Raw genomic sequence first — 144179 nt, 5'->3', positions numbered from 1 at the left:
TACAGAACGCTGGGCTTTATAAATAAAGGAATATATCCAAAAGCAAGGAAGTAGTGATGAACCTTTATAAAACACTGGTTGGGACAGAACTTGAGGACTGGGCATTACAGTTTAGGAAGGATGTGAAGGTTTTGGTGCAGATTTATGAGAATGTTTCCAGGGATGAGGAACTTCAGTTATCTGGATAGATTGGAGAGGCTGGGACTGTTCTCCTTGGAAAAGAGAAGATTGCGAGGGGACTTGACGGAGGTATTCAAACTCATGAAGGGTTTGGACAGAGTAGATAGGGAGATACAGTAAATTAGGAGACGGGTCAAGAACCAGAAGACACCAATTTAAGATCAATGGCAAAAGAACCAAAGGCGACATGAAGTAAACTTTTTACGCAGTGAGTGGTTAGGGTCTCGACTGTATTGCCCGAGAGTATGGTGGAGGCAGATTCAACCATGGCATTCAAAAGAGAAGAGGATGCCCCCTGAAGAGCGACAGGGAAAAGACGGGGGAGAGAGACTAGCTGGATCGCCCTTGCAGAGAGCTAGCATGAACTCAACAGGCCAAATGGCCTCCATCTATGCTTGACTGTTCCGTGGCTCTGGTTGCAGCCAGGCCTATGGCAGACTGGTGAGGATCAGAAAGAAACCCTTATCCTGGAGATAACACTGGTCATCTCCGCTCCTCTGATAGCCCATTCAATAAGGATATCGGTTAACTAAGCCTTAGGGACTCGAAGGCCCCAAGTTTGGTTCCCTGTCCACATTGAGCTGTCTGCTTTCTGCTCTGCAATGTCTGAACCTCCACATCTTCTGGGCAAGCAAAGGTCACAATCCCGATCCCCGACCAGTGCCACCTGGAGGGTGGGCACAAATTGACGGGGGGAGGGGTGCGGACAGGAATTGAGCTCTGCTGCCTTGTCTCATGTACCTGAATAGGTTGGCACCGCACATGAGAAACAGGTGGATGGACTAAACGCTGGAAATAGTGAAACAAAATCCCTCGAGATTCATGTGAGAAGGGAAGAAAACAAGGAAGGAGGAAGAAAAAATAAAAAAGGGGGAGATCCCATGATAGTGTTGGGTTATCAAGTGATGATATGAGTGAAAAATAGGTACATCGCTTTATAATACATTCACAGAACGTACGGACGGGCAGTCAGCTATATTTTAAGCATTAAAATTACCATTATATTGTTTTAATCAATGTGTAAGTCACAATGGATACATTTTCCTCCATTACACAATAACCATACTTCAAGAGCATTTCATTGGTGTTATATATTGTTGTATTATCTGTAAATATCTGTGAAGAGCTAGGAGCTAATTAGCTAGGAACTAATTGATGTGTAAAAGTTCCAAGGGGCCACATTTCTTAGCTGCACTAGAGAAACGTGTGAAGTGTAATAGAACCAGTTCAATCCAGCCATTCTATTGTACAGCATGGCAAAGTTAAACATAAAGAGTTCCAACTCAAGTTCTGTCGAAGGGTCATGAGGACTCGAAACGTCAACTCTTTTCTTCTCCGCCGATGCTGCCAGACCTGCTGAGTATTTCCAGGTAATTCTGTTTTTGTTTAAGAGTTCCTGATCTGTCCAAGCTTAAAGCGTGATTACTAACAACATCTGGGAACCCAAAAGACAAGAACATATAGCAATAAGCTAGGAACCACAACTTTCATTTATATAGCGCCTTTAGCATAATAAAATGTCCCAAGGTGCTCCACAGGAGCACTATCAAACAAAATTTGACACCCAGCCACACAAGAGGATGTTAGGATAGATGAAGGTAGGGTTTAAGAAGTGCCTTAAATGAGGAGTGTGAGAAAGAGAAAGAGAGAGAGAGGGATGAAGAGGTTTAAGGGGGGAATTCCAGAGCAGAAGGTGGTGGTGAACTGCCTTCTTGAACTGCTGTGCCAGGAGGGCAGAATGGAAGGAGCACAGACACTTCCGAGGGTTGTAGGGGCTGAAGGAGACTACAAAGATAGGGACAGGCTAAGGCCATGGGCTTGAAAACTAGGATAAGTTCTCGTACTGGAATAGGTCAGTGAGCACAGGGGTGAACGGGACTTGGTTTGAGTTAGGGTTCTGGAAGTAAAGTTTTGGATGAGTTCCGGTTTATGGAGGGTAGAAGGTGGGAATTGATTTGGGTCGTGAAAGGGGCTATATAAACACAAGCCGCTTCTTTATCTGTCCCTCAGCTGAGGGTAGGGAAAGATTAATCAAGAGGACCAGCCTATTCCTTCCTCTGGCTGACCTACTACTCTCCATTCCACTATTAGACTTTATGCATGATTTCTACTCCCACGTCAGCCACGACCTTGTGCTTTGTTTATTCTTTGGCTCCTTTCTAATTTTTTTTAAGATTCTTGTTTGGGAAAGGAGCTCATATCATGACACAGAAGTGTCAAAACACACTCGCAGGCCACGTATGTCACAGCTCGATGCAGGATAAAGGCTTCTCTACTCTGTCATGGTATATCTCAGCCCTACCCTCAGGAAGAGCAGCCCCTCCCTCTTCATCAGCATGGCATTGTCCATTCCCTGTGCTCTGTGGACTGTTCCCAGGGACACACACTGAGACAAACATCAACTGCTGCTGAAGGATCATCAACTCGATGAAAGACGCTCTTTGGTCTGACCGAAACTTGTTGGTCTTCCAGCGCAAAGAGTTGTCCCCGACCGAGTGTTGCAGACTGGCACATTCCAAGGTCCAGGACTGCGTGCTGAAGGACTCACTAAAGCTTGGGGCAGCCGCTGCAAAGGCACAATGGGGAAAGGTCACTGTCTAAGATCTTTCAGCCGTAGTGCACCGAGGGGCTGGGAATTGTATAGACCCCTCGGGCTGCATGACTCACAATAAATGTATGTAATGAATACTAAATGTATCATAATTGTATTGAAGCCCCGCAGACTGCAACATGATGTATGTTGATAACTCCAATCCCACTGCACTGTCTGACTGTCTGTAATGATCATATTGAAATGACTGTAATATTCATTGATTTATTGAAGCACCTCGTGATCCATGTGTAAAAGTTGAATCTGATTGTACTTTTTGTGATGGACATTTAAAAATGTTTTGAAATGTTCTTTCAGATGTTTTATGAATAAAGTCTATTTTTCCAAAAAAAAAAATTCCCAAAGCCAGCTCTCCTTAGGCAACTCTAGGTGAGATTCTCTTGTCTAATCCTGGATTTGGGAAATTTGCATGTTATTGGCCCCTAAAATCTGGTTAAAATTCCAATGCTTTCCTGGCCAGTCTCTCACCTTGCACCTTCTGTCAACATGGGCTCCTCAAAAAACTATTATCTATCCTAACTCATAGCAAGTCCTGTTGACCCATCATCCACTAGCATCAAATGCTAGTTCCGGCCCAACACCTCGATTATAAAACTCACGTCTTTTTTCAAATCCCTTCGTAGCCTCATCCCTATCTGTGCAACTTCCACCAGGCCTACAACCTTCCAAAATCTCTTCCAATTCTTGTTCCTTCAGCAACCCTGATTTCAACTGTTCTATCACTGGCTATTGAGGCCCTAAGCTCTGGAATTTCCTCCCTAAGGGTTCACACCTCCCTCCTCTTTCAAGATGCTCCTTGAACCTACCTCACTGACCAAGCATCTCTCCCAATGTGTCCTTCTGTGGCTCAGTGCCAAATTTTGTTTGACAATGCTCCTGTGAAGCATCTTGGGATGTTTGACTACATTAAAGTCACTATATAAATGCAAGTTGTCGATGTGGAATTGGTGGAATTATTATGCTAGTGGGCCTAAGTCCCCTAAAATCCAGGCTAAAGCTGTAACAAACTCATTTCACATAGAACATGAGTCTGTGGAACTTAATTCTCCCGAGACTGGTAGAGTCAGGGACATTGACTATTTTCAAGGCAGAGGTAGATAGATTCTTGACTAATAAGGGGATCAAAGGGTATTGGGGGTAGGCAGGATAGTGGCATTGAGATCGCAATCGGATCAGCCATGGTCTTAGTGAATGGCAGGGCAGACTCGAGAGGCTGAGTGGCCTGCTCCTGCTCCTAAATTCATATGTTCATAAGTAAATTGGGACTCATAACCAGCCAACAACGAAAACCTTCATCACATCAGTCTGGGCTGCATCTGAACCTAGATCCCAGGGCAGAAGGTTCACATTTTATAGATTGCACCATCGACTCCCTCATTCACTGCTCCAAGCCTGGAAATGCAAAACTCTCTTGAGCTGATACGTCAAAGGGGGGTGATAGTGGACACGGCATAACTTTTCATGAAGGCACTCTCAATTTAACCCAGTTATCATCAATCGGGAAGGAGGTCTTGTGGTGTAGAGGTAGTGTCCCTACCTCTGGGCTGTAAGCTCTTAGTTCAAATCCCACTTCAGGACTTGATGGGCAGGGAGAGTGTGTGTTCGTATTGTGGCCAAACAGATGGATTATCAGCCTGCAGACCCCTCCTATATGGCATGTGGTAAGAGTGGGAGAGTTCCCTGGTCAGCCATACTGCAGAAGGCAATGGAAAACCACTGCAGTACAGGGCCAAGTGTAATCATGGACCAATCCAATGAAATGTCCATGGTCACCCTCTTAGGGCCTGGTACCTGAGGGTGGAGGATCTTCAATTGAGTTCAAATTGGTAATTTAGATATATTATGGATGTTAATCCTGAAAAGAAAGTTTTGACAATATGGAATCAGATTTCTGTAATTTCAAACTTTTCTCATCAAAATATGAATACGTAATATATTTAAGGCTGTAAATACAACTATATGATCTATGTGCATGTATTTACATCTGTCATAAATTCTCACGTGTGTATGTGTGCGCTGGTGTGATACATGTATGTTTGTGACGTGTGTATTTTGTGACGTACATTTTCATTTATTTACCTTGGGGACACTCAAGCATAATGTATCAATACATATAACAAAACTGGATATAAAGCCACTGCAATGGTTGGTTTGTGCACATCTTCATACAGGAGTTCACCCGTCCGAGCCTCCACTATGTTATGCGCACTCTTATATTCTACTGATAACACCCAAACTGTGTGTATTTACATGCCTACGCTTCCAATTGGGAGACCCTGCATTATGTGTGTAGGAACCTCGGAGAAGGATCTCATCAATGGAACATTGCCATTTTCTCAGGCAGAATACTAAATAAATGGGAGGATATTGAGAGGGGTTGAGGAAGTGAGTGCATGTCCACAGGTCCCTGAAGGTGGATAAGGTGGTAAAAAAGCATGTGGAGTGCTTTCCTTTATTGGGTGAGGTATTGAATACTAAAACAGAGATGTAATGCTGGAACTGTATAAAACATTGGTTAGGCCACAGATGGAATTTTATGTACCGTCCACGTTACAGGATTTTACATCACATAATTGCTCTGGAGAGAGTACAGAGGAGATTTACAAGAAGGTTGCCAGGGCTTGAAAATTGTAGCCATGAGGAAAGGTTGGATAGGCTAAGGTTGTTTTTTTTAGAACACAGGAGGCTAAGGGGTGACCTAATTGAGGTGTACAAAATTATGAGGGGCCTGGATAGGGTAGACAGGAAAGACCTGTTTCCCATAGCTGAGATGCAGATTGAGGTGCCTTTTAAATGAGTTGAACGTTTCAGCCTCTACCACCGATTCAGGCAGTGAATTCTAGAGGAGAGATGAGGAAAAATATTTTCACCCAGAGGGTGGTGGGCATCTGGAATTCACTGCCTGAATTGGTGGTTGATGCTGAGACGTTCAACTCATTTAAAAGGTACCTGGATCAGCATCTGAAGTGCTGTAACCTGCAAGTCTACGGACCAGGTGTTGGAAAGTGGGATTAAAAAATGAGTGGCTAGTTTCTTTTTACCCTTTTTATGGCTGACGCAGACACGATGGGCTGAATGGCCTCTTTCTGCGCTGTAACTTGTCTATGGCTCTATAGTAGCTCTCTCTTGAAACCTAAGCTCTTACCCCTAAACTATTCCTCTTTCCTAAGTTGGCATCTATCCCTAGAAGTGCCTCAGTTGCTCATGTCCTTCTACACAAAGCATTCACATTCCCTCTGTGAAAATTCCCTTTTAACTGTCTTAATTCTCATGTTGGGGAAATGTCCCCTTCTCCTGGATTCCTTTACTGAGGCAGGAGCCACTCCCTCTCTAACTTAAATGCCTTCATTATCTTAGTCATCAGGCTCCTCAGCTTTGGGTGATACAAGTTCGCTCAGTCTCTTTATCCCCATTGTAAGATCTCTCATTTCAGCCGAGTGGTCCATGGACTCCATTCTAGCGTCAGTGTAACCTTCCTAAAGTGCCTAAAAATGTACACAATCCTAGAACTAACGGCCAGGACTATGTAGAGACAGCTCTCTGTTTTTATGTTCTAGACCACTTGCAATGGAGCCCAACGCCCGTTTTGGGTCACTTTTTACATCTGTGAGAAAGCCGTCACTAACTTGTGCCTGTGGATTTCAAAATCCTTTTCTTCACAGTCACAGCCCAGTGCTTCCTCACTGTATTGCCATCTGCTATCCTGACAAACTAAAGTGCACCACCTCACATTTGTTGTGTTAACTTGTGTCTGCTATTGTTCTGCCCGCTCGCTTACTCCCCTATGCCCCTTATTCAATTTTCTGTTCTCTTCTTTACACTTCACTCTATCTCCCAGCTGCAAACTTGGGACAGACGCCTTCAATTTCCAACGTCTGAGTATCGCCGAAAAGAGAGACATGTTGTCAAAGCTTTTCATCTTGCACTAATCAGGACAAATGCAAGACTGCAAAATTTCAAATGACCACAACAATTTATGCTACAGGAGAAAGGGGGTGCTGATTGGTTCGCAAGTCAGCTCTGATTGGCTGAGGTGTTACCTTGGAGAAAGCAATGAGGAACTATAGGCTCCCCAAGCTCTCAGGTAATTCAAAAAAGGCACAAGGCTTGAACATATCCCTTTTGGTTGCAGAAATTAGATCCTGTGTGTGATTGTATGTCGCTTCTAGAAAGCAGAAATGAGCCATGTTACAAGCGCAGCTGATTACCTGAAATTGGTTGTTAGTGTAGTTATTAGCACACTCAGGATTGTCCAGCAGGTGCTGTCCAATCGCAGAATCGCATCAAACAGTCATTTGTGGGTAAAAAGCTGGAGTTTCAGCAGTAATCGTGGAGGCTCACATCACTGCCTGCCAATCTGAAAGTGACTTATTTCCAATCCCAACCAATTCTCTATTCATGCAAGGCAGTTGTGCTTAGTCCCTTCATCTTAGCTAATAATTTTATCAAACAGCTTTTGGAAATCCATGAAATCGAGCACTCAGTGATTCTTCTCAATTTGCTAATTATACATAGAGGAATGAGAGTACAAAATCAAGGAAGCTATGCTAAACTGTTATAATTTCCTGGTTAGACCTCAGCTGGAGTATTGTGTCTGATTCCGAGCATCACACTTCAGGGAGGGTGTCAAGATCATGGAGAGGGTACCAGAGGAGGTTTCGTGCCAGGGGGTGAGGGATTTTGGTTATGTGAAGAGACTGGGGAAGCTGTGGTTGTCCTCTGTGGGGCAGCGAAGGTTGAAGGGGTATTTAATAGAAGTGTTCAAAATTATGAAGGGGCTTTGATAGAATAGGTAGGAAGAAACTGGCTGGAGGAGTTGATAACCAGAAACCACAGCTGAAAAATAATTAGCAAAACATCTAGAGGTGAAAAAAGAGGAGATTTTTTTAAAAAAATGCAGTGAGTTGTTGTGATCTGGAATGTGCTGCCTGAAAAGGTATTGAAAGCAGATTGAACAGTAACTTCCAAAAGAAAATTGGATGAATGCTTAAAAAGGAAAAAAACTTCAGGGTTAAGAGGAAAGAGCTGGGGGCCAGGGGTTGTGGGGAGAGGTGTGAGCCGAATTGGATCGAACATTCGAGGAGCCTGCGCAGACACAATGGGCTGAATAGCCTCCTTCTATACTGTATGATTCTCTGATACATGATAATACAGTGACTATCAATGAACATTTCTATTTTGACATAGTTCTGGATTTATTTCTTAAATGCTCATTTAATTTAATCCTCTGACACTTTCTAACAATGTTCCTGCTATGCACATTAACCTGTAAATGCTCACTTTATACCTAACTCCCTCTCTGAAGTAATAGTGCAAGAAATGCCAAGCTCTAATCCTTAGCGAGTGACTCTGATTCAAGTGAAACCTGAACCAGTGAAAGATTATACCCAACTCCCAGTAACTTTGACTATTCCTGTTAATATCTTATGGCCAACACTCGAAGTCCAAAGACTGTCAGGTCTCCATTTTGTAAATCTTGACCATTTGATCCCCAATATTCCTTTTCCTTTTACTAATCTCAAGTTTGCCTCTGGCACCACATTCTCCTCTTCTACTGTGCAAGCTGATGCAAGTATTCATTTAGTCATTCTGCCCTACCATTATCCACTAAAACTGTCATACAATCGGGATTGAACTGGAAAGCCACAGCCAAAATACTCCTCCCATACAATAGTCTAAATAGGCACATTCTGAGGTTTATTGCTGACTAATGTTGCTCACGTTCTCTATACTATAAGTTGCTTGACTCCTTAACTTGGGAAAAGGTCAAGTTATGTGAAGGTCAGAAAACATCAACAGCCAATGACTGGCTCCCCCCCTTTTGTTCGAAAGAACGTTAAGTTATTATATAGTGCGAAATTTGATGTGTGGCAGATGATTGAGATAAAAAATTATCAGTACATGTGTCTTTGAGAGAGGAAGGGGTGAGCAGAGAGAGAGAGGGAAGGATAGAAAGAAAGAGTGAGAAAGAGAAAAGAGAGAAAACAAGAGAGAGCGAAAGAGAGAAAGAGCGAGAGAGAGGGAGAGAAGGAGAGTGAGACAGAGAAAGATAGAGAGTGAGACAGAGGAGAGAGGAGAGAGAGAGGGTGAGAAGGAGAGAGAGACAGAGAAAGATAGAGAGTGAGGGAGAGGAGAGAGAGAGAGAACAAGACAAATAGAAAGTGCGAGAGAGGGCAAAAGAATGAGAGAATGAGAGAGTGAAAGAGAAAGGAAGAGAAACAGAGAGAAATAAAGAGAAAGAGAAAGGAGAGATGCACCTTTATCACACTGAGTGCATATATATGCTCTGATATCACACCAAGACATAACATACCAAAGCTTCTTCCAGGTGCTTGTGTAAGATGTCTGATTGGTTCAATTGGTCGCACTGAAGCCTCTGAGTCAGAGTTTGTGGGTTCAAGGCCCATTCCAGGAAAAGAGCAGAAAAAACAGACTAATACTCCAGAGAAGTACTGAGGGAGTGTTGCACTGTTGGAGATACCACTTTTCAGATAAAACTGTAAGCTGCTGCCCCATCTACCTTCTCAAGTGGATGTTAAAGATCACATGACACAATTTTGAAGAAGAGCAAAGGAGATCTCCTCAGTGTTCTGCTCTCAACCTATGTCACTAAAATAGATTAATGATTACCATATTCCTGTTTGTGGGAGCTTGCTGTGTGCAACTTGGCTGCCACTTTTCTGACATTACAACAGTGACTACATTTCAAAAAGTATTTCATTGGGTATTAACTACTTTGGGATGTCCTGAGGTCATGACAGGTGCTTTATAAATGCAAGTCTTTTTTTTGCCCAGATCAATCAAGGTGATTATTTATAACAACAGGGGTGTTGTGAATAAAGTGTGACAGAGAAGATATAACAGAAGGCGTGACAGTTACAGAAAGTGCAAGGTGCACAGGCTAGTTTAAATATATCATAGGTATATTAAAATATCACACTTTAGCTCGGCGAACAGGTTTTAAAAAAAAATGGAATCTTTTACATCCAAGAGGACAGGCTTGGTTTAACATCTCAGTCCATAAGCTGGTGCTTCAGATGGTGCAGCACTCCCTTGGTACTGCACTGGGAACGTCAGCCTGGCTTAGGTGCTCAAGTCTCTGCAATGGGAGGTAAATCACAACCTGTAACTCAGAGACATGAGCGTGACCCACTGAGCCATGACTATCCTGAGGTCAGTTAAATGTTTAATTGCTGCTTGTGTAATGTGGTTTACTGAATGTTAAAGGCTTTGGAAATTTCAGGCTGTTGGACAACCTTTTCATTTCCCACACTGAAACTAATAACCAACAACCGGCAACTGACATCACTGTGAAATAACTGCTGCTCTTTCCTTTTTTGGCTCTGTACAGTATTTCTAATGCTCAGGCATTGGGTTGAGTGTTTTAAAATATTTCCATATACTAGCGAAACTCCAATATTACAGCTCAATGATAAACCAGAGGACACATTGTTTAGCGAGGGCAGAAAGGTGTAATACAGCGTATTAGGCCACTGTTTAAAATCTAGCTGAGGTTAGGCAAAAGCTGCATGAACTCAAGGGTAAGAGGCGTGTCTTCCAAATGTGGCGTTAAACCAAGGCCCTGTTTGTCTGCTCTCCCAGGTGGATGCAAGACATCCCATGGCCACTATTTCGAAGAAAATCAGGGGTGTCCTCCCCTGGTGTCTTGGCCAATATTCATCCTTCAAACAGATTATCTGCGCATTACTACTTTGCTGTTTGTGGGAGCTTGCTGTGCACAAATTGGCTGTCACGTTTCCTACAACAGTGGCTACGCTTCAAAGGTACTTCATTGGCTGTAAAGCCAATTTGAGACATTGTGAGGTCATGAAAGGCTCTATATGAATGCAAGTCTCTCCTTTTTTTAAGGTCAGTTGAGAGGTTGCAGACATCATGGCTCCAGTAATTTCTGGCACTGAAGTGTCTGTTTGTACATTCTAAATGACCTTTATTTTCTTACACATTCCACCCACGCCCCAAGTGAAACTGAGAAATTAGTGTATGACACCTGAAGTGTGACAGGCAAGTACTAACCCTATAAATTATGGATATAATAATTGATAGTTGCTCAATATCCCATTAACAGAACATGCATTACTTGTAAGATTATACATATATCCAATATTACAATGACAGAGGTTCATTATATACTTCATATTCACTTCTCTTTCACATTGACATTTCCTGCACTCTGTGTATTTTATTAGGTTCCTACTGGCAGTGCCTGCAGTATTCTACATTAATATCTCTTATGGTCAAGATGTCAAGATGGAGTTGCGTGAAAAATGGCCTGTACCTTTAAGTCCGCTGCTTCAACACTCTTTGTGGGGGGACATGAGTTGGCGCAGATGGAGAAGTTTGCAAAGTTGGTCTCAACTGAAGGGTGATTATATCTCTTTGTAAATCACATCAGAAACATTCAGCATGAAAACACTTATTTGGTTTTAAAATATTTTAGTATCTATAAGGTACAACATTTTGCTGCTGTATCACACTGACAGTATGTTTGGTATATATCACATCCCATATCTCACTGACAGATACAGCATGGTATGTTTTATATACATCATATCCCACATCCCACTGACAGATACAGCATGGTATGTTTTATATATATCACATCCCACATCCCACTGACAGATACAGCATGGTATGTTTTATATACATCATATCCCACATCCCACTGACAGATACAGCATAGTATGTTTTATATATATCATATCCCACATCCCACTGACAGATACAGCATGTATGTTTTATATACATCATATCCCACATCCCACTGACAGATACAGCATGGTGTGTTTTATATACATCATATCCCACATCCCACTGACAGATACAGCATGGATGTTTTATATATATATCATATCACACTGACAGATACAGCATGGATGTTTTATATATATATCATATCACACTGACAGATACAGCATGGTATGTTTTATATATATATCATATCACACTGACAGATACAGCATGGTATGTTTTATATATATCATATCACACTGACAGATACAGCATGGCATGTTTTATATATATATCATATCACACTGACATACAGCATGGTATGTTTTATATATATATATATCACACTGACAGATACAGCATGGTATGTTTTATATATATCATATCACACTGACAGATACAGCATGGCATGTTTTATATATATATCATATCACACTGACAGATACAGCATGGTATGTTTTATATATATATCATATCACAGTGACAGATACAGCATGGCATGTTTTATATATATATCATATCACACTGACAGATACAGCATGGCATGTTTTATATATATATCATATCACACTGACAGATACAGCATGGCATGTTTTATATATATATCATATCACACTGACAGATACAGCATGGTATGTTTTATATATATATCATATCACACTGACAGATACAGCATGGTATGTTTTATATATATATCATATCACACTGACAGATACAGCATGGCATGTTTTATATATATATCATATCACACTGACAGATACAGCATGGCATGTTTTATATTTCTATCATATCACACTGACAGATACAGCATGGTATGTTTTATACATTTATCCCATATCCCGGTGACAGATACAGCATAGTAATGATATATATGCATAAAATCCTATAACCCACTAGCACATCCTACACTCTGCACATTGTATCGAGATGGCCATAACCTATGATCATCATATAGCGATATTGGCTGCTATCTGCTGCTTTTGTCGATTCCATCGCGCTGCGTGCTTCATGTCTCAAGCTGTACCAAGTTCATTTCCTAGCGGTGTGTAATGCAGCGTCTCGAATCACTCCACACCACCACCCACCCCCCACCAACCAAACCCCGCTCCGGTCTCTCACCACTGCAATCGAGTTCCAATCAATGCTTACAAGGCGCAGCAACACCGGGCAATCCCACTTCCAAGCGGACGAGATCCAGGAGCGAGCACCCAGAGCCCAATACATCCCGCCGGCCGAAAGCCGCTTCGTGAAAGGCACATCCATTTAAATCGAAAATAAGCCAATCGGTTCCCTGCACTAACTTGGGAGATGGTTTAAAAGGAGTATTTTCCCCCAACAAACTACAATCGAATCCCCCACCATTCCGATTGTAAATGTGAACCTGACTCGCAAGCAACCGACAGGTTAATTCCGCCGGACGGCAGAGTGTAGCAAGCTGCAGGTCGGGATCCCATTTATTTTTGATATTTGTGAAAGATGAAAGGTTGTAAAGCCCTTTCAGCTGGGCACCTGGATGTCTAAAAACGCATAGAATTTATGCACGCTACTTGCGAAGAGATTTCGCGACCCCCCCCCCAAAAAAAAAATATATGTAAAGCATAAAATAAATCAAAATAAATCACAGTGAGTGAGCCTCCTCTGTTTAAAAACACGCACGCTTTAAAACCCTCCTTTTCCATTATACAGCAACCCTGCAGGGTTAGCTTGTGTGTGTGTGTGAGTGAGTGAGAGGGAGAGGGATAAACTGTCAAGGCTTCTTGGTGTCTTAAACGTAAAAAAAAAAACCCAGACAGATTTAATTTATATATAAAAAAGGAGAGGGGTGGGGAGGGGGTGAAAATTCTTCCAGCACAAAAATCCTTTCATTTTTGTTCCATTGTGTCATCAATCTTTGGGGATAAGGCGTGTAAATAAACCATTCCGCCCCTGCAAGTCGATAGTCACAAACCAACAGCCTTTGCACAGATCGTAAAAAATAAATAATTTTTACGCCGCAACAAGACAATAAAGCCTCTATGATTCATTGATTTCACCACCCCCCCCCACCAACCTTCTCCGTAGTTCACGCACCCCAGACAAGAGCACACTGTCTTGTATTTAAATATATATATATATATATATACAGCATTAGCATCATGTGTATAACATCAAGCAGACGGGATAAAATGATTTCAAACCTGTCTGTCCTTTCCCCAGTGTCTTCTCTAATCGGTATGGTCCCACATATTGTGCACAACCTGCTTCTTTTGTGGATGTTGTCATTGTCTCGTTTTCCAGCTCCTTTTTCCTCAGGTTTGAATTGTGATTTGAAATGTTAAGAGGAAAAAAAATACTCTTCTTTTTTTTTCCAAAAAACAAAATTACTAGTCCTTGTCTCCACCTCCCCCACCCCTCCCCAAGACCCTTGGGTTGGTAAGACAAGTCATGGAGGTTGTCCTAGGATCCTGGTACCAGCATTATTCTCCTCTCTCTCTCTCTCTCTCTCTCCGCTGCTCCCCCTCTCTGCCAATCCAGCCTCAGCTCTTAGTTAATCCTGCAACCTGCTCCTTTTTTTTTTCTCTCTTTTATTAAGCTTCCATCCGGGAACCCTCAGTGACACCCAGTCCCGATTTTAACCCTCTGCCTCCCTGGGACCAACTGGAATGAATTTTCAAGTGCCTCTGCATAATCAAGTAGCGTGAATCAAGAGACCCGGTAAGGAGACAGGTTCATTGTTGGAATATACAATCCTTTCATTCTTTTGCAAAATATGCACACATACGCCACTAGGGTCTATTTCCAAAATAAACAAGGCCAGAATTGTTACAGCACAGAAGGTGGCCATTCAGCCCATCTGTGGCATAGGGTTGCCAACTGTGATCCTGACTTGCCCTCATGCTCCAACACATCCATCCTTGTGACACACTGCCTTCCTGTGCCAATTGGAAAGCACCTGGGTGATAATTGACTGGCAGCCACTTTGAGCCCCATTTTCAATATTTTTATATATGCACGTGGCATCCCTGGCTAAGCCAACATTTAATGCCCATCACTGGCTAGGCCAACATTTAATGCCCATCACTGGCTAGGCCAACATTTAATGCCCGTCACTGGCTAGGCCAGCATTTAATGCCCATCACTGGCTAGGCCAACATTTAATGCCCATCCCTGGCTAGGCCAGAATTTAATGCCCATCCCTAATTGTCCTTGTTCAGAGGGCAGTTATGAGACATTGCTGTGGGGTCTGGAGTCACATGTAGGCCAGACCAGGTAAGGACAGCAGATTTCCTTCTGTAAAGGACATTAGTGAGCCACAATTTACAACAGTTTCATGGTCATCATCAGACCTTTAATTCCAGATTTTTTTACTAGATTTAAATTTCACCATCTGGTGGATTTGCACCTGGGTCCCCAAAGCATTACCCTGGGTCTCTAGATCACTCGTTCAGTGACAATGCCACTATGCCATCACCTCCCCTCCACTTCTCTGGTAAAAAGAAATGTTCAAAGATTTTTTTTAAAATCAATCTTCTTTAATGTCCCCAATGATTTTTCTCCAGGGTGGCACACAGCAGTGACCTGTAGACTGAACTTCAACACCTGGAGACTCCAGGCCAATCCTAGAGGGTTGGCAACCCTATTGCACTGGCTCTCCAAAGGAACAATGCACCTAGTGCCATTCACCCACCTTCTATCCAATTTCTTTTAAATAAATGAAAGGTGATTCAATAACAGACATGGTCCACTAAACTAGCTCATTGTATCTCCGCATTATTTTTTCCAAAATTCGCAATATTTTAGCTTGTGTTTGTATTTGTGTAGTCTCTCAGCAATGATTTCATGTGGTGTTGGTAACTATGCGAGCATATTGTATACAACACAGGGCTAAACATGTGTTGATGTGGCTCAGTTGGTAGCACTCTTACTACTGAGTCAGAAAATTGTAGGTTCAAGTCTCACTCCATTAACCTGAGTAAATGATCTAGGCTGATATTCCAGTGCAGTATAGAGGGAGTACTGCTGTGCTATGGCTCAAAATCCTGGAACTCCCTCCCTAAGAGCACTGTGGGTGCACTTATACGACATGGGCTGCAGCAGTTCAAGAAAGTGGCTCATTACCTCCTCAAGGGCAATAAATGCTGGCCTAGTGTCATTCCATGATTTTTTTTTAAAGCGCCATCTTTTGGACGAAATGTTAAACCAAGGCCCTGTCTGCGCTCTCAGGTGGGTATAAAAGATCTCCTGGCAGTATTTCAACAAAGACCAGGTATCCTGACTAAAAGTTATCTCCCAAGTAATGATTTCATGTGGTGATGGTAACTACCAGCTGATAGACTTGCCATCAGTAATGGTGACCATGAAACTACTGTTCATTGTTATAAAAACCCATCACTAGTGTCCCTTTTGGGAAGGAAATCTGCCATCCTTACCTGGTCTGTCCTACATGTGAACCCAGACGCTTGGCCTAGCAAGCTGCTTGATCCAAGGGCAATTAGGGATGGGCAACAAATGCTGACCTTGTCGGTGACACCCATGTCCCATGAAAGAATACATTTTAAAAAATTACAGCAGTGAATCTACTTCTTTCATTCAAGTACTCCATTTGCTGCAAAATGTGTCAGGGCATCTTGAGGTCACTATATAAATGCAAGTTCTTTCTTAACTGCTTCTGATTTACCACAAGCCCAAAATACAAAAGCAACTGGTCACTTTTAAATGCATGTTACTTCAGTCTGAGGTGCTTACGTTATATAAGCTGGTGCCACACTCTCACCCTTGACTGGCTTTGCACAGGTAAACTGTACCTGGAATCTGACTGAGGATGTTGAGGTGCACAAAGCTCCTGGTGCCTTTTGGGAATAAAAGTGGAGGTTTTGGCTACAGTGCCAGGATCTTGTGGTTTCGATACAGCCAAGCCTAATTTCACAGGGTGGGGTTTCACATCCATGGGTTTGTGTTCATGGGCTGTGAATATGAATCCCATAGAGTATCAGGGGCTTGGAGTCGGATGGGGGGGGTCGCAGGGGAACACGTCAAATTAAACAGGTGGAGCAGAGAAGAAGCTTTTTCTACACTTTTTGTGCAGCTTTGGGCTGCCTTGGCGGAGTTTGTGACTTTTTTTATTCTTTCACAAGATGTGGGTATCACTGGCTGGGCCAGCATTTATTGCCCGTCCCCAATTGCCCTTGAGAAGGTGGTGGTGAGCTGCCTTCTTGAGCCGCTGCAGTCCGTGTGGTGTAGGTACACCCACAGTGCTGTTAGGGAGGGAGTTCCAGGATTTTAACCCGGCAACAGTGAAGGAACGGCGATATATTTCCAGGTCAGGATGGTGAGTGACTTGGAGGGGAAATTGCAGGTGATGGTGTTCCTTCTGCTGCCCTTGTCCTTCTAGATGGTAGTAGTTGTGGGTTTGGAAAGTGAAGGATCCTTAATGAGATACTGTAGTGTGTATTGTAGATAGCATAATGGTACTATCACTGGACTAGTATTTCAGAGACCCAAGGTAATGCTCTGGGCACCTGAGTTTGAATCCCACCATGGCAGATAGAATTTGAATTCAATAAATATCTAGAATTAAAAGTCTAATGGTGATATAAAAATTGTCATTAAAAAAACCCATCTGGTTCACTAATGCCCATCAGGGAAGAAAATCTGCCATCCTTACCTTGTCTGGCCTACATGTGACTCTTAAGTTCTCCCTTAACAAAGGCAATTAGCAGATGATTAGAGCAATAAAATGCTGACCTACCCAGTGATGCCCACATCTTGTAAAGAAAAAGTGAACACTGCTACCACTGTGCACTGGTAGAGGGAATGACTGTGGATGGGGTGCCAGTCAAGCGGGCTGCTTTGGCCTGGATGGTGTTGAGCTTCTCAAGTGTTGTGGGAGCTGCCCTCATCCAGGCAAGTGGAGAGTATCCCATCACACTCCTGACTTGTCCCTTGTAGATGATGGGCAGACTCTGGGGAGTCAAAGAGGTGAATTCCCAGCCTTTGACCTGCTCTTGTAGCCATAGTATTTATACAACTGGCACAGTTCAGTTTCTGGTCAATGGTAACCACCACCCCCCCCTCACCCCCCCACAGGATGTTGACTGAAACAGAGACCACCAGCATTTAAGAACAGGTTAGGTAGGGGATTGATGGAAAAGGGAATACGAGGATATTGGGACACGGTGAACACAGGAGATTAGGATTACTGCTCATGTTGTGAATAAACAACGTGCTGAACAGCCATGTTGTGGTTTCTATATAACTTTATGCACATACCATGTTCTTATGAACCTGCAAATATCTCAAGTTGCTCATTCTAATTGATCTTGATGTCCTGAGTTGACAATGTGTCTGAAAACAAGGAAACAAGATTATAAAGCAAAACTCTGGGACCACAAAACACAAAGAGGACGACCCAGTGTGTAAGGAGTGTAAAAAGCTGCCTGGGAGGTGAGGGCCAGGCTGTTGGGTTTTAGGGGCTACAGGTGAGACCAGGACCGTAGGTTGGATGCCCCTATCATCGGTGCGGGACCTTGCTCTGAAGGGAGCCCATCTTGGAGCTTTTCAAACAGGGGCTACAAGATTCTAGCCTTAGGCAAACATGGAGTTTATGAAATAAAGAGGCTGGTTCCTGGTGACAACCATGAGCTTTCTGAAGGGTTTCGGCTGGATTTCCTTTGCTTGCCTTGTTTTGAATGTGATTGGGGAAATGCAAAAAAAACCAGATAGGGCCGAAGGAGGCTTACTACAAAATCTCAACTGGGGGTCCAGGATCCCAGACCAGGTCCAGGTCAAGGGCCACTCCTGGCAGTGTGGCAGCCAGGAATGATGGAGAGTGTGTGTGTGTGTTGCTTTCCAAACAGAGTTCCAAATAGAACACCCAGAAAACACGAAAGACTCATTCGCTGGAAAGTGCTGCCTTCCCAAGTTATTCTCTCTCACCTTCTTTTGCCAGGAAGCAAGATTTGAAACAAATTAAAAAAAAGAGTAGGACCAGCTCTGAGTCCAAATATCACAACAGTTCAGGCACGACACAAATGGTAGATGAAGCAGTGGGTAAATGGACCTTGGGCTGTGTTACAAGTCCCAGCGCATTATCGAGTGGAGGCAAGTGGACGATTATATCCAATCTTTCTCAACAGCATTGTTGGCTCGATCAATAAAAATAATATAAGTTACACTATTTTTCCAATCCTATCTCTGCCTACAGCAGATCAGTGGCTGCTCATCTCTCAAATGGAGAAGTAATCGCTGTAGCAGTCAGGAAATCATCACTTTTGACAGATAGGTAGCACTGCTGAAGAACCAGATTGGGGCCGAGGATAATTCTTCAAATGTTGCAAGAAGATTAACATCCATTTACCATCACTACATGACTTGGAAGTCACATATCGATTTCAGTAGCCTATTACATAGGCTGCAGTGGCTCACTGAAGACAGAACATCATTACAAAAGGTGGCATTAATGTTGAAAGCTGTTGGTATCAAGAGAATCACTCCATTTCCAAAGCATTGTGAACAAATTGACCAATTAGCTCAGGAGCCAATCTAATAAAGAGATTGCAGGCCCTTGGCTGTTACAACACATAAAGCAGGGGTTTGGAGGAGGCATGTAAATGCACAGACCAGGAATGTATTGTCTTAAAGCAGTATGGTCCAAAAGGGAATCGGAGAGAAAATATATTGCAAGGGTCTGGGTAAAGAGGAAAGTGGGATTAACTGCTCTTCAAAACAGCCATTGTAGGCTCGATGGACTTAATGGCCTCCTTCTGTAAATTCTACATCATTCTATGCAAGTATCTGACTGACAGGTTTTCACCACAGTTGGGAGTAGGAATACCAGGCAGACATGATTGACAACCGTGTTGTCAGGTTTTCCAAGTCTCCCTTCCCTCTGGGACTCATCTTCCGTTCCTTCACGTGTCCCATTACCATCTCCTTTTGTCTTGTGCCATCATCCCTTTTATCATTTAATCTCTCCTGCCTTCCACCCTACCACAGACCTTCCCTTTTGTTCTTTCCTCCTCAAGTACACTCTGCCCTTCCCCCAGCTCCTTATTTACCTCAATTAATCTCAGGCATCGCCCAGTTCTGTGGGCAGCTCACGGACCTCAAATGTAAATTCTCGATCTCTCTCAACAGATATTGACTGGTCTGCTAGGTGTTTCCAGCATTTCCCAGTTTTATTGAACATTTGAGGTCTAGCTTTGGTTCCTTTGTGTTAGTGTTCATCGCGGTTGCTGCTTCTTATCTGCTGAAATAGATTTGGTCAGGAGAACAGCTACCTTTTTTTATTCTTTCGTGGGATGTAAGTGTCAGTGGCAAGGCCAGCATTTGTTGCCCACCCCTAGTTGCCCTTGAACTGAGTGGCTCTCTAGGGCCATTTCAGAGGGCAGTTAAGAGTCAACCACATCACCATGGGTCTGGAGTCATGTGTAAGCCAAACCGGGTAAGGATGGCAGATTTCCTTCCCTAAAGGGCATTAGTGCCCCTTTGCAACAATTGATGACTGTGATCATAGTCACTATTACTAAGACTAGCTTTCAATTCCAGACTTTATTAATTGAATTCAAATTCCACCAGCTGTCGTGATAGGATTTGTATACAACCCCCCACCCCCCCTCCCCCGGGCGTTAGCCTGGGCATCTGGATTACTAGCCCAGTGACATTTCCACTACACCACTGTCTCCCTCTCTGCAATTATGTTTCAGCAAACTAGTTCTGATAACATCCCCCCTATCAGGTGGGATTAGGATTATGGTTTGCGGAGGGGAAGATACCAGTATGGGCTGAAGACGGGTTTCAGTGTTGTTAAATTTATATTACGTGGGATCTATGGTACAGAAACAGTCCATTCAGCCCAACCAGTCCATACCAGTGTTTAACTCCACTCTATATTTATCATTGTAACCCTCTATTCCCTTCTCCCTCATAGGCTTGTCTAGTTTCCCCTTAAATGTATCTATACTATTCGCTTCAACCACTCCCTGTGGTAGTCAGTTCCACATTCTCACCACTCTCTGGGCGAAGAGGTTTCTCCTCAATCCCCTACTGGGTTTCTTGCTGACTATCCTATATTGACAGCTTCTAGTTCTGCTCTTCCCCACAAGAGGAAACATTCTCTCTGTATCCACTCTATCAAAACCTTTCATCATTTTAAAGACCTTGATTAGGTCACCCCTCAAGATAAAAGAAACCCAGTCTGTCAATGCTTTCCTGATATGTAAACACACACATTTCTGGTATCATCCTTATAAATATTTGCTGCAGTCTCTCCAGTGCCTCTATATATTTTTTATAATATGGAGAGCAGAACTGTACACAGTACTCTGGTCTAACCAAATTTCTACATAAATTCCACATGTTAATTAATTTGCATATAGTTGCTGATGCTGATTGATGTAATTTTATGTAACATCGGGATCTGACTTACAACACAAAACCAGGTCAGTCCACCCAACTGGTCTACGCAGGTGCTTATTCTCCACAAAAGCTTCCACCAACTCTATTTATCTCCTCCTCTTTTAAGTACCAGGCCCTAAGAGGGCATTGGCAACCATGGACTTCCATTGGATTGGTCCATGATTATGCTTGACAGTGGTTTTCCATTGCCTTCTGCAGTATGACTGACCAGGGAACTCGCCTGCTCTTACCACCTGCCATCAGGTGTACTGGAAGGATTTCCAGGCTGATGATCAACCTGTTTGGTCATGTTATGAACACACCTTCCGTGGCCTTCAAGTCCTGGAGTGGTGCGTGAACCTGAAACTTCTGACCCAGAGGTAGGGATGCTACCCACTGCGCCACAAGATCTCCTTACCCCTTTAATGTATCCTTTTCCTTTATCATTCACCATCATGCAGGTGCAGTTAAGGAGGCAAATGGTATGTTGGCCTTCATTGCGAGAGGATTTAAGTACAGGAGCAAGGATGTCTTACTACAGCTGTACAGGACCTTGGTGAGACCACACCTGGAGCTTTGTGTGCAGTTTTGGTCTCCTTACCTAAGAAATGATGTACCTGCCATAGAGGCAGCACAGTGAAGGTTCATCAGACTGATTTCTGGGATGGTAGGATAGTTGTATGAGGAGAAATTGGGCTGACTAGGCATGTATTCAATGGAATTTAGAAGAATGAGAGGTGATCTCATTGAAACGTATAAAATTCTGACAGGGCTGGACAGACTGGATGCAGGGATGATGTTTCCTCTGGCTGGGGGTGGGGGGTGGGGGGTGGGGGGTGGGTGGGGTCGGTGTCTAGAACAAGGGGTCACAGTCTCAAGATACGGAGTAGACCATTTGGAACCGAGATGAGGAGAAACATCCTCACCCAGAGGGTGATGAACCTATGGAATTCTCTACCACAGGAGGCTGTGGAGGCCAAGTCACTGAATATATTTGAGGAAATAGGTAGATTTCTAGACTCTAAAGGGGTATGGGGAGAGAGCAGGAGTATAGCGTTGAGATAGAGGATCAGCCATGATCAGATTGAATGGAGGAGCAGGCTCGAAGGGCCGAATGGCCTACTCCTGCTCCTATTTTCTATGTTTCTAACTAGCCGTTAAATACATCTATGCTTCTCATCTTGACTATCTTTTATTTGCATTCATGGGGTGTTGGCTTTTGCCCATCCCTAATTGCCCTCGTGAAGAGATGGTGAGCTGCCCTCTTGAACAGCTGCTATTGGGTCATGTAGGTACACGCACAGTGCTGTTAGAGAGGGAGTTCCAGGATTTTAACCCCAGGGACAGTGAAGGAACAGCGATATATTCCCAAGTCAGGATGGTGAGTGGCTTGGAGGGGAACTTGCAGCTAGCTCCACATTCTCATTACTCTCTGGGTAAAGACGTTTCTCCTGAATTCCGTATTGGATTTATTAATGACTATCTTATATTTATGACCTTGAGTTTGCATACCCGACATGTACAGGCATAATCTACCCCATCAAACCCCTTCATAATTTTAAAGCCCTTTATTAAGTTATTCCTTGGCCTTCCCTCACCTGGAGAAAGGAGCTCCAGCCTATTCATCTTCCCCAATAGCGAAAACTACTCAGTTCTGACCTAGATTTGGGCCATTAGCTTGATGCATTTTGTACAATTGTACCTGCCCTGGGATTACAGATGGATCTTCCTTAAATCCTTTGTTCAATGACCTGTTTAATTTAGAGGTTTTGGAAGAGATTCTACCTCTCCAAGAGGAGGTGCAGTGGCCCAATCAGTGCATCCCCTTTCACGTTAGCAAACAGCACTAATCAAATTTCCCTTCTACTCCTTTCCCTTCATCCACCTGGTCAACCTCATCTTCAGTGTTGAAGCAATTTCAGCCTCAACCACTGACCTAAGAAACCAATTGCACAGAACTCAGCGCAAAAACGTTTCTCCAGCCTCCACCTTCTTACATTTAACTTCATGTCTCCGGCCCCTCATTCCTGACTCCTCAACTGCTGGGATAAAGTAATGGAAAATGGTTTAAACGCACAATGAATAAGAGCCAGAGCAATCAGGCTCCCTCTGGTTCATGCTAGCACAAGTATAACATCCTTAGCAGACCTGGCTTCATCCCACAGCTGATCTCTCTCATGCTTCATCCTAGAAGGACACCAGTTATTTAAGCTCCCAATATTGTTAATGGAAGAAGAAAGGCAGCTGTATACAGATGCTCAAAGCAGCTAATCTGTTGATAGGTAGATCCGAGGTTGGGCTTTCTGGGGTTTCCTCCATACAATGCACCAATGTCATATTAAATGGTGCCTTTGTACCATTCACACTGCCCATGTTCCTGGTCACAACTCAGCTTCCAATACAAAGGACTTAGCATAAATATTTAAAATGTATTCTTTCATGGGACGTGTGTGTCGCTGGCCAGGCCAGCATTTATTACCCATCCCTAATTACCTTCAAGAAGATGGTGGGTGAGCTGCCTTCTTGAACCGCTGCAGTCCATGTGATGCAGGTACACCCACAGTGCTGTTAGGGAGGGAGTTCCAGGATTTTGACCCAGCGACAGTGAAGGAACGGTGATATATTTCCAAGTCAGGATGGTGAGTGGCTTGGAGGGGAACTTCCAGGTGGTGGTGTTCCCATGCGTCTGTTGCCCTTGTCCTTCTAGGTGGCAGAGGTCACGGGTTTGGAAGGTGCTGTCGAAGGAGCCTTGGTGAGTTGTTGCAGTGCATCTTGTAGATGGTACACACACTGCTGCTACTGTGCATCGGTGGTGGAGGAAGTGAATGTTGAAGGTGGTGGATGGGGGGCCAGTCAAGTGGGGCTGCTTTGTCCTGGGTGATGGCAAGTTTCTTGCGTGTTGTTGGAGCTGCACTCATCCAGGCAAGTGGAGAGTATTAACCGCACTCCAAACTTGTTTCGAAGAAGAATCATACTGGATTCAAAACATTAACTCTGTTTCCCTCTCCGCAGATGCTGCCAGACCTGCTGAGTTTTTCCAGGATTTTCTGTTTCTATTTCAGATTTCCAGCATCCGCAGTATTTTGCTTTTATTACACTTCTGAGTTTTGTTTTGTAGATGGTGGACAGGCTTTTGGGGGTTAGGAGAGGAACTACTGTCTGCAAAGTTCCCAGCCTCTGACCTGCTCTTGTAGCCACGGTATTTATCTGACTAGTCCAGTTCAGTTTTGGTCAACGGTAACCCCCAGGATGTTGATAATGGGGGGCTCGGCGATGGTAATGCCATTGAACACGGTTAGTTTCCCTCTTATCGGAGATGGTCATTGCCTGGCCTTGGTCAGCATGTAGGTTTACTACCAAATATATCCAATCCTTGTCTTGTCAATGCAAAGGGCTACTGTCTGCAAATACTTTAAACCTTGTGCTACCCAGTTAAAAAGAGGTTAAAAGTCCCAACCAGTATCTCAACCATTTATGGTTTTATGAGGGTGAGATGGGATGAACGGCAGCTTCCTTCATTATGAGGCACAAAAACACGCTGCCCTGATAGGGCTTTGAGGGGTAGCCAGACTCTTACAGTGAGTTTTGCAGTTGGGGGCGGGGGTGGGGGGGACATTGACAAAAGAAAGATAAAAGGACAAAAGGAGAGAGGTGAGTGAAAATTGGGAAATGGAAAAGTGTTAAAGAGAGGAGTGAAAGAAAGATCCTCTGACTCTCATTTTGAGGGTCACGTCCGCATTCAATCCCTGTCCCGGCTGCGATAGTTCATGGAGGTCTGCCTCGTTACATTGCCCTGCGCTTGATGTGGAGTGGTGCCTCTCAAGCTATATGACCAGCTGTCTCTCTCGAATCGAGTGAGATGCCTATCATCTGTCATGTGCCACAGCTAATGACCAATTACTGCCCCCATTTCGTCATACGTAATATATACACATCATTACTTAGTTCACTGGTGTAACTTGTGCCAAGTAAATTAAACTAATTTACAACAACATGAAGTTTTTGGTCACCTAGACTTGTGCCTGAACCCTAGTTTACATCTTTATCACTTGCTGGAGTCTTTACCCTCAAGTGTCAGTTGTGAGAACTTGTCTTGAACTCATGAGTTCAAGCTTCATTCCACTGATTAAGCAGGTAATCTAGACTGATATTACGGTGTGCAACCAAGGGAGTGCCATATTGTCACATGTGCCATCTTTAGGAAGCTTGTGGTTCAAATGGCTGTAAAAGATTCCAGGGCACTATTTGAGGTATGGCAGGCAAGTAATTCTGGTCTAAAAACAAAAAAACTGCGGATGCTGGAAATCCAAAACAAAAACAGAATTACCTGGAAAAACTCAGCAGGTCTGGCAGCATCGGCGGAGAAGAAAAGAGTTGACGTTTCGAGTCCTCATGTTCTGTCGAAGGGTCATGAGGACTCGAAACGTCAACTCTTTTCTTCTCCGCCGATGCTGCCAGACCTGCTGAGTTTTTCCAGGTAATTCTGTTTTTGTTAAGTAATTCTGGTCAATGTTTAGCTCCACCCCACCCAAAAAAAATCTGACTAATTGTCTCATTTGAAGTTTGTGGGATCTTGGATGCAAATTGCTTATCATCTCCTGCAAGTACCTCATTACCTGTGAACAGTTTTGGAACATCCTGAAGGCAGGAAAAGCACCAAGTTATATCCAAGTATTTTTCAGGAGGAAAATTCTGTCAAAGACTAATGAGAGAAAGGTAGAAGACAGACTAGGGAGAGACACAGTGAAATTTGTGAGCATCTGTGTATTAGAATAACAGAGAAAGAGGAGACAGGGGATACAAAGGGAAGTAGAGAGAGACCAAGAGAGATTTACAGTAATTGGCAAAAAAAGAAACTGAAGCCAGAACAAGAAATGATACGTCCTGGAATGCATGGTCTGAAAAGGTGATGAAGGAAAGGCTTGCATTTATATAGCTCCCTCCCCATTCTCAAGTGCTTTACAGCCAATTACATACTTTTAAAGTGTACTCACTGTAGGAAATGCAGCAGCTAATTCATGCACGGTAAGCTCCCACAAACAGCAATGTGATAATGGCCAGATTATCTGTGTTTTTTGCAATGCTACTTGAAGGATAAATATCGGTCAGGCCACCAGGATAACTCCGCTGCTCATCATTGAAATTGTGCTGAGATCTTTTACATCCATCTGAAAGGGCCACGGTTTACTATCTCATCTAAATGACAGTGCTTCCAGCAGTGCAGTACTCCCTCAGCACTGTTCTGGAGTGTCAGGCTAGGTTTTTGGAAGCAAATTCATTAATAACTTTCAAAAGAGAATTGGATAAATACTTTAAGGGGTAGAATTGGCCAGGCTATGGGGAAAGAGCAGGGTAATGGGACCAATTGGATAGTTCCTTCAAAGAGCCAATCCAGGCACAATGGGCTGAAAGGTGTCCTTCTTTATCATTCTACATTAGAGTGGTGATGGGTTCCCCAAGAGGAAAGAACTTAGTTCAATATTTTTCAATATAATAGATCTGCAATAAGATAAAAAGCAACAGGTTAATATTTGTTCAACTCTCAGCTACAGATGTTCCTCTCCTCCATTAGTTAACTGTAACTCTTTGGAGTCAAAACAATTAAGCTAAATTAAAAAAATCAGGGACAAAGTAAAAGGCAGCCCCTTAAAGAGAAACTGCAAAAACAAAAGACCAAATTCAAAGGAAACTTACAAACCTTAAATCAAAATGTGATTAAAAAGTGTCTATAAAGCACCCCAGTCCCCTTGGTGCCCAGCGAGCATGGAAGGCCTTGATGGTGCTGGCAGACACTGTGTGCTCCCTCTCCAGGGACACCTAGCCGCGAACATAGCTGTGAGTGGGATCATTAAGTTGTGCAGCAATTAATTGTAGCTCTAATTAGAAGCATCAAATCAAGCTCTTCAGGTGCAACCAATGTGTTGCAAGGTTAATTTTGCTGTTCAGCCACCAGGCTTGGAAGCAGGAGGGGTTATTCCCAGTAATCGCACTTCCCTTTTGTAAATCCTTGTTCATCTGAGAGTTCATCCATATCAGCAGCCAAGTATCAGGGCTTATAGAACAGGAGTTTCAACTGAAACATAAGGGGACCTATTCTTTAGCCAATGTTGGGGCTCTGAAGCACTTAGCTTCATTTGTCCGTAGCTCACTGTGCAAGTTAAGAGGAAGGAAGAAATAGGCCGAGGGAGAGGAGGCTGAGTGGTTAAGTCATTGAGCCTTATGAAGTAGGACAGTCCTAGGTTCAATATCTGGTCTGTGCTTAGGCAGCTGATTTCAGAGATTGGTGCTATGCAGCAAAGCTAGAAAATGTCAGGGTGCGGGGGGGGGAAGGCAAAACAGTAAGGTTTCTTAAATCAAAACAAAATGTACTGGAAAAAAATCAGGTCTGGCAGCATCTAACCCCGAATAAGAGTCATACGGACTCGAGACGTTAACTCTGTTCTCTCTCCACAGATGCTGCCAGACCTGCTGAGTTTTTCCAGCATTTTGTTTTGATTTCAGATCTCCAGCATCCGTGGTATTTGGCTTTTATTTTAGTCAGATTTCTTACTTGTGATTATCAGTCATCCATTCACAATTAGCCACTGTCCCCCAAGGGGACTGTAAGCATCCCTTCCTGTTCACCACAATTCTGTGCACCACTGTCATTACTCTCTGTCCAGTTTCTGACATTATCCATCCATCCAGCCCTTCTCCAATCTGTTTGGCACTGAAGTTTCACTATTGTCACCAACACCAGACCCTCACCTCACCTTTTCCAGCGGTCTCAATTTCTCAATTTATATTTCTTCACTTCAGCTTTTAGCCCACGTAATGGTGGAACTACAATTTGTCCATCATTAGTGTTCACTGCCAACTAAAGTACCCCAGGTAGTTTGAATCAGGTTGTTCACACATAACCAAGAGGTTAAAAAGGAGCAAGCACATGGAAAAAGGTAAAGGAGGTTTGGATGCAAAGTGGATGAACAATGCGACCTGTGACAGGCCACTCTGCAGTGAATGTTTAGCCAAAGGATTGGATCTCCATTGGAGCACATGCCTCCTTCAAAGACCTACTCTACAGCTCTCCAAACTACTGTAGCCGGAGGTACGAAAGGATGGGTGAAATGCTCTGACCCAACCAATTGAGGAAGTTAACTTGCCACTAAGAGCATCAGTCATGGCTCAGTAGGTGAGTTTTGCCCTTGAGGCACATGGTTCCAGGTTCAAGTCTTACTCCAGGGCATGAGTTCAAAAATTAAAGCAAATACTCCAGTGCAGTACCGATGGAGTGCTGCATTGTCAGAAGCGCCATTGCTTAGTTGAGATGTTAAACTGAGGCCCCATCTACCTGCTCGGGTGGGTGTAAAAGATCCAAAGGCACTATCTTGAAGATGAGCAGGGAGTTATTCCCCTGCTGTCCAGGCTAATTGTTAAAGCCCTCAATCAACATCATAAAAACAGATTACTGGTCATTTTCAAATTAGCTTGTGGGAGCTTGCTTTGTGCAAATTAGCTGCTGCATTTTTTACATTACAACAGTGGCTACCCTTCAGAAAGTACTTCATTGGCTGTAAAGCACTTTGAGACATCTGGTGGTCGTGAAAAGCACTACGGTAAATGCAAATCTTTGTTTTTTTTCTTTCAAGTGGTATATTGGTTGTTTGTTAGAAATGGTAACTCTGTAGATAGTAACAGCAAGACAATTCTAGGCTCTAACATGTAGAAAAAGACCACAATTTTCTTGTGGGTTAGAATGAGAACAGTCGTGTACTCTATCTGGATCTTATAAACTTGATTGAGGAAGACGAAATCCCCTAGGAAATGTTCTCTGCCAGAATTAAGAGCAAAGTACTTGGAACTATTGCTTCACTAGCCCAGAATCTTGCACCACACATTAACCAACAACTTGGTCGAAGATGAAGGGAGTCAGGTCAACTTTTAGTGTAATTAAACCAAGGTTCAGCCTGCCTTTTTGTGTGGATGTAAAAGATCTTATGGCACTACCAGAGGAAGAGTTTTTCCACATCCACCCTGTCCTAGCCAACATTAATTTCTCAGCTAACACCACCAGAACAAAGAAGTCATTCACCTTGTTGCTTCATATGGAACATTACTGTGTGCAAATTGGCTGTTGTACTTGCCTGAACACAAATGGCTACTCTTCACTGTGCAGGCTTTTGGGATGTTCCAAGGTGTGAAATACAAATGCAAGTTTGGTCTAACCAAGACCTCTTATTCCCCCACTTTCCTATGTTATTATAACAGAAAAAATAGGGGGAAGACGACCATATGCCCTCTCAAACCTGCTCTGCTATTCAATGCGATGACTGACCTTCTGCCCCTGTTCCATTTTCCCAGCCACTCCCCATATCCCTTGATTCCCTGAATGAGAAAAAATCAGTCCATCCCAGCCTTAAATATATTCAACAATGCAGTATCCCAAAACCTGGGGTAGAGAATTCCAAAGATTCACAGTCCTTTGAGTGAAGAAATTTGTCATCTTGGTCCTATACAATTGGCTCCTTATCCTGAGACTGTGCCCTTGTATTAAAGATTCCCCAGCCTCTGTGACTATCTTGTCAAGCCTTTCCAGAATCTTCCATGTTTCACTGAGATCACCTCTCATGCTTCTAAACTTTAGAGAGTGTTAGATACTGATAATCAAGGCTCTTGGTGATTTTTAAAATCAGTAAGTATCAAAATCCAAACCACCCTACCACATTTCAACCTTGGATTTGGTCAAATTGCCACCATAGGAGTCTTCAGGAGAACCAACTAACACTCAAGTTGTACAGTACCAGAGAAGTGTGGTTCAATTAACATATTTGACTTTCCGAATACCATCAGCACTCTTCTCCCCACCCTCAATGCAGCATAATACTCTTAACCAAACACTATCTCCAGTGATAACCTTTATCAACTTGCAGTATTCAAATCGTGAGATTAAATATTCAATAATCCTTTGAAATTGATAGAATATTTTATTACAACAGTCAGGGTTTGTACAGCCCTACTAACGCGTTCAAGTCTGTACAATTCTGGTATATAAACAATAACATTTCTCCTAGAATATATGTTTACTTTTACAACAAAAAATGCTTTAATAGATCTTTTTTTTCTCTCTCTCTCCTCAGAATCTCTTTTATTTCAGTGTTCGTTACCAAAAGGAACAGTAATCAGCCAGACAGACACCTGCTGCAGTTTTAAATTTTATTACGATTTGCTGCACACTTCAAACATCAATAATCTTAAAAGAGACGGGGTTTCCCCTCACTTCAACCCATTTTGGCTGGATTTCAAAACCGTTTGCATTGGAGCCGATTACAGGTGTGGACTTGTATTACGACCCGGTGTCCACTTGCATGCGACTGGGTTATTTTCTGCTGGTTGAGCTTTATCAATAATCCCGCAATGATTACAATTGCTTCTGACCTCCTCGACGAACAGAATCTCCGTAGACTGACCATCTCCTCCCACGTGCCCCACCCTCACAAAGAGGCAAAATCAAGAGAGGGCTCTCCAGAAATCCTGGCTGGGATTTGCCACTCTGAAGTGTCCCTCCTGCTACCCTAACTGAGCTCAGTTAACAGCACAGGCCAAGGACTTGAGCGTGGGACCCCCGTGGCCCAACAGAATCTATATATAAAGACTGCGAACAGAGTAATGGAGGGATTTCTAGGCAGCAACTTCACTTTGGGGACCTGGGCACCCAACCTACTGAATCTTCACTCTCATAAATTAAAACATCATTTGAAACCCTTTTGCAAAGTCATGACATGGTACCTGCTATCTGTTATGTATTGCTGAAAAAAGGAGACATGTTGTTGAATCTTTTCATCTTGCACTCGTCGGGGCAGAATCACAAGAGTAGCGAGTGTCAAGGGGGGTAATTTGGTACTCTTGTATCTGCCCTGGTGAGTGCCGTGAAGATGGAAAGCCTTGACAGCATCTCTCTTTTTGCAGTATTACTCACGTTCTGTGCTACCAAGCAACTATTAATATCTATTAATATTTGTCTTTATTGTGTGAGGTATAGCAGAGTAAGAAAACAAAAGAACACTGCTTCAAAGGCCTTTTTTTTTGCTTTCGGGAGATGGGAGAGTCAAGATTGGTGACGGTGGCAGTCGTGATGTCTGAACTGGCATAAGAAAGATAAAACATCGAATAAGTCGGTGGGAAATGGCTGATGAGCTGATTGCTGTCATTATATCACATATACAGCTCACTGACTGCCTCTTGTGGGAGGAATGGAGTTTTGCAGCCGGGTAGCATGTGGCTGCAATGTAAAATTCCAACGATTTATGTTCATTCTCCCATACCTGGTGGCTTACTGGCCAATTAAGCTGGCACTTAGGAGTGTACTGCTTCAGACATACAGCAACCAGGATCTAGGGCACAACATTTACAGTGGAGGTTTGAGATATTGCCCCCACGTTGGGCACAGATTGTCACTGCTTAAGTTGTACCCATTCCCTGAACTTCTGCAGCATAACCCCCCACACCCCAATGGGAGTTTCAAACATTCAGCTAAAAGTGAAACTCAAGAACGATGCACATTTCGTGGGCAAATTCTAACTAAAGGAAAACAAAAACATCCTCATATTACTGACTTTAGCTATCCCTCACATATTGGCCTCGGAAGTAATGAAGAGGATATTCTAAAGCAATGTGTCATCAGAGAAGAGGCCTACTACTTGAGTCATTTGCAATAAATGACACTAAATCCACTGTTGCACAAGTGCAATGCAGAGCTGCTGCACTATAGTATCTTCTGGGTGGGAACCAGAATGACCAACTAGACCATGATAAGTGAACACCCACTTTTTTACCACTTGCTTTCGGAGTCATTCCTTTTCCACCAATTCCCACTTCTCCCCTACAATGTAATATAAGCTGCTAACACATGTTTGAGGTTCGACAAGACAATGGTTCATGTGTCGCCTGCACTACATTTGGTTGCATGTTTGCAGGATATGAACGAGCAATTTCACCATGGTCTATAGGTCCAGATAGTTCTAGGCAACTTGGGCACGAGAAAAGCCACCTCCTCCTCAAGAGGGGAATTTTTAAGGTTTGCATCTCTCTTCCTACTTGGGTGGGGTGCTTATCCCTTCCCCCAGTCAGGACGGTAAGGGCTGGTCTGTCCATGCTCAGTGAGGCACATGGCCTGCAGGTGGGCAAGTAAAATGTGTGGCGCCCACCCACACCGCCTTGCCCTCTCCCCAAGTTATTGGAAAGTTTGGAGCCATACCCAAGAACTTCCAGTGCTCACCAATTCCAAATGATCAATTCTGGGTGGCGCAGTGCCGAGACTGGGGCTGGACTTGACCACCTGACTTTTTCTGGGCCAATCTGGAAACACTCCCCGTCATTCTCTTTTCAGATTTTTTTTTTGGAATCCAGCCAATCTCGGACCATGGAAGGTAGGCCCATCTCTTCCTAAAACATCATTTTGCACAAAAAAAGTTTTCTCCATATGAAAATATAGATAACTCACCATTTAATATTTAACACTGATCAGCTCATGGCATCAAAGACCCCAAAGGTTTAGAAACAGTCGCACAAAAAAGAAACGTGTTGAATAACGTGAAGCAGTTTTCAAGGGTAAAGTGAAACAGTCTTTGGGGCTGGGTTTAAGATGTTTGCACTGCTGTTACTCACTGAAGTGTTTCCAGGTCAGTCTATGAACAAGATTTTGCAGTGGTCATGCCTGTGTCGTTTACAGAACTGCTCCACGTCCCCATCCCCACCACGGAGGGAGAATACAGCTCGCTCGATGGACAAACACCAAACATTAACAGCCACCCGCCTCTCTCCCAGAGAAAGCATGGTCAAGCAGCAAAGAACATCAGCATCTTTTATTGCTCCTTAGGCTTCGCTCTTCAAACACAACTGGAGTTGGAAGAGCTTCAAGTGAACAGAAGGAAGGAAAGAAGAAAAAAAAAAACAGTCACACAGCTGGATCACTCTGCCTCAAACCCAACTGAGGACGGGTCCTGAACTGAAGTCATTGCAACGCTCATGGTACCAAACGGGCAGAGGAGCACCTTGGATTAGCGTCACACCCTTATCCACACGATGGTGGCTGGAAACTTCTACAAGCAGTGGCTTCAGGTTTGCGAGGCAGGAATTCCTGATGATGTTGAGTGTATACTCCGATTTTAAATGCAAACATTTTGCTGATTCAAAAGCTTGTGTAGCACGTACAGAAAGTGACCTTTTGTCTTTTTTTTGGGAGGGGGTGGGTCCCCCATTTTCGTTTTACTGACTTTACACAAAATGTACATTATGGCAAGATTAAGAAGCCCACATATGATCAACTTTTGTGAGTGCAATTCTGTCCCCATTACATTCCGCAAAGTTCAAGAATACTAGAATCTGACCAGCATTTAATGCCACTTCTCCTGAACAGATCCCTTTTACTGTAAGTAAAAGAGCAGGGGGCTTTGTAGTTTATGGCGTCTGACCTTCTGGGCACGTCTCAACGAAAAGAATGAAAGAATTAAATCCCATTAACCGTTAGATTGAGACCCAACCAGATTCACGTACCTTTGGGGCCCCTAAGAGATTATAGAAGAGATCCCTATTCCCCCATTAGTCTGGTTCAGATGTGGATCTGAAAGGAAGGTGTAACAATTGTCATTTGATTTTCAACACAGTTTTTATTTAACTAATTGTGTGTCTGTGGTTGTGGTGTGTGTGTGTGTGTGTGTGGGGGGGGAGGGGGGGAGCAGGTGGGGCGTGAATATGTTGAGACCTATAAGATCTCTAGATCAAGAGCTCATCTTTACTGTGCAAGATTAAATTCAAAGAAAAATATTTAATTACACTGCTCGCCCATCTCCCACATTAGAGAGAGAGAACATGTCGGTCATTCCCTCTTTTCAAAATCGTCTTTCCCATGATAGGTGCAGCATTAGGGTGCACTGCTCCCATCCACACACACTGTCAGAAAGAAACATTTCCTTAGATTCCATGAGCTGAGTTATACATATTGTATTGCTGGTTTATAATACCCCTCATCCCTCCCTCCCTCCCTCTCCACGCCACCCTCCCCCCTCCCCCTCCCCCCTCCCCCTCCCCCAATCTTTGTCGAATCAGTGCAGCCGAGAGGTTGCCTCGGGGAAGGTAAAGTCTTGACGGCTTTCACGGCAACGCCCCGCCAAGCGGCAGAGAGTGAAGAGACCAGCTCCCAAACCGGAGTGGGGACAGTCCGATGGAGGGGGCGGGGGAGCTGGGAGGGGGGGCTTCCGTTCAGGGATGCACCGAGAAGCACCTTCCTTGTCGCTCTCCGCGGTGTTACCTAGGGAAAAAGAAAAACAGTTTGAACAGAGAGAGGCACAAGCTCCAGATGCAGTTTAATTCCCCGCTAGCCTCTTCTTGATGTACTGGTTCTGTGGGAAAAGGTTGCCCCCTCTGGTACCTTGCCCAACGGCCAGGCTTCAACTCGAGCCTCGGCCAGGGATGCTGACAGACCACGCAAGCCAGGCTGTTCAGGGGCTAACGTAAGGAAACATTCCTTCACACAAAAGGGTAACGAAATCTTGAACTCGCCCCTAAACAGAGCTGCTCAGGCTGGTGGGGCAGAGGGGCGTTGGTGGCAGTAGAAAATTTCAAAACGTGGATAGTGGAAATTTGAAATAAAAACGGAAAATGCTGGAAACAGCCAATGGGTCTGTGGCGAGAGAAACCGACAAAACAAGTTGATAAAATCAGATTTATAACGAGAGGTTATCATTGGCCTGAAATACTGGCTCTGTTTCTCGCTCTACAGATGCTGCCTGCTTGTAGCTACACCTACCAGGAGATATGTCAGCACAGTATGTCACACCCGTCTTGTCTTGCACCATGCTCACATATCTAATGCAGCTTGTCTGCAACTGCTACAGATGCTGCCTGACAATGCGTTTTTGTCAGGTTAAGGTATTAGTGAAGCAAGGCAAGATGGAGTTAAGATACAGATCAGCCACGGCCTAAATAAGTGGCGGAACAGGTTCAAAGGGCTGAATGGCCTCCTCCTTTTCCTATCACTGTGATGGCACCAAGACAAATCATGTCCCCTTTTGACATCAAGACACACACATTTTCCAGTATGAGGAACAGGAACCTGGCATATTTCCCTGCCTTAGTACATAGACAGTTCAGAGAATTGTAGCACCTTTACTATAACTCTTGATGAGAACACAAACCTTGCAAAAACTAGAAATTGGGGCCGAGACTGTCTGATCTGCGTCGCTCATTAAGGTGCAGTATTTACTAACTGAACCATCAGAGGGAGCTGCAATTCTAATACTTTGACAGGTAATCTGTATTTTCTTGGTAACAACCCGCTGAAGACCATTTTCTGCAGCCACTACCAGTTCTGCGCAACCATGAGGAGGTGACACAACCAGATCTAGAGACGTTCGCTCCTCACTCGAATGACATTGATTAATCAATCTCATGAATCAACCAGGTTTGTAAGATGGTTGTTGTATCTGATGGTTGTCTTATGAGGAAAGGTTGGACCGACGAGGCTTGTATCCACTGGAGTTAAGGGTAAGAGGCGACTTGATTGAAACATAAGATCCTGAGGGGTCTTGACAGGGTGGATGTGAAAAGGATATTTCTTCTTGTGGGAGAATCTAGAACTAGGGGGTCACTGTTTCAAAATAAAGGGTCGTTCATTTAAGACAGAGATGAGGGCAAAATTTTTCCTCTCAGAGGATTGAGAGTCTTTAGAACTATCTTCCTCAAAAAGCAGTGGAAGTGTTTGAATATTTTTAAGGCAGAACTAGTTAGACTCCTGATAAGCAAGAGGGTGAAAGGTTATCAGGGTAGGGAGGAATATGGTCATCAGGTCAGCCCTGATCTTACTGGATGGCAGGGCAGGCTCGATGAGCTGAGTGGCTAACCACTGGCCTTAATTCGTATTTTCGGATCATGTTGGGAATATAGTGTGTTCTAGTCGATAGTTTGTTCCAATTAGAAAGATCAGGGAGGACCAGGGGTCAAAATTTAAAACTGCATGCCAGATGTCAGGCGGTGGTTCCCTGCACTCCTGGGAGATTAGCAGACCCTTGATAGAGGCTTTCGTCTTGCATGGTGGACTCTAATTCGTTGAATTCCTTCAAGTGAGAGCTGGAAGTTGGGGGGTAGACTTCACCTCTTATGAAAAGGGACTTGGGCAATTCAGGATCCGAGTGATCTCTTGGATTGTTCCAATTACTGAGATGGGCTGAAGAGGGATTTCCCAAATGCTTTTCCCCCAAATTGGATTGAGTTTTTAAACTAGTTTTTCACTAACCCAGGAGATCTCAGAATTTTTACCATTGTGTGCGAGAGAAAGGCTGCCCGACAGGGTCTTTATCTGTCTTTCATTGTTACGATTTGCCATTAAAGAAAGATGCAGTCAAGAAGTTAGCAGACCGAGAAATTCTGAATGGGAACGGACTCCTATCTACAATTAATACTGCTCCTTTGTCAAAGCAACAGAAGGTCTACAATCTCAACCAACATCTTGCTCAAGGCAACTTCTCAGCAATGCTAAAACATACTGTGCAAGAACACTCTTGATTGGTTGGCTAATTGATGTGTGAGATGATATAGATCTGTGATAAAAGCTCTTGACCTGTTGCCCATGTACTCAGTGCAAGTTAGGCATAACCCTACAAATATAGCCCTGTCCATTTGTCCTACTTCAAGAGAATCCATCCATTGGCATATGGAGCTGAATGTATGCTGAGGGCTAGCAGTGGGTAATTAAAGGTGGACGAAGCAGCCTAATATAGTGCTGGACTATATTATAAACACTGTAGCTTACAGGAGGCCTAAGTGCAGGGTATCAGTTCACAACAGATTAAAACCAGAGAGCCCAGAGCTGTGACCCCACTGCTTTAAAACACATGATCACTCCAAACATCTGAACATTGGCTGGTCAGAATTTTGTATTTACAGAAGGGCATGCCAGCCCCATACCGGAAAGTGGGTGCAGCGCCCCAGCCCCGGAAGGTGAGTCACCGTATTGAAGAGCACAAAGCTGCAATGCTGCAGAGCAAATGCTGTCAGTTTGAAGCTCACTTTTTTCAATCACAGCTGTGCCATACACAGGGATTCATCAAGGTTGAACAAATCAACTTACATTTATATAGAGCCTTTCAACACCTCAGACAGCCTAAAAGGGTCTTACGCCCAAGTCGGAAACACAGCAGTCAATCTGTAGACAAGTTCTCAAAGAATGTGAAAGCACCAGATAATCTGTTTCAAGTGATGTTGGTTGTGGAATAAATGAGTCAGGACACCGGGGGTAGAACACCCACACTTCTTTGAAAGTGCGGAGTGGCAGCTTTTATATCCACCCGAAGGGGAGACACCCAGTTGAATGTCCCACCCGAAAGACAACACCTCCGTCTGTGCAGCACTCCCTCAACGCTGCACTGGAGCATCAGCTTTGATTTTGTGCTCAAGCGTTCTGGACTGGGACTTGAATCCACCACAACCTGCGAGATGAGAATGCTACCAGCAAGACAAAGCTAACACACAAGGGAAGGACATCTATTCTTGCTCTTCCCTTTATGGCCAGCAGCCAGAAACTAGCAGTGGCTATTTTCCCACTTTTTTCCCACAAGAGATTTATGGCTTTGAAAGGGGGCCGGGGAATAAGTGTGTAGGTACTTAATGAAGGACAATATGCCTCACCAAAAAAATGAAATACCTAACATTAATGAAGGGGCAGATTAGCACATGCCCAATCCCACATGCATAGCTCAGCCTTGTCTAAGTGTGAAGGGCAGGCAATTCGCCACAAGGAACAGGGTGAAGGAACTGCAGTTAATTGACAGTAGCTGCAGGCATAAACCTCAGTGCAGGTCACTGAAGAGCAGCATTGAAGGAACAAGGAGCATACAACCACCCGGAGACAGAATGGTACACTGTGCAGAGTAAAGGGGGACCCGGAGGAGGGTTCACACGCCTAAAAGGTGGTCAATAGGTTAATGTTTTTAGGAGTTTCCAATCATCCCCCCTCTCCCCCTTAATGGGGAAGAGTTTTATAAAATTGGAGCTATAGTCCCCAGAAGAATGAGAGATGATCTTATTGAAACATAAATGCTTCTAAAGCAGCCTGACAGGGTTGACACTGTGAGGTTGTTTCCCCTGGCTGGGGGCACACTTTCAGGATAAGGGAACGATCATTTAGGACTGAGAAGAGGAGAAATTTCTTCACTCAGTGTTGTGAATTTTGAGATTCTCTACCCCCAGGGAGCTGTGGATGCTCCATCATTGAATACGTTTAAGGCTAAGGAACAGACGTTGGATCTCTTGGGGAATCAAGGGAGCGGACAGGGAAGTGAAATTGAGGCAAAAGATCAGCCATGGCCCTACTGAATATCAGAGCAGACTCAAAGGGGCTGAATGGTCTATTCCTGCTCCAGTTGAGTTACGTTGAATCTATACAGTCCTCTTAATCCACTTCTGACACCAACTACACATGGTCATTCTTCCTCCACAAGACTAGGCAGTAAACACCAGTAGGATATTGGGCCATGAACAGCATCACAGCCAAGCTATCCACCATCCAAACAAGGACGCACAACAATCAGAAGCAAGCCCCCTGGCAAAACCTTCCCTTTTTTAATCCAATCTCTCTGATCAGCCAATTCAGCATCAGAACAAGGTTCAACCCGGTAGTTCATTCCAAACAGAGCAAACTCAACCAGTTAAAATTGGACTTTGGTTGTTAAGCGGTCTGGAACATTTTATAATGCTTATAATGTAGAGCAAGTGTGCTTTATCCCATTAGTGTCTGGGTTGCCCATCAACTTTGCCTTTCTGTATAGTTAGGGTGAAGAACACGCTTTCTTCATTCTCAAAAGGCTAAAGTCTAAACTATTAACAGCAATTTTAGCTGGGACCCTTTGCAAGATATTCCTGATATGTCACGATGCACCCTCCCCCCCATATGCCATAAGAGTCCCAAATATCACAGCTCCTCTCCCAGACACCACCAGGTAGGAGGGGAGGTATCTGGTGAGCCACTGATATGGGAGGATCCGCTCACAGGAATCTTGATATGCATACTGCACAGGAACAAGTGAACACTGACTAGTCGATTAATAGTACAGAACTTCATTACCGCGGGAAAAAAAGACATGTTGCTTGAAAGATGTCATCACTCAAAGAATGAAGATGACTTTAAAAAGGTAGGTAACCAAACTTTCTTCATGCTGTATCATTCACATCCCAGATAGGGCATGGCAAAACAGAAGTGATTTAGGAGGGGGCGGTGACCTAGTTAAAAGTGCTGAAGCTGCTGCCAAACCAGATTTTCCAAAAGCATCTTCGTGTGCTAGCTAAAGTTGAACAGATATGCAGATCTCCACTCCTAATTCTATTTTTTTCACCCAGAGGCTTGTAGGGGTCTGGATCTCACTGCCTGAAAGGGTAGTAGAGGCAGGAACTCTCAACTCATTTAAAAGATGCCTAGATATGCACATGAAGTGCCATAAACTGCAGGGCTCCAGACCAAATGCTGTAAAGTGGGACTGGGGTGGGTGGCTTGTTTTTTGGCCAGCACAGATACGATGGGCCAAGTGGCCTCTTTCGGTGCTGTAAACTTTCTACGATTCTAATTCCTATCCTTAGTGCTGCAGAGGCTAGCACATGTGGGGTGTTCAGCAGAGGAAAATTGGCCCCATTTTAATACATGATGTAATTGCTGCATAAGTACCAGAACTTAATCTTCTGTGGATTAATGGAAACTATCCCAATCGGTGTAGCATTTTAATACAAATGCACTGAAATTGGCCATGAGTTAAGAATTTGGAGTTGACATTTTTTATTACTTACATAAAGAAAAAAATGTAAGCTCTTTGTTTATATTTGCACAATAATTTAATCATTGGATGGGCACTTGAGAGAAATGTACTTACATGACCTCAGTGAGAAGCAGAGTAGGATGAATTGGATTGCACTACAGAGAGCCAACATAGACTCAATGGGTTAAATGGCCTCCTTCTGTGCCATTATGACTCTATGGCTATGTCTTGCAGGGCAGTACCAATGGAGAACTAATCAGAGATTAAAAGTGGAAGTAAAATGGCCCTTAACCATTCCACTGCCCGCAGAACAAGGCTGCAGTGAGCAAATTTTGATTTGCAAACGCTTCTTTCAGATGCTGCTACTATGTCCAGCGTACACACTATTCAGGCGTTTGGGATTGCTCCACAAAATCTATTGAAAATGGTCCATTTTAAAATGCATTTACTTCGCAATTAATAAAACTTTGGAAAGTCCATGAGGATATTTTCAGATCCACCCCATTACTTCCATAAAACTAACACAGCCAGTCTCTGTCCCTTTCACAGAGGCACTCTTTGCCTTTAATCCTAGCCCTGGATAACTGAAGCACTCCCTTCCAATCCCTTTCTCTTAAACATTTTAGTTTACGTAGGCACTTATTCTAGCCCCTAGGGAGAGGCGGTGTCATGTCACTGAACTAGTAATCCAGAGTCCCAGGCTAATTCTGTGGGAACGTAGGTTCAAAGCCCACCGTAACAGTTGTTGGAATTTAAATCCAAATTAAGAATTATTGTAAAAACCCATCTGATTCACTAAGGAAATCTGCCAACCTTACATGTGGGATGCTGATGCTGCCAGATCTGCTGAGTTTTTCCAGGTAATTCTGTTTTTGTTTTGGATTTCCAGCATCCACAGTTTTTTGTTTTTATCTCTTACATGTGGGATGTCTGGCCTACATCTGAAATGCCCTAGCAAGCCAGTTCAAGGGTAATTAGGGATAAGCAACAAATGCTGGTCTTCCCAGTGATGCCAGCATCCCATGAAAGGATATAAAAAAAATTGATTTTCTCCCTCTGCTGCTCCTCCCATGCATCTCTCAGACTTTGAGCAATCCCAATGCCCATTGTGGATGAACAATCACAGAACCATTACAGCACAGGAGGCCATTCAGCCCATTGTTCACTCTCCAAATGAACAATGCACTGAGTACAACTCCACTGCCTTCAACCCGTAACCCTGCACATTCTTCCTCTTTTTAATAATCCAATTCCCTCTTGAATTCCTCAATTGAACCTGCCTCCACCACACTCTCAGGCAGTGCATTCCAGGTCTTAACCACTCTTCTCATGTCTCCATTGTTTCTTTTGTCAATTACCTTAAAATCTGTGCCCTTTCGCTCTCAATTCTTGCATCGGGGGTGGGGGTGGGTGGTTTTTTCCCTATCTATCTGTCCAGGCCCTTCAAGATTTTGACTATCCCTACCAAATCTCCTCTCAACCTTCTCTTCTCCAAGAAAAACACAGTCTCAACTTCTCTAATTTATCTTCGTAACTGAAGTTTCTCACCCCTGGAACTATTCTTGTGAATCTTTTCTGCACTCTCTGTAATGCCTTCACCTTCTTGCTAAATCCTTTCGTAGAACAAAGGAGCAAGGTCAATATAAGCTTCAGAGAGGATTTAGGATTGGAGCAACAGGAATTTTACAGTCTGATTCCTCAAGATCTTCATGGCATATGTTATTGACTATGCCTCACTAGCGAGGACGATTGTCTTCCATGTGTCTAAAGATGGCCGAGGAGGCAGATTCGGAATCTGCAGACTTTATCGCACATATGGTGTTTGTTGTCATGTGGGATGTCTGGTCGTGTATTATTAGTTCGGGATACGGCACGTTCTTTTCACTGCTCTTGCTTTTCTTCTACATTTTGTCATCGTTGGGTCTCAAAACTGTGAATCGTCATTTGAAGTGGAAGAATTGCAGGGCTATGTGGAAGAGGCAGGGGAAGTGGCCCTAGACGAATTGCACTTGCAGAGAGCTGATACACAGACACAATAGGCCAAAAGGCCTCCTGTGTTGTACTCATTCTAAGCATAGTAATGAGGCACAGGGACCCAGGCTGCAGTCTGATCCGTACAGAGTTATTTAACTAGGGAAATGGGAGTAGCTACGCAATGGTTCACAATAAGATGTAGGGTGGTGCTATGTGGAGAGAGGCGATCAGAGATAGGGAAAGGTGAAGTTCTGCTGTGAAACCCTTCACAGTTCAACAACCATAAGCACTAAAGTGTCATCTGCAAAAGTTATATGGGCATGGTGCCAGGGGGCTGTTGGTATCTGTAGACCTGTGCCTCAAAAAGTCAACATCTTTGTGAAGAGGGGGTAAAATTGGAAAAAGAAACCCTGCAATGTAAAACATCTGTGAAACACATGCTCCGATAAAGTGAATTAAGATGGACACTTCAGTCTAGGATGTTGTAGGTGTCATATATTGGACCTTCACCATCAAAAATCACAGCATTAAAAGTACCAGTGCCCACTTTACCCCTCCAAACTCACTTGTTTGCCATTTTTGCAGATGGCTTATCCACAGTACCATTTAAAACCCGAGGGGGTTTCCTCAGATTCTCGTTATCAGATGCCTTCGATGTGCTAATCACAACAGAAACCAGGTCATTATGTTGTGGGGTTAAGAAGAGCTTTCTCTCTTTCCCTCCACACCCCTCCCGCCCCATTGCTTACTCCAAACTCACTTACACTTGCTTATTGATCAAATAACCATGTGGAGGGAAGGAGTCTTGCAGCATCACAGCCTCTGCCCAATCTGCCAGGCAAGGTAGGATGCAGGTGCAGAACTCAAATGCTGTTCTGGTGACATACCACCAACTTTCTTAGTAATGAGTTAGGCAGTTGTCCTGACATTTCAAACTGGCTTCATGAAAAACACAGCTGGAATCTCAGAATGCAATTCCACACTCCCTCTCGCCACCCAAAAAGGCAAAAAGTCCCATAATCCCAGGTTATGAAAGCAGAATGCCACTTATCCAGTTGTTAATGAACCAGTACTCTGTTATCAACGGACGCGATGCAATCCTCAAAACTCTGGTAAAGAGCCTCAAATCCCATGCAATAAAAAAGGAATTTAACTTATTGTCACAGTAAGCCAAGAGCTTCATTTGCGCTCTCCTGTGCCCCTTGATGATGCTTTGAAGGAGATTGATGAATCAGCACCAGCAGAGTCCCTCATGTTCATTCTGCGCAAAATAGCTTTGCTTAGGATACATAACATCTCAGTGGGAGGCCTTTATGGCCTCCTCTCTCTCTTTCTCTGCACTGAGATGAATCAAGGTCCCAGAGGTGAAGCAATAAAGTTCTAACCTAAATAAATATCTTAAAAAGGGAAGAAAAGGGACAAAGGTTAGAATATAAAAGGAGGTAAAGATTATATAAATGCTCTGGGAACAGAAGCAGTTATACAGGAAGTCATAACAAAATAAGTGGTGAAAGAACAAAAACATTAAATAGCTGGAATAACACTGCAGAGCATCAGCTTGGCTCAAAAAGTAAGTGAAATAGGAACATAGGAAATAGGAGGAGTAGGCCATTTGGCCCCTCAAGCCTGCTCTGCCATTCAATGAGATCATGGCTGATCTTCCACCTCAATGCCTTTTCCCCCCCCCCCATATGATCTCCATTGCCCTTGTTGTCCTAACAATCTAGAAATCTACAGATCTCTGTCTTGAACATGCTCAATGACTGAACCTCCATAGCCCTCTGGGGCGGAGAATTCCAAAGTTTCACCACCCTCAGCGAAAAAACTCGTCCTCATCTCAGTCCTAAATGTCCTAAATGCGCCACCAGAAAAATAGGGAGGGTAGGTGTAGGGACAGTTACCCAAATAAAATAAAAGTACACAAAAGCACAACATAAGGAATAAAGAAACAAGTTAGTAGCACAAACTTAGCTTGCAGGAAATGATTTAGTAGCCACTGTAAAAGGCCTGACTACAACCTGGGCATGATGTGGAGCTAAATATGCAAGATTACAAGATTTTCAGGAGGTAAAAGCAAAATACTGCGAATGCTGGAAATTTGAAACAAAACCAGAAAATGCTGGAAAAACTCAGGTCTAGCAGCATCGGTGGAGGGAGAAACAGAGCTAACGTCCTGAGTTCGTATGACCCTTCAGTTTCAGGAGGACAAGAGAATAGGGAGAGGAGGAGGAATAGCTACTGTTGATAAAAGGCACAAGAACAGCAATGGGGAGAAAGGGCTTAAGGGTGGACAGGCAGTGGAAATAGTATGTGCAGAATTGAGCAGTAAAGAATGCAAGACTCTGGACAATTGTTTGCAGGCCTCCTGACAATAATAGAGGACATGGAGAAAATACCAAGATGAGGCAAGCACACGGAAGAATTGTGGTTATAATGGAAGATTTGAATTTTCACAGACTGGGAGAAGCAGATGAATAACTCAAAAGCAATGAAGTTTTGAAAATTATTGGGCAGAGTTTTCTGGACCAGTATGTTTTGCAACCGAAAAGGGATAAAATTCATCTTAGATTTAGAGATGAGTAATGATTCAGGCTTAATTCACAATCTGTGAAGAAATATTCTTGTAAATAGTGACCGTAATGTGAATACATTTGGCATTAGGTTTGCGGGGGGTGGGAGGGAGAACAATAATCACAAATCAAGACTTTGAATTTAAATGTGAACGTCAAAGGAATGAGAAATAAATAGATCACAGGTGAACGGGGGGTTGAACTATTAATGGTTAAATCTATAAACAGCAGGAAACATTCAAAGTAATATTTGGTACAATACAAAGCCAGTACTATTTCTATGCTTGGAAGAGATAGCAAAGCTAATAGGAGACATTTCTATAAATATATTTAGAAAGAGTGCAGTATTGGCGATTGTGGGCCCAAGATGCAGGTGATAATATATTGGATAATAAGGGATGAATGACCTATTCCTGCTCTTATTTCTTAAGAAAAAGTCAGAATTTTAAAGGTAGTGCTCTGTTTTCACAGTGGAAGGCAACAACAAAATGCCAGCAGTATACAAGAAACTAAAAATGGAGGAACTTTGTAGATATTGGCAAATATTGTTCGGTTAAGGGCTACAAGTGATATGGATCAAAGGCAGGTGGATAGATTTGAGACACTCATTAGCCATTCTCTAACTGAATGGTGGTGCAAGTTCAAGGGGCTGAATGGCTTACAATTGTTCCTGAGACCCATTTTTATAAAAATTAGTTACATAGCAAATCACCTTCACTTTCTACTCAGGCCTATAAGGTATTCAAAGTAGTTATAGGAGCAGCAACAGCAACTAATATTTATATGACAGATTCACACAGTGCAGAAGAGGCTCTTCGGCCCATCGAGTCTGCACCGATACGTAAGGAACACCTGACCTACCTACCTAATCCCATTTACCAGCACTTGGCCCATAGCCTTGAATGTTATGACGTGCCAAGTGCTCATCCAGGTACTTTTTAAAGGATGTGAGGCAACCCGCCTCCACCACCCTCCCAGGAAGGTCACCACCTTCTGGGTAAAAAAGTTTTTCTTCACATCCCCCCTAAACCTCCTGCCCCTCATCTTGAACTTATATCCCCTCACGAATGACCCTTCAACTAGGGGAACAGCTGCTCTCTATCCACCCTGTCCATGCCCCTCAATCTTGTACATCTCGAACAGGTCACCCCTCAGTCTTCTCTGCTCCAACAAAAGCAATCCAAGTCTATCCAACCTCTCTTCATAACTTAAATGTTTCATCTCAGGCAACGTCCTGGTGAATCCCCTTTGCACCCCCTCCAGTGCAATCACATCCTTCCTATGTGGCGAACAGAACTGTACACAGTACTCCAGCTGTGGCCTCACCAAGGTTCAATTCAACTCCAACATGACCTCCCTACTTTCGTAATCTATGCTTCCATTGATAAAGGCAAGTGTCTCATTTGCCTTTTTCACCACCCCACTAACATGCCCCTCTGCCTTCAGAGATCTAAGGACACACACACCAAGGTACCTTTGTTCCTCAGAACTTCCTAGTGTCATGCTGTTCATTGAATACTTCCTTGTCAAATTACTCCTTCCAAAGTGTATCACCCCACACTTTTCAGGGTTAAATTCCATCTGCCATTTATCTGCCCATTTGACCATCCTATCTATATCTTCCTGCAGCCCAAGACACTCAACCTCACTGTTAACCACCCGGCCAATCTTTGAGTCATCCACAAACTTACTAATCCTACCTCCCACAAATTTATCTATGTCATTTATATAAATGACGACTAATAGGGGACTCAGCACAGATCTCTGTGGTACACCATTGGACAGTGGCTTCCAGTCACTAAAGCATCCTTCTGTCATCACCCCCTGTCTCCTACAACTAAGCCAATTTTGAATCCACCTCGTCAAATTACCCTGTATCCCATGTGCATTTGCCTTCTTTATAAGTCTCCTATGTGGGACCTTGTCAAAGGTTTTGCTGAAATCCATATAAACTACATCAACTGCACTCCCCTCATCTACACACCTGGTCACCTCCTCAAAACATTCAATCACATTTGTTAGGCATGACCTCCCTCTGACAAAGCCATGCTGACTACCCCTGATCAAACCTTGCCTCCCCAAGTGGAGATAGATTCTCTCCTTCAGAATTTAAAGTAATGAAGCCAAGGCGTTTCACAGGAATATTATAAAACAAAAGTATGACACTGAACCATGTAAGATGATATTAGGTCAGATGACCAAATGCTTTGTAGGAAAGAGGAGTTTCTTAAAGGAGGAAAGTGAGACAAAGAGGTGTGAGGAGGGTAATCCAGTATGTGGGGGCTAGGCAACTGAAGGCACAGCCGCCCATGTTATTTTTAATTCATTCATGGGGTGTGGGCATCGCTGGCTGGGCCAGCATTTATTGCCTATCCCTAGTTGCCCTTGAGACAGTGGTGATGGGCTGCCTTCTTGAGCATCTGCAGTCCATGTGCTGTAGGTACACCCACAGTGCTGTTAGGAAGGGAGTTCCAGGACTTTAACCCAGTGACATGAAGGAACGCCAATATATCTCCAAGTCAGGATGGCGAGTGGCTTGGAGGGGAACTTCCAGGTGGTGGTATTCCCATCTATCTGCTGCCCTTGTCCTTCTAGAAGGTAATGGTCATGGGTTTGGAAGATGCTGTCGAAGGAGCCTTGATGAATTCCTGCAGTGCATCTTGTAGACGGTACACACTGTTGCTACTGTGCATTGGTGCTGGAAGGAGTGAATGTTTGTGGATGGGGTGCCAATCAAACGAGCTGCTTTGTCCTGGATGGTGTCAAGCTTCTCGAGTGTTGTTGGAGCTGCACTCATCCAGGGAAGTGGGGAGTATCCCATCACACTCCTGACTTGCGCTTTGAAGGTGATGGACAGGCTCTGGGGAGTCAGGAGGTGAGTTACTCACTGCAGGATTCCTAGCCTCTGACCTGCTCTTGTAGCCATAGTATTTAGATGGCTAGTCTAGTTCAGTTCCTGGTCAATGGTAACCCCCGGGGTGTTGATAGTGTGGGATTCAGTGATGGTAATGTTATTGAACATCAGGGAGCGATGGTTAGATGCTCTCTTGTTGGAGATGGTTATTGTCTGGCACTTGTCTGGTGATTGTTACTTGCCACTTGTCAGCCCAAACCTGGGTATTGTGCAGGTCTTGCTGCACTTGGACATGGACTGCTTTAGTATCTGAGGAGTTGCGATTGGTGAACATTGCGCAATCATCAGCGAACATCCCCACTTGACCTTATGATGGAAGGTAGGTCATCGATGAAGCAGCTGAAAATGGTTGGGCCGAGGACTCTCCCTTCAGGAGCTCCTGCAGTGATGTCCTGCAGCTGAGATGACTGACCTCCAATAATCACAACCATCTTTCTTTGTGCTAGGTATGACTCAAGCCAGAGAAAAGATTTCCCTTGGATTCCCATTGTCTCCAATTTTACTGGGGTTCCTTGATGCCACACTTGGTCAAATGAATTGACGTCAAGGGCAGTCACTCTCACTTATATTTTATATATTATGTAAATAAATATTTCAATGATATATATAATTGGAAATGCACAAAAGGCAAAAATTAGAGGGATGCAGACATCTCGGAGGGTTGTAGAGTTGAAGGAAATTACACAGATAGAAAGGGTGAGGTCATGGAGGGAAATCAAGGATGAGAATTTTAAAATCATTGTTTGACCAGGAGCCAAAGTGGGTCAACAAGCATTGGGGTGATAGTAAAAAACATGGACAGCAGAGTTACAAAGGGTAGAATGTGGGGACCAGCCAGGAGTGTGTTGGAATAGTTGAGCCTAGAGCGAACGAAGACATGACTGAAGGTTTCAACAGATGAGCTGACTCAGGGCAACGTCAGCTGATGTTACAGAGGTGGAAATAGAATGTCCCAGTGAGGGCACAAATATGAGGCAAGTCGAACTTTGCAGCACAGCAGTGTAGATTCACCTAAACTTTTATAGTCACTGTCCAGAGTGAGTATACCAGGATATTTACAATACTCTCATGTACAAAAATTGCACATTTACTCCTTCCAATTCTGAAGAGTAATTTATTTTTCCTCCTCTCCTGAAGGGTGTTGACACTTGCTGGGTAGCAAAGGTGGTGCAGGATCCTCAAGTATCTCAGACAATGATCATTCCTTAGAACATAAATAAGAGGAGGAGGAGTAGGAGTAGGAGTAGGCTAGACGGTCGTACAAGCCTGGTTCACCTTCAATATCATGGCTGTTCAGCTATCTTAACTTCACTTTCCTGCTTCACCCCATATCCTTCGAGTCTCCATATTTCAGCCCAATTAACTATACACAGGCCATATGGCTGTGGAGAGTACTATAACCAAGTTCACCTACCCATATCAGATACTCATTGGTACCAAGGCCACTATCATTCAGTTGCTTTACAGATCTGCTGTCCTGGTTGAGATCCTACACCATAAACTCACTCCCCATTAATAGTCTCCAATGTGTTTCCACCAGGCACAGCAACACTCTCCAGTGTGCCCTTACTTCAACATTTCATCCTTCCCCCCACATCTCCAACACACTCCAAAATTTCAAAGGTTGTGCTTAAAAGTCAAAGCACTGAGCTCTCAAACAGAAAGTTGTCCAATTCCCAATCTCTACTGACACACTTAGGAGCCAGCGCTGCATATCCAATGAAGCAATTTTGAAGTGTAGCTACTCTTCTAATGTAGTCATAATTATAACTATTAGAAGTACATTATAATAATTATAATTAAAACAGCAGGCAGTTTGCACAGGGTCCCACAAACACCATTATGATGTACAATCATTTAAAAAAAAAAACCAAAAGTGATCTTAGTTGAAGGATAAATGTTGGTTTGGACACGAAGAGAATTCCTCTGCTGCTTTTTAACTAATGCCATGAGATCTTTTACGTTCATGTGAGAGGAAAGGTCGGGACCTTGGTGCTCCCTTCAGCACAGCCTCAAAACGACAATGTAGATTAAGTGTTCAATTCTCTGGAATGAGACTTGAACACATTTATCCAATTTTTCTTTTAAAAGATACAATGATAGCTGCCTCGGCCACATCCTGAGAGAAAACATTTCACGCTCCAACACTCCCCTGTGCAAAGAAACTTATTGCAGTCTTTGCTCCTCACTCGGCACAGATGTTATATTGATGATTATTTGTCATTTATTCGTTGTGTCAAAATGCTTCCCAAATTTAAAAGTATCTACTGAATCGCCTCTTGGCTCTAGAAAAAGTAGGCACAGTATTACAAGCGCCTCCTCAAAACTATATCTTCCCATTAATTGCTCTGAAGTCTCTGTTCATGTCCAGCAGCAACTGCAGAATGTTTTCAATGGGTTGGAGAAATCAGATTGAATGACGCATCACAAAAAATGGTTATGTCAAAGCTCAGAAAGTTGAACTGCATTGCCGTAGAACTTTATGAATCATGCTTCACGTGGAATGTATTAAAATTCTAAGTTGCACAATGACTTCATAAACTCCTGACATTGACCCTTGATAAGTTTTTTCCAACCCTTCTCCTGTATAAGAAACACTATTACCCTCCATTGCGTTTTTGGCTCATCAACCAATTTTCTGTTTGTGCTGATAAACGATATGCCTGGAATTTTCTGGTAAGTCTTATGAGAGCTTATCAAACACTGTCTGAAAATCTATATGTATAAATCTACTGCAATGTTCTAATCTATCAAATCAGTCACTTTTTAAAAAAAAAAATGCTATTAAATTAGTTTAATATGACTTGCCTTTGACACATCTGTGTCAGCTGCCCTTGATTAATCCATGCATTTCTAAACACATGTTAACTGTATCTGAAATTATGGAATAAAACAGCTTGTCCACAACATACAGGCTAACTAGTCTATAATCTTTTACTGCTTTCTTGATCAATGTTATTAGTAGCATCTGGCCAGCCCCAGTCCACAGTATATATTTTTAAGGGAGATCAAAAGATTGTAGCTCAAGCCTCTGCAATCTCCTCTCTGACTTCTTTCAGTAGCTGAGAGTGCATGCCATGATCTTTTCCCTTACTCAGCAAGTTCATACCTCTGTTCTTGCCGCACAGATTCTGAAGTTTGGGGAACTGGACTGACTTTTGGGGCCTCAGAGCCTTCCTGTACATTTCCTGCTGTAGGTCCAACTTCAGAGGTAGTTAAGGGTTCTTCCTCGCTGCACAAGAAATTTAAACAATGGAGCTTCATTAGCGAGGGTATGTCACCTTCCCGATCCCTTGTATAAACATGGTTAACAAAATTCATTAAACATTAATTTATCAATATAAAAATATTAGGAGTGCACAGCAGGCCCTTCAGCACTAGATGGAAAACAAAGTTAGCGTTCCCAAGGCCTCATCTGCCTGTTTGGTTAGATGCGGAAGATTTCATGACGCTATTCCAAAGGGCAGTGGAGTTCTCTCCCATGTCCTGGGCCAATATTTATCCCTCATTCAACATCCCAAAAAACAAATTTCTGGTCATTGTCACAATGCAGTTTGAGAGAGTTTGCCATGTGCAGATTAGCTGCTGTGCTTCCTTCATTATGACAGTGACTACACTTCAAAAAAGTGCTTCATTGGTTGTACAGCACTTTGAGATGTCTAGTGGTTGTGAAAAGTGCTATATAATCGCGTATCTTGTTTTCTTTCCCACTGGGTTGAAGACCTTTCCTCAACCAGAGTGTTTCCCTTTCAAATGCTATCAGAACCGCTTCACCTTTCTTGCACTGTTTTATTTTGTTCCAGATTATCAGATTTTGCTACTTTTTTTTTTTTACATTCACTAATACAGCTTAGTGAATTCTGATTGAGTGATCAGGGACACTTGTTTGAAGCAACATCGAGTTGTTATTCAGTGAGGTTGAGAGTGTTCTGACTTTTTAATCTGGCTGCACTTTCTTTGGTTCAATTTCTTGTTGCGGGGGGGGGTCGTCTGCATCAGGTCCCACTCTCAGCTAGGGGGTGGCAGCACCATTGGACTGAGAGTCTTTATCCCACCATGCCTCAGTGAAGCTAATGGATCACACTGTCATCAGGTCAACTTCCAACAATGTGACCACAGACAAATACGGCTGATTCACTGCTTTGCGTCAGCCACCTGAGGACAAAAATTCAGTGCAGTCTGACTAACAATACGATCAAAACACCAGGTCTGAACCTGTTGGCGATATGAAAACATTTAAGCACATTCCAGATTTTCATTATGAAGCAACTCTCTTTTACTTGTTAGCTTTGTCAGTTTTCTGCAGGTTTGAATGAAAAAAAATGGACTCTACAATGACCATTAAGTCAGATGCTTCCAGCTATTAGAGCTACCAGGTGAAGTGTAGGACTGGAGATGACTCTCGCCTAACATCATTTCCTCCTGGTAGAGACTGAGCTCCCCACAGTGACACTGTGGCTTTGGATAGCTGAGCTTCTACTCCATCACTCTGTAGTTCAACACATTGCACTCCCAAACTCATCACTCTGCCTTCCCAAAATACAGCTTCCATTTATAACTCCACTCAACGCCTACGTCCCAAAGAGTTTCAACTAGCTTCTGCAACTAAAAGTGTGAGTGACCTCAGGCTGCAAGTGCATTTACAAACACTTGAGATGGTGCCAGAGTCAGCTCTGTTGACCCGTTAACAACTCAGGGACCCCAATCTATCATGCCTCGAATGGTTCTGCTTAACTGCTCTACCTCCCAGCCTTGCTAACCATGAGCAAAGACCATCCTGTGATCTGTGGACTACAATAAAGTCAAACCCAATGCCTGAATTCCTCCGACGCAACTACTCAAACGCAATTTTTAAAATAAATACCTTGTGTGCGTTTTAGCTTCTGGACTTTTCACCTCAGAAGGACAGACAGCCTCTGGCACGGAGCCATTGAGAACCGTCACATTTTCCACGTGGGGTGGCATACCCGTCTTCGAGTTGGCATCTGGCATCTTTTCATTCTCTTCGCTGCTTGGGGGGACTGCAGCCTCTGCACAGTCATCGAAGAAATTAATTTTTATTAAGGCTGGACAAATTCTAAGCAATAATCTTTTCCCTTCACCTCAAGAGCAATGACATGCCAGGCTCAGGTGCTAGAAGCAATGGGTACTTCCCAACGTCATTCTCAAACATCTTTATCTGTGAGTACAAACAGCACATAGTAACTGTGTTATTTGATCATGGAGTGCACTACAGCTGAACCCAGTTTCATCGCCACTAATTCCACAGTCACACATGCATAGTCTAGTGGGAGTTAGTGGATATTGATCAAGAACAGCAATTCCTAGTTGACTTGTTGCCTCCCTGGCCCAGGGAGTTTAGGGTGATCTTAAAAACTCTACAATCACTCCAACTCAGGTCATGTAATAGAGCACAGACAGGGCTCCGTGGCCAAGCCACTGTGTCGACCAACTGAGCCAAGAATGAAGCTGTGCTTTTAAACTAGTCAGAATGTTCAGTCCTGTTAAATCTTAAAGGTACATTATCTTTATATTAATTTTAATAGTCCAAGGAATAATTCTAAGTACTATATATATTACATCCATTGTTATAAAGGTCTTCCTCCAACTTTTCTTCCCCACTCAATAATCGATACAAAGTTACAGGACAGTGACAGATAGATACCAGGTCGCTGCATCTATTTCTGCAGAATTGTAACTGGGCTTCAACAAAACGAGACATTAAACTAAATAAACACTGATCCCAATAGCAGCTGTTCAGTCATGCATTTTTTTTTCATTGAGATACTCATTTGAAACACCTAGGCACATAATAAGAACACGGGCATGACATAAGAAATAGGAGTAGACGTGATCATGACTGATCTGATTGTGGCCTTAACTCCACTTTCCTGCCTGCCCCCTCCCAATAAATGGCAACAATTAGAGAGGCTGAGGTCAAGCAAGGAAGAGACAACAAGCTTAGGTTTTAAAAGCCTCAGGATTCTACAAAAGACGAGTGGAATTCAGGCAAAATAAAATCTGTTTAGAGCAAGCAGCAACAGTTGACCAGGTGGCAGGCTTTTGTGCTCAGTTTGAGCCAGACCTCAGAGGTGAAAGGTTGATCCCGTCCTTTAGAAATGCATTTTCCTTTAATTCCAACAACAGCAGAAGAAAAACGTTTATGGAATTGTCTCAAGGGCTAAGCAGTTTACCATGAACCCACTGCCTTGGCCTGCTTTGCCCATAAGCACAGCTCTTGTCAATGGAAATGGCAGCGGATGCAGACTTGGCTAACAGTGCTGAGAGTTGCAAGACAAATCAACTCAGTGTTTTGATTGAATTTCCACAGCAAACTAATTAAATGATGGTGGAAGAAGCTGGGCATGTTCAGCCCAAAACACAATTGTTTTATTACTTCTAATTGTACCTTCATTGTGTCACCTCAAGGCAAAAGCTAGAAAATTGTGCCGCTAATTGTTGTTTTGAAGCAACGTATTGCTGCAAATAACTGCATTGCCAGTGCCCAAGCATCACAACAGCTCTGCAATTCTTGTCTTACTAGCCTTAGCTGTTCCATTTATATATATCGTTTACCCGAGTGCTGTATGCAAGATTTGAACACACTTCCAAGTAGATTTCTCCGGAACTCCCACGAGTCTCTCTCACCTGTATCCTCCAATCTCACTCTGAAATCTCTATACCTTGCTCTCTGTTTTCAGAATGAAAAAGCATCACTTTGAAATAAGGGTTTCTACAACATTAAATTAAAAAAGTAATAAATTCACGGGATGTGGGCTTTGCTGGCTGGGCCAGCATTTATTTGCCAACCCAGTTGCCCAGGAGAAGGTGGTGGTGAGCTGCCTCCTTGAACCACTGCAGTCCTTGTGCTGTAGGTACACCCACAGTGCTGTTAGGGAGTGAGTTCCAGGATTTTGACCCAGCGACAGTGAAAGAACAGCGATATATTTCCAAGTCAGGATGGGGAGTGACTTGGAGGGGAACTTTCAGGTGGTGGTGTTTCCATCTATGTGCTACCCTCGTCCTTCTAGATGGTGGTGTTCATGGGTTTGGAAGATACTATCGAAGGAGCTATGGTGAGTTTCTGCAGTGCATCTTGTAGATGGTACACACTGCTGCCACTGTGCGTCAGTGGTGGAGGAAGTGAATGTTTGTGAACATGGTGCCAATCAAGTGGGCTGATTTGTCCTGGACAGTGTCAAGCTTCATGAGTGTTGTTGGAGCTGCACTCATCCAGGCAAGTGGGGAGTATTCCATCACACTCCTGACTTGTACCTTGTAGATGGGGACAGGTTTTGGGGAATCAGGTAGTGAATTACTCGTTGCAAGATTCCTAGCCTCCGACCTGCTCTTGTCGCCACAGTATTTATGTGGCTAGTCCAGTTCAGTTTCTGGTCAATGGTAACCCCAGATGTTGGTTGTGGGGGATTCAGTGATGGTAATGTTATTGAATGTCAAGGAGCAAATGGTTGGATTCTCACTTGTTGGAGATGGTCACTTGTGTGGCGTGAATGCTACTTGCCACTTGTCAACCCAAACATGGATATTGTCCAGGTCTTGCTGCATTTGGACATGGACTGCTTCAGTATCTGAGGAGTTGCGAATGGTGCTGAACATTGTACAATCATCAGCGAACATCTCCACTTCTGACCTTATGATGGAAGGAAAGTCATTGATGAAGCAGCTGAAGATGGTTGGGCCAAGGACACTACCCTGAGAAACCTACAGTGATGTCCTGGAGCCAAGATGACTGACCTCCAGCAACCACAACAATCTTCGTTTGTTCTAGGTATGATGCCAACCAGCAGAGAGTTTTCCCCCTGATTCTCCTTGACTCCAGGTTTGCTGGGGCTCCTTGATGCCACAGTCAGTCAAATGCTGCCTTGATGTCAAGGGCAGTCACTCTCACTTCACCTCTGGAGTTCAGCTCTTTTGTCCATGCTTGAACCAAGGCTGTAATGAGGTCAGGAACTGAGTGGCCCTGACGGAACCCAAAATGGGCATCAATGAGCAGGTTATTGCTAAGCAAGTGCCGCTTGATAGCACTGCTGATGACCCCCTCCATTACTTTCTTGATGATCAAGAGTAGACTGATGGGACAGTAATTGGCTGGGATGGATTGGTCCTGTTTTTTGTGTACAGGGCATATCTGGGCAATGTTCCACATAGTCGGGTAGATGCCACTGTTGTAGCTGTACTGATGCAGCTTGACTAGGGGCACGTCAAGTTCTGGAGCACAAGTCTTCAATACTATTACCAGAATATTATCAGGGCCCATAGCCTTTGCAGTATCCAGTGCCTTCAGCCATTTCTTGACATCAGGTGGAGTGAATCAAATTGGCTGAAGACTGGCATCTGTGTTGCTGGGGACCTCCGGAGGAGGCCAAGATAGATCATCCACTTGGCACTTCTGGTTGAAGATTATTGTAAATGTTTCAGCCTTATCATTTGCACTGATGTCTTGGGCTCCTCCATCATTGAGGATGTGGATATTTGGGGAGCCTCCTCCTCCAGTGAGCTGTTTAATTGTCCACCATCATTCATGATTGGATGTGGCAGGACTGCAGAGCTTAGATTTGATCTGTTGGTTGTGGGATCGCTTAGCTCAGTCTATCACTTGCTGCTTACGCTGTTTGGCACACAAGTGTTATAGCTTCACCCGGTTGAAACCTCACTTTTAGGTATGTCTGGTGCTGATTCTGGCATGCCCTCCTGCACTCTCTGCACGTACTGCCCTCCCTCAGCTGATGAATCAGTGCTCCTCCATGTTGAACACCACTTGGAGGAAGCACTGAGGGTGGAAAGGGAGCAGAATGATCCCCTGGCTCAATGGTAATGGTACAGTGGGGGATTTGCCAGGCCATGAGGTCACAGATTGTGGTTGAGTACAATTCTGCTGCTGCTGATGGCCCACAGCGCCTCATGGAGTTGCTAGATCTGTTCGAAATCTATCCCATTTAGCACATTGGTAATGCCACACAACACAATGGAGGGTATTTCTCATTATCTTGACTCCCTTCTCTCTCCCCTTGTCCAGTCCCTTCCCACCTACATCCGTGATTCCTCTGACACCTTATGTCACATCAACAATTTCCAGTTCCCTGGCCCCAACCGCTTCCTCTTCACCATGGACGTCCAATCCCTCTACACCTCCATCCCCCACCAGGATGGTCTGAGGGCCCTTAGCTTCTTCCTCGAACAGAGGCCCGAACAATCCCCATCCACCACTACTCTCCTCCGTCTGGCTGAACTTGTTCTCACGCTGAACAATTTCTCCTTCAACTCCTCTCACTTCCTCCAAATAAAAGGTGTGGCTATGGGTACCCGCATGGGCCCTAGCTATGCCTGTCTCTTTATGGGATATGTGGAACATTCCTTGTTCCAGTCCTACTCCGGCCCCCTTTCACAACTCTTTCTCCGGTACATCGATGATTACTTCGGTGCCGCTTCATGCTCTCATCGGGACTTGGAAAAATTTATTAATTTTGCTTCCAATTTCCACCCCTCCATCATTTTCACGTGGTCCATCTCTGACACTTCCCTTCCTTGACCTCTCTGTCTCAATCTCTGGTGATAGACCGTCCACCAATATCCATTACAAACCCACCGATTCCCACAGCTATCTCGACTACAGCTCCTCACACCCCGCTTCCTGTAAGGACTCCATCCCATTCTCTCAGTTCCTTCGCCTCTGTCGCATCTGTTCCGATGATGTTACCTTCAAAAACAGTTCCTCTGACATGTCCTCCTTCTTCCTTAACCGAGGTTTTCCACCCACGGTCGTTGACAGGGCCCTCAACCGTGTCCGGCCCATCTCCCGCGCATCCGCCCTCACGCCTTCTCCTCCATCCCAGAAACATGATAGGGTCCCCCTTGTCCTCACTTATCACCCCACCAGCCTCCGCATTCAAAGGATCATCTTCCGCCATTTCCGCCAACTCCAGCATGATGCCACCACCAAACACATCTTCCCTTCACTCCCCTTATCGGCATTCCGTAGGGATCGCTCCCTCCGGGACACCCTGGTCCACTCCTCCATCACCCCCTACTCCTCAACCCCCTCCTATGGCACTTCCCCATGCCCACGCAAAAGATGCAACACCTGCCCCTTCACTTCCTCTCTCCTCACCGTCCAAGGACCCAAACACTCCTTTCAAGTGAAGCAGCATTTCACTTGCATTTCCCCCAACTTAGTCTACTGCATTCGTTGCTCCTAATGTGGTCTCCTCTACATTGGAGAGACCAAACGTAAACTGGGCGACCGCTTTGCAGAACACCTGCGGTCTGTCCGCAAGAATGACCCAAACCTCCCTGTCGCTTGCCATTTTAACACTCCACCCTGCTCTCTTGCCCACATGTCTGTCCTTGGCTTGCTGCATTGTTCCAGTGAAGCCCAACGCAAACTGGAGGAACAACACCTCCTCATCTTCCGACTAGGCACTTTACAGCCTTCCGGACTGAATACTGAATTCAACAACTTTAGGTCGTGAGCTCCCTCCCCCATCCCCACCCCCTTTTTGTTTCCCCCTTCCTTTTTTTTTCCAATAAATTATAAAGATTTTCCTTTTCCCACCTATTTCCATTATTTTTTAAAAAAAAAACACCCCCACTAGAGCTATACCTTGAGTGCCCTACCATCCATTCTTAATTAGCACATTCATTTAGATAATATCACCAACTTTAACTTTAACACCTATGTGTTCTTCTGTACCATTGTTGTTGACATCTTTTGATGATCTGCCTCTATCACTGCTTGTTTGTCCCTACAACCACACCCCACCTCCACCTCTCTCTCTCTCTCTCTCTCCGCCCCCCACACACACACCTTAAACCAGCTTATATTTCAACTCTTTCTTGGACTCAAACTCAAGTTCTGTCGAAGGGTCATGAGGACTCGAAACGTCAACTCTTTTCTTCTCCGCCGATGCTGCCAGACCTGCTGAGATTTTCCAGGTAATTCTGTTTTTGTTTTTGTTTTGGATTTCCAGCATCCGCAGTTTTTTTGTTTTTAACAATGGAGGGTATCATCAATGTGGGACCTCGTCTCCACAACAACTGTGTGGTGGTCACTCCTGCCCATACTGTCATGGACAGGTGCATCTGTGGCAGGCAGGTTGGTGAGAGTGAGGTCAAGTGTGTTTTTCCCTCTTGTTGTTCCCTCCCCACCTGCCCAGTCTAGCACCTATGTCATTTAGGACTCGGCCAGCTCGGTCAGTAGTGCTGCTACCGAGCCACTTGTGGTGATGGACATTGAGGTCCCCCACCCAGAGTACATTCTGCTCCCTTTCCACCCTCAGTGCTTCCTCCAAGTGGTGTTCAATATGGAGGAGCACTGATTCATCAGCTGAGGGACGGCAGTACGTGGTAATCAGCAGGAGGTTTTCTTGCCCACGTTTGACCTGATGCCGTGAGACTTCGTGGGGTCCAAAGTCGATGTTGAGGACTCCCAGGGCAACTCCCTCCTGACTGTTTACCACTGTGCCGCCACTTCTGCTGGATCTGTCCTGCAGGTGGGACAGGACATACCCAGGGATGGTGATGGTGGTGTCTGGGACATTATCTGTAAGATATGATTCTGAGGGTGACTATGTCAGGCTGTTGCTTGCCTAGTCTGTGAGACAGCTCTCCCAATTTTGGCACTAGCCCCCAGATGTTAGTAAGGAGGGCTTTGCGGGGTTGACAGGGCTGCGATTACCGTTGTCGTTGACGGGTGGTCTGTCAGGTTTCATTCCTTTTTGTGACTTTGTAGTGGTTTGTTACAACTGAGTAGCTTGCTAGGCCATTTCAGAGGGCATTTAAGAGTCAACCACAGTGTCGTGGGTCTGGAGTAACATTTAGGTCGAGCTATGTAACGATGACAGATTTCCTTCCCTAAAAGGCATTTGTGAACCAGAACAATTGATAATGGTTTCACAATCATCGTTGGAGGCTTTTAATTCTAGATTTTTACTGAATTCAGATTCCACCATCTGCCGTGGCGGGGTTCAAACCGGGGTCATTACCCTGGGTCTCTGGATTACTGGCCCAGTGACAATAGCACTATGCCATCGCCTCCCATGTAGGCACCTGGTAGTCGAGGGCTGGATTTTAAAAGTTCAATTCCTGGGATGAAGGGTTTGTCTTATGAGGAAAGGTTGAGCAGGTTGAGCCTATACTCAATGGAGTTTCAAAGAATGAGAGGTGATCTTATTGAAACATAAGATTTGGAGGGGGCTTTGACAGGGTAGATGCTGTGAGGGTGTCTCCTCTCATGGGGGAGATCTAGAACTAGGTGGCATAGTATAAAATAAGAGATCTCCGATTTAAGGGGATGAATTTCTTCCCTCAGGGGGTTGTTAGTCTTTGGAATTCTCTTAACCAGAGAGCAGTGGAGGCTGGGCCACTGAACATATTCAAGGCTGAGTTAAACAGCTTTTTGATCTAAAGACAATCAAAGATTATGAGGGTGCAGGAGTTAAGGCCACAATAAGATCAGCCATGATCTTACTGAACAGCAGAGTAGCATCTATAGGCCAAATGGGCCTCTCCTGCTCCTATCTCTTATGTTCTTATAAGGGTGAAAATACTGCAGTTGAATGGTTTTTAAGAACTGGGAGAGGCTAAGCCACTGTAGGGAATGGTGCAGTGGGTGTTGATGCCAACATGAGAACAGAAAGAGGGTAAGTAATATGGGGGGAATGGCACAACTACAGCCCAAAACAGTGACTGCACTTCATAAGCACTTAATTGGCTGCGATGCATTTGGGACATCCTGAGGTTGTGAAAGGCACAATATAAATGAAGGTCCTTCTTTCTGGGAAAGAGAGGTTAGAGGAGCATTGACTAGCAACATTGGTAGAGAAAGAAAATAAAGAAAACACAGGTAAAAAGAACATGAGAAACTGGTGCAGTGAGACTAGATGGAATCATGTCAAGGTAAGCCTTCTTTAGCAGTTCTATTTGGGAGTATGAGAGAGGTGGTGGAAGTCTCTCCTCGCTATGGGTGTAGTATTCAAATCTTGTACAAATACCTTTGTATGATTTATATATATTTTAAAAATAGTTTATAAGCTAAGAATAATATGCACAAATCGGATGCAAGACTCCACCCAAACCTGAAGTGTTATTTACATTCTTAGGCACAAGTAGTGTGACTATTTGCAGCAATACCTTATGCAAAACAAATCAGTGGCACATTTTTATATCTTTTGCCCTGAGGTAAAAAAAAAATTAAGGCACAAGTAAAAAACAAAATTCCATTTTTGCCACACTGACACTCGGCTGCTATCCTGGCGGCTTAACGCACTCAGTGAGGAAATTAAATAACATTTCTGACTTGAGGCACAGAAACACCCACAGTCGTGCAGCAAAGGACAATTAATAGTTCAGAGGAATGAATGTTTGGCAACAGTCTTGGTAGCACAAACATGTTTGCGTGAGACAGTAGAATAAAACTGTACAAACTGGGCTAAAAGGGTTAGGTTAGGGCCGGTTACATAAACCACTACCTTCTCGAGGACAATCAGGGATAGGCAACAAATGCTGCCCTTGCCAGCATTGCCCGCTACCTGTGAAAAAAAAAAAGATTTTATTCCATTGAGTGTAAAAAAAAAATGGTGATCTATTTGAGGTGTATAAAATGATTCAAGGGGTTGATGGGGTAGATGAGGGAAACTATTTCCTTTGTTAGCAAAGTCCAGAGCAAGGGCTGAGCATACCCTTAAAATGAGAGCTAGGTTGTTCAGGTGTAACGTTAAGAAGCACTTCTGAACACAAAAGGGAGTGGAAATCTGGAACTCTTTCCCCCATAAAATAGCTGCCGGGGTGGCGGGGGGGCGGGTGGGGCGGCGGAGTGTTGACAATCAAAATTTTCAAAACAGATTGTTAGGCAAGAGTATTAAAAATGTGGAACTAAGGCAGGTAAGTGAAGATACAGATCAGCCACAATCTAAATGAATGGAGGAACAGGCATGAGGAGCTGAATGGCTTACTCCTGTTCCTATTCCTATGCAACTTCCCACATGTTATAAGGGAGACCGTGCCCCGTAGTCTGTTGCTGTTATCCCACGTGGAAGACAGCTGGACAGGAACGTGCGAGATCCACTGAAATCCTGTGTACAACAGGAAGGGGAGCTTGCTTGATTGGAAATGTACATACAATGATTCGGAAAAAGATCAATTTGGCTTATTGGAACTCTAGGTTAGTCTGAAATCTTGAACTATGCTGTATTGAACTTTGCTGCACAATACTCACTTGTTTCTACTGTTTTGCTGTGTCCGTCACCACTACTCTGGAGCTCATCCACGGGAGCAGAATTTGTTTCCATTGATACAGGAGAGTTTGTTCGCAAGCGTCCAGAGGGGCTGAAAGAAATTATATTCCAATTAACTGAAGCTTGGCTGGGCACAACTGCTGCAACTTTTCCCTCAAAATTGTTCTTGGGGCTCCCATTGCTATTTTACTTGGCTCTCCTTCCCCCTTCAGATGGAGGGATGGCACAGACACTCTGGTTGACCCTGGGCTATCAAGGTAATGCTACAATCAGCTCAAAATTGGCATGGTCTAAGGCCCAAATTTGGTGTTGTCACAGACACACTTAGGTAATTTGAGTCTCATCATGCAAAAGTCCCAAACATTTCTTTTTCTCCTGTTCACACCCCTACCACCCCCCTCCTCATCCAATGAAGTACTTGTACTGGGCAACAAGTCTTCCACAACCTCAGTAAAATTGGCCATTCCACATGTGCAAATCCACAGCCATAGGAATATTATTCAACCGCGGAGAGCATTGCAGCTGACCCAATTCCATTCTCAACCATCAGCAACAGAAGCAGACTATCCATGTGAGGTTAGTGACCAGTGATCCGGATCGAGCAACCTGATGGACTATTTCCCTTCCTACTCTGGAGTAGAGAGCCTGCTGCAACTCTACCACTGGCCTGTCCCCTCCAGACAGTTGTAGATATCTATCAAATGGGTTATTCACCACTAATCCATTTCCAAAATCCACCTTCCCTTATTAGACATATCTGATTATTCATTTTCTTTGTGCCTGCAACAGTACATACTGTTTTTAGGTAGTGCTGTTTTGCCAGTGCCACTTGGGCTGATTGCAGGGTGCGTAAGTGAGCCAGGGTCAACCTACAGTAAGTTCCTTATTTAACATCGACTCACTTAATATTGTTTTACTTTATTATCAACGTTAAAGTGGTGACAGTGCTGTACTTCTCCAGTTTCCCCTCCATCTCCACAGCAGTCTGTTCAAGGCTGAATACATGTCCCATTGTCACCCTTAATATTGTAAAATGTTCCAAAGTACTTTACTGGTGTGTAATCAAACAAAAACTGACACTGAAGCAGAGGAGACAACATTAGGACAGGGCACTAAACATTTATCAAAGAAGGTTTTAATCAGTCTTAAAGGAGGAGAGAAAGATGGAGGGGAAGAAAAGTTTACAGACAGGAATCCAGAGCTTAGAAACCAGATAGAGCCAAAGACATGACAGCCAATGGTGGAGCACAGGGACCAGGGAATGCACAAGAGGCCAGAGTTGGAGTAATGTTGAGCTCTCAGTGGGATATGCAGCTAGAGGAGGTTGCAGAGTCAGGAGGGGCAAGGTCATGGAGGGATTTAAATATGAGGAGAATTTTTAAAATCATAATGTTTGGTGGGCTGGAGACTAAGTTGGTCAGCAAGCACAGAGATGATGCTCGAAAGGGATGGTATGAGTTTGGATACAGTTTTGGATGAGCTCAAGTTTATGGAGGGCAAGGGGGAGAGAGGGAGGTCAGCTAAGTGGGTATTGCAGTATTTGAGTGTGGAGAGAGCAAAGCACGAATGAGGGGTTTAGCTGGGTCGGAAATGGGTGATATTACAGGATATGAAAGTCGACAGTCTTGTGATGAAGATGATATAAAGTCAGAAGCTCAGCTCAGCTACTCTGCATTGTGCAACACGCTGTGCCACCTCACCATTCATGAAGATGATGTTCTTTCCTAGGAGCTCAACCAAAGGCATAAAGACATTTGACCAGGTTTAGCTCTGAGACTTACATGCCACAATGCTGGGTTAGATCACCAATCTGTGCCAAAGCATGCTGATCTTAGCAGACGATGGGATGAAAGAAAAAGTTAACTCATGTTCAGTCTTTACCCCGTTGGAAAGTGCATAGGTAGACATTGGGGGAGGGCAGAATCTGGCATTGCTGTGATACCCTCTACAGGCAATCAGCCAGTTATATGATCTAGGTTCATACATAAAGAACAACTACTTAGGATAGGCACTGAAAGGTCATTAGTACAAGGATTACTGTGTCTTCACACAACTGAGTTCCTTCGAGAAGGAAGAGAAGGGGAAACGATTGAAACAAAAGTCCCTTGTAGTTGAGTTACTTACCCTGCCTGGGAGGCAAAGCTGGCAAATACTGCCCATCCTTCTATTGGGGGTGGTGACGTAGCAGGTTCTGTGTTGTCCCATGCGCTAAATCCAGCATCTGCAACACTCTGGCTGGCACTCGTATTTGTTATAGGCACGGCATCAAAATTCGCCGTCCAACCGGCTTCTGAAAACCAAATTAAAACATCCACTTACATAGTGCTTTTCATGACCATTGTATATGTCGCAAAGCACTCTACAGATAACATAGTACTTCCGAAGTGTTGTTAGTGCTATAATATAGGGAACAGTAACAACCCACATTAGACACAGCTTCCCTAATTTAAAGCAGTGCCGAACTGAACCAGAATTTCCCACGTTCAATTCCTCATCTCTGCTGAGGTAACTGCAGCACTGGCAAGAATCTTGTAACTGTTTCAAGTTCATCTTGTGGGTGCCCATAATCCTAGAACGTAGACGTAAGCATGGTAGTTTATAAAGTGATACATATCTGTACATATTATAGCTTCATGAAATACATTCAGGATTGCACACCTACATGTGTTAGGATTTGTACTTTCCTAAGAACCTAATTTAAAGTATATGTTTGCATGCATGTGTACACACATCAGTTGAGGATGGCACTGGACTCAGTTCTGGCTTAAAAAGGTCTCTTCCGACAATACAGCACTCACTCCGGATTGCACTGAAGCTTCAGCTCAGGCCAGTGGTATTCACAATATGACCCACTCACTGACCCTTCTGATCTCCAACTCCTCCTGCTTTCTTCCCACTCATTACCTCCCTCTCTGACCATCCTGCTCATTGCCTCACTCCCCAATCCTCCTGCTCACCACTTCCCTCCCCAACCCTCCCACCCGTAGTCCCTCTCTCTCCCTCGTATGCCCCTCTCCCAAACCCTTACTCACAATGAAGGTTCAGGGAGGTAAGTGGAGAGCTGAGAGAGGCAGCAAACTAGCTGCGGGAATCAGCGACCAGGAGTAAGTTGAAAGAGTTAGTAAGTTATTAAGAGTTGGTAATTTAAAAGCAAATAAGTTATTAATAATTCAGAGAATTTTTGGGCCAGTTAGCTTTAAGGCAGCCAATAGGATTTTGATGTAAAAATTACAGATCAGGAACATAACCCATCCTTATTACATTTTTAAAAATTCATTCATGGGGTGTGGGTGTCACTGGCTAGGCCAGCATTTATCGCCCATCCCTAATCCCTCGTTCAGAGGCCATTGCTGTGGTCTGGAGTCACATATGGGCCAGACCAGGTAAGGACGGCAGATTTCCTTCTCTAAAGGACATTAGTAAACCGATGGGCTTTTACCACAATTGACAATGGTTTCATGGTCATCATTAGACTTTTAATTCCAAAAGATTTTTATTGAATTCAAATCCCACCATTTGCTGTGGCAGGATTGGAACCCAGGTCCCCAGAGGCCCTGGGTCTCTGGATTACTAGTCCAGCGACAAAACCACTGTCCCACTGCCTCCCCCCGTTTCCTTACAGGAAAGTGATTTTTGTTCAGCATGCTTCATTTAGCATGCCGTCTTTTAGGGCACATTAAGAGGGCTAAAGGATGATTAGCTGTATCAAGTTGAGAAATTATGCTCAATGCAGATTGAAGCTTGGTTAGATCACACTTGGCATCCTGTGTCTTTTAAAATCATTTTTTGTGTTTTATGCACCAAGGTATCTTTTTGAAGAAATAAATCGCAACAAGTCTATAAATTTACTTACAGCCCAATTAAAATTTACTAAATGCCAATTGACCCTCACTATTTTTTCTAGTGAATACCACTGGCTTAGACAACGTGGTTGAAATGAGCCTTCTGATCTCTGACGTGTCACTGACTAAGCCAAGCCAATACTGTGATGGATTTTTTCCTCCTGCACCTCGATACTTTCTATCCAACCTGGGAGTTTCTGAAGCAGATGTTAGGGCCTTTGAAACGAAAGAGGTCAGTTTACGAGCACAAACATTCCTCATCTTGAAGGGTGCAAAAGCATAAAACAAAACGTATGATCTTTCTTGCAGGATGGGGACAGGTAGTGGCGACCGTTCCATGAGGAAAAGTCCAAAGCCCCATGCTTCTGTAGAATTGCTCCTACAGAAATCAAATCGAGTCTCTCTCACTCACTTCTTTACATAAATGGCCATAAGAGATCACCACAATGAGTGCTGATTTGCAATTCACAGTGGGTTGCTTGCACCGGTTGTGTTTTCCATAAGACTCTGGCCGATGGGCACCGATGAGAAATTGCCACTTTGAATAATAGTTTTTGCTCCATTGTAAAAGGAGCAAAACCTCAACATTCACTTACCTTTATTTGGATCTAACTCCACTTTCTCGTCTGTGGGCTTTATGGTGCTCTGTCCCCCCTCATCGTCATCGTCCTCTTCAGAGTCTCTGCTTCCTTCACTGTCTGTACTGCCAGAGCTTCTGCAACATGCATACAAGAAATTAAGATGTGGTGTTGGTGCATGCTTTTTGTTGTGTTTCAGGCTGTAATAATAGAGCATTAATAACTGATGAATCTGCTTTCCAGGTGGTTCAAAGAGATAATAAATGTGTGGAATGGTGCAATTGACCAGGAAGATTCCAAAGATGATCACTATCTGTGTTGAGTTGGGTGATCTCAGCTGAGATGACAAATGTGCAGACTGTGCGAGGGGAAGGGGTGGAAATCAGCTTCCCATCACTTATCAATACCCAGTGCCCCTGCTAGAAAGTGATGATGAGCAAATATCGAATGAGGACAGGGTTGAGTTTGGCCAAGACACACTCCCACAGTGACCAAGCCACTTTTTTTTGTTCCTTCATGGGATGTGGGTGCCGCTGCCAAGGCCAGCATTTACTGCCATCCCTAACTGCCCTTGGACTGAGGGGCTTGCTAGGCTATTTCAAAGGGCAGTTAAGAGTCAACCACGCTGCTCTGGGTCTGCAGTCGCATGTCGGCCAGACCGGGTAAGGATGGCAAATTTGCTTCCCTAAGGTACATTAGCAAACTACATGGTTTTTTACAACAACCGATGAGAGTTTCGTGGCACTAGCATTCAATTCCAGATTTTTTGTTAATCAATTGAACTCATTATTTGAATTCAAATCCCATCAGCTGTCGTGGCGGGATTCAATCCCATGTCCCCAGGGTTTTAGTCTGGGCCTCTGGGTTTCGTGCCCAGTGACATTACCACTACACCACCGTCTCCCCACTTGCTGTCTAAGTTGACAAGTGGAGTTTATTGAACCCAGCTTGTGGAACTGTACCACACTGCACTCAGGAGTGCAGGGTAGGAAATCTCTCTGACAAACCCCAGCCCGTACCTTGGCGCACGTGGTGCATCTGTTGCAAAACGCAGGTCCTTTTCCTGCCATACATCATCTTCGTCTGAGCCCTCGTCATCGTTGAACTGTCGTATTCGCTCCTTCCAACATTCCTCGAACAGGTTCGTGTTTGGCTGAGAAACGAAAAAGAAAATTACGCTTGCATGCGAGTTTTGAAATCGGTCCGGTTGCATAAATATTTAAACTGAGGAATGTTTCTATTGGATAAGTGGGTTTGCTGTTAATTGAAATAACGTAATGCCTTGTAAGAGTCAGATTTTCAGTGCCGGCCATTCATAGTTAAGGATTAAAGTTTCTTGCTTGCTCCGCTGATGAATCAGTATGTAAAGACACGCATCCCCGTGACTAGCTGTACAGACCAAGAAGGCTCACGTTTTAACCTGTGGCAGAAGAGGTGCCAGAACTGGTCTGAAGGCACCTCAGGTGATGAGGGCAGGAGATAAATCACCTTGGGTGCTCTTGACTGCCACCCAGTGATGGCTGTTGGAAAACACACGTAATATGGATGCTTGGCTGCAATGCCTCTGCAGTTGAATGGCTCCAATGCCACTCACTGTCTGGGCTTGCACACAAATAATGGTCATTTGCCTCAGTTATGCAAAGGCTACTAGCATCTTCAGAACTGTATCTCAGCATGCCCGTGTTGGAAAACATGGGAGGTTAGAAAAGGTGAGAAAAAATTAAGACGTTTTCCATGTTAAATTATAGTAAATACAAATGCCAGGTGAGTACAATTAAGGGCCAGAAAGCGATTAGGGAAAGCGCTGCACAATTGCAGTTCATTAAAGCCAGGTCTCATCATAAATTCTCACAACTTTCCACGCAGGAGGAGTTAAAAAAAAACCCATTTCCTCTCTTAAAGCCCGAATTCACCCAGGTCTGAGGGTGGAATATCTGGGCCAGAGGAATGTGCACATTACGTTAGTGGTGGCATCGTTAATGCATTAAGAATGAGCTATACTCACGCTGTCGCTGTTGGCATCGAACACAAAGCTAATGTTTGCTGCTCTCTCAAATGGGGAACTGTTAACCAAATAGGAAACAAAGCGTAAACGTTCACCTTTTTGAAAAGGGAAGTGGACTTCAATACTGCACAAGAAAAGTTACCTTAGGTAAAAATAATTTCTTAAACCAATTGAACATAAGGAGACTTATATAAAGAAACCTTGAGGCTGCTGGCAATAGCAAAATGGTGACTTCACATTTAAATATGCACCATTGGAAAGTGACATAAATCGTAAAGCCTTACAGCAGAGGAGGATACCACTGTGTCTGTGAGGTGAGAGGTTACAGGTTAATTGCCCTGCCCTTTGCCTACATCCTTTCTTACATTTTTCTTTTTCAAAATATTTACCAACTCTTCCCAATTATTTCCAACATGTTTCTGGTAGGATCCTCCATGTCCTTGTAAAACTATATTAAAAAATTCTTCTCAGCTCTCCCTTTGATCTTAAATTTGTGCCTTCTAGTTAGTAACTTGGGGGCCAGTCAGCTCAGTTGGCTAGATGGTTAGAATATCGGCAACAGCGTGGGTTCAATCTTTGTAGCAGTTGAGGTAACTCACCTCGTCTTGCCCCATAGTGAAATCATGGCATTAGCCATGATTAAGTAATATTTGGACAACGAGGACACTACATGAAGGCATCAATCATCGTAATTCATGTCTTCCGAACTCAAGCACACCTGTACTTGGTGTGCAACAAAAGGTTGAATGCAAGATAGTATTTATACCTATTTAAAGTGCAGAACCATTTGCACTGTAATATGCGGTGGTCTCATTGCTGCTGGATTTGGAAAGTCAGTGTTGTTGGCGTGGAAATATATCGCCATTCCTTCACTGTCGCTGGGTCAAAATCCTGGAACTCCGTCCCTAACAGCACTGTGGGTGTCCCTACACCACATGGACTGCAGCGGTTCAAGAAAGCAGCTCATCACCACCTTCACAAGGACAGTGAAGAGATGGGCAATAAATGCTGGTCCAGTCAGCGACACCCACATCTCATGAACGAATAAAAAAAATTGCACTGTTTGTACTGTGGTTAAATGAAGTGGTATATGAGAGGTTCACACATGCTTAGTTGGTTCAAAGGCACCGCAAGCATGCGTTAACATTTGCAGAAGATTATGGGGAGAAAATGACGAAAACAACACATTTAAAGAAAATTCACATTATCCGCATCTCTCAAGATTCTGATAAGTCACGTACATGGGCTATCCTTGATATGTTATTTACCTTTACCTTCTCACTCTTCTCACTACCACTTCCTGATAGAAGTAACCTCTAAGCAACCTCTGCATTTGGCTGCTAGGTATCACCTTACCTGCCTTTCTTCCCTACTTGGCCATTTCACAGAATTGTTACAGCACAGGAGTTAGCTATTTGGCCTATCATGGCTGCATCAGCTCTCCAAATGAACAATTCACCTAGTGCCGTTCCCCCAGCTTCTCCCCATAACCCAGTACATTCTTCCTCTTCAAATAACAGTCTAATTCCCTTTTAAATGTTTCAATTGAACCTGCCTCTGTCTCACTCGCAGGCAGTAAGTTCCAGACCCTAACACTCTGCTGCAGGAAAAAGCTTTTCCTCATATCGCTTTTGCTTCTTTTGCCAATTACTTAATATCTGTGCCCTCTCATTCTCGATCTTTTCAAGAATTGGAACAGTTTCCCCCCTACCTGTCCAGGCCCCTCATGATTTTGAATACCTCTATCAAGTCTCCTCCTAGCTTTCTCTTCTCCGAGGAAAACAGCCGCAGCTTCTCCAAGCTATCTTTATAACTGAAGCCCCCCCATTCCTGTAACTGTTCTTGTGAACATTTTCCGCACTCTCTCCATATCCTTCCTAAAGAGTGGTGCCCAGAAATGGACATAATATTCCAGCTGAGGCCAAACTATTTTATACAAGGTCAACATACCCTCCTTGCTCTTGTGTTCCATGACCCTATTAATAAAGCCTAGACTATTGCCTGCATCATGAGCCACTCTCAACCTGTCCTGCCATCTTCAATGACTTATGTACATATATGTCCAGTTCCCTACGTTCCTGCACCCCCTTTACAGTTGTATGTTTTATTTTATACTGGCATCTTCATGCTCTTCCTGTTGCTAGGTGACGAAAAGGTTGCAGGGCCTCCTCGGTGATGGGTGTAAGGGCAGGGCCTGTAGCTGGGTGAAGAAGAGGCCTCTTGAAATTCAAAGCTTCCGATCTGCTTTGTCCAACAATTTGCTGTGCGCAGTGCCTGCACGAAACCTTTTCCTGCTGTGACTTGCCCAATTCTAAAACCAGGTTTCCCTCTTGCAAAAACAGTTACACCAACAGTGAACAGAACTCACTTCACACTTTCCTCTTGTTCAGCAAACTCCTCATCATTGAAGCCAAACTGGTCGATGAAGGTGGAGGTCATCTGTTGAATCTGATAGTCGGAGAATGCCTGACAAAACACAACAGTGATACATCCATCAATCGGAACAATGGGCAAGAGACAGGTTATAGACACCACTCAGAGCTGAAAAATGCAGAGGCAATCACAGGCTTGCCAAAGTGAGCAACAGAATAGAAGCAAGCAGTGGTAAATCCTGTGGCTTAAGTTACTTTATACTGAAACTATTGTGGGACCAACTCTTAATTGAGTCATTGGTCCCACCACCCTCCCTGTCTCACAAAGCGTCAAATTTAATAGTGACGCCATGTACTCCCATCAAAACATCTCATTAAATGAGTACTTGAAACAACCATGGAGACTGGACAGAACTCAAGGAAACCTGCTCAGCCAAGAGCTGACAATAATTCACCCAGCCAGAGGTCAAGCTATTTGCTTGACAAAAGTGTGTTTTTTTCCCCGTTTTTTTTTAAACCTTTTGTGGCCTGGAGAGAGGGCGCAAGAACAAGTGGAGTGCGAGCGAGCGAAAAGAGTAAAAAGCCAACAGGAGGAAAAGGAAAAGAGATAACCCAGAATTTTCAATCAATTGTGCTCCATGTTGCTTCCAGTTCATACCTGCTGTAGAACAGCCTCTTGTGGGAAACTGAATTCTTTTAGATCATTCTCATCGTCATCACTTGAGGAGTGCAGGTTCCGCATATTTACCTGAGCCACAAATGTCAAACATTATTGCAAAACAAATATAGCAAAGCTTTTGGAATAATGTCAAAACCTTTTCCAAAAATACTAGCTTATTAAATGGCCAACCATTTGAAAAACACAAGATTGTCATAAGTGACTCTCAGTGTTAGGCTTCCAAAAGCAGTGAATACCAGAAGCCAATGTCAAAGAGAACGACTCTCTAACCATGGGAAGCAAGAACTAGAAGGAAATGCTGACAGCATTGGAGGGGATGTTACATCTCTTAATTGCACGATCAATAACAGCAAAGGTGGACTGAAAAAAATATAGGCACAGAAATCTGTTGATGCATAACCAGTTTAATAAGGCGGGCGGCATGCACACGCCCATTGGCTAAGACCCCGTTGTAGGGCCCCTCCCTCTTCCCATTCCCAGGGATTTCTTCAGGCCTGCTGCCAGGAGCAGCTGGCACAACTTCATCTTCATGGAATCAGTGAGCAGCCTCAGGGCACCCAACTGGCACCCACAGCTCACTGGCTATATGTTGATAGTGCCCGACGTCTAATTTCAGCTGAGCCTCTGGCCCAATGCTCTCCATTTCAGTCCTAACAACAGGTCAAAATTTAAGTTCTGTTTAATATCAGTCTACAATTTACTTTTGGCCAGTGCAAACTATAAGGCAGAATCAGGTAGAGTTCCTGCTCCTGGATACAATCCAGTGATCTAGCTGGAAGGTGCACATCTGTGCACACAATTCAGCCTGCCTGCAATTCTCCCCATGGGCTGCACTTGTCTGGGTTTACACATTAACGTGAGTGTGAGGTAGTGGAGGATTGCCAGCGCCTGCAGCACTGCGTTCCAGCAAGTTGGCAAGGTGGGCAGAAAGCTGACAACCCTTGCGGAATATCAAGGTGCCTTGAGTGAAACTGAAACTCGAGATGATCTTCAGTTAAGAGTGGCTGCAATGCTTGGACGCTTGTCACTGACTCTCTGTCACAATGCAAACTTACCAAATCAACGGTATTCTTCTTGTTCATTTCAGAGAGTGACCCCAGCACAAACTTGTCCCATCGCTCCCTCTCTTCATCTGGCAATTCTGAAACAAAGGCAAAAGTCAGTTATGTGAATTCTGCACAGCATTAGCTGGCACAAGAATCTTCAGGGTCAGAGAAACACACCCAGTTCCATTTCTCTTAGACTCCTCTCTTTTAAGAAACTAATCAACCGTTAATACCTTTTTCTTTCACCATGTTGCTTAATGAGTTAAGTCTAAAAGCTGGTCACCCTCACACTTTGAGCAAAGGAAATTTACCCCTAAATTTCCTTCTTACCCCCAACAACTTCTTGCCTAACCTGGTATTTAAACACCATGAGCAATTTGCAACTCCTAACTTCTGTTAGTTCCAAGATTATAATTCATAATGCCAGTGTCAGTCACGTGGACACTCAATGCTCAAATACACAGTTAATTCCAGTGATTGCCATTCACTGGTCTTGCCATCCATCAGGAACACTACCTGACAGCAAGGTATCCACTTCCAGGGAAACCAACACTTTTCCAGGAGATGTTAGAAATGCTAAAATTGGGATGGACAATGGGACCAGTTTTCAATCCTAAATAATTCCTATTTTAGAATGAAAGCAGTCAGTCCCATTCTAATCCATCAACACAGCTGATGCAAGACAATTTTGAACTGAGAAACCAGAGTGGGTCTATATTCACCGCAGTGAATCACAGTCTGATGTTAATGATGAGAAACCAGAGTGGGTCTATATTCACCGCAGTGAATCAGTCTGATGTTAATGATGAGTCTTTATCCTACACATTCTTCTGGTTAAGTAACAAATTACCTTTGATCATCTGTGCTATTGAAGTGTGGTTAGGACCATTTTCCGAATTCTGTGCCATGGCATTTGCTATCCTTGTTAAATGGCCCATGTAGCCCTTCCGCCTGCCACCTTCTGACCTAATTGAAAAAAAGCAACAGAGACGTAAGCCAGGCTCTCAACTCACAAACACTTATATTAAGCAACAAAAATTCTCAGTTCCTCCCATGGCATACGAGCAAGGCAACTGGTGTTGCAAACCATACAGAGCAGGAAGTCCCAGGTCCCAATCTGTACCGAGGTAGCTGATCTCAGCATGGCCAGGAGCTGGGAGTGCTCCAACTGCTCTCACCACCCCTGGACTATGGAAGGGTAAAACAACCTAGGACTCCACTCTCGATCTCTACCTGGTGACATCTGTCACTAAGTGTCCTAAAGGATAAGATGATCCTAGTGCACCGCCTGAAAGAGCAGAAGCAGGCCTCCTCCTGTGCTGTATGATTGCACGGACAGAGAACTTACAGGGAAATAATTAAAGTATCCTGAATGGACAGACGGGTTGTGGAAATTCAGACTCGAGCTGCTTACCCATCTGTCACAGGGCTCAAAATAACAGTCACTGCTTTACGATTCACCCCATGAAACACGGACTCACACGGTACTTTCTAGATCTGCATCGTTTAAGTGCGATTCCATCTGTACATTGAGGTGGGATTGAATGTAATGGATAATGTTTCTCCAAGGCCCTATTTTTAGCTTTCCTCACAAAACAGGTGCAAAAGCAATTAGCTATTATTTCTTCAGAGAATTTGCATTCTCGCTCATGCTTTTACTTGATTTACACGTTTACAAAATAAGTCATTAATTTCATATTTTCTCCACTCTTTAGATCTCTCTTCTAGCATTCCCAGGATGAGGGATTGGCGATGTACCCAGTTTTCACCATGTTGCATAATCAGAAGCTGGGGAACAAGTGGGAGCAGCTCCATACGGTAATTTCCCTTCCTACTTGATGAATAGGCACACAAGGCATTCCAAACTACTAAAGTTATAGACTCCTGAATATTATATTAATGTTACAAGGAACATAGGAGAGAATTTAAAGGCAGGAATAAGGTGCTTAGTCAATGGGCTACTTGATAAGGGCATTGTCCGATGTAACACTGGAAACACAGAACAGAGGCCCCCAGGTTTCAGATACAATCCACAGTCTATGTTGATTTAATTGACTTCAGCAAGGTCCATCACTATCAAATCACATACACAGGATGAGAAGGGGATATAAGATGTAAGGTGCAGATAGTTGTTCTGTTAGGGATAGGGGCAGAGCCTCCTTCCTCTTGATCTTCCTTTAAATCCAGCACCCATGCCCAGGGCTAGCCACAGGGAGGCAATTGAGAGGATGAGAGTAGGTTTATGAGTCCAGTAATGGATGACTTTTCTGGCCAAGGCTCCTCAAAATATCTGAAGTAAGGAGGCTGAGGGGGGTGCAGCTAGTTCAGTTGGCTAGACAGCTAGCATGTGGTTCAGAATAATGCCAACAGCACGGGTTTCAATCTCTATCCCAGCTGAGGTACACAGTGTTCCTAAAGGTAAATGCGTGGCAGAGGCAGAAAGGGAGTGCAGCAAGTTTGGTTTTGAGTCAAGATTTCCTCAGACAACTGCTGGTTGAAGGGGCTGTGGAGATTATTGACATTTTTGCTGTTTCTTCTTATTGCTACAGCCTGTGCACCCCTCAGTTTTCCTGAATACTTACTGTACTTTGTCATTTTCTTCCCAGGCTGACACTACTCGGTGTAGCAACCGGCACTTCTGGAACAGCTGATAGGAAAAAGAACACAAGAAAAATATCAAACTCATGATTTCAGGTTCCACGTGTACACTGACCATACCCAGCATTATTTCACTACCATATCTCTCGACCCCTCTGATGCCTTTGTGTTGTCAGCCTGCTTGTCCAACAACCAATCCTGGGTGAGCTGCAATTTTCTCAAATTAAACTTTGGGCAGCTTGGAGCCATCATTTTTGACATGGCCCGCAACAATGTTCAAAAACATTCCCGTGCCATCGATTCCATCCCTCTCCTTAGCCACAGTCTCAGACTGAACCAGACTATTCGCAATCTCAGCATCCTAACTGACCCATGACTGAGCTACCAACCCACATCCTCACCGTCACAACGAGCATCTACTTCCCACCTTCATAACATCAGTTGTCTCAGCCCCATGCCTTAGCCTACTTGCTGCTGAAACCTTCAGCCATGCACTTATTACATCCAAACATGACTATTTCAATGACCTTCTGGCTGGTCTCCCATCTCCCACTCCTTTAAACTTGAACTTACTCAAAACTCTACTGCCTGTATTCTAACTTGCACTAAGTCCCGTTCACCCATTATCCCTGGCTTCCAGAATTTCCTGGTCCTGATACTATACCGTCTCGATACTGAAATTCTTTTATATATTCAAATTCCTCCATGGTCTCACCGCTGCCCATCTCTACAATCCCTTCCACTCCTAAATCCTACAAATACACTGCATTCTTCCAACTCTAACCTCATGCCTTTGGCATACAAACTGCAACAGTTCATGGTGGCAGCTCACTACCATCTTCTCGGGGCAATTAGGGATGAGCAATAAATGCTGGCCTCGCCACCGATGACCACATCCCATGAATGAAACAAAAAATAATTGTGAGAGAAGCTGATTCACTTGCACATTGTTAGTTTTGCACTCTATTTATATGCCTTACTAGGTTAAGCTGAGAACTCAAAATAATTTCACATTAGGATCTTTACAGGCAGCATTAAAAGGAATTTTTCATCCCATTCAATCTGGGCTACATTTGAGAGACATCAGTGCCTAACCCACTGTACCACTGCACCAAGTTTCCTTAATGCATTCTAAAAAAACGTGTGCCTCTTCATCAAGAGCACTAGGTTTACATACATGTTTGATGAGTGGGTTCTCTCGGGTGGACTCTGTGCTGTTTTCTGTGTGATTTTCCACATTGGTTTCAGTGCAATCTTCTGCTGGAGGGTTCCCCAGTGCCGTGCTAATACACAGCTCCACTTGCAAATGGAGGAAGTTATTCCATACATACTTGAAGTAGAGATCCTGGTGAAGCAGATCCATAAAAAAAAGTGCATTAGTGTGGAACGATAAGAAAACACACACTTAGCAAGATTGGGATAACTGGTCAAACTTTGGACAAGACTATGACCAGCTATTAGTACAAAAAAGGGTAAAAGGTTTATAATAAAACATATGCACAGCATGCCCCCATATGCCTTTCTCCTGTTACCTCAGATATAATTGCTGTTCTTTTTCTCATTCTTGTGAAGACAATGCCTCTTATTGGGATGTGGTTCCACACCATCGACAGCCATCCTTTTCGAATGAGTCTAGACAAACCTTTCAGATACGGGCCACATTAAAGCCGACCCTATACCCAAGACATGCAGTTTTCAACAAGGGGTCAATGAGTAGCAACAAAGAGTGGGAATCTGGTTGGTCCACCTCTGTCCCCTGCCCAAGGCCTAGAGGCCAACTTAATAAATCAACTGCAGACCAGTTAATATTATTTTGCATAAGAGGCTGGGAACTAACACGGAAACGTCAGCTATATGTGGCTTAGCTTCTGGCCAATACCTTTATCCAGTAAGCCGTTAGGGGAGCTACATATTGTTATAATACAACTTATGGCTTTGGATGCACAAATAGATTTACAACATAGTAACGAGGAGGAATAGGCCACTCGACCTCTTGAGCCTGCTCCATCATTTAATAAGATCATGGCTGATCTGATTTTAACCTCAACTCCACATTTCCACCTATCCTGATCACTTTTCATTCCCTTGCTTATCAATAATCTATCTACTTCCACCTTAAAAATGTTCAAAGACTTTTGAAGAACAGTTCCAAATACTCACGACCCTGAGAAAAAAATTCTCAACTCTGTCTTAAATGGGTAACACCTTACTTTTGACCCCTAGTTCTAGATTCTCCCAAAAGAGGAAACATCCTCTTCACATCCACTTTGTCCAGACCTCCCAGGATCTTATATGCTTCAATCAAGCTGCCCCTTACTCTTCTAAATTCCAGCGGATACAAGGCTAGCCTGTCTAAATATTCCTCATAAGGCAACACATCCATTCCAGGCTTTGTACAGTAAACCTCCTCCAAACTGCTTCCAAAGCATTTACATCCTTCCTTAAATAAGAAGGCAGTACTCCAGATGTGGTCTCACCAATGCCCTATATAACTGAAGCATAACCTCCCTAGTTTTGTATTGAATTCACCTTGCAATAAATGAAAACATTCTATTAGCTTTCCTAGTTACTTGCTGTACCTGCACACTAACCTTCTGTAATTCATGCACTAGGACACCTAGATCCCTCTGCATCTCAGAGCTCTGCAATCTCTCACCATTTAGATAATATGCTTTTTATTTATCCTGCCAAAATGTACAATTCTACATTTTCCCACATTATACTCCTTTTGTCAGATCTTTGCCTGCTCACTTAACCTATATACATCCCTTTGTAGTCTCATGGCCTCTTCACAACTTATTTTCCTAGATATCTTTGTGTCATCAGCAAATTTAGCAACAATACCATGGATTCCTTCATCCAAGCCATTTATATAAATTGTACAAAGCTGAGGCCCCATCATTGATCTCTGTGGCACACCACTTGTTACATCCTGCAATCCAGAAAATGACCCACTTATGCCAAACTTCTATCCATGACAGCATGTTACCCCTTACACCATGAACTTTTATTTTCTGCAATAAAGAAAGCTATGCTTCAGATAAAAGCTGTGAGATAAAATAATTGATTTTCAAGATCAATGTGGCATCTTATCAAATGCCTTCTGCAAATCTAAGTACAGTACAGTACATCACTTTATCCAAGCACGTTACTTCCTCAAATAGCTCCAATAAATTGGTTAGACATTACTACCCATTCACAAAACCATGCTGACTCTACCTGATTACCTTGAATTTTTCCAAGTATCCTGCTATAACATCTTAAATAATAGCTTGATATTTTACCTATGTCAGGCATTAAGCTAAATGGCCTGCAGTTTTCTGCTTTCTGTCTCCCTCCCTTTCTGAATAAAGATGATCAGTTATTACAGAATTTTATATCACAGCAGAAGGACAATCAACTCATTAAGCCTGTGCTGGCTCTTTAAAAGAGCTATTCATTAGTCCCAGTCCCCAGCTCGTTCCCCTTCAGTATTTATTCAATTCTTTTTAAAGGTAACACTGATTTTGTTTCCACCACCCTTTCAGGCAGTGCAACCAATTTTCCTCAGTGCAAAACTCATCAGCCAGTAGCCGGTGCAGTACACTCTCCGCATGTGTCAGAAGCCACAGGGATCAGTTTGGCATATTTTATCTCCTTCACTGGTAGGTACAGGGCAGCCCTCACCATCCCCCCTCCCCCCCACCCCACACTCACCAGAAGAACGTCCAGTGTGTTTAACTCCATTAACTCCTGGTTCACGTCGCTATTGTTCACTTGCAAGACACTAGTGACGAGTTTGACCACGTGAACCCGAGTGTTCCCCAGTGGCGGGTCCAGGGTACCCCAAGTAGTCACCATTTTACTCTTCTACAGAAAGAGAAAGAATAAAAAGAAAACTGGTGGGCTAAGTCTCAAAATACAATGGGCATTAACTTCAAATGAAGATAATTTCTTCAGTCTTACAATGATTGTGAGATGCTTGTTAATGCAGCCCTCTGATTGGGATGTAAGCACTAGAAGCAGGAGTAGGTGCTATGGCCCCTCAAGCCTGCTTGCCATCCAATAAGATCATGGCTGATCTTCTACAACAACTCCACTTGCCCCCACCCCCTAACAGTATGCAAAAATCAATCAATCTTGAATATATTCATTGACTAGATCCACAGCCCTCTGGTGAGAGAACTTCATAGATTCACTACCCTAAGGGAATCACCTCGTTTCAAGGCGAGGTGGCGGACCTCTTCCCCTCAGACTATTGCCCTTAGTTCCAAACTCTCAGAGTAGGAGAAACAGTCTCTCAGCAACTTGATATAATTTAGAGCATAATCATGCCAACAGTTACTTACTACAGAGCCTAACCTAAGGCAGAACATTAAAACTACAGATTATGAGCAGTTGGCAGCAGCCTATAGTCACTCCATTGTATCTATGAGCGATAGAGGGTGAAAAATGGACCCATAGGTAGCCAACAGCCTCCAGAAGAGCAGATGAAAAGAGGACTCATAGGTAGTCACCCACACCTAGGAGAACTTTTCAATCCAGTCCAGTCTGTGGCTCCAGAGCAAAGCAACCACACGCTGAGAGAAATCAAACTGTGACATCACAGAAAACAGCGAAGTGATTGACGTATATTCTGTGCGTTTACCTTCAAAACTTGTGCAATTTATTAATCATAAGGTTTTATTAGTTGTAGTAAGGTTTGCTAGCAGTATAAAGGTTATTGGGAGTAGCAGTATTAATTATAAATTAATTAAAAATGAATTAACACACAATAAAAATGGCAGAGCAGGTGATGTATTGCAGCTGCAGAATGTGGGAGCTCCTTGATGTCAGTGTGATCCAGGGCAAACATGTCTAAGTGAGTGTCAGCGGCTTGAGGAGATTTGGCTCAGAGTTATTGAGCTGGAGGTCGAGCTGCAGACACTACAATGCATTAGGTGGGGGGTGGGGGGGAGGGAGTTACCGGGACACTTTGTACCAGGAGGCAGTTAACCCCTTAGGATAGGGTCTTCTGATCTGTTCTGTGCTCAGGGACAGGAGGGTGTGATTGCGAGCGAGGCAGGTATGGGGGTCCAAAAGGTAGAAGTGGAGGAGCCTCAGCCTTTCCAATTGTCTAACAGATTTGAGGTTCATGCAACCTGTATAAATCAAAGCAGTGGCTGCGGGGTGGATTAGTAAACTAATCATGGCATCATTGTACAGGAAACTATTCAAGCAGAGGGAATTCATAGAAATGTAGTGGTGGTTGGGGACAGGGTCAGGGGGATAGACAGAGTTCTCTGTAGCTGTGAGTGGTAGTCCAGATGGTTGTGTTGCCTGCACCTATTCTGGGCTGGAGAGGGACTTGCAGTGAGGGGGAGGGTCCAGCAGTCATGGTCCACATAGGTACCAACAAGTTATGTAGAACTAGGAAAGTGATTCTGCTGACTGAGTATAAGCACCTAAGGGCCAAATTGAAAAGCAGAACCTCAAAAGGTAATAATCTCTGGATTTCTACCTGAGCCATGAGCAAACTGACATAGGGTAAATCAGGTAACTGTGTGGCTCAAAGATTGTTGTGGAAGAAATGGGTTTCGATTCATGGTGCACTGGCACTAGTACCGGGGAAAGTGGAAGCTGTACTGTTGGGATGGTCTTCACCTGAACCCTGCTAGGGCAAGTGTTTTGGTGAGTGGTATAACTAGGGCAGTAGAGAGGGCTTTAAGCTAAATAGTGGAGGCGAGGGATTAAGTTTGGGAGGATGTGATAAATTTAGAGAAGACAAGGGAAAAGAGCAAGGTAGGAATAAGGGAAATGATGATAGGAGCTTGGCAGGAAGGGACAGAATGTACAAACCTAAGAGTGCACCAGCAGATAGGGCTAGAGGCCACAAAAATCGTAAAAAGGCAGAACAAAAGACTCTGTATCTGAATGCATTTGCATTCATAACAGAACAGATTAATTGACAGCACAAAAATAAATAAATAAATATGTATGCTTAATAGCTATTACAGAGACATGCCTGCAAAATGGCAAGGGCTGGGACCTAAATATTCGAGGGTACGTGACATTTGGGAAGAACAGGAAGCTAGGAAAAGGTGGAGGGGTATCTCTGTTAATTAAGGATAATATTGGTACAACAGAGAGAAAGAGACAACCTCAGTTCTGGAGATCAAGGGCAGAATCAGTTTGGGTAGAGATGAGAAATGATAAAGATAAGATGTCACTTGTGTTTATAGGTCCCCCTAACAGTAACCACACTATAGGATGAGGTGCACAGGAAGTAATAACTGGGGGCTTGTGAGATAGGTACAGCGATAGTCATGAGTGATTTTAATCTATATATAGATTGGACAAATCAGATTGGTAAAGGTAGCCTGGATGATAAGTTTATAGATTGCTTTCATGGCAGTTTCTTAGATCAGCACATTCTAGCACCAGAGAACAGGTTATGCTCAATCTGGTAACATGCAATGAGACAGGATGAATTAATGACCTCATAGTGAAAGTGCCCCTAGGTAGCAGTGATCGTAATATGACTGAATTTCACATTCAGCTTGAGGAAGAGGGGAGCGGATCTATGACTAGTGGTTTAAACATAAATAAGAGTAATTATATGTGCATGAAGACAGAGCTGGCTAAGTGAACTGGGAAATTAGGTTAAGGGATAAGTCAGTAGAGATGCAGAGGCAGACATTTAAGGAGATATTTCAGATTACTCAGAAAAGATACATTCCAGTGAGGAAGACTCTAAGGCAAGGATGCACCATCCATGGCTAACTAAGGAAGTTAAAGACAGTATCAAATTGAAAGAAAGTGTATAATTACACAAAGATGAGTGGCAGGTCAGAAGACTGGACAGAACAAAGAACAGCAAAGAATGTCTAAAATATTAATAAGGAAGGAGGAATTAGAGTAAGAGAAAAAACTAGCTAGAAATATGAAAACAGATAGTAAGAGTTTCTAAACGTATTTAAAAAGGAAAAGGGTACGAAAGATGAGCGCTAGTCCTTTAGAGTGAGAGAATGGGAACTTCATAGTAGAAAATAAGGAAATGGTAGATGAATTGAACATATATTTTGCACCTGTCTTCACTGTAGAGGATACAAATAACATCCCAGAAGTAATTGTGGATCAGGAGTTGAAAGGGAGGGAGAGACTTAAATGAATTACAATCACCAGGAAAGGGCACAAAGAAAGTTATTAGAATTAAAATCTGATAAGTCTCCAGGTCCTGATGGACTTCATCCTAGAGTCCTAAAAGAAGTGGCTGCTGAGATAGTGGTTCCATTGGTTTTAATTTTCCAAAATTCCCTAGATTCTGGAAAGATCCCATCAGATTGGAAAATAGCGAATGTGACTCCTCTATTCAAAAAAGGAGGGAGACAAAAAGCAGGGAACTACCTTAATGTCTGTCGTAGGCAAATTGATGGAATCTACTATTGAGAAGGTTATAGTGGGGCACTTAGAAAATCTCAATACAATCAAACACATGGTTTCGTGAGAGGGAAATCCAGTTTGACTAACTTATTGGAATTCTTTGAGGAAGGAAGAAGCAACATGGATAAGGGGAACCTGTGAGGTGCTGTACTTAGATTTCCAGAAGGCCACACCAAAGGTTACTATGCAAAATAAGAGCTCATGGTCTTGCGGGTAACATATTAGCATGGACAGAGGATTGGTTAGCGAACAGGAAACAGGGTAGGCATAAGTAGGTCATTTTCAGATTGCAAGATGTGATGAGTGGAGTGCCACAGGAATCAATGCTGAAGCCTCAACTATTTACAATTTTTATCAATGATCTGGATGAAGGGGCCAAATGTGTGGTTACTAAATTTGCTTATGACACTAAGACAGGTAGGAAAGTAGGTAATTAAGAGGTCATGAGGAGTCTGCAAAGGGAAATAGATTAAGTTAAGTGAGTGGGTAAAAATTTGGCAGATGGTGTATAACATGGGAAAACGTGAACTTGTCCAGTATGGCAGGAAGAATAGAAAAGCAGCAGATTATTTAAATGGAGAGAGAGAGATTGCAGAACTCTGAGGTACAGAGGGATCTGGGTATCCTGGTACATAAATCACAAAATATTAGTATGTTGATACAGCAAGTAATGAGGGAAGCAAATGGAATGTTTTCTTTTATTACAAGGGGAACGGAATATAAAAGTAGGGATGCTTTGCTACAGTTTTACAGGGCATCGGTGAGGCCACATTTTGAGTACTGTGTAGTTTTGGTCTCCTTATTTATAAAAGGGCATAAATGCATTAGAGGCAGTTCAGAAAAGATTCACTTGACTGATATCTGGGATTGGGGGGTAGGGAGGAGAGTGGGAATGATTAACTTATGAGAAAAGACTGGACACACTGGGGCTGTATCTATTTGAGTTTAGACAATTGAGGGATGATCTTATTGAAACATAAGATTCTGAGGGAGCTTGACAGGGTGGATGCTAAAAGGATGTTTCCCATTGTGGGAGAGACTAGAACTAGGGGACACAGTTTAAAAATAAGGGGTCTTCCATTTAAGGCAGAGATGAGAAGAATTTTTTTTCCTGAGGGTGGTGAATCTTTTGAACAAAAACAGAAAGTGCTGGAAAAAGTCAGCAGATCTAGCAGCATCTGTAGAGAGAGAATCAGAGTTAACGTTTCGAGTCCGTATGACCCTTCTTCATGTATGTGTGAATCTTGTGAATTTTTATGTGAATCTTTGGAACTCTCTTCCCTGGAGAACGGTGGAGGCAGGCTCAATGAATGCTTTTAAGGCAGAGTTAGATAGATTTTTGACTAACAAGGGAGTCAAAGGTTATCGGGGGTAGGTGGAATGTGGATTTGAGGCCATAATCAGATCAGCCATGATCTTATTGAATGGCAGAGAAGGCTACAGGGGCTGAATGGCCTACTCCTGCTCCTAATTTGTATTTTCACATGTACTCAATTCCTCCAATCTCAAGTAAGGCATTTGAACTCACTTACAGTCCAACCTAATCTTCAACTCCGGCTATCAGTTATTCTGTATACAAACTAGTCACACCCCTCTATTAAATTCAACCAATAGTTCACTTTTGGATAACTGGTATGCTATATATAAACCATCTTAACCCCTTCATTTGTTTCCAGCCAATAATTCACTCTCAGGGATCCATTATGTTAGATATAGACTATTTGAAACTTTCAATTAAATCCTAATCTGTCATTCACTCTCAGGGATATCTATAGAGCTGATGAGTCTTATCTGATCTGAAACATTGATTTGTATTTTCTCTATCAAGCACTGAACGCCTTGCTGTGCTTCTCCAACATTTGAGTGAAATTTTTCCACAATCCATTGATTTTTTTTGAAGCAAAAGCGTCAGTAAAATCTCCTACATGTTTTCCAGATTTTTTTTTAACTCTTTCATGGGATGTGGGTGTCACTGGCAGGGCCAGCATTTGTCCCACCCTTAATTGTCCTTGAACTGAGTGGATTGCTAGGCAATTTCAGAGGGCAGTTAAGAGTCAAGAACATTGCTGTGGGACTAGGGTCACACATAGGTAAGGCCAGGAAGGACGACAGATTTCCTTCCCTAAAGACGATTAGTGAACCAGATGAGTTTTTACAGCATTCAGTGATACTTTCATAGATCACCATTACTAGTTTTCAGTTCCAGGTTTTATTAATTGAATTTAAATCCCACCAGTTGCTGTGGTGGGATTTGAAACCCTGCCCCCAGGACATTAGCCTGGGCTTCTGGGTTACTAGCCCAGTGACATTAGCATTATGTCTTTGTCTCGTCTAACCTATGTAGCCTATTTCAGAAAGCAATGGGAATACATAGAACTTCATATCAAACTTACCTTCGGTGGGTCCAGGAGGAGCTGGTGGAAATCCTGTAGTCTTAATTTGATGGCGAGTAGCGTTCCTGCGCTGACCTGGCTACATGCATGGTCCATTCCAGGGGGGCATAGGTCCAGCTGGCCATCAAGGTTACAGAAAAGTCCACCCATACCACCCAGATCAGACCTGCACCAAAAAATATACCAAGAAATCCCAGTGAATAGCGGTGTCTTTAGCTGTGACAATTTGCTGAGCAGGGTTATTGGTTGAGTCTTCAAAAACTGAGATGCTAATGAAATTCTGAGAATGGAACTTCACTTTCAGACAACTGTTAAAGAACAGAAGCAAAATCTGTTTGGACACAATGACAATTGGGTGAGTGCTCACCCGGTTTTGAACCAAACGCAGTGATTATGACAGCCAGGCATGGTAATTTTGAAACAAAGCAGGCACCAATTGGTTTTCCACAGCAAATAAATCTGAGATCGATAGATTTTTGCTAACCAACAGCTTTAAGGGATACATTACCAAGGCAGGTTGATGGAGTTAGGATACAGATCAGCTATGATCTCAACGAATGGCAGAACAGGCTAGAGGGGCTCAATAATTCCTAATGCCTACATTACAGGGTGCGGGGAGGGGGTGGAGGAGGAATGCAGGCTGCTTCAAGTTCACACTGTGCGAGTGTGATAATGACCCAAGCCTTATACCTCCTTGAGCCAACATACTCCCAACTCCCCTCCCTCTGCTGCATTAGGAAGTGGGCTCCAGGAGGCTGCCAACACACCCCTCCTCACCCCGGTTTCCTATGGAGAATACCCAATCTCTCTACAGTAGCAATGTGACTGAGAACAGAGACCCAGCATGTGAGGCAATCAAACCTTCATCCTGCCATCCTCTAATACTTTGCACTGGTACTTTGTGATGTGTCAATCAAAACCTCTAAAGCAGGATGACTGAGGCCAACGCAACTTGCAAGGTGGCTTTCCTTTAATGATGATAGCTACAAGATGGTTGTGTTGAGTCAGGTAAATTGCCAGAGCAAGGGTAATTTCAACATCTGACTATTAGTCATTAGCTTCCTTATCAGGATAGATAAACAGATGCTAGTTCAAATTCTGTTTCTGTTGGACACAGAAGATTACATGGCATTAATGGTGGAACAGGCATTTGGCTTGTTGACATAGCTACAATTGCTTCACTTTGACAAGTAATTCACTGAATGCCAAGTGCTTGGAGATTTTTCACTGTGAAGAAAGAATTCTCTAAATTCAAGTCTTGTGATTTTAAGAAGCAAAATCTTTTGACCATATTGCAAATCAAGCCAGGAAACCTCACAAAGAAATCACTGTAATTACAGCCATACAGACTAAGTGGTCCTATATTAGATTTAGAATCTCTGCTGTGTTAACTAGTTATCTGTCAAGCCAATGTAGCTGGTGTAAACTGTTTCTATCTTCCACCCTATCCTCCTCTGGTTTAGAGAGGGACTCAACTAAAGCTCTTTCTCCTGACTTGAATACACGCATAGAAAAATTAAACAAACCAAAAATCTTCTGTGGTCAAATCCTATAACTTTGTGCTTAAGGATCTCTTTAGGTCTAGATTTAGCACACTGAAACATTCCATGCATTTTTGTGTGCAATTTGTTGCCTTGCAAAAACCCTGGAGGCAGTGAAAATACTGGTTTCAGGACAACAATAGTTCTGAACACACTTACCGGGGCCTGCGTGTTTCCAACAGCGTCAGCAGTACCTGGATTCCGTTAACAATCACCGACTCATCCTTCTCAACCTCAAACATGTTATTAAGAAGCTGCGCGATGGTCTCCTGTCTAGGAGTGGATCAAATGGAGGTTGTGATCAGAAAACAATCATCCTTAGCAGTAAACCAGTTGTATCCTGAAAAGTCTGCTCCAAACCATTGGTACACCCTCATACACCCAATTCTCAATCTCAATTATCGAATAGGTGGCATTCCAAGGGTGGTAAAAGTTGGGAACTCTTTCTTCAAATTGTTAATTGATGCTACGTCAATTGGTCATTTTAAAATTAAGATTGATAGATTTTTGTTAGCTAAAGGTATCAAAGGATATGGGGCAAAGGCGGATAAATTTTACCTTTTTTCCTTTATTCCTTCATGGGACGTGGGTTGATTGACAAGGTCAGCATTTGTTGCCCATCCCTAATTGCCCTTGAACTAAGTGGCTTGCTAGGCCATTTCAGAGGGCAGTTAAGTGTCGACCACATTGCTGTAGGTCTGGAGTCACATCTAGGCCAGACCGGGTAAGGACAGCAGATTTCCTTCCCGAAGGACATTAGTTTTTACAAAAATCATTGATAATTGCAATGGTTACCATCACCAAGGCTAGCTTTTTATTCCAGATGTATTAATCAAATTTAAATTCCACCAGCTTCCGTGGTAGGATTTGACTCATGTCCCCAGAGCATTAGCCCAGGTCTCTGGATTATTAGCCCAGTAACAGTACTACTATACAACCGTCTCCACCTGAAACTATATGGAGTTAGGTCGCAGATCAACCATGATCTCACTGAATGGTGCAATAGGCTCAAGAGGCTAAATGGCCACCTCCAGTTCCTATGGAAATTCCAGTCCCACTTCAGCTTGCCTGATGTGTTTCAACCAGGTTAACGCCAGAGAACTAATCGCCTCCTGTTCTGTGATACAGATGCCAGGCAGAAGCAGTTATACAAATCCACAGGCCAAAACATTCAATGTCTGTGAAATGCTTGCTTATGCTAAAGTACCTTTTTCTTGTAAAAGCACAGTATCACATCAGGATCAAGTAAAGTTAGCAACTCTCGGGTAGTGTGAAACCAAAATTCTTTAGTTCAAAAGCAGCACACCAACGTCCTCATAGAAGGAGTGGATGCAGAGAGATGAACAGTGAACAACAGGAGAACAACAACAGGAATGGGCAGCAGAGGAAACAAGACTCAAGTCCAGAAAACACAAAATCCGTGCCCCTCCACTGGAACTATTTTTTCACATACCATTGTTCCCAAACCAACAGTTTTGCCCGTATTCTACAGCTACTGACAGGCAATTCAAAATGCTGCCTGAAGTTGTCACTGTGCGCAATCCAAGTAACATTTAGCAACATTTCGGAATTACAAGTGGCTCACAATTGTCGTGCAACTTATTGTAAAATTCACCAATACATTTTCAATGGACCCATGTGCAGGGCCATGGTGTGGTGCAACACAGTTACGTGCCAAAATTCTCCAACAAAGAAGTCAGAGCCCTAGCATCATCCTGTAGGGGTAAGCGGAAGTCAGGCACTCGTCCTGCTGGTGGAAAAGGTAAAGGGAAAATTGCAGACAAAGGGGCAGTTATCACGAGTGCAGTGTGTCAGAAGCCTGGGAGCAGGCTGCTCTCTCAACCATAGGTAGCAATTGACAGAGACTTGGCGAGGTAATGGGGGAAGAAGAAGCGGACAAGGCCTTGATGGCTTGGAGGTTAAATGGGTCACCAGGTGCAACAGTGACCCATACAGAGCAGGAATGCCTCAGGTCTAATCTTTATTATTTGCAGGCTGCTGGCACTTATAGCTTGGGCTTGGACATGAAGAATGGGCACTTAGCTAGGTAGTGGAGCAACTGTAGACACATGGAACTGTAGCTCAGCATTGCATCAGCACAATTGGGGTGGTGGAGAGATAAGCACTAATTACCCCAATTGTTGGGGTTTCAAATTCAGCTACCATTACTTTGGAATTATGGCAAGCAAAGGACAGAAATTCCTGGGGAGAAAAATCAAATACCCCATCCACAAATTCAAAGAAAGAAATCGCTAAACTTACTTCTCAAGTGTGGCCAGCAGCTGGTCTGGTTCGGGACTGTCCTGAATCTGAATCATTTGTTCTCTGCTTAGCCGAATAATGTCACAGAGAGACTGAGATGCATTAGAGTGTTGCTAAGATGAGGGAAACGGGGGGAAAAAACACACTATTAAGACCTTAAATTTCATGGCATTGTACAGTACCGTTACCAAGGTCACATTTATGCACTGCCCTACAGTCAAGTGAAGTCACTGTTGTAGTTAAGTAAATGCAGTCACCAATTTGCACCAATTTGGATGGACCAGCTAAACCTTTTTTATTGCCTGATGAATAGGGGAGAAATTCTGGGCCAGGACAATGGGAGAAGTGCCTGCTCATTTTTCCAATAGTGTAACGAGATCTTTTAACGCTCACCAGAATAGTCAGATCAGACTTTGGGGCTTCAGTTGAACATCTAATCCAACAGGGAGGCAGTGGCAAAGTGGTATTGTCACTGGACTAGTGTTCCAGAGACCCAAGGTAATGCTCTGGGGACCTGGGTTTAAATCCCACCATGGCAGTTGGTGAAATTTGAATTCAATAAAAATCTGGAAGTAAAAGTCTGATGATGACCATGAAGCCATAAGCCGGCATGAAGCCATTACAACCCATCTGATTCGCTAATGATTCCAGACCCACAGCAATGTGGTTAACTCTGAACAAGGGCAGTTAGGGATGGCAAAGATGCCCACATCCCATGAATGAATTAAGAAAAAAGATGCAGCATTTCCTCAGCACTGTACTGAAGTGTCAGCCTAGATTATGTGCTTCAATCTGTAGTTGGCCTTGAGCCTGTGGCCTCCTGACTCCCTGCTAAGAGTACTGCCAATTCGGACATACAATCCTACATCGTTCAAAGGGACTGGACACTGTTACAAAACTCAATTGTCCGAAACAAGTTTTGGACAAAGTCTATTTCTTCCCCACAGCTGAATGTAAACATAAGTATTAAAATTATTATATTATTGTTATACTTGAGTAACATCGTGAAACCAGGACACTGGAAGGGAAAAAGTTAAAACTAATCAGGAGGCGCAATTCATTGTATTTTTCATGAACTAATAACACCAAGTCATTTTCCTAAAATCAAAACGGGCGAATTTCAGAATGCATATTTGAGATACACGCTGCTGCCAAGATGACGCCTCTAGATTAGCCCTTTGATTCTGAGATATCAGGCCTCTGGTCTCAGAACAAAGGACCCACATCCATTTTTGCCCAGACAGTCCCCTAAGTGAACTTCATTGACCTGAAACTCTGAGCAAGAGGCAGAGCTGGCTACAACCAGTGGCATAGAACCGTGGTATATCCGACGGACGTGTTTAGCAGATGACATTATGCTATCCCACCCCAACTCCCAAATGACATTACCAAAACTGTTATCATGAAGGAAATGATCATTCCACACAGGCAAATAATGCACCAATACATTAGCAGGTCACTAAAATCCACATAAAAGGTTGCTTTTTTCATGCATTTTACAATAAACATGTCTCCAGATAAATAAAGCCCAGTTGAATACAAGATTCTTGGTCTGTGTTGAGTTATTTGAATTCAGGTGAAAGAAAAACACTCGCATTTACAGAATGCCTTTCATGGCTTCAGAACATCTGAAAGTGCTTTACAGTCAATGAAGAAGTTTTAAAATACAGTCATAGTTGTAGGAAACATGGGAACCAATTTTCACAAAGCAAGATCCCACAAACAACAATGTGATAACAGCCAGATAAGCTGCTTTGAGTGACATTGATTGAGGGATAAATATTGGCCATGACTCGGAGTTCAAAAATCCAGCCTGACACTCCAGTGCAGTACTAAATGAGAACTGCTCTCAGAGGTGGCATCTTTCAGAGGAGATATAACCTAAAGCCCTGTCTACCCTCTCAGGTGGACACAACAGGTCCCATGGCAACATTTTGAAACTGACCAGACGTTATGAGGGGCGGGGAAAAAATGCCCATTAGAGTTTCATAGTGAATAGCTAATGACTCCTGTAGGAGGCCAGAAAGCCAGCTTAAGAGTGACTTGGATGTCAAAGAAGAGCTGCCTAAAAATTGATTTTTGAGTTATGATGGATAATTGGGTGTTTAAATTCTTGCTTTTATTAAACTGCATAAGTTGCTGATAACAACGGATCTTGGGTGTTCAATGAAGTACCATCACCTGCTCTTTCCAGGCAGGCCAAGCCAGCAGATATGAAACAGTGTACAGGACAAAATCAGGGCCTCATGTGGCCCCTGTACTACAGGTTGGATAACCCTTACTCTGCTCAACCTGCTTTGCCTGCCATCAGAGCCTCAGGATACCTTTGGGTATCTGAAAAAGGTGGCCTTTAAGTGGCAAGTTCATCATCCTCAATGAAATGCAATATTACCATGGCTGTGTGCAGTGTTCCAATAAGGCTACTGTAAATAAATTGGGACAGCACAGCTTGGTATTGCTTGTGCCATGGCATACAAGGCTATGGGCCTACTGCTGGAAAAGGGGATTAGAATAGTTAGGTACTGATTTGACTGGCGCAGGCTCGATGGGCCGAAGGGCCTTTTCCTGCGCTCTAGACCTCTATGACTCCACGCTTTAAGTTACATCGATCTGGGCTGAGGTTCAGCAACACATTTGTTCTAAGTTGGTGATCTCAAATAAGCACAGGAGATAGTGCGGAATGCTGAGTGTCCTGCCTACTGTTGAAGGGGAAAAGCAGCGGCAAGAATACTTGAGGTTACGTTCTTCATCCTGTGATTGTCACCCCTCCAAATCAAATAGCCTGGGCTCAGGCTGAACAATAACCTCCTGGGCTATGTAAAGGAGGGCTACCAATGTTTGTTGAACCACACCCGGACAAAAATCATGCCTTCAGTAGAGGAGCAAAGGAGGGTGGTTTAAAAAAAAATCTGAAACTTAGAGCAAAGCTAATTACCACTCCAAAGAATGGGGGTGTGCTTCTTTCCCCTTCCCTCAACATGTGAAGGCATTCAATTCCAGCTGTACCTCAAATCAAATAGCAATTTGTCATCAGTAAGCTTCAACATTATTCAATCCTGGAAGGCAACATAGTCATGCTCTGATTTGACATCAATACATATGCATACTTGCAAGATGAACAGTGGCCCCAGCAGAGAATGGCTAACTGAGAACAGACCAGTAATCAAACATGGACCACTCTTGCTGTTTCTACCAACTGAGCAATGGAGGCATGTCCATTTGAAATCTGAGAGCTTGAGCTGTAGAAAATTCTGCAGAAACTTTTAATTGAACAGGATCCTTACTTTTAAGTAAGGGATCTTAATGCTGCTGGGAACCACCCAGGTCTACTACTGGCATATATAACGGGTTAAGTTTTTAAACCTATTCCTTCCAATAAAAAGGCTTCAACAAGGGCTTCAACATCTTTTTGGCAGATTTCATGTTGGTGTCACCAGCACCAGTTATTTTGTTTACTTTTGGGAATTCCTAGTAATATTTTTACCCTTTTTTCTTTGATTTGCACGATTGGTTTATCGCTGGAATTCAAAAGGAAACAAATAAATGAGTGGAGGGATCCAGCTTTCACTCGGCATCGTGTAGCCATGTTAAAAATAGAAAGCCATGTCCAGAGAACATCCGGAGAACGCCCAGAGACGGGCAGCACTTTTGATCTAGATGATCAATCCCCAGTCAGACAGGAAACTATCATTTCTAAAATGCAGAGCATTCCATCAAAGACAACACTCTTCAAAATTATTGATGACATAATGGGCTTAGCAGTAAAACGGCTGCGTGTAAATTAGCAGAAAGTCAACATGAGCCAAGTCAATAGAAGGAATTAACTAGTCAGCTTATTCTCCATTTCCTGGCTTTAATAGGATCCTTGCACTTACATCCTCATCTTTAGAACAGTGGATCATCTCGATGAGTCTCTGGATGATTTTCTCCTCGTTCAGCCACTGTCGAAACACAGAGGAGGTTAGAGAGGAAGTGAGAGTTCAGCTCTCGGTGCAGAACAAATATCAAATTTACCCCGACAGACAGCCTAATGAGAAATATGCCACAGGACACTGGAACCTGATTCACACCCACACGTTCTTAACATGAGCAGCTCCTGATCACAGAATCAGACACCATAATTCAGCCCATTGTACCTGTGCCAGCTCTTTGAAAGAGATATCAAATAAATCCCAGTCCCCGAGCTCCTTTCCTAAAACAATGCATTTTCCCCTCTTTTAGGTGGTTATCCAACTCCTTTTTGAAAGTCACTATTGAATCTGCTTCCACCACCCTTTCTCAGGTTGCAAACCAGATCATCTCTTAAAAATACTGAGAGTAAACTTGGACTAGTCTATGCTTAATTTTAATTAATTTACCTTCTTTATTTCTTAATTAGGCTACTTAATGGGGAAGTGCATTTATCTGAAATGTGATATAATACTAAACCAGCAGAAACCTGGAAAATATTTGTGGTCAAATTAGCATACTTAACCAATTCCATTATCTCATCCACCCTTGCCATTCCATCCCTCCCGCCCATGTGATTCCATCCTTTCCATTACATCCCTCCCATGCTTAATCTGGAAGTGCATTTATCTAAATTATGATAAAATGCAACATGTTATAGAATATGTAGTGCCTCAGCATCTCCCTCGAAGTGAAATCTGTACAATAACTGGTATTTCAGCCCCTCCCTCATAAGGATATTTTCATATTACAGGTGTCTCTTAGTCCCCTCTTTTTACGAGGTACCTACGCATTAACTCCGGTGTGTCAGTCCCTCTTTCAGGGAGGTCGTTTTTGCTTCATTGATTTTTTTTCCCCCCAACAATATTTAAAAATTACGCTGCATTCCAGAAAAGAAGAGGAATACCAAAGGGCACTTACATTCAGCACGTCCTGCCTGAGTTGGGGCTGCTCCACGCATGTGAGAAGCCGGAGTAGGAGATCCATAATGGCCGAGGTTCCTATGTGTTTCAACAACAAGCTTACAAAATCGACCTTCTTTCGTAGAAAATCCACTATCTGAAAAAAAGAAAGAAGCAAACGTGAGAACTCGTATTTAAGTGCCACGTAGCAAGTGTGTTATCGTTTTAGTTAGGGCTGTAACTTAGTTTCTTCACCTTTATCACAAGTAGAATCCAGTTTCTATCTCTCTTCCACTTCCAATTTTCAGTACTTTGGTCAAATTTGGAGTGTCTTTTTAATACAGCAATTAGAGTTTACATTTATTTTGCTGTCAATGCTGACGGTGGCCTTACTTCTCAAGGGTGCATGCCACAGTGGTCAACTCTGTTAAGCATCGCCTGGCGTAGTTCAGGAGACCCACTCTGACAGGGCAGTCTCAGCCGCATTTACTGCAGAGGAAGACAGTGGGCTGAGAAAGAGCACAATTTGCTGTCCTCTGTTTTCTCTGGGCCCTCTTCTCAGCCAGTTGAGTTTTTCGTTTCTGCTCAACTCTTCCAATGCCCTTCCAAAGAGTCAGCCTCCAGAGGCCATGGCCATCAGTGACTGTCTCCCAGTTGCCAGGGTCAACATCTATTTTCATATCTCACTTGCAGGTGTCCTGGTAGCAGAGGGATGACACCCAAGAGGTTGTAACCCAGTGGCTAGTTCAGAAGGTCTTCAGCTATATGGCTGACATCCATCTGATAAACGTGGCTGAGCCAGCACAGACATCATTGGCTTAGCAATGGGTGTACACTGAGTATATGCTCCAGAACCTTCAAGTTGATGACCTTGTCAAACCAATAGATGTTGAAGACAGCAAAGGTGAAAACAATTCAGCCTTTTCTCCTGCCATATGTTGTCCAGGTCGCACCATTGAAGAGGAGTTCACTGAGGACGCAGGCTTGGGAGACTTGCATTTTGTTGTTCTCAATCAAGTTGTTGTTCCACACTCTTACTCAGCTTGAATATAACAGCTGTAGCTTTTGCGATGTGTGCGCTGATTTCAGCATCAATGCATGATGGTGGCATTGCAATATCCTGGATCACAACGTGTCTTCCTGATGCTGATGGCCGAACCAAACTCTTTACAGCATGAGTGTGTCTGTCCATTTGCTGCTGAAGGTTTGCCTCAGTTTAGAATGCTACTGCGGCCTCGTCAGCATAGCAACTCTCTGAAGAGGACTTGGCACATCTTTATCTTGAATCTCAGACGAGCAAGGTTGAACAGCTTTCCATCGGTTCTGGTATGTAAATGGACAATCTTTGTAGATAACCCAAAGGCACATGACAACAACAAAGAGAAGAATACGCCAAAGAGTGTTGGTACCTGTTTGACCCTACTGTGGATCCCAAGGGTTCTAATGTTGCCCTGTCAGAGGTGTTCTTATCCATCATGTTGTTATGAAAAGAGGAGATCATATCGACCGGTTTCTGCGGGTAGCCAATTTTCTCCAGTAGCTTAAATAGACCTCCTCTGCTCACATGGTTGAATGCCTTGATGAAATTGATGAAGGCAATATATAGTGGTCTCCTTTGTTCACGGCATTTCTCTTGCAGCTGCTGGACTAAGATGATCAAATCAATTGTAGATCTTCCAGTTCTGAAACCACACTGGGACTCAGGATAGATGCATTCAGCCAGGATCTGCAGTTTGTCAAGGGCAGCATGAGCAAACACTTTCCCCAATACGCACAGCAAGTAGATAGCTTGATAGTTGGTGCAATCACTGTGGCAGCCCTTGTTCTTGTACAGGGTCACAATCTTTGCATCATGCATATACTGGGGCACTTCCCCCTCCCTCTAGCAGAGGGAAAGAATGCTACAGAGTGCTGGGTTGCTGTGCACGATGAGTTCAGGGAGTATAACATCAGCACCTGGAGCTTTGCCCATGGCAAATGACTCATTAGATGTGCTAAGCTCCTCCACTGTGGGTTTGATATCCAGCCCTGCCACGACAGGCAAGATTTCTTTGGTGCCTGCAGCTTCCTCAGTGACAGTGCTCTCCCTAGGGTACAACTCAAGGCAGTGTTCTACGCATCTCTCCAAATGTTTACTGCAGTTGGTGATGACCTCTCCTACCTTTGCTTTCTATGGTGTGGTTTTCTTTGCTAATGGACCTGTTGTCTTTTTGATCCTTTCATACAATCCTTTACATTTTCTTTTGCAATCAATACAGAACGAAATATTGGTACCGACTGGGTTCAAGAGGTTACAACTGCCCTAAACAATAAAATAATGCTGACATGGACTTGTTTTGCAGCCATTTAATCGGTTTTATTGAACTGTTCAGAATTGTAACAATTTACAAAAAAGTTCCCTTGATTCACAGAAAAATTGTAAAATCTACAGCAAGCTAAAAATCTTGCAAAACGAGAAAGGAATTTTAATTGCAAAGTCTACATTTTATGCATGCCTTCTGATGTTTATTTTATTAAAGCCAGAGTCTCTAATTATAAGCACTATATCGCGCTGATGCAGTAATACGATGACATGCATCTTGTGGGCAGAGAGCACTCATCAGGAAACACAAAAGTAAACAGACAGTAACTGTTTTCCTTCAGGTCTTGGCACTCGCTGCATCGGTACCACTCTGTCAAATTGGGTTAAAGACGTGTTCATCTGATCAGGGAACAAGAGATAATAACACTGTCCACATTGACACCAACAGTAACCTTACATGGCAGCTTAATATTAAACCACAAAACACCTGCCACTGTTTAATGCCAGGCAAAAACTCTGCACATGTCAAAAACCAGTAAGCAAGCACGAGTCAGCATAACTTAAAATGTTGCTTTCCAAGACACAATTTGGATTAACTAGCAGAAAATATTTGTGCTGCAATTAGTATTTTTATTGCACAGTATTTTTGCTGCAACAGTATTTCTTTAAATCCCCCACCCCATGTCATGCAATCCCTCCCTCTCATGCCATATTCATCTCATTCCATTCATCCCTATCTCATCCCTCCCATACCTCCAATGCATTCCATCACCCTTCCATGCCTCCCGCCCCTTCCCCCGCAGCCACCACCGCCCCCCCCAATTCCATCCCGCCTTCCCCCCTCTTACGGAATGCTTTATGTCTGGTGAGGTTGTTCTGTAAAAGTCTGTTGCTCTGCACCTGCAGGATGACAGTTTGTTAATTCGATAGCTTAAAACTTTATTGTGGTATTTGGGTACTAAGTGCACCCTGGCACCACCCATCAAATAAACCCACCAACTGACATACCTCTTAGACAATCAAAACAGTCCAGACAGACAAAAACTGTGTATTATTCCTATTGAAGGTTTATTCTGCTTCCCCATTTCACTGTCTCAATCCCATATTACTCTTTTGGATGCTCCTCAGCCACAGCCTGCCAACTGCAATCCTAATTTCCAGCTCTCAAACCTTCAGCTCACAGCCTACTAAAAATCCTCAGGTGAGATGGTGTGCTACCACCAGACTGCACAGCGAAATGAAGGAGCTGGGCTTTGTGTGGGCTGTTCTCAATTTTAACCAGGCATTATGGGTGGGATACAGAATTGTTTTTTTTTAATTCATTCATGGGATGAGTGCGACACCAGCTAGGCCAGCATTTATTGCCCATCCCTAATTGCCCTTGAGAAGGTGGTGGTGAGCTGCCTTCTTGAACTGCTGCAGAATATGTGGTGTAGGTACACCCACAGTGCTGTTAGGGAGGGAGTTCCAGGATTCTGACCCAGCGACAGTGAAGAAACGGTGATATATTTCCAAGTCAGGATGGCGAGTGGCTTGGAGGGGAACTTCCAGGTGGTGGTGTTCCCATGTGTCTGCTGTCCTTGTCCTTCTAGGTGGTAGTGGTCATGGGTTTGGAAGGTGCAGTCTAAGGAATCTTGATGAGTTCCTGCAGTACATCTTGTAGATGGTACACATCTGCTGCCACTGTGCGTCAGTGGTGCCCATAGCAAGACACTCAGTTGCATCAGAGCGCTACATAAAGTGTATATACACATGTTGGACAGAGAATGAAGCAGACTTAGCTCTAACATCTTGGTTGGTTCAATAATCAGACAAAAAAAAACCTCACTGACAATAGTTAATAAAGATTGGTCACTTGAGTGAGATAGCTGAAAAACTCCACTTCAGAATGAATAAGACCTTCAGGAGAAAGGGAGCAAGAAAAAGAGCCAAAGAAATGTTAACATGCTTTTGCCTCATGCCTGCTTTGCTCCCCTACAATTTCACTGATATTCTCTCTGCCCTGGAGACTTAGCAAATGATGGACCATCTTCAGTCAAGATGGTGGGTGGACAACCTACTCCATAATTCCACTGATCCATCTGGGAACTCAAACTACATAGTTTTCCCTTTCTGTAGCCAACATCAGTAATTTAATATGTGGAGGCAGCTTTCTTTTTGATAATAGCTGTTCTAATCAAGGAAATGGAGGGCATTCCATTTAAGGCTCAGCAATTCTAAGTCAGGGATTGCAGATTTAAAAGTATTTATTTCGGGCTCAATGTCTCTCAATCACAATCTCAGAGGAGGTTTTGGAGGCATGACTTTTTACAATTTCTTACATCTGCCATTCTTTAGGCTGCGAGTCTGTCAACTTGGTCAAATTAGGCACCATTTGGTTTTCTGGTCTCCTGCTTGTTAGGAACTTCGGACGAGACCAAACATATTTCACACAGGTTCTTTAATCAGCAGACTCACATCTCATCAGTCTGGAAAGGAGCTTAATCCAGATCCCAGTAGTGTCTGCCTGTTGTCTGCCCCTTCCCCCAGAAATTCCCGCTCCTACAGGGAGACTACAGAAGGAAACACAATCCATATTACACAACTTAAATGGCTTCAAATTACACTGCTCTTTCCACCGATCGACTATTCCCATCATCTGCTGCTGGCCTTCTACCCTTCATTTACTTTGCTGCTTGTATTCTAAGTCGCACTGTCCACTTCACTCATCATCAATGTGTTCCCAAATCTTCCAAGGCTTCCAGATTACAACAACTTAATTTTAAAATTCTCATCCTGGTGTTCAAATTTCTCTGAATTGCTGTAACCTCCTCCAGTCCTACTGCCCTCCGGGAGTTCAGTATTCCTCTAACTCTGGATGCCCGTGCATTGCTAACTTCCTTCATTCTACAATTACCTTCAGCCATCTAGGCTCTAAGCTCTGGAATTCCACCCCCAAACCTCAGTACTTCACTCTCCACTTTGCCATTTAACTCCGCCTCTTTAGCCAAGCCTTTGGTCACTTGTCCTAATGTTTCCCTCTATGACTCAATGTAAATTTGCATTCAATTACATTCCTATGAAGCGGCCTGGGATGTTTTACATTACAGGTGCTATACAAATGCACATTTTGTTGTTAGTCTGGATGCAATGCAACCACTCTCAAACCCTGCAACTCCCAGTAAAACAAACAGTGGAACACTGAGCTCAGTTGAAAAATAAATCCAGTTATGTACCTGTTCGCTCTTCCTGTTGATGAGGATGCCCATTACTTTACTGAAGAAGCTTGCCAACAAAGGGTTAAGTACATTGTCGTTTTGCAGGAAGGCGTAGAGGCGGCTCAGCAGTGATTCATCCTCGCCCAGTGCATCATTAACCTGTGTCACATCGGCTGTCAGGATCTCACAGGATATATTAGGGTACCTGGAACAAGATATTTTAACTTGTAGATTAATCATTCCCAGAGAAAGCCATTTACTGCATTGTAAAGAGGCCTTTACAGGGAAGCTAGTCTATTTGCATTACTGGGATTTCAGTCCAGTGAAGGGTGTAGGAAGTTTTCATACTGAACACACCCAGCAGTTCAATTATATGTTACATCCTTCCAAACTAGGGTTATGTCTGGAGGGAGCATTTTGAGCTACATAGCATTAGGGTGAAGTTCTGGTGATTACAAGTCTGTAACTGGTTGTGGCAGAGTTAGTAAGAATTCAACACAAAGGATCAGACAAGAAAGGAGTTACAAAAACATCAAATTGTAATGGTTTAAGTTTCCTCTACCCTCCAGAGGATATTAGTATTAATATGATGGATAAGATGGCAACAACACTAATGGTTTCAATAAATCCAACACTTTACTAAGGATCTCAATATCCTCCCTGTTAATATCAAACATGTCCTGCACTAAGACACAAGAATACTTAGTGCTCCCAATGCAATCGAGATAACTGTAGTGTGGAAGAATATATTTTCTCTCTTCGGCAGTGCAAGAGGTGTGTGCGTGCAAACAAGAGGGAGAGAGTGAGACAGCCCGAGTGCCACATGCAAGAGCCTTTTGAAAAAAATTCACTAATAATTAAATTTTAGTGCTTCTGAGGAATGACAATGGGACACTTCCCAGTTTAAGTGTCTATGTCAATTTGAGAAACCAATATTACATGAAACTTAAAGCCTTCTTTGTACTGCTTCATCAACTACTCCGAGGTTAAGCACAACAGGGGAGGCCATGGCATAATGGTATTGTCACTGGAGTAGCATTCCAGAGACACAGGGTAATTCTCCGGGGACCTGGGTTCGAATCCCACTTTGGCAGATGGTGAAATTTAAATTCAATAAAAATCTGGAATTAAGATGATGACCACGAAACGATTGTCGTAAAAACTCACTTGGTTCACCAATGTCCTTGAGGGAAGGAAATCTGCCGTCCTTACCTGGGTTTGGCTTACATGTGACTCCAGACCCACAGCAATGTGGTTGACTCTTAAATTCCCTGTGGATAAGGGATGGGCCATAAATGCTGGTCTAGCCAGCAATGCCCACATCTCATGAACTAATTTAAAAAACACAGATCACATGCAGAGTAAATCTCACTCTCTTACTCCATGAAGCACTTGGATGCCAGGTGTAAAGCTTCCTCACTGTTCCAGTGGCTTTCTTTAACTAAGGCTATGCAACACCAATATGAGGTTGCAGCTAGGTGGAAACAGGTATTATTTCACTAGTTTTGAATTAACCGGTTGCAAAAGAAAAAACAGAAGTTTTTTTTGCAAGTCAGATTGAACTGAAGTCTGAATTCAGGAATTAAATTGCCTCCCACAAGCTCCCCTGGTGGGTTAGTGGGTAAAGGTTTCGCCTACTGAGGCACATACAACAGGAAGATCCATGGTTTGATAGCTGCTCTGTGCTGAGTATTCCAGCTTCAGAGCAAGAGCCTAGTAGAGAGAAGAACGGTGGGAAAGTAAAAAAAGGGAGGGGAACAATTCAGCCTGTAGTTGCCCCTCTCCCTTGTCATATGAACACAAGAGATAGGAGCAGAGGGTAGACCATACAGCCCGTCGAGCGTGCTCCACCATTCAATATGATCATGGCTCTTCTCAGGCTTCTACTTTCCCACCCACTCCTCATATCCCCTAATTCTGAAACCAAAAATCTGTCTACTTCCACTTTAAACATATTCAATGATGAAGCATCTGCAATCCTCTGGGGAAGAGAATTCCAAAGATCCATAACCCTGGGTGAAGTAATTTCTCCTTATCTCAGTCCTAAATGTTCAACACCTGAGACTGTGCCCCCTTGTTCTAGATTCCCCAGCCAACAGAAACAATCTCTCAGCATTGCCCTTATCAAATCCCTTAAGAATCTTGAATGTTTCAATGAGATCACCTCTCCATTCTTCCAAACGCCAGAGTATATGGGCCAATTTACTGTCTCTTATCATAGGACAAGCCTCGTCCCAGGGATCTATCTGGTGAACCTTTGCTGGACTACCTCCAATTCAAGTACATCCTTCCTTAAACTTGGGAGACCAAAATTGCACAAATATTCCATACATGGTCTCACCAAAGCCCCATATAAATGGAGCAAGGTTTCTTTATTACTGTAACTTTATTACTTGCAATGAAAGCCAACATGCCAACTGCCTTCTTTGTACGTGCACATGAAAGTCTCTCTGAACATCAACATTTACAAGTTTCACACGTTTTAAAAAATATTCTGCATTTCTATTCTTATGACTAAAGTGAATAATTTCACTTTGCTGTCTCTACATTAGGGAGACCAAACGCAGAATGGGTGACCATTTTGTCGAACACATTCACTCAGTCCATAAGCATGACCCTGACCTCCCAGTCGCTTGCCATTTCAATTCACCATCTTGTTCTCATGCTCACATTTCTGTCTTTGGCCTGCTACAATGTTCCAGTGAAGCCCGTGCAAGCTAGAGGAACAGTACCTTATCTTCCGATTAGGCACTTTACAGCCTTCTGGACTCAATACTGAGTTCAACAAATTCATACCATGAACTCTATCCTCCAGTTAATTTTTGTTTCCCCAAGTGCCAGTCTATATCTTCTCATGTTTATGCTTTCAGACAGTGCTGACCTTTATTCTGCTATTCACACCCACTCTGGAACAATCCTTTGTTTCTTTAATACTATTATCACTCCCTATGTCTTTGGTTCTATGATAATCTTTGTAATTTAATCTTCCCTGCCCTCTAACCTATTCTTGACCTTCTGTTTTGCTCCACCAGCCCTCCCTCCACTTTTTCACCAGCATAAACCCATCATACCTCAACTTCTCTTCAGTTTTAAAGAAGGGTCATATTGGACTCAAAGTATAGAATGCTTGGGGGAACTTAAAAAGGAAATTAGGAGAGCAAAAAGGGGGCATGAAAAAACATTGGCAGGTAAAATGAAGGAAAATCCAAAGTTATTTTACAAGTACATTAAGAGTAAGAGGATAACTAGGGAAAGAGTAGGGCCCATTAAGGACCATAGTGGTAATTTGTGTGTGGAGCCGGAAGACGTAGGTAGGTTCTAAATGAATGTTTTGTGTCGGTGTTCACAAGTGTGAGGGACGACGTGGGTATGGAAATCAGGCAGAAGGACTATGATATAGTTAAAGAAATTAGCATAGAAAGGGAGGAGGTTCTAAGTGGTCTGGCAGGCTTAGAAATAGATAAATCTCCAGGCCCAGATGAAATGTATCCCAGGCTGTTGAGTGAAGCAAAGGAGGAGATAGCAGGGGCGCTGGCAATAATTTGCAATACCTCTCGGGCCACAGGAGAGGTGCTGGAGGACAGCCAATGTGGTACCATTATTCAAGAAGGGAGGAAGGGATAAACCAGGGAACTACAGGCCAGTCAGTCTAACCTCAGTGGTGAGGAAACTATTGGAAGCACTGCGACACTTGGAGAGGCAGAGATTAATCAAGGACAGTCAGTAGGGCTTTGTTAAGGGGAGGTCATGTCTGACCAATTTGACTGAATCTTTCGAAGAGATGACCAGGTGCGTAGATAGATGAGGGCAATGCATTTGATGTAGTCTATTTGGACTGCAGCAAGGCTTTTGATAAGGTTCGGCATGGGAGACTGATAACGAATCTAAGAGCCCATGGGATGCAAGGCAATTTGGCGAATTGGATCCAGAACTGGCTGAGTGGCAGGAAGCAGAGGGTGATGGTCGAGGGGTGTATTTGTGGCTGGGTGCGTGTGTCCAGTGGGGTTCCACAGGGAGCGGTGATGGATCCCTTGCTGTTTGTGGTATAGATAAATGATTTAGACTTGAACGTAGGAGAGTTGGTCAGTAAGTTCACGGGTGATACGAAAATTGGTGGGGTGGTAAATAGTGAGGAGGGTAGCCTTAGGTAACAGGAGGACATAGATGGGCTGATCAGTGGCAAATGGAATTTAATCTGGATAAGTGTGAGGTGATGCACTTGGGCAGGACAAACAAGGCACAGGAATACACGATGAATGGTAGGAACTTGGGAAGTACCGAGGATCAGAGGGACCTTGGTGTGCATGTCCACCAGTCCCTTAAGGTGGCGGGACAGGTAGATAAGGTGGTTAAGAAAGCATATGGGGTACTTGCCTTTATTAGCCATGGCACAGAATATCTGAGCAGGGAGGTTATGCTGGAACTATATAAAATGCTGGTCAGGCCACAACTAGAGTATTGCATGCAGCGCTGGAATCAGCATTATAGGAAGGATGTGGTTGCACTACAGAGAGTGCAGAGGAGATTTACCAGGATGTTGCCTGGGCTGGAGAGTTTTAGTTATGAGGAGAGATTGGATAGACTGGGGTTATTTTCCCTGCAGCAGAGGAGATTGAAGGGGGACATGATTGAGGTGTATAAAATTATGAGGGGCACAGATAGGATAGACAAGAAGGAACTTTCCCCTTGGTGGAGGGATGAATAACCAAGGGGCATAGATTTAAGGTAAGGGGCAGGAGGTTTAGAAGGGATGTGAAGAAGAATTTTTTCACCCAGAGGATAGTGGGAACCTGGAACTCACTGCCTGAAAGGGTGGTAGAGGCAGAAACCCTCATAACCTTTAAGAAGCATTTGGATGTGCATTGTGATGCCATGGCATACAAGGCTACGGGCCTAGTGCTGGAAAATGGGATTAGAATAGTTAGGTACTTGTTTGACCTGTGCAGACTCAATGGGCCGAAGGGCCTTTTTCTGTGCTGTAGACCTCTATGACTCAAAGCGTGAACTCCATTTCTCTCTCCACAGATGCCAGCATCTCCAGCATTATCTTGCCAATGAAGCTTTTGTGTGGCACCTTACTGAATGCCTTTTGGAAACCCAGGTATACTACATCTAATGGTTCCCCTTTACCTACTACTTACATCCTCAAAAGACTAATAAGTTTGTCAAACAGGATTTCCCTTTTGTAAAAACCATGTTGACCTGCTATAATTATACTCGGCTTTTCTAAGTGCATTGTTACGACTTCCTTAGTAATAGATTCCAGCATTTTTCCAACAAATGATGTTAAGCTTACTGGCCTGTAGTTCACTGTTTTCATCTCTCCCTCTTTTCTTGAAGAGTGGTATTACATTTGCCAATTACCAATCTGATGGGACTGTTCCCGAGTCTAAGGAATTTTTAAAAATTATAGCTAGTACCCCCATTGTCTCTGCAGCTATCTCGTTTAGAATATTAGGGTGTGGGTCATCAGGTCCTGGGGATTTGTCGATTTTTGTCCCTTAGGTTTCTCCAATCATTTTTCTATGCTGATATTAATTACCTTGATTTCCTCACTTCTTAGCCCATAGGTGACCCTCTTTTTCCGATATGCAACCTGTGTCTTCTACTATAAAGACAGGCACGATTCGTATAAACCGTACCAGTCAAGCAGATGTCAGCCTGTACGAAAATTGCCCCGTCGTGCTTTTGCCAGCTCTTTGAAAGTCACGCTCCCCATCTCTTTCTCCATAGGCCTTCATTTTCAAATATTGCTCCAATTCTCTTTTAACAGTTTTCCATCAGCCTTTCAGCCAGTGCATTCCAGGTCTATCTATCATGACTCACACAAAGACTGAATACCTTGCAGCCAGAGGTGAAAGGTAGAAACTAAACAAGAACTATTCCTCTCCCCAGTCGGATGCGCCAACTGTCTATTTGTTCCTCTACTCTTGCAGTAACAAATATCTACCACTATTCCAAATATAAAAACGGAAAATGCTCAGCACATCTTGTAACAACTAGGGGTGGGAGGAAGAGAGAGAGAGAGAGAGAGAGAGAGAGTGAGAGAGGGAGAGAGGAGAGAGGGGGAGAGGAGAGCGGGGGAAAGGAGAGAGGGGAGAGGGGAGAGGGGAGAGGGGGAGAGGGGGAGAGAGGGAGAGGGGGAGAGGGGGAGAGGGGGAGAGGGGGAGAGAGGGAGAGAGGGAGAGAGGGAGAGGGGCAGAGGGGGAAGGGGCAGAGGGGGCAGAGGGGGAGAGGGGGAGAGGGGGAGAGAGGGAGAGGGGGAGAGGGGGAGAGGGGGAGAGTGGGAGAGTGGGAGAGGGGGAGAGAGGGAGAGAAGGAGAGAAGGAGAGAGGGAGAGGGGCAGAGATAGAGAGAGGGGGAGAGGGGGAGAGAGGGAGAGAGGGAGAGGGGCAGAGGGGCAGAGGGGGAGAGGGGGAGAGGGGGAGAGGGGGAGAGGGGGAGAGGGGGAGAGGGGGAGAGAGGGAGAGAGGGAGAGAGGGAGAGGGGAGAGGGGCAGAGGGGGAGAGGGGAGAGGGGGAGAGGGGGAGAGGGGGAGAGGGGGAGAGGGGGAGAGAGGGAGGGAGCGGAGAGAGGGAGAGGGGAGAGGGGGAGAGAGGGGGAGAGAGGGAGAGGGGGAGAGAGGGGAGAGGGGGAGAGAGGGGAGAGGGGGAGAGGGGGAGAGAGGGAGAGGGAGAGAGAGGGGGAGAGAGAGGGGGAGAGAGAGGGGGAGAGAGAGGGGGAGAGAGAGGGGGAGAGAGAGGGGGAGAGAGAGGGGGAGAGAGAGGGGGAGAGAGAGGGGGAGAGAGAGGGGGAGAGAGAGGGGGAGAGAGAGGGGGAGAGAGAGGGGGAGAGAGAGGGGGAGAGAGAGGGGGAGAGAGAGGGGGAGCGAGAGGGGGAGAGAGAGGGGAGAGAGAGGGGGAGAGAGAGAGGGAGAGAGAGGGGGAGCGAGAGGGGGAGCGAGAGGGGGAGCGAGAGGGGGAGAGAGAGGGGGAGAGAGAGGGGGAGAGAGAGGGGGAGAGAGAGGGGGAGAGAGAGGGGGAGAGAGAGGGGGAGAGAGAGGGGGAGAGAGAGGGGGAGAGAGAGGGGGAGAGAGAGGGGGAGAGAGAGGGGGAGAGAGAGGGGGAGAGAGAGGGGGAGAGAGAGGGGGAGAGAGAGGGGGAGAGAGAGGGGGAGAGAGAGGGGGAGAGAGAGGGGGAGAGAGAGGGGGAGAGAGAGGGGGAGAGAGAGGGGGAGAGAGAGGGGGAGAGAGAGGGGGAGAGAGAGGGGGAGAGAGAGGGGGAGAGAGAGGGGGAGAGAGAGGGGGAGAGAGAGGGGGAGAGAGAGGGGGAGAGAGAGGGGGAGAGAGAGGGGGAGAGAGAGGGGGAGAGAGAGGGGGAGAGAGAGGGGGAGAGAGAGGGGGAGAGAGAGGGGGAGAGAGAGGGGGAGAGAGAGGGGGAGAGAGAGGGGGAGAGAGAGGGGGAGAGAGAGGGGGAGAGAGAGGGGGAGAGAGAGGGGGAGAGAGAGGGGGAGAGAGAGGGGGAGAGAGAGGGGGAGAGAGAGGGGGAGAGAGAGGGGGAGAGAGAGGGGGAGAGAGAGGGGGAGAGAGAGGGGGAGAGAGAGGGGGAGAGAGAGGGGGAGAGAGAGGGGGAGAGAGAGGGGGAGAGAGAGGGGGAGAGAGAGGGGGAGAGAGAGGGGGAGAGAGAGGGGGAGAGAGAGGGGGAGAGAGAGGGGGAGAGAGAGGGGGAGAGAGAGGGGGAGAGAGAGGGGGAGAGAGAGGGGGAGAGAGAGGGGGAGAGAGAGGGGGAGAGAGAGGGGGAGAGAGAGGGGGAGAGAGAGGGGGAGAGAGAGGGGGAGAGAGAGGGGGAGAGAGAGGGGGAGAGAGAGGGGGAGAGAGAGGGGGAGAGAGAGGGGGAGAGAGAGGGGGAGAGAGAGGGGGAGAGAGAGGGGGAGAGAGAGGGGGAGAGAGAGGAGGCGAGAGAGGGGGAGAGAGAGGGGGATAGAGATGAGAGAGAGGGGGAGATAGAGGGCTAGAGAGGAGAGAGAGAGGGGAGAGAGAGGAGAAGAGAGAGGGGGAGAGAGAGGGGGAGAGAGAGAGAAACAGAGTTAACATCTCAGACCTGGAAGAGGTTAAGAAATGTAACAGTTTTTAAGCCTGTGCTGTACCAGGGAAAGGTGGGGAGAACAAAAGAGAAGATCTGCCATAGGGCAGAAGGCAGGAGAGGTTAAATGACAAAAGGGATGACAGTGCAAGACAAAAGGAACAAGTAAAGAAACAAGAGATGCGTCTCTTGTTCAAGATTCAAATGTAAATAGCAGAATTCATTCCCATTGGTATCTCCTCTTGGCCCATCTTTTGTTTCTTTACTTGCCTCTTTACCATCTTCAAATGTTCATGCCATCATTCTTTGTTATTTAATCTCTCCTGCCTTCCAGTCTATCACACACTTTTGTTCTTTCCCTTCCCTGCCTCAAAACGTGCTTAAAACCTATTACATGTCTAATCTTCTAGCTCTGGCGAAAGCTCAACCTGGAAAGTTAACTCTGCTTCTCTCTCTCTCCACAAATACTGCCTGATCTGCCAGGTACTTCCAGCAGTGGTTGCCTTCAGATCCACAGTATCTTCAGTATTTTGCTTCTACCACGATAATGTTGCCCAACTACTTTCATTACATCAGGCTGCAGCTATTGGCAATAGCTAACAATTGCGTTGCAACCACTTGAGTTTTTTGTGACCTGTGAGCCAGTTGAGAATGAATGGACCAGCCTCCTGCTGCATTAAGAAAAGACCCTTTAATCCAGCGCTGTATTTCATTGCTGCGTCGCCATGTTTCTGGAAGTGATGCAACAGGTAAAGGGAAGGTCAATTATTGCAAAGTAAAAGGTGCTGGAAATACTCAGGTCTGGCAGCATTAATATTGGAGTCCAATATTGCTCTTATTTTTGTGTCAATCATTGTGAAACAGTTCTTTGCACAATGTTATTAGTCAAAATGTTTCATTGTGCCATCGTTGCAACTGACTCTGAATCTGCAGAATACAAACATGATCTGTTGTCAAATCAGCAGAGTTTATCAACCTAAGAATACAGCTACACGGTGTGTTTCGAAGGATATGAAACTTCTCCATTTTCTGCCCAAGTTAACGCACTCTTCCCATTTAGCAAAAAATCACTACTTTGTTCCTTTCTGCACGACTGCCATCCACCCCCTCAACGTTCACACTTATCGGAAGCAAGTGCCTGTGTCAACATCCTCTCTAAGAACAAGGTACGGAAGACAACTTCTCTCAATTCCCTCGTTCTCCTTTATTCTTTCATGAGATGTGGATGTCATTGCAAGGCCAGCATTTGTTGCCCATCCCTGATTGCCCTTGAACTGAGGGCAGTCAAAATTCAACCACAATGCCGCGGGTCTGGAATCACATGTCAGCCAGGCCAGGTTGGGATGGTAGATTTCCTCCCTTAAAAGGACACTAGTGAATCAGGTGGGGTTTTACAACAACGATGATAGTTGTCATGGTCACCATTGCTGAGACTAGTTTTATATTCCAGATTTTATTAATTGAATTTAAATGCCACCAGCTGCCATGGTGAGATTTGAAGTCATGTCTCCAGAGCATTATAGGTTACCCAGATCAGTGACATTACCATTACACCACCATCTGCCCCTTCCACTAGGGAGGAGCCTGCCACATCACAGTTGTGATTATAAACATGAAATACTCCACACTTTTAGTATCAGCACGTTATTTTAAAAAATTGTTGCTATCAAAACCAAGAAAAATTGCTACCGATGCATTGTTATGGCTCATTGAGTAAACGTTTGCTTCTGAGTCAAATGGTCATGGGTTTAAGGCCATGACTCCAAGGCCAACACTTCAGCACTGTACTAAGGAAGGGTTACATTATCAGAAGAACCACCTCTCTTACGAGACTTTAAACCCAATAAGGCACTACATGCCTATTGACTCAAGTAAATGTAAAAGATTAATGGCAATATTTGAAGAACAGCAGGGAGTTGGCTCACCAATCTGGGCAACATCCAACAGCACCATCCACACCTGTGTTCTACCACCTAGAAGGGCAGCAGATACATGAGAACAACACCACCTGCAAGTGCCCCCCCCTCCCCACCACAAGCCACATACTATCCTGACTCAGAACTAAATGGTGGTTCTTTCACTGTTGCTGGGTCAAAATCCTGAACTCTCTTCCTAACAGCACTGTGAGTGTACAAAGACCACATGGATGGCAATGGTTCAAGGCAGCGGCTCACCACCACCTTCTCAAGGATAATTATGCCCACATCATAAAAGAAAAACTGGTAGCACATTTCACTGCTTTGCGCGGAATGTTGCTGTGTTCAAATTGGCTGGCATGTTAGCCTACTTAACAATAGTGACTGCACTTCAAAAGTAATCCACCGGCTGTAAGGAGATCAAAGTGATGATGTGTTGTAGGCTTTGGAGCAGTTTTGGTCTTAAGTGATGAAGTATCACCATGTGCCTGCAGTAGGAAGGTAGAACTCTTGAATGAAAGCTGCTTAGGTAGGTTGAGCCCCAATTTCCACACAACCTACATAACGAACAGTCAAACATACAGGGAGATCAATGCCCACAAAGTGGACAGCCTTGGTTCAATAAGTAGCTCTCTCATCAGAGCCAGAAGCTTATGAGTTCAAGTCACCCCCAGACTTGAACTGACACATTTGTGCAATACTGAGGGTGTGCTGCACTTTCATAAGTGCAGTCTTTCAACTGAGACGTTAAACAGAGGGCCTCACAGGTGGATGTAAAAGATCTCATGGTGTTATTCAAAGAGGGGTAGGTTCTCCCCAGTGTTCTGGCTAATAGTTATCCTTCAACCATCACTAAAATCAGATCACCTGGTCATATTTCATTGCTGTTTGTGGGAGCTTGCTTGCACAAATTTATTGATGTATTTCCTACAACAGTGACTACACTTCAAAAGCACATAATTGGTTGTAAAGCATTTTGGGATGTCCCAAAGTGGTGAAAGGGGTTATATAAATGCAAGTCTCTCAAACTGGCATGATTTAAAAAAGTTATTTATTGTAATCAGAAGTTTTATTTCATTTATATATCTCGTATGAATCAGAATTATTTTTTTTTAGGTAAAAGTTGCAACTATTCTGCATCTGGAACAGCTGCAAAATGAACCTTTCTGTACTATTTTTGGTGCTGCTAGTTTGGGGGAGGAATGTTGGCAAGGACACAGGAACCCCCCCAGCTCTGCGCACAGTACCGTCAGATGCAATAATCTCTTCCTGATTCAGAGGAAGAGGCACACAGAACTCAGGTTTTATGTTTCATTTGACAGATGTAATTTTTAAACAATTCAGCTCTCCCTCAGTGCAGCATTAGAATATCAATCTAAATTATGAGCTGAAAGCTCTTGTGCAGTACGAATTCATAATCTTCTGACCCAGATGCAAGATTTTGTCAATTGACACAGAACATTATAAATTTCATCAAAAGCAACACTAGACGCATCAGTCTGATGTTTTTCTATAACTTGTTCTGGTGCATACTTAAATCAAAATTTACTGCAGTTGGGGGGTGAGAGGGGAAACAAAGAGAATTAAATGTAAATTTAGAACCAATATCTTCAGTTACCAGGAGGATTACTGCTTTAGCGTGACCGAATAACTAAAATTACATTTTTATTACAGGACTTTTACCAGTGTTTTGGGATCCTCTTCTGTCATTCTGTCCATTTATAATTAGGTTCCAGTAGTTTATGGTGTTTGAATAAGTAAATTCAGTTTTTATTGCCAGGGATTTAGTATTTTTATTGGTGCTTTGTGGTTCCTAATCGGCAGTTCTATCCCTTCCTGCAGAAAATGCAAATTAGCAGAGTTGATCATGTGAGGTGACTTAATGGATACAATAGAGGCCTTGGAAACACTCAGGCCAATGATAATATTTAGCCTAAAGCATTTTTCATCTTCCCATTTAATTTAATTGCTGGGTTAATGTTAAAGACACACGATCACAGGTAATGAAAGAACATTGTGGGGGTGGGGGGTCGAGGCGTGGTGCCAGTTCATCATTAAAGGGATACGCAAGAGTTCGGCATCAAAATTTGGCTATTTTACCTCAATAGGTCACAGGGCAGCTGCTGTGAGAAATGGAAAAATACTACACTGATAAGGGGTTCGCCAAGGGTGGGACTGAGGCAAAACAGAGGGAAAGGAGCTTTACTATATATAGAACAGTCATATACCTGATCTCAGAGTGCTTGACGATGAAACTGGTTAGCTGAATTGGCGAATGGCCCATTTCCGAATTTTAATATCGCTCACCAGAGTGTGCATTAAAGAGAGTTTAAAATAAAGCAAGGATATTGCAACAAAAGGAACGACTGCGCCATGAAGTTTCATACTTCTTTCAATACTCACTTTCAACATGCTACAAGCAGTTCTAGAGCTAAGAGGTTAGATGGCTAAGGATCTTGGAGGATACTCATGCATGCCCTTTGTTACTTCTAGACTCGGTTATTTCAATGGCCCTTGACCAGACTCCCACCTATTACCCCCACTTTAACAAAACTCTGCTCTCTGTATCGTAACTCATGCCAAGTCTCATCCCTCCTTCAATCTTGTGCTCACTGGCTGATACAGGCTCTTGGTCCAGCAATGCCTCAATTTTAAACTTCTCATCCTTATGTTCAAATCCTTCCAAGGCCCATGTTCCTCATTCCTTTTGGTCACCTGTCCCAACATCTCTTTACATGGCTTGGTTGCAAAGGTCTTATACACAAAATAACTGCACGTTATTGATGACCAAAGGGTCAGGGGTTGGTTTTCTGAGGGAGTGATAACAGTAGATTTGAAAAAGAGGGAGACGGCATCAAAAGAGAGGGAACCATTCACAATATTAGCATGGCACCTGAAAGGGAAATTGAGTGGTCAGCAATTTAAGGGGAAGGAGGGTTGAGAAAGCTAAAGGTTGGTCTCATGGGCAAGATGAGCTTGGAGATGCCTATATGGGGGGGGCAGGAGAGAAAGAGAAAGATGCAAGGCAAAGGCATGGGAGGGATGCAGCAAAGGGGGCTGAACAAATGGTCTCAATGTTTGAGACAAAGTTGTCCATGACTTCCTTGTAACAATTTTAATATTTCATGGTTTATGAAAAACATGGTGCAGAGGCACTGTTATATAACTACTAACAAACTGGCTCTCTTAGCGGCACTCTGGCCTCTGAGTTATTGCTGGCGCAAGAACACAACTGGGCAGACTCTGGTGCACTGGCAACTACTGCAGTGCTAATGAAGTACTGGGCTGTTGGAGATATATTTTATGGATGCAATGTTAAACCAAGGCAACCTCTGCCTGGTCAGGTAAAAGATCCCAGATATCTATTTGTGGAGCAACAGGGAATCATCCTGATGCGCGACCAATGTTCCTCGCTCAATGAACCAACATCAAGAAGAGTTCTGTCGAAGGGTCATGAGGACTCGAAACGTCAACTCTTTTCTTCTCCGCCGATGCTGCCAGACCTGCTGAGTTTTTCCAGGTAATTCTGTTTTTGTTTTGGATTTCCAGCATCCGCAGTTTTTTTGTTTTTATCAAGAAGAGATTATCTTGTTATCCATGTATTTTCTGACTATTGCATTTGTCTATGTTACAAAAGTTCAAAAAGTAATCCATTATTTGAGTAATGAGATGTTCTACTCCTGGGCGAGACAACTAAATGCTCCACATCAGATGAGGACCCTGTCAGCCTTGAATGGCACTCTCTCCAATTGAAGAGGATAGCAATGCTTGTCCTTCCAGTGCTATTTAGATGTGCCCATCCACTGAATAAATATTGAATCCGAAAGGAACTAATCATATATTTAGTTAGAAATATTAAGCAAGTAGAAACCAAGGAAATAATGCATCTTATAATGCATTTCACAGTGACAAAAATAACCTTGTTACATTTATGTTAACATTATGTTAACATTTTTTTTTTTTGCAAGTGGAGCCGATAACGAGGCAAGGGAATGAACTGAACTCATATTCAAGGGGGGAACAATCTACTATACACAGAGTTATAAACATGTTGCTGGGGCACTGGTTAGGGCTGTGTTGGTACTGTGGGAGGGTGAAAACAGATTGCAGAGATTCAAATAGAGCTGTGGAAAAGATGGGCATTGATCTGGAAGTGACAACCACGTCAAAGGACCTGTGAGACAAAAGGGAAGTTGGAGATGGGGTAGCAGTTAAGAAGGAAAGGGGTCAAGGGCAGGTTTTTTGGGGGGAATGGGGAAATTAACGGGATTTGAAAGGTTAGCGGTTGAGCAGTTGGAACCAGTAACAATGCCACTAACAGATCAGCAATTGGTGACTTCCTGCTTGAAACCGTGGTTGGGGATGACTGGGTTCCGACTAAGCTGTAATGGCTTTCTAGGCAAGCATTCTACTGATGCTGACTGTGCAGAGGCACACATGAAAGAGCAGGCACGTGGATGAGATATGAGAGTACGCCTGGTGCCTGTGAAGTCACACTTAGCAACAACCAGTTACTATAGCAGAAAAGGGGATTAAAATTTAGCGAGCAAAATATATTAAAACTGTTCACATGATCTCAAATCAAGGATTTATTCAGTATGACTATTAAGGCTATTTTACTGTTTACAATCCTCTGGCAAACAGACAGTGGGTTCTGGAGTTTTCTTTCAAAAAGATTGCAGAACTCTTGATACTGTTGGTTACCGCCATAAGATAGAGCTCACAGGATATTGGGTTATTTTAAGAAACGGAATTAGAGTAGAATTCACCGCCCACCATACAACCCGGTAATGTAGCCACTCTGTTTTAAAGAGGCAGGACTAACCACAGAACAGTCAACTTCAGCCTCACTGTAGCTGTGTTTCATGCTACCTCACTACTGGTCACGTCATATCCCATTACGTGCTCCTGTGTGCTAATGCTGATAAATCTAATAGTTGCATATCTACAAGCCTTTTTTTTTTAAAAATTGAGACTCTCAAGCACAGCACCAAGGTCCATTTTGCGAGGCACCTGCTAGATTGAAGAGGATCTATGGGAGCCAAGGTCCTGTTAAAGCAAGGTAAATCTAGGGAAGGTTAGCAAGGATGTTTGACAACCAGTAAACCAAAAACCGCTTGAAGGAGATCCTCCTCCTGAAAATGAGGTGAGCGTGAAGAAAATTGGCAATAGAGAAATAAAGTTCTGATGAACAGCAATACAAGGCTCAGGATTTAAAAGTCTGCACACTGTTGCAGTAAAGAGGTGGGGTGGGGGCTGAAAGAAGGTTAAGAGGCTACACAACTGAGGCCCTTAGAATGAAAATAGAGATAGTGCAAAGTGTCAACTCCAAGACAGCCTATATAGAAATCAAACTAGATTGCATATTAAAATAAAGATTCATGCATAGATATGAACACACAGCAATAATTCCCTAAACTGCTGTGTTATCACTCAGTTTGAGTAGGAAAATAACCCTCGTACACTAGGAAGAAAAATAGTTGCTCTCTTCACCTTTCCACTCAATCTGCAAACGCACTGCCTAGCATGGAATAGAGACACAGGTCCAAAATCTAATCCCCTCTCTGAAAAGGGCTCTGTACAAACAATGGTATAGCTGGGAATGGGAGGGAAAAAAGAGAAACTAAGGTGTCTACATCTTGATTACTACCCCTCGATAGCTGCTAGAAAATGCACTAATGTGGAGACTGGGTGAGAAGGATTGAGTTCAGTCACGATACAGTAGTATGGCCTCACATCATGATCTGTACAGGCTAATAAATTAAAAATTATGGTGCAAATGAGGTACTGGAGGGTAACCAGTACTTATGGAATGCACCCCAACATGTCTTAATATCTTCAGTGAAGGAGGGAAGATTTAAAAAAAAAGGAAATCTAACCCAGTGTTAAATTTTACAAAATTATCAAACATTTCTCTCCTCTAAAATCAAGCCCTGTGGGACAATCCCTTACTTGTATCGAACTTTCTCGTCCATATCATCAGATGGTTCCATGGTGATGCAGGTAACAAGGGCCTCCATGCTACTCGGCCGTGTCAGGAACTCCACCAGCTTGCGATTGTTGGCCTTGCATTCCTGTAGGACGTCCTCCTCGTCCATAAGCTCAAAGAGCGTGACATCCTCACGTTCCAGGAGCGTGTCAATGTGCGATGTCGTGTGAAGGTCAAACTTCCAAAACATGATGTGCTGTAGGACACCAAGGAAAGAGGCGATAAAATCGTGAACCTTGGCAAACTCTAAAAGCAGTTACACTGTGACCCCTCCTGTCCGGAATGCTTGGGATTGAGTCATTTCTGGGTTTTGGCATTTTCTAGTTGTTAGATGCACAACCACAAGTATGTGAACCAGAAAACACCGTGGATATAAATAATTACCTGAAACATAAAAGTGATAAAACACTATCAGGCAACAATAAAAATTATTTTACTTATCCAAATACTGTATCTTCCATGTTTCTGCTCTCAGAGTACTGTACTAAAATGATGTTAAGTTGCTTGGGTCTGTTCAAAACATTTCCAGACAACTGGTGTTTCCAAGCAATAATAGGCTGCAGAGGTTATGTTGTACAGCGATCAGGTATGAAACATGCAACAAATCACATATATCAAAATTGGACTGCACCCACAGTGGCGCATTTGAGGATTGTTCGATAGCACCTCCCAAACCGGCCATCTCATCATCCAGAAGGACAGCGGCTGTGAGTTCATGGGAATGCCACCACCTCCAAGTCAAAGTCCTAGAACTCGCTATCTAATGGCACTACAAGAGTACTCTCACCACATGGACTACAGCAGTTCAAGATGGCTCACCACCATGACTAGGGCTGGGCAAGAAATTCTGGCCTTGCCAGCAAAGGCCACACCCCAAGGACGAATAGAAAAACATAGGGAGGAAATAAAGGTTAAGACTGCAGCAGCTGTGTGGAGCAGAAAGAGTAGAGGGGCTAGGGACATAAAACTGAGGGGAATCCTGGAGAGAGAAAATAACTTGGAAAATGACAGTGTTCTTCTGATGGCTCAGTTGGCAAATTAAGCTCGTAACTGAGTCACACATATGTACCCTTAGGGTAAAAGGGGACAATCTGCCCTTGTTTCTGAATGTGTACATAAAGTGGACAAGGCAGGAACAGGCTTGGTTATTCAACCATACCCTTGGTCAAGCAACCCAAAGTCCAGACTCATAAATAAAAGAGTTAACTTGGGCAAGGTACCCGCACCACACCCTCCCAAAAAAATTGGCATCCATGGCAGCACTCACCAGTAAAAGTCAAACCCTTCAAGAGAAGAGCACTGAAGTAGTGCAGTAGAAAACAAAATGCAGGAAAAAAGAGCAAATAGCAGCAAAGAAGGCAGGAACTCTCATTGCATGAAGAGAGTGTTTCATCATTTGAAAAGTGAATGAACAAGCAACAATAGATGGGAAAGAGAGGAGCCAGGGTGAAGTCAAGTAGCCTTGTCAGGCAGACACCATCATCAGCAACAAACACAGGATGGCCATTTAACACAGACCAATAATAAACATATAACTAATACATATAAGTGTTTACTACTCAGCTTACAATTATTACGCATTGCACATTTTTCCTGTTTCTGCACCTGAAGCACTGGACTGCTTGTGTGTAAAGATAGATATACTTGGCAGAAAAGAATACAGGCCCTTATAGGGAGCCCACCCAACGTTCTATCCATTAATTTATAGGGACAGAAAAATCAAGCAGGCTGCCCTTGTGAACACACATTCCTCCTTGTCCGATTTCCCTGTACTCAAACAGTAAAATGTCCTCTTAAATGCTTGCTGCAAAATAATTAAACCCTTGTAATCATCTCTCAGTTACAACAGCACTAGTCAGGGGCAATGGCAAAGAAATACATTTAACCACTTCAGAAATTCTTGCAGAAACTCTTAATAAATTGTCAAAATGCAGACGTGACAAATTTCATTCATCATTGGAAGTGGTAGTTTTAAGAAACCTAACATGGCCAATCTCTTTCTACCAGTACATCCAGAGGACCAGGTTCAAACATGGAATAACCAGTCGCAGTGGAGCTCAATTTTCATTGTGCTCATTGCCAGGGGTCTTAGAGCAGGCCCAGCTACAAACTGAGTCACTATTGGATGCTCACTTCCATTTTTCTCCACACAGAACTGCCCAACCTCTCAATGTGGAAATACATTGCATAAGCAAAGAGGTTCATGGCTCCCATCGCAAAACTGCATGGAATTGGGTGATATCATTTCACACAGCAATGTGGTATTAGAATTGGCCTCGAAACCACTGAGTTAGAGAGAAATGGAGATCATAAGGCAAGGCTCCTGCTCCTGGTCACTCCCAAGTCAGAAGGTTGTGAAGGGTTTAAGTCTCACTCCTAGAGACTTTAGCACAAATCCAGGCTTACACTCTAGTGCAGTACTGAGGGAGTGCTGCACTGCTGTCTTTCAACGAGACGTTAAACCGAGGCCCTTTCTGCACTCTTGGGCGGATGCAAAAGAAATCCAATATGCCATTTTGGAGAAATGCAGGAAGTTTTCCCCAGTTTCCTAGCCAATATTTATTCCTTAACCAACAGCACAACAAATTACCTATACGGTTATGATCACACTGCTGTTTGTGAGAGCCTGCTGTGCACGAATTGGCTGCCACGTTTCTGACGACAGTGACTACACTGCAAAGACTACCACTGTAAAAAGCTTGGGAACACCCAGAGATTGTACATAAACATAAATCATTTTTTTCTTGCTGCAAAGTACACATCTGGCTATTGGGTAAAGCCCAAATTAAGTTCAGCTATAATTTCCTGCTGACCAACAATCAATAGACTGCCAGTATTCACTGCCCATCTCATGTAATAGGAATAGACAATCAAGCTAGGTAGTTAAATGCTACAGGGAGTGGCAGAAATGCACCCTGGCATGAGTCACTGCCTTCAGCAAAGAAATAACGCAAGGAAAAAAAATACAACTACATCACAGACTGACAGCACTGATAGAGTTAGGGGGATTAACAACTGCTGGGTCAAAGAAGGGGAAATAAGAAATCAAAAGCATGCACACACATATACGATGCAAACACTACTGGGCCTGGGTTTCAAGCAGCTTAATTCTCACTCTCCAGCCTCAACGATAAAGAAAGGCCAAGTAAGAGCTACCAGTAATTCGCAACAACTACGGTACAGTACTGCAGTATGAGCACCTGTAAGAGATTGGAGGTCGGCAAGGTAAGGGGAGCCAAGCTATAAGGGAGCAGACTGCGGGTGGCTCAAGATGAATTCTGGCATTTGCAACCAGTGCTATATAAAGGAAAAGCCATAACAGACAGCTCTGTAACTCATCTGAAAATAATGTTGGGTTTGAAATGAGTAGCTGTGCCACAGGGTGCATGAAGATTGCTTCAAGTCAGGAATGGATTTGGACGAGTTTAAAAAGATTGTGCTCTCCAGTTTCAAGGCAGATGTAGTAAATTGTATGGCCCACTGGAATAGGTCAGCGATTTGAAACTAAAAATTGCACTGCAGTGCATCCATTTTGAGACCTGTCACCTCTTTGAATTACATTTCACTTAATCACTAGATACAGGCGAGGCCCCAAAGGACTGAAGATCTGCGAATGTTGTACTATTATTTAAAAAGGGTGCAAGGGATAGTTCAGGAAATTATAGGCTGGTCAGTCTGACTTCAGTGGTGGGCAAATTATTGGAATCAATTCGGAGAGACAGGATAAACTGTCACTTAGGAAAGCAAGGATTGATCCGAGATGGTCAGCTTGGCTGTGTTATGGGGAGATTGCGTTTTACTAAATTAATATAACTTTTTGAGGAAGTAACGAGGAAGATTGATGAAGGTAGTGCAGTGGATATTGTCTACATGGACTTTAGTAAGGCATCTGACAAGGTCCCACATGGCAGACTGGGCAGGAAAGTGAGATCACATGGGGAAAAGGGAAAGGCGACAGGTTGGATCCAAAACTGGCTCAGCGACAGGAAACAAAGGGTAATGGTCGATAGATGTTTTTGCGATTGGAAAATAGTTTCCAGTGGTGTTCCACAGGGCTCAGTGTTGGGGCCCTTGCTGTTTGTTGTATGCATTAATGATCTGGACTTAAATGTAGGAGGCATGATTGGGAAATTTGCAGATGACATAACAATTGGCCATGTAACCGATAGTGAAAAGGATAGTTATCGACTCCAGAATGATATCAATGTTTTGGTTGAGTGGGCAGAGAAGTGGCAAATGGAGTCCAAAAGTGTGAGGTAATGCATTTGGGGAGGGCAAACAAAACAAGCAAATACTCAAACGGGAAGTTATGAGAGAGGTTGAGGAAGTAAGAGACCTTGGAGTGCATGTCTACAGGTCCTTGAAGATAGCAGGAAAGGTGGACAAGGTGGTCAAAACATACGGAATGGGGAGGTATTGAATGCAAAAGCAGGGATGTAATGATGAAACTGTATAAAATGCTGATTAGGGCACAGCTGGAATTGTGTACACAATTCTGGTCACGTTACAGGAAGGGCATAATTGCTCTGGAGGGTATAGAGGAAATTTACAAAAATGTTGTCTGGACTTAAAAACTGCAGCTATGAAGAGACTGATAGGCTGGAGTTGTTTTCCTTAGAACAGAAGAGGCTAAGGAGGCTAATTGAGATGTACAAAACTATGAGTGACCTAGATAGGGTAGACAGGAAAAAATTGTTTCCCCCAGCTGAGGGATCAACTACCAGGGGGCATAGATTTAGGATGATTGGGAGAAGGATTAGAGGGTACATGAGGAAAAACTTTTTCACTCAGAGGGTGGTGGGCATCTTGAATTCACAGCCTAAGTTGGTGGCTCAGGCTGAAACACAACTCGTTTAAAAGGTGCCAGGATCTGCACCTGAAGTGCTGTAGCCTGCAAGGCTATGGGCCAGTGCTGGAAACTGCGATTAAAATGAGCAGCTAGTTTTTTTTTCTCTTTTGGCTGGCACAGGCAAGATTGTCTGAATGGCCTCTTTCTGCAACGTAACTTTGCTATGGTTCTAATTTCTTGAACCAAAATAGGCTGGATTTTAATTCATGTTCATTTATTCAACAACTGATTCCTTCCCATTCCACGTTAACACATTTCAATTGTTAGTCTTCTGAAGGTGTCAACCGAGTGCCCTGGTACATCATGACAGATTTGACCATTGACATAGAATGCTATTCAACCAAGGGGAGCATCACAACTGAGCTCAAACTTGATCTTCTTGCCTGTCGTCTGCTTTGCTGTGAAGCCTGCTGGAAACCAGGGGCATTCTTCAACATTCACCTCCCTAACATTCACTGCTGCCTCAGCTAGCTCAGTTCAGACTGGCAATTGGTCCATGACCTAATAAAGCTCAGACACTCTCAGTCGCTGAAGGTGTTTCTCTCATGTTCTAAACTACTCTTTGCAACACCGATTGTGCACTGTGCGTGGACCTTTGCCCTGAGCCTCAGCTCCGTTCTAGTGAAATTAAAAGGCACATCTTCTCCTCGCTCTCCATGTTTCAGTTAACAAGACAGCAAATTCCCAAAATGCTCCATGCCTTACCGTTATCTGCCTCTTAGCTTTGCGCAAAACGCCCAGGGAAAGCCCACACAAGTTACACGTGAGCCTTCCTCCTACAGACAGCCAACATTACTGATCAAACTTTTTTTATTTCATTCGGTAAGCGCTATTCTGCTTATTGGAAGAGCAAAGACAGACATTTCCTGCAGTCATTCTCAAATTGCTATAACACTTTAATGACCTCACTCGCATTTGGGCCGCCCACACACACACACACACACACTCCAATCCACAAATGACGTCTAGTTCAGGACCAGCCCTGACAGCAAATACAATATTGCACTGCAAGCCCATTCAGCAGATTTGTACCAAGATGTTGCGCAGGAACTCAAAGCCAGAGTGGGAGAGATAAACAATGCTTGAGTCAATGTATTTTAATATTAACCTTGGTTCAGGATCCATTTCTATTGATGTTCCTTCCCTAAAACTGCTCCCCATTACCATCAGCAGGATTTTATCTGAGCTAAAAATACTCTCCAGATCCAATCCAAGTTTGGAAGCAGAGAAATCTATAAACAAATCATACCACTGGATACTGTTATACTTTATATGTGGACAGGGCACGAAAGTGTCACATGATCATTACTACATTCTCTAAGCCAGTGATCCTTTGATGATTTTGTAATAAATGGTATCCTGTCCTTGCTTTACACATTCCACTTACCACCATCTGCCACATTTAAAACCAGCAAGCAGAATCAAGGCTGAACTGAGATCTGCTTTTCTGGCAAATAGATCATTAAAACCCTTCATGCCCTCAGTAATTCTCAGTAATTCCCTCACACATTTACAGTGGTAAATGGAGGTAAAAACAGATACCTACCCTTTAGAGATCTCCAGATATTGTGCGCAAAGATGAGATAAATGGCTACTCCACGTGGCTGCAGACTGGTACACCTATATATAAAGCCTCTGCTGGAGGAGTTTAAAAAAATCATATTATAGGGCTTTATTTTAAGAGACAGGTACTGAGGGGGCAGTCAGAGCTATGGTATTTGTGAGCATTCTCTAGAGTTTTTTTAAAGATGGATTTTAGTTTGTCTTATTAAATTAGAAAATGACTGCAATCCCAGAAGGACCACCTCTATTGACGGGCATATTAAAGCAAGCTTCTGTTCACACCTGCCATTTTGAACTCCACGCACTGTATTTTTTTTTTGTCCCATCCCCTACTTTTTCTATTCCCCATCCTGTCATGCAGGAAGTGGCTACTTGCTGGGGCATCGCCTGCAAGTGGCATGGCTCACAGGAATCAAACAGAGTGACAGTAGACAGGTTAGGCAAAGGCATCGGATGGCATTCCCAAGTCCCAGTCTTCTCCAGTCGGGTGCTTACCAGTGTGTTTGCCAGTATTAAAAGCCACGAGCCCTCACTTCACTGAGCTAGTCCAAAAACACAAAGCCGGGTGTTCAGTCAGCCAGTCTAACGTGAGGTTGTTGTAAGTGCTGCATCAGACTTGTTAGAGTGGCACTTAAATATGAAGCAAATGAAACAACACACAGCTCCCCTGATGGTGTGGTACTAAGTTACACAGATCACGAGCTTCCAAGTTCGGTCGATGATCTGTGCTGATTTAGCTAATCCAGCTCAAGTAGCAGTTAGATCACTGGGGCTGGTTGGAGGAAAAGAAATCACCCAGCTTTCCATCTTTTGGATCACTTTCCTATTGCCAGGGGAAAATGTGAATGCAGCCGTGATGCCCATCACAGTCGAATATCTTAACTTTTGCTGCTTTTGCTTACATGTGAAGGATGGCCTCCAGGGCAAAACAGTGGATGGCTATCCTTGGAGGATGAAAAACAGACACAAGGCAGCTTGCTAAGTTTCAGCCACAAATCGGCTCTTCCTGACATTATGAGGCGAAACAGGATGGAAAGCGAGTGCACTTTCCTCTTAAAACAAATGAAATGTTATTTATACACCAGTGAATCTCCTTTGGCATTGCTCATCGATTCACATGGATCCGACACTCGCCTCTCCCTGTGGATGCTGGTGGGAGGCACTCCAGCGTGTAGTGATTGGACTCCATTCCTTCCCACCCACCCCGATGACATTCTACAAAGCTGCTCAACAGCAGAGTTTATAATTCCTTGACTTTACTCTCCGGTTGTAGGAATAGCTGCATCCTTTCATTTTACTGGTTGCTTTTCTACACTGCTTCTGTTACTTTTCCTCAACCAGATACCTCAAGAAATAAAAAGAGCCAAATTCAACTGTAACCTGCTCCTGATTATTTGTTTTCAGTGAACTTTTAACTTCAATTTCTTTGTTCAAAATAACAGGCAAGATGGCAATTTGTGTGTATTGATTGGTCCAGTGTGACACAATTAGAAAAGACTCATCATGATTATTATAGGCTCTCAACAGTATCAGACAAGACTTTATCTACGGAATCGCAAACTGAAAGCATTAGGTAGAATAAAGAATAAATATATATATATATATATATATATATATATATATATATAGATTAATATAGAAATAAATATCCAGTCCAGTATTTATACTATACACCTGTCTCCAAGCACAGTATAAATGTTCCAATAAGATTCATACTACATTCTCGTACTTCCACCACAGGTCAGAATATAAAAGGATGCTTTGACCTACCTTGGCTCAATATGCCACCTTCAGAATTCAGTTGCTCTGTGCTCCCCGAAAGCTAGATGAGAGTTTGGGAAGCAAGTGCACTACTTTCTCAAGTTTTCTTCTGGTCCCCAGGAGGTCTTGTGGCGCAGTGGGTAATGTCCCTGCCTGACCCAGCAGCTCTGGATTCAAGTCCCACTCCAGGGTTTGATGGCCAAGGAAGGTACCTTCATAATGTGGCCAAATAGATTAATTACCAAGCTGTAAATCCTCCCAATATATCTATGGCAGGCGACGAGGGTGGGAGAGTCTCCTGATCAGCCATGCTTGATGCGGACTGGTACTCCTCAAGCTATAGTCTCTGGTGACAGGCTGATGAGCTGTTCCAGGAAAAGCCAGCTCTGGAAACAGACATAAGCATATGCTTTGTCTGCCTCAGACACCATTAAGCGTGGGAAAGGTCTAAGTCTTGATTCTCCTCTCCACCACACACATTTTCTCCCTTAACCACATCTCGCCTGAAAGTGGTGGTTCACATAGCGATATAGAGGCGGCTGTACTCTTCCGCTAATTATCATTCATCATCAGCGAGCATACATTATGAATTTCAAATAGGGGAGGAGAGAAAGGAAAAGTGAGCGGAGGAGGGGTGAATTAACAGTCAAAATTCTACTCTCACCTTATATCCAAACACGTGCATTTCCATCAGGGTCACTGAATAAAAACCAAGCAGAAATCGGAGTGGTTAACAAACCCTCCGCCCAACAACAATATTTGCCTGAGGAATGCCATGGACAAGAACATCAATTTGTGGAAACTTGATGGAGCCACAGCACATGTGATTAGCAGGGCTCTATCATTTATGTTACAGGCTCACAGCAATATTAGGCGAGCTTTTAAAGAAGGAACCACAGACTACAAAAAAAAGCGCAGAGTAAAAATGGGTTAGTAGTACTGCAGACAACAGGTGTACATGATCAGTTATTTACCTCTCCTTAACACAGGGAAAGGGAAAATCCATGGAATCCTATTTTGTATCAAAATCTATTTTTGCAAGCATTTCACCTAAGCTGAAAATCAGCAAAAAGTAAACCGCTCCTAAATGCTGTTTGTATGTCATGTGGCAACAATGGCCCTTTCTCTCTGTGTCCTTGTTCAAAATCTTCACTTTTTACTTTAATTACCTCCTCCTACGTCTGCCTTCAAACACAAATACTGAACTTCTTTAAAACCCTCGCCCACCCACTTCAATTAACACCTTGTTCGTCCACTCCAGTCCCTTTCCAGTCCAATCACCTCATTGGCAAAAAATCTGTTCACCTATTAACAGAACAGCAAAACTTCTCAAAACAACATTCAAACACTCAAGAGTCACGGCGTGTGAGTTGATCTGTAACACTGCTCTCACACAGTTCATAACAATTTCAAGAATGGGAGCTACTGCCCCCAAACAATTTCTTCTTGTTCAGGTGCCAAGTTTTACAGCATCAGCAATCATAGCTCTCCAACTTTCACGCTCCTTGAACGCAGCTAACATCTTGCGTTGTTCTCAGAATCTTGTACCTATTCTGTTTTGCGAGTTGTCAGTGTATTTTCTCCTTTGTTTCCCTCTTGCGCTGCTACCCTCAATTTTCCCAGTCACTACCAGATGTTTTGGTTTCTCTCCCCTAAATACATGCTCAAAGAACTTAGTTGTCCCTTGGTGATTATCTGCAAACGTTCTTCCCGTGTGTCTGCTTTCCCCAAAACTTCCTCATTAGTTATGTGTTGTCCTCATCATACATATCAGAAACATTTTACAGTACCTTAACTCAGCTCAAGCCCTCTGTAACATAAGGGTAAGAGTAGTGACATAGGCTGAATATGTTTGGTAAGCATCTGCAGGCACTTGAAGCTACGAGACAAGGATTTTGAAACTAGTAGAAAATTACACAGGAAGCCAAGCAGAAACCTAGGTGATGGAAGTGCAAGGGGTTAAATGGATAAGGTGAGAGTAAGGCAGTCTGAACATGAAGCTGGGTGGCTTTCTTGAAGAACCTTGCAGAAGTTATAACCCCTACCTTTGTCACATGGAGTTCAGAGTCACATCAACAACACAGAGGGAAGGGCAAATGTAGAGGATGTTTCAATGCTGGAATGCAGCAGTGATGGAACTGACATGGGAAGAAAATTAAGTTTCAAAAATCTATCAAGGTTTGGTCCCATTGGATTTGATCCAAGAGCAACTGGGGAGGTTAAAAATAAGAGGATCCACATGTAGAAGCTAATGGGATCTCAAAAGTATAACTTCCATTTTGCTGGAAATTTTGACTTATCAAAGATCAGAGAGAGTCGAGCAAGTCTTGGCAGCATGAGGTGGCAAACTGGTAAAACTAGGTGTTGTCATCATATATATGGAGCCTGACCTTGTGCATTCAACTGATGTCATTATAGGGCAGCATACTGAAAAGGAAAGAACCAAGGATTTACCCCTGGGGACAACCCTTAGGATAACCCATCAAAATCTATTTAATGCTTTGGTATAAGTATGAATGGACCCAATGGTGAGTTATCTCATGAAAGTAGGCGTCAAGAAGACATTGAAGGAGGTTAGAATGATCAATGGTACCAAAGCAACAAAGAGATCAAGTAGGATAAGGGGATTAAAAATACCATGGGGATCAAAGATAAGGCCACTAGTGACTTTAACCAGAGCAGTCTTTGTGTTGTGAGACAATGTTGCCGAATTCCAAACAGGGAGCACTGGGAGGGTTAGGCACATAGTTGCCTTGCAACAATAGTTCTGACACTTTGAAAAGCAAGGGGATATTTTGGATAAAATAATTGGAGAGGGTGGTTTAAGATTGGTTTGAAATTAGTTGCTTTGATAGAAGTAGGGATGTTGCTAAAGATAAATTGATAACATCACCGCAGGAGCCAGGGAGAGAAGGGCTAGATAGCAGGATTATAATCACTAAAATTAGATTGATGAGAGCAACAAGAGGTGAGCAAACAGAGGCAGAATAGGGTGGAAGGTGGTTAGATTCGGGGAGTGGATGCAGATATACAGCTATTTCTGTCCTTGATTTTGAATACTAACAAAGTCACAAGTCTCCAATTTAGAATGTAAGAAAGGGTAGTGAGGAGAGAGGATCAGGGAGATGGGTACTGGAGAATCTCAGTTTACAACTGGTAGTGCAACAAGAAAATGTGGGAATGGACAGCATTGATTCTCAACAAGAAATAATTGTAAAAGTTATAAGGCTCTGTGATGTTGAGAAAATCAATGCCCTTCCATAGATGCTGCGATGATAGAGGACATAATTATCCAAGAATGCACTCATTTCAAGGAAAATGCAAAGGAAGTGGTGACAACTTTGCTTTGTCTGAGGGGTGGAACATGGTGGAAGGAGACATAAGGGACACTGGATACAAGCAATAAGTAAAACTAACAAAGTTCAAACCACACATCGTCACTGGTGGAAGCTGAAAGGAAAACGTTTGTGTCAACTCTGCCACAATTCAATGTAGACAGCTTGAGTGGTAGCTTACTCCACAGGTAAAAACCGTATTTTATCGAAGTTCTATAAAGAGGAAGTTGGCCATTCCTTTCAAGAAATTTGACCAGACCAATCTATAGCAAACATTACTCACTCACAAACACCATGCAGATGTCAAATATATGAGCAACCAAATTTTTAGCCACTCAGGCAATTTTTTCCTGAGCTCTCAGATTTCTATATTAAGTGTGAATGGCCAGACAAGAAAGCAGCCGTGCAATAACTCCCAGGCCTCCGTTCAAGACAATTTCCTGCAGCTGATGAAAACAAGAAGTCAGGGTCCATTCAAACCTCTGACAGTGTACACTTTCGTAATACACTAATTCTTCCATTCTGCTTGTGAATAACCACGGTATTATTACCCATGAGTTAGATTATCCCAAATATTTATCACTGGTAGACAATTTTCCCGTTAACTCCTTGAAAATTCAATTCACTAATTTCAATGTATTCCTTTCTATCATACTGAAGTAATATCTGACTCTACATCATTTAATATTTTAGGTACATCAATGGGTCTGCTTAATTAACTTTGCTCTCCATTGTGAAGCTTAAGCTTTTCTGACCTTAACTAGTAATTCACTGAATTTCCACCCGAGATCTGTACAGTTGCTTTTTTCTCTATCTTTTTAATGTAACTTTATGTTCTGTGGGTATTACCACTGAACTGCAGTCTAAGCATGATTGGCCAATGCACTGTATAACTGCTATCGCTCCTGACCAATCATTTCTTTCAAGCTTTTTAAATTGGTTCACCACATTTGCTTTGAAATTGAAGATGTCATGTCCATGGTTACTCCTAGCTTCCTCTTTAACTCTGTATGTGCCAATTCCATGTCATACATTTGTTTGCTTGTGCCTTATCTCTTAACTCTTATCTCTGTGGAATAGTATCATTGTTCAGTGTTAAAGTAGTTTGTCCAGTTCAATAAACAATTGAAATTTTTTTGCAAATTTTATGCTGTATTCTTCTTCCTGGAAAAGTCACTTCTCTAAAGTTGCATCATCAGTACACCTAACCAGCTCAGCATAAATGCAGCAGCCACTCCCATTCTGCCATCTCCAGAGGAAAAGTGTCTAAGCTCAGTTCAATACCTCCACCAACAGATCTGCTCAGACAACTCTCATTGTGTGGGGGTAAACTGCAGGCCTAAACAGCTAAGCAGCTCAAAAAGCACATGTACTTTAATACTGTTACCAATTCTGGCAATGTGCCTTACAACAGCAGTGCACAGTGCCAAGAATGTTCTACTTTAGATATAGTGGATGTTGCAAGAAGTGCACGATTACATATTGTTACCAGGGTGATTTTTTTTTTGCAACATTTCATAAACAAAACCAGCAGGGTTGAAATTGCTGAGAGTTTGAGGAACCAGTGGCAGGACTCTGAAGCAGGTAAGGAAAGATTTATTTCAGCTGATTTTCTCCCTTGCTCTCTAAAAGTGCCGAAGCTTGCCAGAGTATAGTCACCCTCTGGTATCTCGCCCAAGTCTTTATGCACAGAAGGTTATTCAACCATGTTGAATCACAAGCTAATTCAATGCAAACACATGCACCCTTTCACTAAGAACCACTGGGCAGCAGGTAGGCAAAAGAACCCAGTCTGATTTTCCCCTCACTTGCCAGAGGTGCTGATGCCAGTTATGCCATCCTAGTTGCCATACATTCAGAGATCAGATAACTCAGTATAGGCTGAGAGCTAAACCTGGGATCTTCATGTCTGTATGGCTCAAGTTAAAAGGTGCTATTAACTGTGCAGCAGGGAGAGCCCAGCTTTAGGACTACGTGCACCACCCTACAAAGCTACACACCTAAACGTTCCTTAAACAACTCCCTCCAGCAACGGCTAGGAACAGATGTAACACAACATGGTGTTTGGCAAGTCAGTATAGAAACAAACTCTGCCATGGGGCATTTGGGCTCAGGTTCACAGCCACAGTTCCTTGGGCATGATGAGTTTCCTATCTTGGCTTGGCTGCCAGTGAAAGCAGAAGGGAAATATAAAAATAATTGAGGTGACAGAAAAGGCCCAAAGACCAGGGAAAAACCAACAGAGGGGAGTTTGGATCATTTCTTTTTACACACACAAAAGATTAGAGTGTTGTAGAGTAAGTTACCAAAGAAATCCCCTGAATTGGAATAAACAGGTTTAGGGGACATTCAGACCAGGGATTAAATAGTCCATTAGATGGAAGGTGGATGGGGTTGACATTTTTCCAGACAGAGTGGGTTTTGTAGGTCTTATCTTTTCTTCTTATAAATTCACGTGAGCTTAGGAAAATAACTGCCCGGCACTGCTACTTAAGGTGCACTGGGATGGAGAGCAAGGATAGCCAGGGGAGGAAGCCGTTGCAATTTCGGCATCACACTGCTTATAATTCAGATTACCACTCAGCTATTTTTAGTTCTTCCCTGTAAGATTTCAGATCAAAGCAGTTGCTTCTTCAGCTGGCATTGTTGCAGAAGCTATAACCAGGTCACCGTAAATTAGTCAAACAGTAACAACACGTCTTAACCACTTTTCCCTAGATTAAAGGGAGTCACTGAGGTAAATTAAGGGATAGTGGACCCTCAATACAATATTCCCACCAACCCCTCTCCACAGGGAGGAGAGATAGACAGTGGGTGAATCACTCCTTCTATACCTCAGCCAATTGGTCATCCTTTGTGTGTTTATAAAGTGTCAGCAACTGTACAAGACATTACAGCCAAACCAATTATGCCCTTCCAACATCCAGATGTGCACTTTCCACAGCGATCAGCAGGGGAATCTATTTTAAATTCTGAGGTCAAATGCAACAATCAGCTGAAAGCTAGCATCTTGTATGTACCTGTTACCCATTTGATCAGTCTGGTACAAGAATTCAAGTTGAGCAATGAGACCATTAGGACGTCACTATAACCAGCATTGAGAGCGCCCAATAATTATAAATAATCCACCATATAAAATCGAATTAGCCACATTGAAAAACTTTCCTTAGTGAATCAGACCAATCCAATTTAGGATACAGAACACTGACTGAATTGTATAACATTTTCCAAAGTAAGAGTGTTATTTTGTCTGACATTGTTGTAGCCATTAAAATACGAGTTAGGGCCCGATTAAGGGAGCTTTCCCCGTCAATTCCCTGTAATGGAGATTCCAGTGCATCAGGAGCAGGCCTTAAGCTGACTCTCTTCAAAGCTGCAAAGCTGAACTTCAGAAACCACACCCGGGCCAAACTGTGCTTTTAATTGGCGCACTATTGCTGTCCACAAATAAAACTTTTGACCCACCACAACCTCATCTCCGTCTCCCTGATCAATGTAGATATGCACGCGGCTGCCTTGTCCACATCAACAGAGTGCCACAGATAAAGACACATCTTAGTCATTGGCATTTTATAGTTCATACTTCCTGGTTAAACTCAGCATCACACACAGACACGCACCTTTGTCACTCTGAGAATGTCAGCTCAGCTGAAATATACTTGTCAAACAATAGATGGAATATTTTCTACCAGGTGACTCAGCTAACTGATAAAGACTTTATCTTTCTTATTACAAGTCAACAAATACGCCACAAATGACCAACCACGTACCATGGCCGAAACTATACCAGCTCAAACAAGATGGATGAACATTCATACAGCCCGAATCAAATCTCTTCAATCTTGGCGCACTGTTTTATTGTACATTGACTACATGTACGTAGGCAAACTTGGTAGACATTCTGTGGCAGCAATGGGCCACCAGCAGCAACAACGTAAACGACCAGTTAATGTGTTTACTGTGATGCTGATTAAATAAGAATATGTTTGCTCAAAAATTGCCACTGAATTAACATCTACTGGACAAACAGATATAACATCGGTTTGAAGTTTCAACTGAAGAACAGTATCTTAGACAATACAGTATTCCCTCAGTACCACGGCATCAGCCTGCATCAGGAACGTCCGAGTCTTTCGGTAGACGTGCACCCTGAAGCCTCTCAGGCCATAAGTAAAGTTGAAAGATATCTTCCCATTCATTTACATTTGGTTTCCAACACGAAATGCTCGACATTCTTTTTGCTGCATACTTTGACACGATAATGGAGAGACAGAAAACAATTCTGAAGTGCTTCGAATAATCTGTCACACTACATCACTCAAGTCTAAATGACTTGCCTCACTGAAAAGCTTCATCACTATATAGAACACATGATTCAGTATGGTATGGTGTTTTCTCCCCTCTTTCCTCAGTAACTTCCTCCCAAGATATTGAATTCTTGCAAGGAAACATTCCTATGGACCTTAGTGACTTCCAGTAGCATAGCTAAATAATTTGCGTACCTAGAAAGTGAGTACTGTGCCAAGCTATCCATCTAAGGTAGCTTGTAGCTCCCTTTCCCGCTGCCCCCGTGTAAGACTAATTGTTTGAGAAGAGACAGGGAATTGATCTCAGACCTTCCCCGTTCAGCTCCTCAGGAATCCTCTCATCTGCTGCAGGTGACCTGGAGGGATATCAATGTTGCTGTCATTTCTGTGACAGGGAATTGATCTCAGACCTTCCCCGTTCAGCTCCCCAGGAATCCTCTCATCTGCTGCAGGGGACCTGGAGGGATATCAATGTTGCTGTCATTTCTGTGCTACCCTTTCCACGTGAGCCTGCTAGGGCCACAACTGCCAAGCCTGAACCTATTCCATGTATAAACACAGTTTCCAGCAGGAATTACTGAATAGTGATTAAGATAGGGAACATAAAATATATACCAGCACTCGTATGCAGTTATAGTCCATTACTCTCACACTACCGACACTAAATAAAGCAGATTCCATTCCACTGAACAAACAGCCCAGCAATCAAAGAAAATTACACTTTCAAGACTACACCTTTTAAATTACGTTAGTTATAAAGAGGCTATGAACTGCCTCCTCAGCAGCTTGACATATCACAGAAAAGCTTACAACATATGAGGAAGGTCTTTGATAAATGTTCGGAATACTCTGCTGGGTAAAGTAGCATAGACAAAAGAGATTTAGCTTATTCAAGATCCAACTAGATTTCAGGATGGAAAAGCTAATGTACTAGAAGGGTGAGTTTTAATGGACTGAAAGGCCTTTTCTGACTGTTAACTTTTCACACGCTCTTTCTGCCCCATCAGAGTTTTTATTTCTCCCATTATCCTGGAATGGGTGCAGCGCAGGAGGCCACTCAGTCCATCATGTTTCTGCCAGCTTTCTACGAGGCCAACTCAGCTAGTCCCACACTGCACCACCATCAGCCACCCACCCCCTGCCTTTTCCCCATAGTCCTGCAATTTTTTTCTCTTCATATAATTATCCAATTTCATTTTGAAATACAAGATTGAAACTGTCTCATCCACACCCTCAGTCAGTGCAGTGCAGATCCTAACCACTCACTGTGTAAAAATGATGTTCCTCATGTCGCCATTGATACTTCTGCCAATCACCTTATATTTGTGCGCCCTGGTTCTTGATCCTACCACCTATGGGAAGTTTCTCCCTATCTATTCTCAAAAATCATGATTTTGCACACCTCTATCAAATTTCTTCTCAACCTTTTCTTCTCCAAGAACAGTCCCAGTTTCTCCAATCTATCCACATAACATCCACATCCCTGGAATCTTTCTTGTAAATCCTTTCTGCATCCTCTCTAATGCCTTCACAAGCAATACGTAAGTTGAGGCTAACCTCTACTGAGGTGGAATTCCACAGACAGCAGTTACTCTCGAGTACCTCATCCAACTGTTCATTCTGTATATAAATCTGGACATAAATTATTGGCAATTTATTTAATCTTGGACGGCATCACAGCCTAACCTGATCCCCTTCTCAACCAACATCCACACAGCCAACTAAACTGGATAGGGCCACTGAATAGCCATCAAGAACAGGATCCCAGTTATACTGAGGCCAATCTTTAGAATTCCTACCACTGACTTCACGGATCGAGCTAACAATAAGAAAATTTAAGGCATAGTAGGGGGCCATTCAGCCCATCATGTCTATACCAGCTTAAAAAGTGCTATCCAGCCTAAACCAACTTTCCAGGTCTTTGTCCATAGCCCTGTGCGTTACAGGACTTCAAGTGCATCTACAAGTATTCTTTTTAAATGCAAGGTGGGTTTCTACCTCTACTGCCCCTTCAGGCAGTAGTTCCAGACCCTACCACCCACTGGGTAAAGGAAAACTCAAACTCTGTTTAACCCTTCTACCAATTACTTTAAATTTATACCCCGAAGGGAAACAGATGTATCCTATCCACTATCTAGGCCTCTAACTTTATACATCTCAGTTAAATCTTCCCTCTGTTCCATCTGATTTTCCACAGGTGATTATTCCTTTTGGACTGCAACGGCTTTTATTACACAAGGACCTCAGCAATCCGTTTTCTTTACTGGCATGGTCGGCATTTTTGGCTCAACCCTAATTTCCTTGAACTGAGTAGTTTGCTTGGACATTTCAGAGGGCAGTTAAGAGTCAACCTCATTACTGTGGGTCTCAAGTCAAACGTAGGCCTTCCCTGTAGATTTCCTTCCCTGAAGGACAGTAGTGAACTAGGTGGGGTTTTTTTTTTACAAGTTCATCGCCAATCCAATCACCATTGTTGATGAGTTTGCAATTCCAGATTTTATGGCTTGAAATTAAAATTTCACCAGCTGTCACGCTGGAATTTGAACCAGTGTCCCCAGAGCCTGGGCCTCTGGATTACCAGTCCAGTACGTCACCACTATGCCACCAGCTCCACTGCACAGCTCAGCAATTCACCGAAACATTGTGTTGTGTTTCTAAGTGCATCATACAGTGATTTTTATATCTGAAAGGAAAACGCTTCTCTTTTCCTCCAACCCAGTTAATGCTGTAACAGGAATAGGCACACAGCTGAAGTCAGAAAGCGATAGCACAAGTATCCACGGGCTGACCAGATACTACTGAAGTTTTCCACAGGAGTGAAGGGATCAGGGTTGCCAACTCTGAATGGACATATTTCCTGGAAGCTTCATCACATGGCCTTCCAACTTCAGCCAGAAAAGAAGCCTTGCCCACCACCCCACATCTCCAATATTTGTTTTAATCACTAAGAAACTTAGCTATTGAAATAAATCACAGAATTCTTTACAAGTCCCATTGATTTTTTCTCTCTCTCTCTCTCTCCTGGGTTCCTCTTAGCAGCGTCCCGGAGATTTATCTTTTATTCCTGGGAGACTCCAGTTCAGCCCTGGAGGGTTGGCAACCCCGGATAACAGAAGTTATTGAGAGGCAGAGACTTACTTTTAAAGGAGGGTGAGCGGGTAGATTCCCACCGCCAGACGGTAACGGAGGTGCTTCTGGTTGGATGGAGATGGTGAAATGCGAAGCAATCGGCCGCCGAGAAGCTGCATTGGGCCCCCCACCCCCCACCAAACCAAACAACAACAACAACAACAACAACCGGCAACCACCAAATCCGCTCTCAAACTCCCCACCCTCCCCCCAACCCCAACCCCCACCCCCCTCCTCCTCCTCCTCCTCCTCCTCCTCCTCCTGCCCGGCTTACCCCCTCACCTGGCCCGGCCCCGCTCCCCAGGAAAGCCCGGGGACTGACCTATTTCCGCTAGGCCTCGGGGAAGCAAGTTTTATTTTTGGTTGGTTGGTTGGTTGGTGCTGGGGGCTGATAGGAGGGGAAGGTGAGGTGGGGTGGGGGGTGGGGGGGGGAGAGGAGGAGTTGGGGAAGAGGAGCAAAGTTGAGGGGGAGTCGGAAAAGGCGGTCTAAATGTCCTGTCTTCTCTCCCCCCTCCCCTCCTCCTCCTCCCCCTGCCAGCCCCTCAAACACACACACACCACCACCTCCTCCTCCTCCTCCTCCTCCTCCTTCAGGCTCCGTGTCCGTCTCTCTCGCTCTCTCGCTCGCCCGGCCCGGTCCGGTCCGGTCCGTTGCTATTTACAATCGCTCACTCGCTCCGGCTCCCTCCACACAACATGTCCGCCCGACCCGGTCCTCCAGCATCCCTCCGTGCACCGCGCCACCTCCAGGCTCCCGCCTCCACGCCCCCAATTAGCGGGGGGGGGGGAGGGGGAGGGGCGGGGCCTGGGCCTGGGCCTGACCAAGACCATCTTGCCCCCCTGCGCACCCTCGTTAGCAGCAGCAAAAAAATTTGCTCTCTTCTCCTCTTGGGTCCATGAAGAAATGGGGTTGCCAACTCCCTCCAGGATTGGCCTGGAGTCTCCAGGAGTTTCTCCTTTATCCTTGCAAATGCATCCCATGAAAGAATACATTTTTTTGAAAAATGTCTAAACAGTGATTTATAAACATAAATATACACACACACACACACACAAACAAACATATATATATTAAACATATATGAAAAGTTTAGAATTTTTAAAATATTTGTGCATGGGATGTGGGCATCACTGGCAAGACCAACATTTATCTTCCAAACCTAATGTCCCTGACAAGGCCAGCATTTGTTGCCCATCCCTAATTATCCTTGCTTAGAGGGCATTTAAGAGTCAACCACCTTGCTGTGGGTCTGGAGACAGCAGATTTCCTTCCCTAACCAGATGGGGATTTTTTTTTTTAATGACAGTTGGCAATGGTTTCTTGGTTGTCATCAGACTTTTAATTCCAGGTTTCTATTGAATTCAAATTCCGCCAAGTGCCAGGGTGGGATTTGAACCTGGGTCCCCAGAGAATTACCCTGGCTCTCTGGATTACCAGTCCGGTGACCACCACCCCCACACATGTAAGCATAAATATATAAATATATAAACACAAATATATATTATATATATTTAATATATATGAAAAATTTATAAACATAAATATATAAAATATAAATATATATAAACATAAGTATATTAAACATATATTTAATATATGAAGGGCATATACTTTTCAATTATATTCATCGGATGACCAGCATTTATCATCCAAACCTAATGTCCCTGGTAGGCCAGCATTTATTGCACATCCCTAATTACCCTTGAACTTAGTGGCTTGCTAGGTTATCACAGAGGCCAGTTAAGAGTCAACCACTTTGCTGTGGGTGTGGAATCATATGTCAGACAGACTGAGTATGGATGGCAGATTTTCTTCCCTAAAGGGCGTTAATGATCCAGATGGAGTTTTCGCTTTATACCCCAGGTTTATTCATTAAGTTCCACCAGCTACCATGGTGGGCTTTAAACCCACATCCCCAGCACATTAGCCTGGGTCTAGTAGCTTACGAGGTCAGTGACATTACCACTACACCATCATCTCCTTGAAGATCAATTAGTCAAAACACTGCTGTGTGCAACCCTGGAGAAAAAGCATCGGAGCATTTAAAAAAGATTTTAAAAATCATTTTCTTTGAACATTTCTCTTTGCAGACATAAAAATATAACAAATTGGGGAAAAGGCTGTTTCGCTGACAGTCAGGCATCATCCAGTTGGGTCTTTGTTGCTTTCCAATTGGCGTAGGAAGGCAGTGCATCAGAAGAGTGGATGAGTTGGCCGATTAACGGCTGGAGCGTGGAGGACAGTCATGTGATGAAGCCTCCAGAAATACTTTTGATAAAAGCAAAATACTGTGGATGCTGGAAATCTAGAACAAAAATACCTGGAAAAAATACATTTGAATACATTTGACCTCAGTTGGCAAGGCTATATGCAATATCGGGTTTATCCTCTGGGGACATGGGTTCAAATCCCACCATAGCAGCTAGTGGAATTTAAATTCAATTCATACATCTGGAATATAAAGCTAGTCTTAGTAATGGTGACCATGATAATGATCACTTATTGTCATTAAAATCTATCTGTTCAAAAATGTCCTTTAGGGAAGGAAATCTGCTGTCCTTACCTAGTCTGGCCTACATGTGACTCTTAACTGCCCTCTGAAATGGCCCAGCAAGCCACTCAGCTCAAGAGCAATTCCAGTTGGCCACAGGGTGACCAACTATCTCATATTTTAAGGGACTGGCCTTTATTTTGGCTCTTTGTCCCATGCCCCTTAAGGGACACCTTTTGTCCCGTGTTTCTGGGTCAGCTTGTGGGAGACTGAGATTAGTGACTTCAGTGTGACTGCATGTATTTGAGTCGGCCAGAAAAGAGATGACGATAAAAGCAAAATACTGTGGATGTTGGAAATCTGAAATAAAAGCAAATAATGCTGGAAAAACTCAACAGGTCTGGCAGTGTCTGTGAAGAGAGAAACAGAGTTAACGTTTCAAGTCCGATATGGCTTCTTCAGAACAGAGAGATGATAATGTTGTGACTCCACAAGATAAGTTGTAATTTTTGGTTATTTTAATCCACCTCCACCTCCACCTGGTTTAATTGGTCACCAGCAAATCCCCTGATCTCTCCGTCCCACAATTGAATTGTCCCTTATTGAATTTCTTAAGAGTTGGTTACCCTGGATAGACAACAAATGCTGGCATTGCCCATGACTCCCAGATTCCATGAAAGAATTAAAAAAAATGATGTCTAACCAGGGATTTATAAACATGAATATATAAAATATAAATATATATATAAACACATAGATTTATAAATATATATATATATATATAAAATAGTCATTTGGTGGTACAGGACTTGAGTATTGCTGAAAAAAGCCATTTTGTCAAAACTTTTTGTCTTGCACTCATCAGGACAATCGCAAGAATACCAGTGTCAGAGGAAATAACAACTTTATACCGTATAACAAGAATGCTGATTGGTTGGCAAGTGGATTCTGATTGGTAGAGGTGTTGCCATGGAGAATGCACCAGTTAATGGTGACTGACAGTTAACTGGCAAGCATTGTAAACCAGGCAGCTTGACTTTGATTGGACTGATTCCTCAGGGCAATGCTTTGACCAATGAAAGTTTTTTTTTTACCTTTGCAAGGTTACAGGGAGAATGGCACTAGGTGCATTGCTCATTCAGAGGGCTGGTGCAGACTCAATGGGCTGAATGGCCTCCTTCTGCGCTGTAACCATTGTGTGATTCTGATTCTGTGATTTATGGATGTGGTTATCAATATGATAATGAACAGAAATCTGTTCTTGTGGTGTTGAGGGACCGATACTGGCGAGGACATTAGGGATAACTCCCTTGCTCTTGTTCAAATATTTCCACACAGGATCTTTTATATCCACCTGGACAGGCAGATGCATCTCATTCAGTGGTCCCTCTGTACTGCACTGGAGTGTCAGCCTTGATTTTTTATGTGCTTAAGCCCTAGTGGGACTTGAACCTGGAGTTCAGAGACAAGAGTGCTCCCAACTGAGCTGCAGCTTGCTCTTAAGATGGTGGTGAGCAACCTTCCTGAACTGCACTGCAGTCCATGTGGTGCAGGACTAGGCACATCCACAGTGCTGCTAAGAGTTTTTGACCCAGTGACAGTGAAGGAACAGCAATAAATTTCCAAGTCAGGACTGTGTGTGGCTTGGAGGGGACCTTGTAGGTGGTGGTGCTCCCATGTATCTGCTGCCTTTGTCCCTCCTGGCAGTAGAGTTGTGGGTTTGGAAAGTGCTGACAAAAGAGCGTTGGTGATTTGCTGTATATGGAAAGGAAGGAGCTGAGGGTTCATAGGGTATGTATAGGGTGCAGTAGCCATAGTGGTTATGTGACCAGACTAGTAATCTGGAGGCCTGGTCCCCAGACATGAGTTCACAATCGTACCAAAACAGCTGGAGAATTTAATTTAAATTATTTTTGCTGAAAAAAAATGACATGTTGTTGAAGCTTTACGTCTTGCACTTGCCAACCAATCAGCACCCTCCTCTCATGCAGTATAAATCGTTCTTTTTGAGATTTGCAAATCTGTCCTGTTGAGTGAAAGGTGAAAAGCTTCGACAGGATGTCTCCTTCTTCAGCAATGCTCAAGCTCCGTGCTACCAAGCGACTACTTAAATTATTTTGGAATTAAAAAGCCCACCAATGTTGACTGCGAAACTTACGGGATTACTGTAAATACTCACTCATATTGCTTTTCCAAAGGAAATCCATCATCCTTACCCAGTCTGGCTGATTTGTGACTCTGGATTCACAAGCAATGGGATTGACTCTTAATTGCCCCTCTGAATGGCCCGAGTCACTACATTGTAATCGAGAAGACGTTCACTCATTACCTTCTCAAGGGCAATTAGGGTTGGGCAGTGAATGTCAGCTTTGCCCGCAACCCATGAATGAATTAAAAAGGCCTCAGCTGGTGTATTCCAAATCTGGACAGTGCACTTTAGGAAGGATGTCAAGGCCTACAGTGGAGATGTTACTGGAAAGATGCTGAGTAGGGTTGCCACATCTCCAGGAATTAAAGATTAATCGCCTGGGTGCTGCTCTGAGCAACCCTTGAGAAAGGTTATAGGGGCATTAAGAAAAATTGCTTAATTTTCTTTGAACATTCTAGTTGTTAAAAAATATTGAATATGGAGGGGAAAATTGTTTTTCTAGGTGGAATGGTTAAAGGTACTCCTCAGAACACAGAAATTTAATAGGAGTGTTCAAAATCATAAAGAGTAAATAAGGAGAAACAGTTTCACCTGCAGGATCAGGGCTAGAAGACCCAAGTTTAAGATGTGACTAAAGATACAGAGGGGGTGGGGGATGAGAGTTATACAGCCAGTTGTTATGATCTGGAATGCAGTTGTCAGGAGTTGCAATCCTGGCTGAGCGATTCCCCAATCTTACATAAGAATAGAAGAAACAGGAGGTGGATTAGGTCTTGAGCCCTGCTCCGTTATTCAACAAGATCTTCTTCTTCATCAGCGATTTTCAAGCTTTATTGGTTGAAGGGCCCCTTTTCAAATGGATTTGTACTCACTCTGTCTAAATGATAAAACTATACATTCAGAGATTGAAATGTTGAAAAAGTTTAAAATTCATCGATGTTCCGTTGAAGGCACTTCCGTGAAATTTTGCCAGGGCTGTCCGGTATCGTGTGATGTGATTGGCAGTGAAAAGTAGACCACCACCAGCTACTGGCACCGCAGGTCCAGGCCATAGGCCTGGCTGTTGTACATAGTGAATGAAACTCAGATGGATCGTCATCCCAGGCCCCTGGGCCAGACTGTCCTGGTGGCTCCTTCCCACCCTGTGAAGCCATTCACAATGTCTCTCATATCCTCTCTTGTGATTCTCAGCCAGTTTGAGACAGCACTAATCCGGTCACATCCAGAGATCCCTGTGGAACCCAGTGCCCACCCGGCAATCGCTTATGAGCTGCCATGTGGGTGGGTCTCGGACCTCTCATTTAACTCCTTGGTGATTGAGCTCTCAGCTGTGCTATCAAACAACCAGCAACATCTGTCTCAGCTCAACAGTGGTAACAGCATTGGACTCATAATCCAGAGACCCAGGCTAATGGTCTGGGGACACGGATTTGTATCCCACTATGGCAGCTGGCAGAATTTAACTTCAATTAATTAATAAATCTGGAATTGAAAGCTAGTCTCAGTAATGGTGACCAGCATTGATTGTTGTGAAGCCCCATCTGGTTCACTAATGTCCTTGAGGAAAGGAAACCTGTCGTCCTTACCTGGTTTGGCCTACTTGTGACTCCAGAGCTACAGCAACACCGTTGACTCTTAAGTGCCCTCTGCAATAGCCGAACAAGCCATTCAGTTCAAGGGCAGTTAGGGATGGGCAACAAATGCTGACCATATACCATAAAATAAAAAAATACCACGGCAACTGATCCATTGTTTTCCAGGTCCCCTGGAAAGTATCCACAGTCTGAGAACCATTGTTCTTCCTCAACTCCACTTTCCTGCCCTAACCCCTCATCCTTCGATTTCCCCCCCCTTACTGCTCAAAATTCTATCAATCTCAATCTTGAATATACCCATCGACTGAGCATCGACCCCCCTCTGGGTTAGAACTCTAAAGAGTGACAACTCTCTGAGCGAAGAAATTTCTCATTTCAGGTCTAAATGGCCGATTCCTTATCCTGAAGCTATGACCCCCCACCACTGCAACCCCCCCCCCCCCCCCACCCCCGGCCCCACCACCTCCAGCTCTAGATTCTCTACTCAGGTTAGGTGCTGAGAGGTTATTCCCCTATCAGGCCTGTAAGAGTTTTGTATATTTCTATTAGATCACCTCTTAATTATTTTAAACTCCAGAGAGTAACGGCCCTTTCTACTCAATCGCTCCTCATGGGGCAGCCTTCCTGGCAGAGGGCAGGATCATAATGCCTCGTGCCTTTCCATACGCAGGTCCACACCAGGTGGCGATCTCACCCGAGAGTTTGGCTCAGAGGCTGGCAAGTGGCTAATCAGAGGTGAAGAATTCTAAGCAAGGGACCGGTTCTGGGGCAGGTGGAAACCTGTACAAGATTGTTGCAGCTTGGCAGGAATGGGACTAGCATCCTCGCAGGGAGATTTGCTAGTGCTGTTGGGGAGGATTTATACTAGACTGGCAGGTGGATAGGATCTTGCGAGGGAACTCAGCGTGGAGGGAATCAAAACTGGTATCAGGAAGTAGAAAAGTAGTGAGCGAAAGCAGAAGGCAGATGATGTGAAGACAAGCATCAAATAGGATCAGAATGCGGAATAATGTTAAAAAGACAAAGCTAAGGGTACTCTATCTGAATGGACACAGCATTTGCAACAAGGTAGATGATTTGAAGGCACAAATAGAGGGAAATATGTATGATTTACTTGCTATTACAGTGACATGGTTACAGGGTGATCGAGATTGGGAACTGAATATACAAGGGTATTGGTCATTTAGGAATGATAGGCAAAAAGGAAAAGATGGTGATGTAGCGCTGTTAATAAGGGGCAAGATCATTACATTAGTGAGAGGGGATCTTAGATCGAAATATCAAGATGTAGAATCAGTTTGGTTGGAGCTAAGAAATAGCAAGGGGCAGCATACATTGATGGGAGTTGTCTGTAGGCCACCAAATTGTAGCGGTAACGTTGCACACAGTATAAATCAGGAAATTAGAGCTGCATGTAACATGGGTAATACAGTAATAATGGGTGACTTCAATTTACATACAGATTGGGTGAAGCTAATTAACACTATGGGTTTCTGGAGCAGTACATTGAAGAACCAACTAGGGATCAGATTATTTTAGATTTAGTATTATGTAATGAGAAAGGGCTAATTAATAACCCTTCTGTAAAGGAGCCTTTAGGAAACAGTGACCATAATATAATATAATTTTACATTAAGTTGGAAAGTAGCTCATCTCAAACTAGGGCCTTAAATCTGAACAAAGGAAACTGAAGGTATGAGGGGAAAGTTGGCTATGGTGGATTGGGAAAATAGTCTAAAAAATCTGATGGTAGGCATGAAATGGCTAGTATTTAAAGAAGTATTACATGCTTTGCAACAAATATACAATTCCTCTAAGACACAAAACCCAACAGGAAAGTCAACTGTGACTAACCAAAAAAGTTAAAGATTGCATTAGATCAAAGGAAGTGGCAGATAAGATTGTCAGAAAAAGTGGTTAGCCCGAAGATTGGGAGCAATTTAGAATCCAGCAGAGGACCAAAAAACTGATAAAGGGAAAAAGGAACACAAATGCAAGCTAGCAAGAAACATAAAAGTGGACTGTAAAAGCTTCTTTAGGTATGCGAAAAGGAAGAGACTAGCTCGGACAAATGTGAGTCCAGTACAGGTGGAGACAGAAGAATTTATAATGAAGAATAGAGAAATGGCAGAGAAACTAAACAATTACTTTGTGTCTGCCTTCACGGAGAAAGATACAGAAAATCTCCTCAGAAATACCAGGAAGCCAAGGGGTTTGTGAAAATGAGGAACTGAAAGAAATTAGTATTAATAAAGAGGTAGTACTCAAAAAATTAATTGGACTGAAGGTTGATAAATTCTCCCCTGGGCCTGATAAGCTACATTCCAGAGTAGTGAAGGAGGTGGCTATAGAGATAGTGGGTGTGTTGGTGGTTACCTTTCAAAACTCTATAGATTCTATAAAGGTTCTTGCAGACTGGAAAGTAACAAATGTAACCCCACTATTTAAGATGGGAGGGAGGGGGAAAATGTAAAACTACAGATCTGTTAGTTTGATGTCAGTAGGTGGTAAAATGTTAGAACCTATTATAAAGGTTGTGATTAACTAGACTCTTGAGTTATTGATATGATTGGGCAAAGTCAACAGGGATTTATGAAAGGGAAAAAATGTTTGACAAACCTGTTGGAGATGTTTGAGGATGTTACTTGTAGCATAAAGGAGAATGAATGGGGCTGTGTACTTGGATTTTCAGAAGACTTTTGATAAGATCCCACACAGGTTAGTAAACACAATTAGAACACACGAGATTGGGGTAATATACTGGCATATATTGAGAATCGGCTAGTAGACAGAAAACAGAGAGTAGGAATAAATGGGTCATTCTCAGGATGGGAGGCTGTTACTAGTGGGGTACCACAAGGATCAGTGCTAGGTGCCACAGCTATTCACAATCTAGATAAATGATTTTGATGTGGGGACCAAATGTAATATTTTCAAATTTGCTGATGGCACAAAACTAAGTGAGAATGTAAGCTGTGAGGAGGATGCAAGGAGGCTTCAAGGGGACTTGGGCAGGCTAAGTGAATGGACAAGGACATGGCAGATGGAATTAATAAGTGCGAAGTTATCCACTTTGTCACAAAAAGTGTAAAGCCTGGAGGAGAATAGAAAATATAGGGGTAAAAAGGAAATCAGAAAAGCAAACAGAGAATACAAAAAAAATATTGGCAGGTAAAATCAAAGAAAACCCAAAGATGCTTTACCAGCAGATTAAGAGCAAGAAAATAACTAAGGAAGGCCTATCAGAGATGTACATGGTAACTTGTGTGTTGAGGCAGAAGATATGGGCAGGGTTCTCAATGAGTATTTTGTCTCTTCTTCACTAAGGAAAGGGATGATGCAGACATTCTAGTTAAGGAGTGTGAAATATTAGATACAATGAGCATAATGAGGGAGGAAGTACTGAAGGTTCTGGCATCCTTGAAGGTGAATAAATCACCAGGGCCAGATGGATTGTATCCCAGGTTGTTAAAGGAAGCCAGGGAGGAATTAACGGATGCTCTGAGGATCATTTTCCAATCCTCACTAGATACCGGAGGATTGGAGGTCTGCGAATGTTGTACCAATATTTAAAAAGGGTACGAGGGATAGGCCAAAAATTACAGGCTGGTCAGTCTGACTTTGGTGGTGGGCAAATTATTGAAATCAATTCTAAGACAGGATAAAATATCACATAGAAAGGCTCGGATTGAACAGGGATAGTCAGCATGGTTTTGTTAGGGAAAGACTGTATCTAACTAACTTAATAGAACTTTTTGAGGAAGTAACAGGGAGGATTGATGAGGGTAGTACATTGGATGTTATCTAAATGGATTTTAGTAAGGCATTTGACAAGATCACACAGGCAGACTGGTCAGAAAAGTGAGATCCCATGAGATACAGATGAGGGTGGTGAGTTGGATCCAGAATTGGCTCAGTGACAGGAAACAATGGGTAATGGCTGATGGGTGTTTTTGCGAATGGAAAGTGGTTTCCAGTTGCATTCCACAGGGGTCAGTGTTGGGGCCCTTGCTCTTTGTTGTATATATTAATGATTTGGACTTAAATGTGGGAGGCATGATTGGGAAATTTGCAGATGACATAAAATTTGGCTGAATAGTTGATAGAGAAGATTATAGCTGTTGTCTCCAAGAAGATATCAATGGTTTGGTTGAATGGGTGGAGGAGTGGCAAATGGAATTCAATCTGGAAAAGTGTGAGGTAATGCATTTAGGAAGGGAAAACAAAGTAAGGGAGTACTCAATAAACTAGTGTTTATTGAGGGTTTGAGGAAGTGAGACCTTGGTGTACATGTCCACGAATCCCTGAAGGGGGCAGGACAGGTGGATAAGGTGGTAAAAAAGACATATGGAGTGCTTGTCTTTATTGGACAAGATACTGAATACAAAAGCAGAGATGTAATGATGGAACTGTATAAAACACTGGTTAGGCCACAACCGGAATTGTGTACACAATCCTGGTCACATTACAGGAAGGACAAAATTGCTCTGGAGAGCACAGAGGAGATTTACAAGAATGTTGCCAGGGCTGGAAAATTGCAGTTATGAGGAAAGATTGGATAGGCTGGA

The 144179-nt window shown here is 43.6% G+C and overlaps 2 protein-coding genes across 2 annotated transcripts in view; both read right to left on the bottom strand.

Moving 5' to 3' along the window:
• The window catches only part of LOC121271690 (serine/threonine-protein kinase BRSK2-like), a 333868-nt gene extending 320067 nt beyond the window's left edge, over window positions 1–13801 (bottom strand). The window contains exon 1 of the mRNA XM_041177841.1: window positions 13717–13801. Within this exon, the coding sequence (XP_041033775.1) occupies window positions 13717–13801 (85 nt within the window). The remainder of the gene's footprint in view (window positions 1–13716) is intronic.
• Window positions 13802–33966: 20165 nt separating this feature from the next.
• Window positions 33967–133574, bottom strand: LOC121271741 (serine/threonine-protein phosphatase 6 regulatory subunit 3-like). Its single transcript, XM_041177953.1, has 23 exons — window positions 133385–133574; window positions 114395–114627; window positions 98485–98671; window positions 92987–93124; window positions 91993–92058; window positions 88118–88230; window positions 86015–86128; window positions 84315–84480; window positions 78217–78369; window positions 75698–75865; window positions 74505–74569; window positions 72773–72888; window positions 71932–72017; window positions 70856–70945; window positions 70194–70291; window positions 67826–67883; window positions 66840–66973; window positions 65839–65957; window positions 63525–63690; window positions 61382–61491; window positions 52013–52178; window positions 50258–50380; window positions 33967–34199 (listed from the first exon to the last, which is right to left on the bottom strand). The coding sequence occupies exons 2-23, from the start codon at window positions 114619–114621 to the stop codon at window positions 34196–34198; spliced, it is 2667 nt and encodes an 888-aa protein (XP_041033887.1). The 5' UTR covers window positions 114622–114627; window positions 133385–133574; the 3' UTR covers window positions 33967–34195.
• Window positions 133575–144179: the final 10605 nt, after the last annotated feature.

The sequence above is a fragment of the Carcharodon carcharias genome, chromosome 31 (genome assembly GCF_017639515.1).
Source record: "Carcharodon carcharias isolate sCarCar2 chromosome 31, sCarCar2.pri, whole genome shotgun sequence".
Classification (NCBI taxonomy): Eukaryota; Metazoa; Chordata; class Chondrichthyes; order Lamniformes; family Lamnidae; genus Carcharodon; species Carcharodon carcharias.
This window is presented reverse-complemented; position numbering and strand designations above follow the sequence as displayed.

Bases quoted from the DNA above. Each gene is read 5' to 3' on its own strand.
- LOC121271741 (XM_041177953.1), bottom strand. From the start codon at position 114,621: ATGTTTTGGAAGTTTGACCTTCACACGACATCGCACATTGACACGCTC. The intron at 78,370-84,314 runs GTAAGTTTGATA...CTCTTTCTGTAG, and splicing joins TCCTCCTGGACCCACCGAAG to AAGAGTAAAATGGTGACTAC. The intron at 75,866-78,216 runs GTGAGTGTGGGG...CTGCTTCACCAG, and splicing joins ACACACTGGACGTTCTTCTG to GATCTCTACTTCAAGTATGT.